Source organism: Fringilla coelebs, assembly GCF_963513975.1.
Source record: "Fringilla coelebs genome assembly, chromosome: 1".
Taxonomy (NCBI): Eukaryota; Metazoa; Chordata; class Aves; order Passeriformes; family Fringillidae; genus Fringilla; species Fringilla coelebs.
In genome coordinates, this window is record NC_140028.1 from 79,271,494 (window position 1) to 79,415,672 (window position 144,179).

At 35.2% G+C, this 144,179-nt stretch overlaps 1 protein-coding gene across 1 annotated transcript; it reads right to left on the reverse strand.

The window, feature by feature from the left end:
• Nucleotides 1–34,542: 34,542 nt before the first annotated feature.
• CDH10 (cadherin 10) lies at nucleotides 34,543–90,273 on the reverse strand (the record flags this gene model as incomplete). Its single annotated transcript, XM_084223381.1, has 11 exons — nucleotides 34,543–35,036; nucleotides 35,907–36,158; nucleotides 38,083–38,191; nucleotides 43,768–43,889; nucleotides 46,160–46,296; nucleotides 47,838–48,091; nucleotides 50,984–51,171; nucleotides 56,189–56,356; nucleotides 56,974–57,093; nucleotides 66,903–67,197; nucleotides 90,043–90,273. The coding sequence occupies 11 exons, from the start codon at nucleotides 90,271–90,273 to the stop codon at nucleotides 34,543–34,545; spliced, it is 2,370 nt and encodes a 789-aa protein (XP_084079507.1).
• Between the last annotated feature and the right edge of the window lie 53,906 nt (nucleotides 90,274–144,179).

Sequence of the window (144,179 nt, forward strand, 5' to 3'; positions counted from 1 at the left end):
GTGCTATCAACAGTTTTAGCCACAAAGCACAGCACCATATGGGCTGCTGTGAAGAAACTTAACTCCATCACAGCCAGACCCAGTGCAGAGCATATTTTTCTGCTGAAATTCTATAGCTATATACTTACTCTGTAGTCTGTGTCCATGATGACAAAAACAAGAGGATGGTGTTTAAAGGCAGCGGGGACAAGTGCAAATTGTTTACTCCTTCCAAGCAAAGTATTCAGTAATTTTATGTAAATATGTTTCTAACATATTAATCATACTCTTGCTATGTGTTTTGCAATGCAGGATTAGATTTTGTAAATAACAGTGTCATTTACTACATAGCTTTATAATGCATTTCCCAATGCATAATATGTTCATTTGACCTTGCTAGGTGTTCTTATTTGCCTACCAGTTAATGTATGAATTGCTGAGGAATTTATTTCTATTTTGAGATTAAAGAATTTGTCTTATGTTCTTGATTTCCAATTATTATATTTTAATCACTTTTTATCTATTTCAAATATATGAGAAGCAACATTTTGACTTCTTTTCTTAAAGACCATAACTACTTAGCTAATACTGTATGAGAGTAATCCCCTTATTAAATTGACAGTTTCATTCTATATTAACATTCTCTCATTTGAAACTGTACCTATTTTACAACCATCTTCTAAAAGCAGACAAGACAACAGTATTATTTCACAGAAATGTTTCCTTTAGTCTGTTGTTTTCATAAATTTTGTGAGTGCAAATTTTTTTTTCTAAGAAAAATCACTTATTGAACATTGTTCTCATGTTCTATAGAAGGAGGGGGGAGTTTCTTAAATTTTTACTTCCACTGCAAGTAAAAACAGTCATAATAAGAAGAAACCTCCTTTAGTGGAGCAGGACGATCCATTATAGAGACACAGTGTAATTTTAATGTGTTCTGTGGAATACTGGAATCATTTTACCTAATAAATATTCTAGTTTTATTAAGTCAGCCATAATTACCAATAACTAGCTTTTGTGATCCTTATTTACATTTTTCAACTTTTACTGCCATTAAAGATATGCCTATTGAAAATATTCAGCTTTTACATAAAATAGCTTTCAATAGCATACCATTCTCCCTCCTTCCCCTTCATGTTTAAGTCACCAGCACTTTATGGACTGGGCCTAATAAACTGTGTATGACTGGACCTGATTGAACAGGAACAGATAGCAGGTGAAGGGAATTTTCAATATCAACTCCGTTGCCAAAGAAGACATGTAATTTAACTATAGACCATGTAATTTAACCATAGAATTATTATCTCCATATAATATTTTCAAAATGCTTAATTTCAGTTCTTTCTTTCTTGAATACTTAGCATTTTCATTACATGATATTTTAATTTCCTATATAAACGAAAGATATATCAGAGTACTATATATCTGTTACAGGACAGAAGACAATATAAATCAGCTTAGAGAAACTTTAGGCAATTATGAGGACTGTTATAGGGCCATAACAGGCAGTATTCAAAAAGATGTTAATGTGTGTTTCTCTTTTGACTATCATGTATTTTTCACCATTCTCTCTATGACTCCAATTATGAGCTATGATAACAATACAGGTTTTTAAAGCTGTATTCTTGTTCTTTTTATTTATAGGTTCATAAATATACTTATCTATGCAAATGTTTTTATAGATATATATGTATACATATGTGTAAAAATACATTAAAAACTATTTATAAGAAAATATATATGTATAGATGTACACATATATATCTGCGTGTATATATTTATATAAAATATAGCGTTAGAACTCTTTTTGCTAATAATTACATATGTATATTATAAGGACCAATTTTGGGAAAAGCATAAAGTTGTTCTTCTAAAGAGAGCAAAATGAAAATTATTTTTTATATCAATTCTTTAAAATTTAAATTAGAGAGTTGTTGGGGACGCTATCTATTTGCTATGCATTTATTAGTTTAGTCAGGATTTGTTTAAAATGTCAAACTCACAGTTATCCCTGGAATATTGTTTAGGTGCCTGAAAGTACCATAACCACTACTCACCATTTTGATTCAACCAACTCTGGATATTCATGTCAGTTTTCTGTAGTAGCAGTAGTAGTAAGACTGAACATTACTCAGTAATAATTTAGTAAGTAATTATATGTTGGAGACATTTTGGACTTTGGGAGAGATTTTTTTTCGTAGGAAGAAGGATGAAAGTTCAAAAATCAAAACAGGGTGAGCTCTTGTAACTCACTGTTCCACAGGGGATGTGTACTCAGATGGGGCAGATGGGAACATTCCTAGAAACATCTGTTGTCCATCATTCTTCTGCTCAGCCACCCAGATGCTGTTGACAAGTTGTATGTAAAACGTGCTGACAATTTGTTCAATGTCTTTCCTGCTGTGACTGAGGTTGTTCTGGTGATACCATCTATCAGATATACAGAACACTGTGGTCCTGTGAGAATGGCTCCAGCTGTTTTGTTGGTCAATGAGAAATGGTACTCATTAAATTGGCGAGAAAGTTTCCCTACCTAGAATATGTCTCTATCTTTCAGAAGGAATTGTTGCCTCTTTCCCCCATTCCTTGTGAAATTGAACATTAGTTACTGAATATTATGCACACTAGAAAATTCTAAATTGCTTTCTATGCCTTTTTCCTCTACATCTTTAGTGACATTGGCAGATATTTCTCCACTCTTGTGTTTTAAAATTATTTACCTCTCCAGCATGTGACATACAAGTGGGAAATTATGCACACATTATTGTATAAATGTAAGGCTTTTTAGTTTGGAAATGCCACTATAAAATCTTTACATTGATAGAAAGAGGATTTATGCCCCTTATAAGGCTTAAATTGACATCTTCCTAATTTTTTACCGTGAATGAATCAAAAAGATTTTGATATGTGTTAGGGGCAGGGGAGGAAAGAATGGTTTTTTGTTTGTTTGTTTAATTTTTGTTGTTTTTTTTTGTTTTGTTTTGTTTTTTTAATTGTAGGTTCCCCAAATAATGAGTTAAACCACTGGATTTTAACAGGTCAATATAGAACTGCTATAGATTGTTTAAAATGCCCTCTATTGTGAATGAAAAAAAATAAATGTGTAGAATGTTATCCTACTTAAAGACACGGGAATATATTTATGGACTTTTTATGTGATGGATACTGCATAGTTCTTGTGTGACAAATAAAGCCTTGCAGATTAGTATGATTTGGTTTGGTATACTGGCATGAATGGATTGGTGGTAGGACTCCCTTGGTCAAATGTGAATCAATACACATTTCATAAGATGGCCAGAAGAATCACAGAAAAAATGTATAATGATCTCTGAGTGCTCCCTGAGAAGTACTGAATATACTGCTAAAATTATGTAACCCTTAATGCATAATATTCCAATAAACTTGCAGGAACATGTAGAATAAGAAAGGCAGAAAGCATTGTATAACTGCAGACAGTGTCTCTATATTGAACGAAATCTATTCTTTATAATTAAGTTAAATTTATGCCAATTGGACTATACTTTGATTAATGTAAATTTGCAATGCTTCCATATAATGATATTTAAAAAAAATTGCTCCATTCAGAAAGATATCCAGAAAGCCAGAAAAAATAATCACAATGGTAATATAGTCCCTAAAACTTCACAGCAACATCCTTAAAGAATGCACATATATGGGACTAACATATTTTTTTTAAAAATTCCCTGTACTTCTTTACAAACTCTATTTCAGTTTGTTAAAATCTATTAAAAAGTTAAAAATTGGCTGGTTTTAGTCCAAATTTCTCTAGTTTTATTTCCCTTTATGTACTTTTGTTACTAAAAATCTTTTTATCATCAATAGCAGATGCATTATTTCTAAATAAATATTAATCCATTCCAAAGTAATTCTTATTAGAAAGGTAGAAAATTATGGTACTTATTCTGAAGTGCCACTATTTATTGGTTTTCACCATGACTCTAATGGATTTAAAATGTCACTAAAATTATTTATTTTGCAAATCAAAAATCAATAATGATTTGGAGTCCAGCTTGCAAGAAAATTAGAGGTAAAAAATCAGGCACTTTATACTTTGTGACAGATCTTTTTCATAAATTTATCCTTTTAATAGAGTACTTCATCACACTGGATAATAATATGTATTTGTAACAAGATACACAACAGAAATAGCTCTTGAGATGGAAGATTAATGCATCATTATGGTTCTACATCTTAGTTCTAAGTCTGAACGACATGCATTAACAGGAAACAAGAGGTCTGCATTCTGCAAACTTTTCTGAAATTAGGAAACCATGACTTCCTATGTTCCCAGCTCCAATCAGAAATAATATTTAAATTGCAATAATACAATAATAATAACAATAATTGCAATAATAATAATAAAATTGCAAAGGAGATTGAAAATAAATGCATGGAGCAGTGACACCCTGGTTTATTAGATTTATGTATATCATATAGTGTACTTAATTTGTGTTAAATGGTGCAGAATACCATGCAATACAAACATTCATTCATTGAAGAAAGTAGAAAGTGCAGTAGGCAGACAACAATTTGTAAACTTCTGTCCAGTAATATACCTAAAAATAATATGCTAGTTATGTCTGGGAAGATAAAAACCCAAACAACAAAACCCTAAATAACAAAACCAAAACAACAATAACAAAACCACAAACAAACAAACAAAAACAAGCCAGAAAAAGAAAAACACCCCAAAATTAGAGTTTGTGTGTGCTTCTAATTAATGAAAAGTGACTCTGAAAGATTTCACAGTTTATTACTTTTTTTTTTTCTGTTCCAAAAACTGCAGTTGGCACATTTTATTTCTCTACTGACACTCATCTGATCTCTTCAAATGACACAGGGCTAAGTATTTTTACAGGTTTTTTGAGAAACCAAGTGCCTTATGTGTGTATATTGGGTTTATGTGGCTGGATTTTGGTAGTGGAGGGACTACAGGAGTGGCTTCTCTGAGAAGCTGCCAGAGGCTTCCCCTGTGTCCAGTAGAGACAAAGCCAAAGAGCACCAAGGCACACCTGCCTCTGTGATAATACCTTTAAGAATGGAAAAAAGTTACTGCATCAGAACAGCTGGAGCCAGAGAGGAGGGAAATGAGAATATGTGAGAGAAACCACTGCACAGAAACCACTGTGAGAGAAACCACCAATATGTTAAAAGAGTAAAGCATGAAACAGAGATCTTTCAAAGATGCTTCTGTCACTTCTGTATTCTGGTGAAAGGGTGCTGAACCAATGTTATCAACTGCATACACAGCAGCTACAGACTCGCTTGTAAATGTGGACTAAGTAAAACAGTGTGATTTTTATTTACCTTCAAGCTTCTGTTAACATTTAAACATGGCCATGAACTGTTACTTGCTGAGCTGAACAGCTCCAGTGCAGGCACATCCTGCAGCTGAGCAGAGAGGAATTTCACAGCAAGCCCAGTAACATTCTGGAGCCAGGGAATCTGCAGGAGAGCACTGAGACCCCCATGGAGACAGCAGCTTGCCCTAAGGCGGTGTCAGTGTGAGCAGAGCCAGCACTGACAGTGGCTGCTCCCACTCTGTCATACTGGTCACACACAGGGAGTGCCAGTGGCCAGGGATGTGGTGAATGGAGCAGGCAAACGGCACAGCACAGCAGCTCGCTCAAGATGTGCAACAGGGAGGGCTCATCTCTCACCACCTGGGAGTATCTAACAGAGGCAGCAAGCAGACCCAGAATTTTGTGACAAAGCAGTCTTTTCATCACCAGTCTCATTCCTGTACACTTTCTCAGCTCTGTTTTTGGCAGGCTGAAGAGTTCATTCTCCTGTTCACTGCATGTGCTGTGTCAGAGGGCTCCAGCCAGACCTTCTGATGGTAGATGCAGCTCTCTATGTCTCAGGTTGCCCAGCATGACTGATGTCTCTCTGGGCTGACAATCATTCCTTTTTGCAGAAGGTGTGCTGCTGTCTGAGCTGTGTTGTCAGGTGAAGGAGCTACTGAAGTGAGCAGGCTGCAAAGCATTCCTGAGAATGAGTGAGAGGTAGGCTCTCCAGGGAAATACTGGAGTCTCAGGAGTCTCAGACTGCCACTGAAGTGGAGACACAGGCGGACTGAGAACCCTGACAAGTAGTTAGTCAAGGGTCTTTTTGAACACCAAGGCTGGAAGCTGGTCACTGCCCATACTAGGAGGAGGAATCCTACTGCTGAAAACTTATAATCACAGATTCAATTCCTTGGTATCTGCACAGAAGTTCGGAAGTGCATGCAATTTTTATTTGGAAACTGAAAAAAACTCCACTGGGATCAGGATCTAAAATATAGATATTCCCATCAAGGTGATCAGTTAGTTACAAACTAAAATCCTTTCTTTTAAATCACATAAATCTTGCATTTCTCTCAGTACCATGATCAAATTCCACCAGGCAAGGAGAAGAAGGGACATAATCTTTGACTGGTTCAAAACCAAATCAATTCTTTTTGTACTTTTTGTACTTTTCAAAATGTACTTTTTGTACATTTTGAAGACTTTATGTATTCTGAGCAAATTCACTCAGTGTTGAGGACTTGCTACAGTTCTAAAATATATTACTGCTATTTCTTTATAACAGGAAAGGTAATTAAAATAACTGGTTGAAGCTCAAAAATAAACTAAATTTTGTTTGGAGGCTTCAAATGACTTATTTCAATGGTATTATCTAAATGTTGCCCAACTCTATGGCAATATCTATGCTACTTCCTCAGCAAGACTGAAAGGCTCCTATAAGTACCCAGTTTGGGATGCACTTGTGGAGCAGGTCAGTCCTCAGGTTATTTCCAAATTAAACAAATGGATCTTAAAATCAATTAATTACATATTTTATGCCATGTTGAAAGTATTTTTGTTTCAGAAAGTAAAAAAAAGGAAACTGTAAAATGTTAGTATACTACTTAATATTTTTGCAAAGCAATGAAGATTTCAATTTTCCTCACCCCAAAATGTAGGGCAGTTGAATCAAGAAAACTTATCAGACATCTCAATGTCTGAAAAGACATACTAATGCTGATATAAGCTACAATGTCAGCAAGTTTATAAAGATAATGACTGGCATGAAATAGTTCCAAATAGTTTTTTAATATTCAACTTTTTGGCTCATGTTTTTTTGCTAAACTCCTAACATCTCCTTTTTGAAATAGCTTTCATATAGAAGTCAGAGCAATTTTACAATCTCAAGCGTTAATTTCATGTTTTTAGGATACTGATGTTAGTTCAGGATTCATTTCTTCAATATAGCCAATGTCAAGTATCTTGGTAGGAGTGAGAAGCATTGCTTGGTTTTTTAAAAGTCTTTTTTTTTTGTCCCATCCTTTTATAGTTCTTGCAGTAATCTGTGAATGCCTTTAATAATTCAATTCTGTGTATGACACAGTAACAATAAAACTATGCTACAAAAATATGGGAAACAATGTGTATCTATGGAAAATGGATGAAATAAGGTTACTTTTGTCTTTTAAGCTCATATTTCACAGCTGATATACACCAAAGCTTTAGAGTATATTCCAGACTTGATTTTGGTATGTTCATTTGGCTTACTTTTTTCCTTCACAGTCCTTTACCTTTTAAAATATTCTTACTATAATACCATTTAGTATTTAGGGAATTGGTCTTGCAACTAAATTTGAACCCAGAGTGCTTCTTACTCTGCAAAGCATTTATGCCTGGATTTGAATATGATAGGTTTGAATTTGTTTTCTAGTTTAGACCAGGTCCATTACATTCAGATTACCTCATATTTCTGCTGTGACATTAAATTCTTTGCTGTAATGGTGCTCATTACTTGAAACAATTTATATAAGTATCCTTTCATCGACACTGTTTTTAATTTCAGTAATGTATTTATTTTTCCTAGAGATGAATGCCAAAGTCTTTATTCCAGTTTGTTTTATTGTCCCTGTGAAGGAAATGAAAGCATTTGGGAAATCATTACAAGAAGCCAGAGATTTGTCGTAACAGTGTGAGCAGTAAGGTTTCCATCACTTGTTCTCTTTCTAAAATATTTAGAAGAGTTTTGGGGGGACAGTAATATTTTTAGCCCAATATAGGACATAAATGATATAGGGCTAGTTAGGAAACACAAAATTGAGGTTATAGATCAGTACTGATGACAGTAATAGGATTCACAAAAGTGAATTTTCCAGCTTTGGATATATAAATGGGAGGGAAAAAAAAGGGTATTTTTAGAGGCATAAGTCTATTTCCACATTTAGTAGGTACTGGAACATGAATAATTCCTATTTCAAGTTGGTATGGGGTTTTTTATAAGTTTTCCTCTGAAAAGTTTGGTAAAAAGGATGCTCCAAATGAGTTACAGTCAGATTGTCACAACTGTTCCTATCAGGAAATGTACAGTGGAAACAATTTCATCCAGATCTTCTTTCTCTTAAACTTAATTTTTTTCAGGAATAACTCTGAAGGTGAGAAACAGATTGAAATGTCACATTGGCTGGAAGTCCATGGACGGATTTGGTTCTGCAAGTGTTAATGCTTGATATATTGAAGTATGATTTACAATACCAAAGTTCTCTAGAAACTTGTGATATTTCTTGTGGCCCTCTTGATAGGGAAGGGAATCCCTGCAGTCACATGTAATTCAAATTGAGTGAACCTCCCACCAAACAAGTCACAAGGTCAACAGCTCTCTTAATAAAGATAACATTTTTGGGTTTGGTTTTTTTATGTATTTTACTTAGGAAAGCACAATTATTATTTTAAAATGCAATAAGGTAGAAGCATGTTCTTTGTGAAATATTCTCTGAAAGATAAGCAGAGCAACTTGAATCCAGAAAATGGATAGTTAAAACTTCGAGATAATTAAATTTACAGTGTTTGTTCTAAGTTCTGTTTAGAATGGTTTCAAATTAACTTTTGGTGGGAGGCTGCTATTATCAGAAATTTTTGATGATTTTCTAAAGCAACAAGAATTAAGACATCAGTGTCAGCCTTCTACCTTTCAGTTCCCTTTATAGCTTTTTAACCCATGAACACTTAGAACCAAATGTCTCAAAGATGCAGAAGTCATAGAATTAACTTCATGTAAGTTAGACAGTTGGAAGACAGGTAAAAGAGGAGAAAGCTTCTGTGACTTCCAGAACAATGCCTGGCCTGTTACTTGGTGTCTGTTGATCAGGAATGAAAATGTGGATACTTTGATAGAAATGAGTGGAAGAGGTATTGGAAGAAATACAGGAAATATAAGTAAGAGGGACAAGGTCCCTGAAAAAATTAAGATGAGAAATATGAGTAATTTTTTCATCTCTAGGAAATTAGGTTTAATTATTTCATGTGCCCTTGCAACAGCTTCTTTATTGTTAGGGAATATAATTACTGGAGCTGCTCTGAAAAGTGAAGTCAGTTACAAGAAAGATTACATAAGACAGGTACCTTCCATTTCATGAGAATAATTTTTTGACCCTGGGTATCCAACCATGATTTTCAGCAGTGATTATTCATGTTATGATCTTTATTCTTCTAATAGCCAATATGAGATGCAAAGGATCTAATGGTCAGCAATTACTAAACACAGCCTTTGAAATGTAGAATCTTTTATTTTTTTTATACTGAGAGATTATAGGTAGAATGCTTCTTCCTTTCAGCCATTGTCATGAGAAAATTAAAAAGGCTGGTTGCTGTCGGATGAACCATGTTGTGCTTTTATGTTCATTCTGCAACTGTCTTGTTTAGTAATTAGGATTCTTTAATTGGTGAAATATTCCCCAGAGACGTGGTTGTATATTACACTACCTATAGCTACGCTTAACAGTTATCTTCCCTGTGTTTTCTTCCTGATTATTTATTTTTAATTTCTATAATAAATAATTAAGTAGTTCTCAGATTGCCAGCGTAAGGACTTAATAGTGTAAGCTAGAAGATATAAACTTGAAATGCTGTTTGCAATATAAATGGGAAGAGAAAATAAATTACCTGGGATTTCAATACGCAAAAAAATTAACAAAGAATGAAAACATTACTAGGGTCATCATACCTAGTCACTTAATTATCGATCAGTCTATAAAGCTGCATCATAATTTTCAAAGATCTCATTAAGAAAAAAAAAAAATACAAAGCCATATCAAAAGTAATCCATTATTAAATGAAGTGCGGTACTGTCCTAGTTTCAGCCAGAACACAGTCTGTTTTTTCAGTAGCCAGTAAGGATGCATGCATCACTTAATGCCATATCATGGGATGAGATGCAAGGGGCAGGAGTAAGGGACTTACTCCAGGTGGGTGAGAGCAGGATGTGGTGGGGAAGAGCCGGTCAGTATTTTGTCACAGTTTTTCTATGTAAATAGTGTCTTACTCTTATACCTTTTTAATAGTGTTGTTGTTAGTGGTTTTTATCTTCTCTTATTGCTGTTTCCAGTGAACTGTTCCTATCTCAAACCCTAATTTTCACATTTTAGAGCCTCCAGTTTTCCACTCCATTCCTGGAGTAGGAAGGTGGGGGAGAATGGGTGGGGAACATGCAAGCAGCATCTCTTTTGGGAGAGCCTTGATTGCAGGGGGCACTAAGATGAAAAATACCATTCCTGAACCACGACAAGTACAAACACTGGAAATGTCATCTTAGAAGTACTGGAAGCCTAAAGTTCATGTCCACCAGTGCCATGCTTTCGTGCCTGTAGCAATAAATAATGAGGAAGGTTGCTAAAACATGCTACTGACATATAGTCTCACCAACTTTTCTTCTTGGAGTGTCAGAAAAAGTTCTCATGGAACTTCAATATTTCTACAGCCTGAGTTTTTTGTATTATTTTGTATAATATTTCATATATTATATATGTATATTTTATTTCTGCATACTTACAGGTTAATACAGAGAGAAGCAAAATACTGTCTAAATAGGTATAAAAGGAAATTAAAATTAAAGAAAAATGAACATGTTTAGACTGATTGTGCTTTTATTAGTTATATAGACTTTGATCATAAATAATTATGATGAAGCCAAACTGTTCCATATATGTTGTTGAAGAAGGTACTTCATACATAAGATACTTCAAGATGTTCTGAATATCTCTATTTTATTCTTAGTCTGGTGATTGTGCTTTAACTGTCAAGTAATTTCATTTCAGTATGTCACTGTTGTATATTTGTTAAAAGTGCATTTAGGAAATAAATATATTTCCATCAATTTTTGGAAACAATTACTGGAGAAAAGGATTTTTTTGGAGGGTAGCTTTTAATGGAACTTTATGCCCTGAATACATATCAAGTAAGTGTTTTGGCCAAACTAAGTGAAGGATATGTTTTATTCTTTGGAGAATCCATCCGTTCCCACCTATATATGGAATCTTAGAAAGAAACACACCTAAGATGAGTGATGTGGAAATCTGTTTAACAACAAGCTTTGTAATTATGTAGCCATTATTCAATAACTCATTTTGCCTCTAGAGACACAGGAAATGGGTTCCTACACATCCATTCAGGAAGGATAAGGTTGCCAGGAAGACTCTTGCACTATATGACACTATATTATCATTTTCTACAAAGAAATATTGCAAAAGATAGGCTTGATTCTTAGAAATCTGGAATCTAAATACTTCTAATCTGTAATAAACTAGTAGGCTTTCTATAACTGTGAAATGTTTCTCAACATTTTATTTTTTGATTGCTCACACTTAATAATAAGATTTTGCGCAATTGCAATTTTTGTTGCTCTTATTTTCTTCTCATTCATTGGTCTTTGTGAGTCTTGCTTTTAAAAGCCTATACGGGTGTTAGTTATTGATGTTTGTTTTACATTGGGCCCTTCTGGGGGCTCCCTGGATGGGGGAAACCCTTCTGTAGCAGTTCTGTGCTGGGAAAAAGACTTTTGTGGTCTTCATCTTCTTGTTTATTGTTATCTTATCTAAAGTTTTGTATTGTTATCTTATCTAAAGTTTTGTACATTGTCCACACCAGGCTCAGCACGCTGCAATAGCACAGCAAAATCGCCCCAAAAATGTATAGTTTCAAGGTTTTTTAAAGTTGTCTCCTCCAATTAACTCTTAAAACATACATTATTTCTACTCATCTACCAATTACTCATACCTTGATTGTCCACGTAACCTGGGCACTGTGCTTTCTTTGACCAATCACTCTGTGCCACCAACACTGCAGAAAATGGAGTAGATGAAGAAGAGAAAGACAGGGACTACACCCAAATTCCTCCATCTTTCTTCTTATCTACACCGTACTAAAAATTCCCAAACCTATATTTCTCACCCAAGTGGCATACTCTCTACTCTCTATTATCTATTTCACACTTTGGTAAACTCTAGTCTATCTCAAAGCCTTAGAAGCCCTCTCCATGGGTGAAGGTTAAAGGCAATGTTTCTCTGGGGGTCAGAACCCCTCAGAGCAAACAAAGAAATCTGTGCCCCAGATTCCCACAAAGGCTACTTTTTTTCTTGCTGGTTTTTTATTATTATTTAAAGCCTGATTTTTTTTCTTTGCCTTTTTTTTTATTAAAGGTATATTCTATCATACTACTTTTTCATAGAAAAGAAGTTAGAACTGTATTTGAGACTGGGGAAAATGTTAAATTGTTTTATTGTTATTATGAATAAAACATGCATGAAAAAATTATTTAAAAATTAATAACCTAAGCTATCTTGTAGTACAAATATTCAACAACTATAAGAATGCTGAATGGCTCTCATTTATTATACATAATCACTAACATCTCTATGCTGTGCTATACAGTGTTCATTGGAACAGCCTATTATGTAGTCAGAAAAGTTCATACTACCTTTCCATCATTTAAACATCTTCTATATTGTCTTGGTCACCCTAGGACATATATATTTTATTTAAATGCAGTAACCATTACAGAAATGTTGTAAATATGTTATTAATATTGTGATAATAATTTGAAAGATTATTTCTATTATAGATATATAGTTAATATGTCCATAATAACTAAAATATTTTAATATTAAGAACAGTGCACAGAGATGCCATTGTAATATACAGTCCTAGCATCTAGTTCTTACCTTCATATAATATGTATATATATTTTATATATATATATATAGTATAATTACTACAATGTACAAATAAAAAATATAAGTTTGTTCCATAAATACAGTAGACACATCTTTATGTAAAGTGAAGAACAGTTTAAAAGAATTCCTACTCTCCAACAAAATTTAAAAGCTCCATGTATAAAGATCCATGCTATATTTAGGTACATATTCTTCACATCTAGATTTCTTCATCAGTGAGAAAATTTCCTAATAAATAGATTTGTTTAAGTTGGAAAAGACCTTTAAGATCTTCATGCTAAACAGTTAAGCCAGCACTGACATGTCCACCACTAAATCATGTCCCTGGGAGTCACATCCAAATGTCTTTTAAATGCCTTAGCTTCTCCAGTCCTTGCCTTGAGGTCCACCTGCTCATTAGATGTGGGAAGAGAGGTTGCCAGTGAAGACTGAGGCACTGACACAAAAATGTTGTTAAGTACCTCACTCATCTCCTTGTCGATTGTTTTTGACCTTCATTTTCTGGCTGACATACCTCTAGAATCCTTTGGTTTACTACTACTACTACTACTACTACTACTACTACTACTACTACTACTACTACTACTACTACTACTACTAATTATTATTATTATTATTATTATTATTATTATTATTATTATTATTATTATTAATAATTATTATTATTGTCCTTTCCTGAGCTCTAGCTGTGCCTTGGACTTCCTGGCTTTACTCAGCCATGCCAGTGTTTTCTGATTTCCTGCACAGGGGCAGCAAGGGCTCTTGCACACTATGGAAAGGATCCTTAAATATCTGCCTTCTCCTGCTCTTCTCCCTAGTCTCTCAGGGCAGTTTCCCTGGGAGTCCTATTGACTAACTCTATGAACTTCTTGAACAGCTGGAAGTTTGCTTTCCTAAAATTCAGGGTCCTGACTTTACCCTTTGCCCGCCCTATAACCCACAGGTCTATGAACATCACCACTGCATGATATTTGCCGCTCAAGTTTCCTCAAATCTTGATGTCATTGATCAACTCACTTGCATTGGTGGCCATCAGGTCCAGTCGTGCATCCACTCTTGTAGGGTTGTCTACTACCTGGCACACGAAGTTATCTTCAATTCACTTCAGGAATCTCTTGGATTGCCTACAGCTGATCGCGCTATTTTCCCAGCAGATGTCGGAATGGTTGAAGTTCCTCACCAGGACAAGAGGCTGCCAATGTGATGCCTCCCACAGCTGGAGCAAGAAGGCCTTGTCAATAGCTTTTTCGTGACCAGGCAGCCTTCAGTAGACACAAACAACAATGTTCCCTTTCTCGCCTCAGTCTCTAGTTCTTCCTCATAAGCCTTCAACCTGCTCATGGCTGTTCTTCAGAGACAGTTTTTTGTATTTCTGTTCATTTCTGGATGTAGAGGACAGCCCCTTCACCTTCCCTTGCCTTCCTGTCTGTTCTAAACAGCCTGCAGCCACTGGTAGCAGACTCTCAGCTTTGTATTCATATCATCAAGTTTCAAATATGGTAACTAGGTTGCAGCTTACCAGCAGCATTGTGGTTTCCAGCTCCTGTTTGCTGATGATGCTGCTTGGGTAACTGTGTGCGTCCCCTTCTTAGAGGAATGCACCTTAATTCCTTTGAGGTACTTCAGCAGTATTTCCCTGTGGGTTCCTATTACTCCACGAGCCCATTGCCCATCTCTGTAAGATGCCAAGTGTGCTCCAGCATAACTCAGAGCAGTAGATGCTAAGAGCCCTCACGAGCAGCATGTGCCTCTACCCCTTGAGGAAGGTGGTTCTCAAAACTGGGCATCCAGTACCCAAAAATATTTCACAGACATGAAGGAACTTGTAATATCTAGACTTTGTATAGTGTAAAGACTTATTTTTTGAATCTTTCTAGATTTTAACAATAAAAGAAAACATGAAAGGAAATATGGAATGCGAAAACTGGAATACTGGAATAGAATGGATTACCCCAATTGGAAGGAACCTATAATGATCATCTAGTAAAAGTGCCTGACCACTTCAGGGCTGACCATAAGCTAAACCATGTTATTGAGGACAGTGTCCACATGCCTCTTGAACATTGACAGGCTTGGTGCATCAACCACATCTCTAGAAAGTATTTAAGTGTTTGACTGCCCTCATGATAAAGAAATGCTTTATAATATCCAGTCTAAATATTCCCTAGTGCATCTTTTTTTTTTTCCTCCATACCCTATCATTGGATCAGGGAGAAGAAATCAGTTCCTTCCTTCCTCTCTACTTCCCCAGGAAAATGTAGATCGTTGATGTCAGCCATCAGCCTCCTTTTCTGCAACCTAGGCCAGCCCAAAATATCCAGCAGAGAGAAGCACTCTAACTAGCCAAATTTTGTTGATCAGTGGAAATTTTTATGGATAACATGCTATATTTTAGCAGTTTGGATAGCCCTCTAGTGATGCTTATCCAGAAGCAAAGGTAACAGATACCCTTCCTGAAGCGGCAGGGAGGTTTGGCCATGGGCAGTCCCTCCCCTAGAAGATGGCTGCTAAGAAGACTTTGGCACCTGTTCAGGTGTCATGAAATTAGCACAACTGTAGTAGCTGTTACATATGCAACATCTTCTGTACAGGCAGTTTTGCACGTGGACTGTCAATTCAAAGATTTCCTTGATGTAAAGTTTTTGAAGATGCACTGAAGAGGTGATAAGTGGAAAAGTATATCCCACACAGTGGAAGAATAAGTAATATTTTGTCCTGACTTCACATTTCGTACTTCTACAGGTTGACAGAATATAAAGATGTATTGAAAAGTGTTTGCAGGTAATTGAGAACTACCTGACAGTACTGAAGAGATTAGGTCAGTGAATATTTGATTTTTAATCTAAAATATGAATTTTTGTAATAATACTAAGGAAGCTGTAATCTTCCCACTCATATATACTAATATTCTGAGGCTGGAAAATATTCTGATGCTGTGTGAAATATATTTTTGTCAGACAAGGGATAGTGGAGATTCTATGAATGGATAGTTGCAGAAACTTCCTTAGAAGATAATAAATGAATCTAATTTTAAGGAGATGCTGAGATGATCCTAAGCAAGGTACAAGCTTAGCCTACTTTTTCTCTCACATTTTACTTAGAATGTTTTGTGCTAGCTAATCAACTGATATTAATCATTCAGGTACCATGAAATACGTACAAGCCCTAGGGGCAGTACTGTTACATTTATCTTATTGTGACAGAACTGGTGCAGAACTGCCTTAAGATATCTGTATTTCTACAGTGTGTGTAATGTCACCTGGAGCTACCCCATGAACATGTGGCAGACTAATCAATTCTGTGAGCTTGTTCCTTCTCTCCTCACTGGTGCGGGGAGTGTAGAATGGAGGCAGAAAGAGGAAAAATTATGACTTCAAAGTAAATGTCTCTGGAAAGGTGGAAAAACATGGAGAACTCCCATTTGTGCAGGAACTGTCATATTTCTACCCTGTCATAAACGAAAACGAGAGGCCTTGCTCTTTCTTTCTTTCTTTCTTTCTTTCTTTCTTTCTTTCTTTCTTTCTTTCTTTCTTTCTTTTTCTCTCTTTCTTTCTTTCTCTCTTTCTTTCTCTCTTTCTTTCTCTTTCTTTCTTTCTCTTTCTTTCTTTCTTTCTTTCTTTCTTTCTTTCTTTCTTTCTTTCTTTCTTTCTTTCTTTCTTTCTTTCTTTCTTTCTCTTCTTTTGATCAACAAGCACTTCCTAAAATAATTGTTCTTTGTAATTTTCCACTTGATGTTCTTTTTGTGAAGAACAGGCATGTGAGAGGGGTTATATTTACCGAGTAAGGTTGACAACAAAAGCTTTTCACTACCTGGATAATCCATTTAGTATTTTAATGCATTCTTTTACAGTCTCTTCCTCCATATATATTGAACTGGCCAAAGTACATGGAAACCATTCCTTAACTACCATGTGTCAAAATGAAAAACATAGCTTGAAATAAGGCACATGAAAACTCAAATGTTAGTGGTGTTTTGATATTTGGCTTGTTTGACTGTTTGCTCCATTTAATTGTTATTCACAATAAAAAATGCAAGCGTGTGGTATTTCCCAGGCTTTTGCCAGATGAAAAGCTGTAGCCTCGTTCATGTCAATTCCAGGTCGATATTATCTGCTTAGAGCCTGGCAAAATATTATTTGATGTGATTTGATGTTCATGGGTTAGAACAGTGTTCTGACCCCTTGTGAAGGTTGTATATTTATTTTGTTCTTCTATAACAATTTCTTGTTTCTAAATGTGTTTGTTCATAGACACACAACTTAATAAATTTGCCAACTTTTTCAATTCTCAATAACATTGGAAAACTGAAGATGGATTATTCTAGAGTCTGATTTTAATATTCTTTTTTCCTTTCAATGGGACTTGAAAATCAAATGACAAATTCTGTAACCCTCCTCTTATTTATTTGTTTGTTGGTCATAACAATATTCACTTATTGCAGAAAATTATAAGTCAAGAGAAATCTTCAGACTTGTAGCTCTAGAAATTGCTTTGTACAATGGTAGAAAAATCTTGGTGAAGAAAAATTTCAGGACTTACTTCACAAGAATGAAACACATAGAAAATACTGAAAGAAACAAGAAACTGATTTCCCTTGCAACAGGTTTATACTACTCTTTTGATCATTTTTTTTAAGCTTTAGCAGAATTAATCCTGATATGTAGTAACTTAAGGGTAAGCAAAAATCCTATCCTACAATAACTTTTCAAAGAATAGCTTAATAAAAGGTATACTCTGGCACTCTTAGCTTCAAGCAAGTAAAGATTTGGAAACAAAAGTATCAAATTCCTTTAAAAATTACATCTATTTAATAGGGAAACCAGAATTCCTTCTTATTCAAATAATGTGTATCAATTTGAAACATGAAAATTCAAAACTCTTTTGATTGCTCTAAATACTGTTCCTATTCAGATTAATGCTTCAAGGAAATATTTAGATGATTCTGATATTAAACTACTGGAATTAAGTGAAAAACTGAAGGTTCTTTGCCATATAACAATCTCATTGCTACTCTTGGATCTACACTGCATAGGAAGGAGTGGTATGGTTTAGTAAAGACCTGCAGTCAGTGGAGTGGAAAAGAAAGTGCATTAGACCAGAAATAGTAGCCTCTAAAGGAATTGTGCCATCAACACAAAAAGCATAAATGTTATATACAGCAGAGTATTTGAATTTCTCTTGCACATTTTGTACATATAAACATACAAACCTGAAATATTGTGAATGCACACATATAAAAACAGGGTTTAAAATAAAATATAGCTGTTCATTAAGAGATGCTTAAAATAAATTGCAATTGCAAATAAATAGCTAACATGTGCTACTTTTCCACATACCAAAATGAAAGTTTTCCCTACCAGACTTAAAATGGGTAATGACTTGTTTTCTAATGGTTGATGGAGACAAATTAACCATCCAAAAATTTCTCTTAATTCTTGTGATGGCCCTTAGTCTATGTCAGAGCATCCTAATCCTGTCTGCCACCTTTTCTGTTGTAATTTCAATTCACCTAGTTTCTTCATGCTTAAATATTTCTGCAAAGTTTTGCTTTACCTACACTTGGAGAGAAAAATTAAATACTCAAAAACACACATCAAGCTCAAGACTAATTTTGAGATTCTTGAAAAGTCAGCTTCTCCTTCAAGTCTCTTTCTATCATACATATCTCAAACATTAACTGGGTATTTTTGCATTGCATTACATCTTATGTGAGCTACCAGATCAGGTCCTGAGTTCATCTTAATCTTCATATAACTGTTCTCAGATACAAGCTTGCAGCCATTAAAGTTGCCTTCCAATTCAACACCTTAAGGACTCCTCTGGTCCAGTTATTCATTTGTCAAAGAGATGCAACAAAGAATGTACCAAAAAACCCTGTTTATCACCCATCATGTAAAGCTACCTGATGTAGTTGTCTAGTGAAAAAATTATATATGTAAATATAAATATTTTTTTAAAAGTAAATTTTTAATATATCTATATCTATCTATCTATCTATCTATCTATCTATTTATTTATTCAGAGGTGCCTGTATATAAGGAGAAAGGAGAAAGTAGAAAGTCAGCCAAAAAAATTATTTTAGGCAGTCCCAGTAGTCAAGGTAATAATGCCCATCATCCATCCACAAGGCTTTAAATTGAGACATTATTTCCAAGTTTAAGACATCTAAGAATGCTTTATTTCACATTTTTAAGTGTGTTTGGTTGGCATTTGGACAATTTTGAGGATACTTCTTGTATGCCTCTCATTAAGAGGTACTTTCCAAGGGTAGACACGAAAGCTGACAAAATTGACAATAGAAGCAATGTATAATGAGCTAAGAAAACTCATAGGGAATGTTGGGATTGTCTCTAGGACCCTTGAGTAAGATGTTGTCAGCTGAAAATGAGCTAAGACAATTCTTCTAATTGCTGAAGAGATACTTGGGAGATTTGCAAGTTATCACCATAATTTCTTTTTCAATCTATGTAAAATGCATGTGTGAAGTGGCACATGCACATTAACTTGCTATATCTAACAGGAATAACATCACCATATGGCAGTTTTCCATTATTTCTAGCCCTAAATAGGTAAGTACAATTCTACCCTTCCCTGCTGAAAGACTGCTCACAGTTGGAAAAGCAAAATGATGTGAAAAGAACAGCTGGAGAGACAGGACTCACAGCTGGAACCTGAAGAGTTTGAAGAAAACCAGGTTGGACCCGGTCAGTTTAATTACTGAGTTACCCATGTTTCATACTTGTAGAAGGCATCTTTATATCAAGAGTGATCAATGACTTTTATTCAGTAATAAAACCCAGAAGAAATCAAGAAAGATGGAGCATTTTTTCCTTATTAAAAAAAACCAAATCATAGAACCCCTAAGTTTAGAAAAGACCTCCATGATCACTGAGTTCGACCTGTGACTGAACACAGTAACGTCAGCTGAACCACAGTGAATGTCTTGAACACCTCCAGTGATGGTGGCCCTACCACTTCCCCAGGAAGCCTGTTCCAATGCCTAGCCACCCTTTCAGTGAAGAAATTCTTCCTGATGTCCAATCTGAACCTCCCCCTAGCACATCTTGGGACCATTTACTCTTGTCCTGTTGCTAGCTGCTACTGAAAAACGGCAATTCCCACTTGGCTACGGCCTCCTTTCAGGTGTAGAGAGTGGCAGGGTCTCCCCTGAGCCTCTTTGACTCCAGGCTGAGCAATCTCAGCTCCCTCAGCTGCTCCTCACAGGACTTCCTCTCCAGACCCTTCATTGCCTCCATTGCTCCTCTCCGGACATGCTCCAGCACCTCAATGTCTTTCTTTTGGTGAAGGACCCAGAACTGGACATAGGACTTGAGGTGCAGCTTCAGCAGCGCTGAGTACATGGGGACAGTCCCTGCCCTGGTGCTGCTGGCCACACTGCTGCTGACACAGGCCAGGATGCTATTGGCCTTCCTGGCCACCTGGGACCTTGCTGGATCATGTTCAGCCAGCTGTTGACCAGCACCCCCAGATTTTCTTCTGCTGGGCCACTTTCCAGACACTCTGCTCCCAGCCTGTAGTGTTTCAAGGGGTCATTGTGAATCAGGTGCTGGACCCGGCACTTTCCTCATTGAACAACATGCAATAGGCCTTGGCCCATGAATCCCATGTGTCCATATCCCTCCGCAGAGACCTCCTACCTTACAGCAGATTAACACTCCCACCAATTTAGTGCCATCCTGCGTGGATGTGCTTGATCCCATCAGACACATCATTGACTGGTCCCAATCCTGAGACCTGAGGAATGCTACTTTTGGCTGGTAGCCAGCTGCATATAACTTCATTCACCAGGTAGATTAAATCCACAAGTTTTCCTTTACCCACTAGGCAGGCCATGAAATTTTGTTTACTTAAAATCTTTCAAATATCTATTCATAACTTTGCCAATTGCAAACAATGTGTTGCAACACATACTCATTTTGTTGTTCTGGTTTGCATTTAAAATAATAAAAAACAGAACAAAAAACCCCAAACCTGTCTACAGTGTAGTGTCTCAGAACATATTTAAGGTGTAAATAATAATGACCCAATTTTCACATTCCTATCTGGAAAGGTTTTTCCACCCTCGCCTTGGCAAAAGAGCAAAAAAGTTAATGTGACTCCCACAGAATAACAGATATGAGACTTCTGGTTGTTATGAATAAAAAAGAGCTGCCCATAAAAAAAAATTGTAGAATTATCAGTTTAACCAGTTCTGTAGAATTACCAGTTTAACCAGTTCTGGCAGAGGAGAGTTTTTGTTAGCTTCATGTTGTAATCACCTGTTAAGAGTTGGTCCTTAACTCCCTATTGTTGAGAATTCCCCATTTTTTCTCAGTACCACCCTTGCCTGCTGCCAGGAGGATGGCATCCCCCCCTCAGATGGTGGGAACGGAGGCGACCTCAGAGGACATGCAAATAACCTTGGAGCCAGGATGATGCACCCCCACCGAACTCATCAAATAACCCCCCAAAGTCAACCCAGAATCAAGAGATCAAAGCGATGTCTGTACGTGAGGAACAAAATCTAGAGCCTGCAGAAATGCTGAGACCCTTTTTTGCCCATCACCATAACCTAAAAAGATACTGGCTGGACGAAGGACCTCAAATGTGAAACTGGGAAATTGGGAACCCCTGATTACTCTCCTGAGTGGACAGAGCTGGACGGGAGCGGTGGCGGTGACCGCGGACCTGTCAGGCCCTCCCACCTGAGCTGATCACTTTTAATAAAGGCGTTAAAAGAGAAAGATCTCCTGCCCTATTTATTTCACGGTTACCAACATTCCTCGTCTATACATTTAGGAGACATTGCATTTAATCACAAGTTAAATAAAACCTTCCACAGGAGTATTGTGGTCTGATAAAAACAAGTTTCAAGGAAACATTTTGTATCTGCATTTTATTTTTTTCTCTATGTTTGCACTGTATGCTGGTAGATTCCACGTGCAGTTGATCACAACTGTCTAATTCTCAGCCAAAATCTCAGAAATTACCAAGAGAAAAGAAAACAGCTTGCAGACAGTCAAGCCCTGCACGACAACATGCACAGCAGCGGGTGTTCCAGAGAGTCAGAATTCAGGTTTTGACTTTCATAAAGAAGTCCTGCCTCACAAGATTATGCCATTCACTTTATAGTGCATACCCTCTCACAGTCCCTGACAAAGACCTGTGAAAAATGTGTGAAATAACTAATTAGCATGAAAGTAAGGAGCAGTTCAAAAGGTATAACATCTGCAGAAATGAGGTGTGAAACACTTTTTCAGAAGGGTTAAATGAAATAACAATCAGTAGTTTTCAAAGAAAATTCCTGGCTATTTTCCCCCTACCCCGAATTTGGCCAAAAAAGGATATTTTAAGGAAAAAAAAAACAAAACACCACTCAATGTTTATCTGAAAAAAGTATGTCAAAATTTGATTATTTCCTGTTAAAAACCCAAAGAAATTAAATTTGCATGGGAGCAAATTAGATCAGTTTCACTGCTGGAAATGTTATGAAGACAGAAGTTGAATTGGCGAAATCTGGTGTTTATTGCCATGTTTTAGAAAGCATTTTAGAAAAGATGAGATGCTATACAAAATTATCTTTTTTCTCAGCCTGAAAAATATGTGTTCCATAGCCTGCAACAGCTGATGTAGCTTCCTTAGAGAAATAATATATCCTGCCTTTAATACTACAAGTGCCATAGTAAAGAATGCTTCACATTTAATGAGAAAGGAATAAGACTTCAGAAAAGCTTTGAACATCATTGCATCTTCATACTTTGTTGTTTTAAAAAACAGTACAGGTCCTTTACACAAGAAATGAACCTTCCCAAAGGTTTTACATGAAAGAATGAATAGTTATAGCCTCTGGCATCAGACATTGGATTTGGCTGACCAAGAATGAACAGCCAAGTGTTGAGCAGGATAACATGGCTGGCTGAAAAAGAGCTAAAACTGTTCTGAGACTTCAACCCAGAAGAGGTGCTATAGAGCCACATGGGTTTTTTTTGCCATATTTACAATTTAAGTAAAATATATTGAGAGGTTCCTAATAGAACATCATTCAAAGCTGTAGCATGGGACTGGGATATGAGATTTCTTTTCTATGAAGATAGTATTATGTAATATGAACAACAACAATAAGAAAAAATGAAGAGCATTCTAACAGATATTTCTTTAGTATGTAAAACCACTAAACAAACACCTGGATTCACCTTTTTCTAATTCTTCCTAATGTTTTACATTTTGCATTGATAACATTACTACAGGGCATCTAGTCTTGAGTATACTTTAAATAAAAGTTTTAAAACAATAGAGATGAAAAAACAATTATTACAGCACTATAATCTTCCATGCAGGGTCAGTTTATGCCATCATTATGTGATTGAGTCTAAAACAGTAAGGTGAAAGCAGTTTGGCAGCATTTTTGCATAATATGCCTCTGCTCGAAGCATCAGTCCCGTTGAAAAGAGATAATGTTTGAAGGGGGGGGGGTGTGGGGTGGGAAATGGGGAATGGCAGATGACAAACACGTAAATCGGAATAGGAGGATTTGAAGTCCATTAAAAAAAAAAGAAGCTTTTCATTTCGAAATATAGAGCATCAGATTTGGTTGTGATTTTACTTCTTTTCAGTCGGCACATCAGTTATACTGAAATGCACTAGAAAACTTCCACCATGTACTGATGCATTAACGTAAAGCAAAACCTCACTAAATTAATAAAACATACAATAACAGTCTTGAGTATGCTGACATAAAATATTTTAATTCTAAATGTAACTCACTTTTCTCTCACACAAAACAGTGTTGAAGTAAAATATATCAGATGTTATTCATTTGGTCATGAGGATTAATTGTCATTAATTCAAATAATGGTTAATTTTGTATTTGTAAAATGAGTTTGTCTAGAGATGAAATTTCAAATGCTCTAATTTATAGTTTGTGAGCCATTTCCTATATATCTATTAGTGGGATAATAATATGCATGTCCTGTGTAGTCAGAGATCTACATGACATGTTTCTTGAGCTATTCCATCTTTGAGAAATTGATACCTCTAATGATGTGCTGAAATGCGTCAGATATGTTTCAACAGAGCGACATAATCAGAGCTTTCATCAGAGAGGGATGATACACCTTTATTGTGAAAATGTTATGAAATATACTAATACTTTTGAAACATAATTTCTTTTATTCCTGTACAATTTTAAAATATGTCTTCCTAAAACAAAATGGGCAATTAACATGGGAGTCAGGAGTTCAATTTATACAAGCTCTTGGCAATATGATAAGACCTAATTTTAAGTAGATTTATTTTTTTTAATGTTGTAAAAATATCATTGTTGCTTGCTGAATATTTGTCTTTCTATTTTAGTATACTCAAGATGATGTAACTGAAATATGCTGATATTTGCATATCATCAAGAAAACAGATGATAAGTTGCAGAGACATTAGAAATATAGAGCTTCTCACTGAAAGTTAGAAATATTTGGTCATATGAAATGTGGTTTAGACAGCTGTATCTTGAATCCCTCCTGAACGGCTTAGGTGATATTTTTTTAAATGTATACATTTCAGCAGGAGCACCAGCAAAGATCAAAAAATGGAGTAGGTTTGTATAATTCTTGCCATTCTTCATAAGTCTTCTGGTTAAGAAGAACCTGTAACCAAATATGTTAGAATCAAATAATAGCTGTGCTCTTCTATTAACATATATATCTGATTGTCAAAGTAATTGTGAAATATTAACAATAGAATTTCCCTGAAATATAGTAATAACAGGAAGAGATATGGGTCATCTTCTGTCACAGTAATGCCAGGTGGAGATATAGATAATTTTAGGTCTTAGTTTTCTGAAAGTAATTAGTAAAAAAAAAAAAAACAAACTTTATATTGGTTCTAGTTGTTTTTATGAATCAGGGGAGGGTCACAGACTTTGGACTTGAAATTATCTTTTCCCTGGTCTCATTTGGCTCCTTATCCATCTGGAACTGATGCCTTTAAAGGAAATGAATGATGCTTCTCTCCAGAACTGCACCATGATATAGTGCTAGAATCTACTACAGCTTCTTTTCAAACGTAATCCCCCTCATGCTCAGTACACACCTTAGGTTATGCCAGTCTCTAATGAAGAAGAGAGTTAAAAAATCTCTTTGTTTTGCCCCTTGTTTTTCTTTTTAAAACTCTGTGACTCTTCTTCTTTACTGAAGGACTAATGAGGGAAAAGTAGATGATCAGAATGAATAAACAAGCTGATTTTACCAGTACATACTGGTTTCTCAAAACAAATTTATTTTAATAGAAGGTTTCATTTATTCATATGTTTTTATCTTTGCAGGTTCTACTTCCTTCATTGTGCATGAAAAATCCCACAATAGTTATGAAAGTGATGAAACACTCAGAATTCATAAAGTAAATGGTCCTGACTAACTCAAACTGGATCCTGCTGAAATTACATTAAAGTTTCTTATCACTTTAGGATTCTACTTTCTTTAACATCAGCAGAGGAATATCAAGGTGCCAACAGGGACAAGGGCCTGAAAATATTCAGTTAGGCTGTGAATGGCTCGTTTGTGCTTATCTGAACTGAACTGAACCTATTTGAGGTACATTCACTGGAAAAAATAAAGCTGAACTAATGATAGAATGAAACACTGGACATTTTTTCAAGCTATACAACAATATTTTATTGCTACATTATTTTAATATTTTTTCCCTGTAATAAGACTGCAAAAAAAAAAAAAAAAAAAACCAAGACCAAAACATTATTCAGCTTTCACTACTTTAAAAATAAAAATTAATTTGTATTCAACTTCCAGTGGCAGCCTGAGTTGCTGTTAATTCATTTCACAGCATTTGGGTGCTAGGAAAAAAATAGACTGCTTCCCTCTCCTGACATTTTACTTTTAAACATAAAATGTTTTTCCTTTAATATCTTATGTAAGATAATTGTGCATTAACTGGCTTAGATTTATATAAATAGCTGACAGTGGCCAGGAGTAGTTATTTTCAGTGGGCTTAAAGAGATTTTATCTGCACATATGAATGTTGATTGCTATTGCTTTTACTTACATTAATTAAATTAAGGGATGTGATCACAGAAATATTTTGTTTTCATTGAAATGGACAGACCGGACAAATAGCTACAAAGCTGAATCGTAACTGTGCCAATTCTTGAAAGCTCTGTAGGTTGATTTGTTTTTCCTTACATAAAAAGTTTGAGAAAGGTTTCCTGTGTTTTTCAGTTACAGGTATTCAAACTTACTCTCAATTCTGGTTTTAGGCACCTTCAATGAAGCTTACTGGCATTCATTTTAACAGGGTTAAGGCATTCTTTGTGTGGTTTGTAACATGATGTACTTGATGCTGAAAGAAATAGCATCCTTCTGTAACAAGCATAATCAGGCAGGTTTGTAGCTCTGGAACTACAAAGATTTGAATTTAGAAAGCAGAGACACAGGACTGTTTGCACACTGTCTCAGTCAAAAACCAGTTTCAGTTTGCAAGCATGTTTTACATCAGCAGAAATGTGTAATGAATCAAAGGTAGAAGACTAGAGCACTTTATAAGAGCAATTTCACATTAGGTATTTGATTTTATTCTGACAGTTCTTAAGAGTAGGGGTAAGGCCTATGGTAATAGTCAGAACATGCCTGTGAATAAATATGACAGCACTAAGCCATGTTCTTGTTTGAGGGTTTCTTAATGTGTTATCCCAAAGGAATAAATACTGGAAAGATTGCTAAATCTACTTTTAAGAATATTTACAACTTATTATTCAATCATGTTTTTACCCTATGAACTGGAATTTTTGGGAAATAGAATTTGTTTTTAATGTCTCTGCTGATAAAAAAACCTTTCTTTAAGTGTTTTATAGTTGAAGGTTTGGGGTAAATTTTTTCTATTTTCCTATACGGCTGATATGAACTCTGAAGTTTTACTAATATTAATATTAATAGAAGATTCTATTTTTTTCAGGAAAAAATAATCTGGCAGGCCCTTATTTACAGTAAACAAACAAAAACCCAATTTTTCCTTGCATTTTAAATTAGCTAAAACTAAAAGGGAATCTTAGACCAGTCACATTTTCTAATTTTATGTATGAAATGGTTCCTTACACATTACAATACAGGTATAACTGAATTTTTAAGGAAAAGTCTGATAAACTTTATCATATAATAATGGGAATAATATTCAAACTTATTATTAGTTAACAAAATAAAGCTGTAAAGGCAACTCAGAAAATACTGTTATTGAGGCTGTGCTTATTTCTCTATTTTATGTGTGTCTTATAGGTGAGTTTTGATCATGTGGTGGTTTTTTAGGTTTCTTTTTCTCTGCTGAAGGAAAGCTGGCTTGCACTTCATAAGTAACTATTGACTTTGTCCAATGAGTAGCCAAATATTTAATTCACCTTATTCTCCTTAGAAGGGGCTATCAAGTATTTTGCTTTGTATTGGTTGTTTTTTGTTTGTTTGTTTTTGGGGGGGATTTGTTTGGGTTTTTGTTTGTTTGTTTTGGCATTTCTATTGTGCTTGCCACTATAGAAGACCAGCACTTGACAATTAATTGAACAATAAAAATCCTCATGGTCTAAAAGGCTTATTTATATGTCTTTTACAAATAAGCCTTGAGGAATAGCTACTAAAGTAAGAAAATACTTCCCAGATGAGATATGTAACTGTGAATTCTTGGTTTGAAGGACTGAAAGTTTTGCCACAAGCTTGGAGCTCAGAAATTCAAAACTATATAGGTTATGGTTCTAAATATTTATTTTATTTTAGGACTCTCCAGTAGAAGTAGAAATAGAAGACTGGTTCCTTGGGAAGTGGTATTTTGTTGAAATATTTTTACTACAAATGACAATCTCTGTATGAAATGAGGCAAATCTCTACAGGAAATAGTCCTTTTACAGTAGCCTCTAAGTATTCCCAAAACAAGTTTACCCAGTGTGGAACTGAGGAAAATAGAGCAAGCAGAACTAAAATAGGGGAGCACAAGAGTAACCATAGTACTTGGAGTACATGGAAATTTGCAATAAGGAAGAAAATTTTTCTCTCTAAGTGCACTACTATGGAAGAAGGACAGACTGAGGCCTTAGCTACAAAGGAAGACCTTTTTTACAAGAACTGTTTTTTAGATTATATAATTAAAGGTCAGAAGACAACCTTCATTATATTCTTTTTTTTTCTGTCATCCAGCCTCATTTGTGCCAAGGCTGCTCAGGTCACTGTTTTGAGCTGGTGATGCAGGAAGGTTTATATATCTTTAGTAAAATTGTGCAGAGCAGTTTCCTTAAGTTTCTCTGCTGGGAGTGTCATTCAAAAAGGTTACTGTGACATTTCCAAAACTGTGTCTTATTAATAGGAATGAAACATGTTTGTTTCCCTTTTCATGCATCAATATTTTATACATGCTTATCTATGTTGTGATATGTTTCTCTAGAACATTAATACATACTTGTATATATATATATGGAATATTGATGCTAGAAATAGTATTTTCTTTGGGTTATATTTTCTTTGAATTTAACATAAAGAGTAGTAAGCAAAACTGCTTCTCAAACATGAATAATTTGGAGGAGAGAAAGAAGTTGGGCAACAATTTCCTTCCAATAATAGTATTCAGCTCAGTCTCTGAGTTATGAACAAGGTTTACCAACTTCCGTTACTAAATAAAGTGATGCTTAGGGCAGCTAAATTAAATATAATATCCTTGGCTATGTCTGATGGAATTTCATGCAGAGGGAAATATTTTAAATTGCAATTTATATATAATCTCATTAAACCGAGTGTTTGCTATCTGTTATGCCAGCCATGTTTTAGAAAAGCAAACACTAAATTTTCTTTGAACAAACTTATATTTTGGCCTCACTTGTATTAAAGTGCAACTGTAGTGAAGGGAAGGTGAGTGTAGCTGAATAAAGGTAAAATAGAGCTTTTCTGTCAATGCCAGCCAACATTTTCCTGGTCTGCTTCTCTTCTGCATGCTGTTAAAACACTTTCTGGCATGAAAATTTAGCAGCAGTTAGAGATATATTGAAAGAATGTCAAGGAATTTTGATCCATTTGATCCATTGAGAATTATATGGTGGGATTTGTTTCTGGGGAGAGAGGGAAGGCCATAAAAATGAGAACATATTAATCATTGTAACAGAAATCCAAAAGTCTAGGTCATCAAAGCCTGTTTTTGATGGTGGCCAGCTGTGGGTGGTTAGGAAGAGTGAAAGCATAAAGTAAGCATGTAGTGATAATTATATATAGCAGTTTCTTCTATGATCACTGGCAGTGTAAAATTGTGGGGCTTCTTGATTGATTATAACTTACGTGGAGGGGCTTTTGAAACATTTCCTTCAACAATTTTGTAATCCATTTAAACAGCTGGCATGTACAAAATCTTGCAGCAAGGAAATCCACAGTTTAAGTGTGTTTCGTATCTAAAAAAGAACCTCTTTTTCTTCTTGAACCTGTTTTTTTGTTTTGTTTTGTTTTTATTATAAGATTCATGATTCTGTTATTGAAAAATACAGTGAATATTAGATCCTCCATATCATTAATGTTTTCATAGACATCTATTTCCTATCAGCTGGAATATCCCAGCCTGCCTTGTTCTTTATAGAGAAACCATTTTCTGACTTTGATCATCTCTTGTCCTCTTTATTTTCGCTAGATGGAGAATGCCTTGTCGGAGGGAAGACACGCTAATGACAACAATAAAACCTTCACGATAAGGACATGACAGTAGCATAGCATTTTTTCTTTTTTTCCTAATAATTCTTTACATATTATTTCCTTTATTTACTTAACACTGAAGTAAGACTTTCCCACAATTAGCTATTATAACTACAAGATCTCATTTGTGAATAATTATGTTGTACCACTTCATCAGTTCACTTTCTTTTGAATGGCCTTTTTATTTACTGGTCTTAATGACAATCTCAAATAAGCTCTCATACCAATTATTCATTTCCTTTACCAGATCAAAAGATCAGATCTAGAAGAATTCCACTTTTGTCCATCCTCTATTAGGATTATTGAATATTTAATAATTTTTCGTATTTTGTTGAGGAGAAGATTTTCTAGATTAATTTCTCTAGAAATGTTGATGATAGACCCTGTCAAATACGTTCTGGAAAGCTCAGCAGATTATGAAATCTGAAGCTCCTTCTACAGATGTAAGTAGTGTAATTGATTCATAGCATGCAAATGAAATTCCTGTCAGTGGCTAAATCTTAATTTCTGACCTTGTGAACAAGCAGAATTCCACACTATCCAGAAGCCAGCCAAAATTAAGAAAGTTCATTGATTCGGTAATGTTTTATGATTCTGAAATGAGTAGGATGAGACAAACAACAGCAACATGCAATATGAAGGAGATATTTCTTATGCACCTAGGTTAAATACACTAAAGTTCCTCAGTAAATTAAAGTTTTTCAAGAGTGTCATAACTTTCAAATCTTTTCAGGTGTTACTGATTATTAAATTTGTATTTTCTGTACTTACTGTGACTGAAAAGCAAGGCATGCTAACTGTTTGGAACATAAAAGATACTTTCTAGATTCAGCTACTGACTTTCCTCTGACCTTTTAGTGAATATAATAAATTAGAATTTGTTCTCCTTCCTTCAAAAAGTTTTGGTAGAAGTTTCCCCACACAGTTGCTAGACATGGGTGCAAAAATATTTATAAAATGCTTACCTTCCAAAACTTAATATTCAAACAAAATACCATTTAACAAACATTAATGGAAATGGACAAAATTATTTTGCCAAATACAAGTTCAAAATTTATATGATTTCTGGTTTGTAGTCAAAAAATAAAGGAATATTTCATATTTCTTTTCAAATATATTTTTAGTTTGTCCTTGTTGACTAGGGTTTATATCAAACTAAAGACAATGAATTTTGTCAAAAAGTAAATGCTTCTTTTGATGTTTTGGGCGGGGGGGAAACTCAAGAGAAACTGACATTCTGAAAAAAATTTGATTTAAAAGCTGTCATTTTGATCTAATGGTTGATTATATTCTTTTAAAATGGAAAGAAAAGTAGCCGTGAAGAAAGGAAAAGAAAAGAATTTTAAAAATTCTGTCTGGCTTATTGTATTTGTAAATTCCCATGTTATTAGTTCTATCTTCTGTCATGTAGAAAGTGACTTTTCATCCAGCTTAACCATATTAGAATATAGTTTAAATAAGCCTCTGAAAAGCTTGAGAGACAATAGAGAAGCCCAGAATATTTTGTTGGAAAAATAAAAGTTGTATTCACATGTCTCCTTGTATTTCCAATTATCTCCTTATGTTTACTATTTATAGGATGACTTTGAACATAATAGATAACACTGTTATGAATAAGTGAAATTGTTTTAGAACATCTATTTGTGCATCTTGCTATGAACAGATTACAGCTGAGTGATTTCTGTGCTGTTCAAGTGAGCCTGATAATGATAACACAGTGTTTGAAGGCTTCTGGTTATTTTTATTTCCTGGTCTCTAGTTCAACTTACTTGACACAAAGTAAGGAAACCTAAACTTCTTATATTCTTATATAACCTGTATGTTACTAACTAGCTTCCTGAAAGGTTCATTGTATTTTGTTTTGGAGTTTTTTGTTGTTTGTTTGTTTGTTTGTTTTTATTTTGAGTAGTTAGTGATGGGCCAAAAGAGTGGTTGCTTTTTATTTAATATTGGATAAACTTAGAGAAACACTGTCAAAAATTTTAATTCTGATAGAATAAGGGCAAACCAGTCTGAAGCAACCTGGAGAAATAATTGAGTTTAATTTTCTCCATCATTCATGATGATTCTTGTGAGTCCCTTCCAACTCAGAATACTCTGTTATTAGCATAACGAGCAGCTCTGTAGCCATTAACAAGTATTTATGTAGCTTACCCAGTAGGAGCAAATTATAGTAACAAGTTTGAAGGCAAATAATGTGGCAAAATTGGTTCTCTTTCTTCCAACCTTGTGTCACAGCACAGGAAGAATTTAAGAAGTAGTAGGAACATGAAACTCAAAGGCAACAGAGTCACACTGGACAATGAGTGAGAGGAATGAAGGGTAAACTTGACAGACAGTAATGGAATTGATAAATAGTTTGGCCTGGGAATATTATTACATATGATTGAAGGAGAAGTGATGGAAATATGATATTCTGTAAGAGTGAATGAAAGAAAAACATCTGCATACACAGAGATGAAAGCTGGTGGATATTACTTGATCTTTGCAACATGAGGATTTTGTTGGTTTAAGTGCTTGTTTTGTACTCTGTTTTTTTTTTTTACTCTCCTTAGGCTGTTCCTCCTATCAACCACTTTCCTGGAGGCCCTATGAAATATTACCCTTTACATTGTTGTCACTAACATAAGATCTTGTGAACATCTGCTTCCATAAAATCCCTTTAAATATCCTTTTTTTTTTGCAACAGACTAAGAATTCACTGTCAGTTGCATGTCCAGTGGCTACAATTGTTTTTGTATGCTTCTGACTTTTTAAACATTCACAAGGCTGAGTCCTAGTATGTACTCAGTTAAATACATTGCATGTCACTGATCTCAGTGTTGCTGTAGACAAAATTAGTTTTGGAAGAGTGTCTTTTGTCCATTTATATACTTAATGGCTGGATATTATTTGTTTGTTTCTTCTTACTTCATGCTGTTGAGGGACTAATGGGGATTTGGAAGAAAAAAATTACGTCCTGTTCACTAAGTGATCATAAAGAAGATCAACTGTTTGCATCACCTGTAAGTCTTTTAACAAGCTTTTTAATGCTGATTATGTAAGACATGTCTTAATATGCTTAGATTCATATTCTAGTAAGGAATATAAAAAAACATTAGTTAATAAAAGTACATTGATTGAAATGAAGAAAAATCCATAATATTCACAGTTTGTTAATAGATCAAATAGTTAACTTGATATCAGGTCAATAAAAAATTTGGTCTCCATTGCACCAAAATAGATTGCTTAATAGTAGTGTATTCAGCTTTCAACTTCACTGGGTCTTATCAGCCCATTAAGGAGAAGAAATACCCAACTAAAAGAGAATGCAGCATTCCACTTTTCAAAGGACTAATATATTTCCAATATCTCTCGGTGTTATGCCAATAATGAGCTAAGAGAAAGTGAGGAGGAATAAACCTTCAGGTGTTTTTCTCCCACAGTAGCTAATACAGACCTTTTAACATACTGCTTTGGCTCTGAAACTATTTCATCTCAGCAGCATTTCAAAATTGTCTTCAGTGCTTGTCTAGTACAAAACTTGCATAACCTAAAGATTAAGGGAAAAGAAGAGGCATTTTAAAATGATTTTGGATACCTACTCTGTTTTGTGATAGATAAGGTATAATTTTGGTTACAGTTGACTAGTTGCTCAGGTTTCTTTTTACCAGACTTGAGAAAAAATAGAGGGGAGGGGATGCTAGTTTTTTGTGACACTTTTTCAGTCTTCAGATTGACAGCTTTAAAAGCGGTTGAAAAACAACACATAGTGCTTGTCCGCAAATGATTTGTCTTTGGAAAAATAGAGCTTAAAAAGGTTTGAGCATCTTTTTACGCTTTATCTGTTGCACTTACAGATCACTTCTGATGATGTAAGTCTGATTCAAAATAGAGAACTATAGAACAAATAAACTGAGATTTTAAACTAATGTTATATGTTTGGATAAATAAATTGTGCCAGCATGTTTTTATAATAAGGCTATTTGAGGTGACAAAAGATAGTAATTCATCTTTCTAGACTAGGATATGATTAGTTTAGTTAAAAAATAAAACCAAAAAATTCTCACAAACATTGAACTGTAGAAAGTAGCACTTTTGAGCAAGCAAGTAATTGTATAACTTGCTCCTGTCTCAGGGATTATAAGCACTTCAGACTGTGTTGTATGTATGGAGAATACTTCAGCACAGAAGCATTAGCAGTTGGTTGTGATGTCACTGGAGAAATTCCATGTTCTCTTCAAGCTTGAAACTCATGGCCAGAACAGGCAGGCAAGCATTAACATAGTTGTAAAAACTGGTTTATTTTTTAAAAATAAATACAAAAATATAAATATAAAACATTGGCAGATAGAATTTGATGAAATGAAGTTGCACAAACTTTTTTTTAATCCAGCTGCATATTACACTTATTAACACCACGTGTACATTTTGTTTTATTTTAATGTACAGAACAGGACATATTGGATTTTTTTCTTCTTCGCCATCTTAAAAGCTGCACTTGCAGGAATAGGACATGTACCTAACAGAAGCGGCTTGTACATGAGGTTGCTTAAGGGATTATCACCCTGTTCAAATTTCTGAAGGTAAGATATTTTTTATTTTACTTACTAAAATGTACAACACTGAATTTCCATAGCTTTGGCTCTTGGAAGTTTGATTAAATAAAATGTTGTATATATTCCAAGTGGCATCCTACTAGAAAGAATGAATGACATTAATGGACAAGTTTAAAACAAATTTTAAAAGGAAACCATTGTGCTGAGTGGCAGGAAAATTTTCCTGAATGTTTAATACTGTTGAGTGCAGAAGGTGTCTGTAAAATTACTTCCGCTCAAAGGAAAAGAAAAAGTAGCCTACTGTAGGTTAAGAAGTGTCTTTGTCACTTTCTCCTCCACCGTACATCTCAGCTAGCTTATTAAACCGAGGGCCCCACTCTCGGAGGTAATCATAGTTTTGGTCTCCTTCGGTAGTACCTGACTCCAAGGAGCTCAAGGATTCAGCTATGGAATCGTTTCCTTCATAGGCATAGGTTGCAAGCGAGTCATACGGCGGCGCGGAGGGATCAGTGTCGTGCTCTTTTAGCCTTTGGTTAATGAAATCTCGGACATCCGTGTTGTCTGGTGCCGAAGGAGTCCTCCGTGGCACAAATAACGTTTCAGGGATAATGTCTCGCCGAAGCTTCTTGTCTTCGATAGCTGCGGGATTCCTCAGTGTGCCGATATCAAAGGCTTGGGTGTCTTCCTCTCCACCGCCTTCGTCATTGTAACTCACAATGTTGTCTCTGATGTCCTCTTTAGAGAGGATCAAAGGCTCCTTCTTTCGTTGCCTCTTCAGAGCAGCAAATAGCACCACTATAACTTAAAGAGGGAAACAAAGAATGGGTAAAGATATCTATTTAACAATTTCTTAGCAGCAAATCCACTGGGCGCAAGAACGACATTTCAGCTACATTTCACCAACTCATTTTTTTTGATAACTGGATAAACACCTCTATCTGTATAATGGTAGCACAATAAAGTCTATATCAAAAACCTATTTTGCACACATTGTGTGCTCTGCTTTACAGGACCATGAGCTTGTCTGCATGCTCCTTCTGTAGCTGTAATGAGCTTTAAAATAGCCAGGTCTATTCTGAAGATATTTTTCCTTTTTCAAACTCAAAGGATATTGTTAAAAAGTGGGTTTGAGTTGAATTATAGGTCATTAAGTGCTATTCTGAAAACCACAAAATGGAGGTTTTACAAAATTTCCCTCTTTTTTTATTACAGCACTGAAACCAGTGGATTGACAGGGCTTTGATGTAGTAAAATTGCTGCTTACTCGTATATGTGAAATATATACTGCATATTGATTTTTAGCAGTTATTTAAATGAAAAAGAGACTTTTCCTCAAAAAAATTTAAAATGAAAGACATGAAAGCAATTTTTGATTATACTATTCATCCTCTCTGAACTTTCTTTTTTGGGCAACTCAACGAAAGAACATAAATGAGCTTCTGGGTGCACAATGATAGTTTAACAGTCTGGGATTCAATTTATATTTACAGTGTTAAATTAGCAGATAACGAGGGTTCGCCTTTGTTTTTTTCCTTTTTATTTTAAGCTGCAGTTATATTCTTCTCGCAAAATCCAGGATCGTTAACTCTACCAACCTGCATAATTTTGTGCAAATGAGTCAGGCCTTAAATATTTGTTCCTGGGTAGGGGAAGACGTGTTTTTCTTCTTACCTAGCAGGATAATGATGCAGAGGAGAATGGCCACCAGTGCCCCCGTGCTGAGGCCGGCAGGGAGCAGCAAGGCCTCGGCGCTGCAGGACTGCATGTTCCCCCGGCTGTCACAGGCACACACCCGGATGGTCAGCGTGCCCGTGCTGCTCTGGATCGGGTAGTCGTTGTCCGAGATCACCACTGGGAGAAGGTAAGTGCTTATTTCATGTCGACTAAAGCCATTCCTCCTCGTCAAAATCCTGGCAGTGTTATCTAGATCGATTAAAAGATACCATTGTAGGCTATACAAACAGAAACCATATCACTTATAGTAGATGCAAATTATCATGTTTTATATGACTTCAAAATAGATCCTGATATCATAGTGATATCTCTGCTTTTCTAACAACATTCTCATTTGATCAGAAAGCTATTTATAAGTTTTTAGGTACATCTGGCCTGCTTCTCTGTGCCTCTGCACCACTCTGGTGTGTGATTTGAAAAGAGGATTTCTCAAAGCTTAAAATGTTTTATAGATTAATGCATGCAGTGCGTGACATAGTTACAGTTCAGGGTTGAAACCCTGAAATGCAGCAACCAACGGAGGAAAAAATACCTTCCACTTTGTGCAGTTCAACAAGAACTCTGTTCTAGATTCTTTCTATGGATCATCTGTGACAACACCCACAGGAATGCTGTCAACTCAGTATACGATTTGTTAAACCAAACCGCTTTCAACACACTGTAGAACAATGAATTTTGTACCTTAGCACACGAAGTAGGGCTTTTTTTGGATAGAAATTGTCTTAGGAATTCAGAAAATGGGAAAGATGGTAGGCATTCCTGCACATTTTTGAGAAGTTAACTTACTAAACTGTATCTGCAGCAGACAAATCTTAGTTGTGTGCAGGACACCAAAAGCTGTCCACAGAGTGGCCAGAGGGAAGGGAAGGAAGAGAAGGAACGAATAACAGGGAGATACTATTTCTTCTACTGTCAGATCCACAATGCTAGAGTGGCAGCCAACACCAGAGTTGATAACTGTTTCACCCAAATGAGAAAATACAGGTTTAATGTGCACTAAAAGGAAAATTTATTTTCATCATATTTGTGGGTTGTCTGAGCTATGTGGTTAGCTATCTTGATAGCTAATTTCAGGCAAAACTAAAAGAACGCATGTGCAAAAAGAAAGAAAATAATTGGAGATAATAAGTAAATATCAAGATCTATACCTCTCTGTACTCAGGGCCTAGTCACCAAGATATAACCTTTGTTTAAAATATTAAATCAAATATTTTTTCATGATGTGAAACACAAAGTTTTTCTTTCTTGCTTCCCTTCACTGGTTTTATGTTTTCTAATATTTTTTTTTCACTCAACATCAAAAATTAAGTGTCTTACAGATCTTTAAATACCTCTTCTGCAAAGGATTTTATAAGGTATGCAAAATATTTTATTTAATTACTTCACTTTCCCTACCATTACAGGCTTTTTTCCTGCTGTTGTTTGTAGTCTACTACATCCTGAAACATTCATCAGGAACAGAGGATTATTCCCTTTGCCTTTTATGCCTTTGATACATTTGAAGGCTGATACCACGTCCCCTCTCATTTATGTCTTCTGTAATCTAGAGTCCTCTCAATTAGTCATACTAATAATGAAAGCCAAAATTCATAGTCTCACTTCTCCCAACAGAAGCTTCTCAAAATTTTCTCTGATAAAGACAGATTGAGCAAGGATCAAAAGAAAAGCTAAAGTGGTTCTCAGAACCATTATTTTCATTAATGGTCAGAAAGAAGCAAAACAGAAGGCCAGGGGAATCAGAACGATGCCACAAAAGGCTCAAGTGAAAAATCTCAACTTGTCAGCTGAAAGCATTTTTGAAAGCTTTTTTTCTTTTGTAGTCAAGTATTTCATCTGCCTGTTACCCCAAGCCAACACTTCTGTGATTTTCTTTATAACTTTTTTTTTAATCACATTTTTGCTTTACCTACACAAGTGTTTACACATTTTTGCTTTACCCCCACTTGTATCTCCAAGTATAGAAGTCCTAAACCTCATTCAGGTAAAGTATTCTTGACAGCAGCAACCTTCACAACTTCTCTACATACTGATAGACATCAAAAGCAAATATATTTCAGGAATGTACCAAACAGAAAAGATAAAACTCCTTCCTTGGAACAGGTCTGAATTTTACCTTCATTATCCTGAACAGTGAAGTTAGGGTTAACGGCAGCTAAACTGAAGAAAAATTTTTGTCCACCGAGAGGGTCATCTTTGTCTACTGCACTTATGGTTTGAATAAGCTGCAGGAAAAAAAGCAAGCAAACAAACAAACAACAACAAAAAGACCAAATACACCTAGGTTTTTGATAGAGCTGTCTGATCAAAGAAGATGAAAAGCATTGGAATAACTTAGCATTCACACATACAGAATATTTATTCTGTAAAATATAAAAACTAAACAAATGTTCAACAAGTGTCTTATATATGTTTTTTTTGAAAAAGAACATCTGTATTTTTCATATGATAGTACATGTGCACCTATATTTTTGTAGTTACATAGTGGACAAAACTTGCCAAAAATAGTTTTAGCTGTAGCTGGTAGTTTTTATACTTCATCTTTGATTCATCGTTTTAAATTCAAATCAACACCTAAGACAGTAATGCGCATGAAGTTTTCTATTTTTGTTATAAAAACATAATTTTATCAAAAAGATTTTTGTTAAAGGGAACTGAATGTTTCAAATTACATTTCAATATTAAAGCATTTTTTCTTAAACATGATTTTTCTATTTATTAGTATAGGAGAACACACCAACATGATTCCTGAGATTAAAAATGCCAGTTATATTTTATACATATTTCTACTAATTGTAGCACACCCTAGAGTTGCACAAGTTTGGAGCGGGATGAGAATCAGGTGTCATAATTCTGGGAGTAGGATGCACCAGGTCAGTTCCATAGTCAGACTCAGAGCTTTCTGCAATGCCTACAACAAATTTTGGCTATTTTTGGGGACAGTAATGGCAACCCCAGTACTTCTTTACCTGTCAGGCAAGTGAATATGTGGCTTTTTCAGTGAAATTTCTACACCTAAGAGTGGCAAAATATTGTTTCCCAAGCAAAATGAATTTTTTCTACTTTTGTTTTTTTACTTTATTGCCTAATTTCAGGCTGGGGCTTCTTTTATACTATGGCATATAAAGTGAATTTAAGTCTGGATTTTTGTGCATGCAATGCTTGAAGGTTCAGTTATGTTCTTAAGTTTAACTTCCAAATATAGATTATCTTTAGTCTAGATCATTTTTATTCTTCATTTCTTATCCATCATTTTAAATTGCACTGCTCTTTCAACCATGGAATTACATCCAATTTTTAAGACTATTCCTTCCCTGTGGTGTACTTGTTAAACCCAGTTTGTTTTTCCTCTTCCAGTTCTTCCAAATACAGCCATTTCTCTTCATATCACAGCTTTTGTCAGGTCTGATCATCTTTCACATCAACAACTGCAGTGCACTCCTGTTTGCCTTAAAAAACGCATGACTAACTCCCAACTTCTCTGTTGTCCATCCAGAAAATAGCAGTAAATATCTTGATGATGCAAGGATGGGATTTCTTTTAATATAGCAGCTTCCTTGCTTTTTCAACAGGAGTTTTGTCTTTCTGTAAATCTGTTTTCTTACATAATCCTCCAATAACTTTCTATATGAATAAAACTGATAATGCAAGCATAGGATATTATTTGTTTTTGAAGAATGAATATTTTAATTATTTAGTAAGTAGTTAGCATATGAATTTTCATAGATGTTTACAAAATGAATTTAAAAAAACCCACTAGTTTATTTTACTTAACAACTAGAGACCATGAATATGGTCAATTGAAGGTGTTAGGCTATTGAAAATCAACTGATTTGCTGAGGTTTCATTATCATAGTTTTTTAATAGAAATATCTGAAAAATAGGAAGGGAAAATTGAAAGCTAGGAAGAAAACATCAGGGATTTTAGTTTTTCAATAGATATGAATTTGAGATATTTTTAGAAAGACACTTGGTGAATATAACAAGGACATTTCTGGAAATATGAAGATCCCAAAAGCCGTGTTTAAGCAAGATTATGGTGAGAAAAGGATATCCTTTTCCTGATAAGGATTGTTATAGGGGTCAAATGAGCAGATAACATGAAGAGCAGTATAAAAATAATTGGTTCAAGAAACTTAGTGTGTTTATATAATCTATACTGAATATATACCCCATGATTCACATTTTAAAATGTCTTTGAAAGAGAATCCATTATGAGCTAGACCTATTTACATAACATTTGACCATGTGAAAAGGGATGTATGGACTAGTTAAAATGAAGGCTAATAACAGCACGATAATAACAAGCCATTTAAATATCACAGTGGACTTGAAAAAGGTGAGGCTGTCCCAGTGCCGGGGCCGTGCCGGGGCCGTGCCGGGGCCGTGCCGGGGCTGTCCCAGTGCCGGGGCCGTGCCGGGGCCGTGCCGGGGCCGTGCCGGGGCCGTGCCGGGGCCGTGCCGGGGCCGTGCCCGGGCCGGCCCCAGGCGGTGCCGGCGGCTGCAGCGGCCCCAGCGCAGGGCACGGCCGAGCCCCTCAGCCCCGGGGAAAGCCTGGGCAAGGGAGGGCAAAACGCTGCCCGGCAGGCAGGGCTGAGCCAGGGAAGGGAGCGAGAAACAGCCCTGCGAGCCCCGAGGGGACAGCGGGAGCAGGGACGGGAGAGACCCGGCAGGGATGGCCCTGCGGCCGGGAGAGAGCCCGGGCGGGGCTGGGCTTTCCCTGCGGAGATGAACGCGATCCCATGTCGCAGCAGATTTATTCTGGAGGAATGCAGTCCATGGGGAACTGCACACTGGGGCCGGGAAAAGTGTGAGGAGGAAGGGGTTTCCCGGAACAGAAAGTCAGTAGTGAAGGGGTGAAAGGTCAACCTGGGAAGAAGGGCAATATTAACGGAAGTTGTTTTAGTTCTTTCTCTCTCTCACGATCCTACCCCATGTTTTATGGACAGCATATTAAGTTACTTTTCCCCAAATTGAGTCTGTTTTGCCAGTGATGGTAATTTGTAAGTTTATCTTTGTCTCAGGCCTGTTATTTTTAATCTTTTCTCCCTCTATACTGTTGAGGGGGAAGGAAGTGGCTCGTTGGGCACTTGGCTGCCAACCAAGGTCAACTCCTGCCTTCTTTTCTTTTGGCAGATCATTTACAAATAGAGAAGAAGGGCCTCTCTTCTGACATCTACTATAAGGAAAATGAATATATAGAAAAGTTATACTCAGCTTCCATGCAAGATCTCTCTAAAGCAGGGTTGACTTCTGCTTTCTAAACAGATTCTTGTCTTTTACATTAGAGGATCTTTGGAGGCTGGCAGCTGAGCTGCCAGACATGTGACAGCTGGGAGCTGACAAAACCTGTGGGATTCCATCTGTCCAGATGCCCAGCTCCTGGCTCTTCTCACCTGGGGGCAGAGGACAGCTGAACTTCTTTGGTTGCAGAGCTGCAGCAGTCTGAGCATTTTGCTGCTTTATTTCCCTGAACTCCTATTGAGTCAGCCTTGTAGGTCACATGAATGCCTGTGTCCTCTTTATGCCATCACACCAAGACTGTCCTCATTTTTGGGGGGGGTCAAAAGAACAGCAACCACCAAAATAGCATTCTGCCAGGGGTGCTGCTTGTGTATAGCTTGAGCTTTTTGAGATAGGATATTTGCATCGCTTCTGAGTTCACGGTACGATCTGACATCAGCAGTAGTAGCAAGCAGGAAAACAAGCACAGGCCCTTTGAGTCATTCAGTCACATTTCTGTCTTGCTATATATTTGCATATATGTGTATGTTTGTATACATGGATTTATGTGCACCTCCCTAGGTATTGTATATAGTATGTGTATGCTTATATATATATGTATGTATAAAATTTAGGCTTCTGTACAAATGAAGTAAATGGGAAAGTATAATATTCATTGTAATATTTGTCTTTAGTAGATGGGAAATACTGAAATGAATGCCACAGAACCTGTGACTGATGAAGCATCATCAGTTTCAGTTACCTAATAGATATAAATTTCATGGATCAAATGTAATTATGAAAACCTGAAAGGGAAGAAAAATAGCAGAAATGTGGGAGGAATCAAGCTCGGAGAACCATGTTCAGTTTGGATTGATTACCTTCTCTCAGGACAGACTGAATTTGAAAAATAAAAAGTCTTATTTATGAGCTGCCAGTAAACAAGAAGAATATAATTACATTCAAATAGATTATTCATGTTATCCTGCATTACATTTTTTCTCTTCCTGTGAATTGTTTTCTTTATGCAATCATTTGCAACTCAGATTTCTTAAAAAATGTTTATATTTATGGCCTTCTCAATAACCTTGGCAGGTTTTTTCTTATAAAAACACTATTGAGCCCTATAACAATTTAAATAAGCATTTGTGGATGTGTAAACTTATTTAGCATCTCATTTATTAGTTATAAATGATTAGTACTATTTTATTCAACTTTTTAACTGACAGTCTATTCTGATCGTAAGCAATAAAACAATGCAATGTCAAAATACTTTTATATTTACTTTTAAATTATACTGACTTTTAAAGTCTTGATAGTGCAGAAAAAACTGTTCCTTAAAATACACTTACATGGAAATTTAACTGCTCTCTTAATATTTCCTGTGGGCTCTAGAACTAGTAACCTGCACAGAAAAAAATTCTGAAACCTCAGATAAGTAAAATTTGTGGATTCATGAATTTCTTTTTTTTTTTAAACACAGGATTTTATTTTTGTGAAGCTGGAAGAGGAAAATTCAATGTTGTTCTTCTACAAGTCTAAATCCTTATGTCATATTGAAAATTATTAAAACATTATTTTAGCATTTATAGTAGACACTTCAGCTGTCCAAAATTCTATAGTTTTAGTGATTTCTCTTTATCTAACACCTAGAATTCTCTTGCGACTGCCACAACAGACAAATGCACTTGCTTGGTACCTTCAGATATTTTATGCATTACAAATTTGGGCCTCAAATTCTTTGTTGTAAGTTCAAACTGATGTCACTTTGGAAGGAAGAATGGCAACCTGAATGTGAAATTTGCAACACAACCTGAATGCTATACCTGTGGGACTCCAGCAGTTAAGCTGGCACTTGTACCACATTTTATTCAAATGTACTGAAAGGGTTGCACTGAGGTACTACTGCTCCCATTTTAGAGGCTTTATTATTGGCTGATTATGCTCTGGGATGTGTAATAGGAAAAAAAAATTCAACAGTTCTAATAAGTGACTGCCTATTGGACATTAGGTATTAAGCAGTACAGTCATTTCACTTAAATTGAAGTACACATTGTGTAGCCTGGAAGAAACAAAAGAAAAAGAAACTCTTATGCTACCATTTTAAAAATGTATGTTTTCTTTACAGAAATTATTGGTGTAATAATGAAAGATGAATCTAACAATTGAAAAAAAAGTGACAGATTTTTGGTTATAATCACTGTCATCATGGATTGAAATATATTTGAATTTTGCTACTGGAGAATTACTAAAAAATGTAGATCAAACTTTTTAGTTACATATTATGTTCTACTTTGTGAAATTAAGGGCAAAGTGAATCATGACCATATCATGGATGTACCTCATTGGGATTTAAAAGCAGTACAAGGTTAGGTAAGGAAAAGTGGTGGTTGAAAGACTGATGTGCTTGTAACATATTGACATTTCAATCTAAGCCTCACTTACAGAGCTTCTTTGTTTTCATTTTTAACATTTCAAAAGCTAATTTAAATATTTTTCTTAAGCAATAGGCAGGAATGACCTACAATTGAGTTCTGTAGAAAAACTGGATAGTGGGAAGTGTTTATCAAAGGCATACCTGTCCAGCTCTTGCATTTTCACAGACAAAAGTGTCGTAGAATACAGCAAACTGTGGGGCATTGTCATTAACATCCAAAATTCTTACATAGACAGGAACACGAGTAGTATCTTTGGGGTTGTCTGACAGTAGAAGAGAGAAGAAACATGAGATTATTTTCTTTTTAAGAGTTTTCTGTTTTCTCCCAAATTGCATGAGCAATACACTTGTAAGATGAAGTTTGAATCTGGTCAGTATTTAGTGTACAAACCAGTAACAAGTCAGAATCAGGCCTTCTGAAAAATAAAGAAATTATTTGCGTAGAGTAAAAAAAAATGAAGTTTTGGGATCTAGTGAGCAACTAAGTTGTACATGAAGATAGAGGGCTGCAAATGTTAATAATATATTCAAATATTGTATATGAAAAGTATGCCCACTACTACAGTAACAAATTTGATCACTTGGTGGGCTCAAGGTTTTGTGTGGTTTTGATCTTTAATTTTAAAATTCTTTGTATATCTAGTTTGTTTTAGAGAAAAGATAACAAGGACATCATTTTTGCATTGTTTTGGTTTTAGATGGGATAGAGTTAATTTAGTCTATGACATACATACATATTTTGAAAATTTTCAAGTCAGACTTTTCTCTCTTGCTCCTCAAGAAAATTCCAACAAAAGAAATGAAAATACTTCTCCAAAAATTTGGTAAAGAATTTATTAGAATAAGATTTTTTTATGCTTAAATTGCCTTAAAATATGAATGTAGATTTTCAGACCTTAGGTTCAGAAACAAGAATAACCAAGAATAACCTCCCCCTTACCAAATGCCAAGATAATGCTATTATTTAGAGTGCTCTTTTGTTAATATAGGTTAATTCAGGAATACGAGTGTCCCTGTTCTCACTTGCTGATCTTGTTGCCATACCAAAAATAATAAATAATGCCTGAGTGTAAAAAGCGCAGATGTTTCTTGGAATTCTGCTGTGTGGTAGCTAAGCAGCGCATGATTTTTAAACATTAATGGAACTGTATAAATAACAACAGTAACAGATTGTTCCAAATTATTTATTTCCCCCCCCTTTTCTTCTGCTTTAAATAAAACAAAAGATATTTAGGAGCAGCTGGAATTACATTGGCTTGTTATCAGTAACACCTTTGCTAAAGAGCGTGATCTGGATCTTTTTTAACATCCTGAATTATTTAAATTTCCTGGTTTAGGATTCAGTTTTTCATGGGCTTCTGTATATTTGTACTAACTTTCCAAATAAATTCTAACACTGCTTTCATTCTGTCATGCTTCACAGGTAGCATTTTAAAATATTTAAAGATCTAAATTCTCCCTCTTTACTTCTTTCTCCAAAATTAACATATCTCTGTGGAGAATGCTAGCTACTCCAGATATGTCCACAATGTAAATTTGCTCTAAGTGTCCTGTGAAGGAGATAAGTTTAGCACTAAGATCTAGTCATACAAGGATGCTAAGTTTCATCATTATATAAATCTGAAAATATTTTATACAACACGGGACAGCACTCTAAATGGTTGCAAACTCAGGACAAAGCAGGAAAAAAAAGGTTTTGAAAAGAAAACCTACTTTTTTTTTTTAACACAGTGTCACAGTGTTTAATTGGCAGGACACAATGTTCCATTTAGTCCTCTGCAGTGTAGCTCTTGCCAGCCACGTTTCACTGCTGACCAGTATTTTTTCCTTTTTTTTTTTTTTTTTGAACTCATATAGAATAAGCCCTAAAAAAATTAGTGACTTTGAGAGGAAGTGATTCTTAGATGCTGATTTCAAACATCAAACCTTTGTCCCTTAAAAAATGTTCTGTCCATTGATTAAACCTATTCTCAATAATATAGTAGGTTTAGGAGGGTATCTGCTCTTCTCTTTATACTCTTAACATGAAAATATCTACAGACAGGTGTTTTAAATGGTCCAAGAAATGCTACAGCTTTGGGATGAAACTGAATGGAACTTGTAAGATATATTGATTCTAAGAGCTGTAGGTGTAGATACCATAGGAAGAGATAATGAAAGTATTTCTAAGGAAATGAAGAAAATAATAGAGACAAAAACATAGATTACTATCCTGAACTCGCCCATTTTAACAGCAAAATCATGTTATTGTCCTCCAAGAAAAGGAATAAAATTAATTACTCAAGTCTTTTAATTCAATTGGCTAACATTTCAGAAGTAACTTGGACGTTAAAAGTCAGTGATGGAGGTAGTTCATGAAAAGACCATTGAGGAGACAGCTGCTGTTAGTTACCCCCCAGTTCATTTTTCCAGAACATCTAGTATAAAGGAACAGGGGGAAAATAAAGGATGGATATTTTCATCACAAAGTTGCAGCTGTAACTTTACAGGCTAAGGAAAACTGAAAGAAAAAAGAAAAACCAAATTAGCTTACTAATCTCAGCTGCTATAACACTGAGATTGTGCCATTGGGATATCTCACGGTCAAGTGGCTTAGAAGTATAGATGGACCCATTTCCAGAATGAATGTTAAATATCCTGTCAAGGTCAGTGTGACGATCTAGAGAAAACCTAAATATGACAACAAAACAAAAGGTATCATCAAAATTATAAAAAGTCAAAGAAAACATATATTTCACAAGTCACTACAGGTTTTTTGTTCTATAGTACAAAGGTTAGTTTTGAAAAGACATATATTTAGTTTCTACAAATACTTCTGAAAATTCTGAATGTTAGCTCCATAGGACAAGGAATTAAAATTTGGATTATAAGAATGTGATGCAATAGTGTAATATTTGATAATTGGAGCTTTTACAAGAATATAGAATTATTTTAAAAAATCAGAATTTCAGTGTATAATTAAAGAATTAATTTAATACTGAAAGGAAAATGGTCTTTGATATACTGTTTCTTCACACTGAGACTGACAGCTAATTTACAAGGTGTTCAAAATATTGCTATAAACTCAGCTTCTACTATTTGGGATGTATTAATTCACTAGAGATCAAGATAAAAAAACTTGCATAAAAATAAGTCCACATGCAGAACTTTCATGCATAGATGTTAAAGGACCTTAGGATATTTCTATAATTGCTTTTCTTCTGGCAGGCATGATGTCTGCCAACATGCTTTGGTAATGCCAAACAAGTATCAGAAAATTTCTCTTCTCTTTCCTCTTTTTTTTTTTTTTTTTTTAAGTATGCCTTCAATTTAGAAGTGAACCTTTAATTTGGAGTTAAATATAGGATTTTGCCAAATACAGAATGATGTTTAGAATATGTGTCAGAATTGGGCCAAATTTTTTGAAACGTTAAATAGTACACTTGTATAGTACAATAGAAACAAATGTTTATGTTTCTATGAAAATTTATGAGTGATCTAAACTGTTCATCAAGTGCATCTGGTTTCATTTACAGTACTTAACTAAATTGAGCCAAATAAAAAAATGCTGTTATATGAAAATAGCATCTATACGGTTTTGGTGGCTGTTGTTTTCTCACTAAGCTACACACAATTGCAGTAAATATGAAAGACAGACAAATAAAACCCCAATAAACAAGTCAACACCAAAATGAATATAAAAACAACAAAAAAAAGGAAATTAGAACCGCCAATAAAAACTTCTGATAGTGCAATAAAGACTTACTCAAATGTTTTTGTTTTGTTTACTACTAGCTTACTTTCATAACTCTTAACTAGAATAAAACACATGCTATTTTCTAGAGAAATTTTATTCTAGACTATTTGGCTTATACGATAAGCATTTCATTTTACTTCATACATGATGTTAGTTTTATTGAAGACTAGAACTTTTTCATCAGCACTCTAAAAGCTTTTCACAGTGCGATGTAAAAAGCAATCCTGATGGGCCTACTTGAAATCAAGTTTTTATGAATTTTGGCACTGGAAAATATTTTGTATGTCTCTTGTGTGCCAGTAAATTGCTGTTGCCTGACATATTTTTAGGTTTACAGATAGCACCATTCTCAATTCTGTCTATCACCAGGACACTAATAAATAATAGAAATAACCTCTATGTGAAATTAATGTTGTATTACTATTTATCTTAATTTCTTTAGCAAATAATGTGTTTACAGACACTGAAGTATTACCTTATTGGACTTGAGGCAGAATCAGGATCTCGTGCCATTACAGTTCCTATTATTGTCCCCAACTCAATATCTTCATGCACCTCAAAAAGGTAAGAAGACCTGCTGAAAACAGGAGGTTCATCTACATCTTCTACAGAAATTTTCACAATAATTGTGTCTTTGAAAGGCCCAAGGTAATAGAAACGGGGATCCACATGGGTATTTTCAGCTTCTACTTTCAAAGTATAAAGTCGTCTCGTCTCATAGTCCAGTGGCTAAAAATGAAAATTGTGATAAATTTTATTAAATTAGATTTACATATTGACAGATGTTGACCTATGTACATAATCAAAACTGAAGAGGGCTCAATCCTTATCAGATCCTACCCCTGCATGCTGGGAACAACAACACAGTTAATGTTTTCCCCACCACAGGAGTCACTTTGTCTAATAAGAAATTACATTGTTTTTAAAAGAAGTATTTTTTCTGTATATTGGTTAAATTATCTCAGCATGAATGCTAAAAAGATTTTCAGTGCAAATTAACCAATTATTCAGGGAATTTTGCAGCTGTTTCACAATAATATGGATTTCAAACAATCATATAACCATTTGAAAAGCTTGAGATACTGACTCAAGCTTGACTGTTCTGGAATACAAACATTCCAGAACAAGGTATTTACCACTAATATTTCATAGGAAATTCTGTAAACCACTGGATAATCAAAATGACCAGAGTATTCTTATTATCAAGCTCATTTAGTGGGCCTGAAATATCAGGGATGTTTTAGGTGTCTTTTGAGGAAGGTGTGTGTGTCAAAGCTCTCTATATTTAGAGCAACAGTGGGGTTTAATCTTGTTACTTTTCATTTAATTTAATGAATCCGACATCAGAGGGGTTTTTTTTTTTTGAAAATATATTTGACATTTTTGTCAGCAGTTCCTTTTTAAAATGGGAGGAGGAGCAGTTCACAGTTATAATTAGAAATCATTTTGGATAGAAAAGAATTCTATTCCTTCAAATTTTTCTAGCTGTCATAGATGAAAAGTGTTAGCTAATTAATGATTGTAAGGAAATGAGCAAGCTGAAAATCTACCTTTCTGACACAAAGAAGACTTTATTAACTCCCACAGATTCTCAGAGAGATATAGAACTGGTGGTTTTCATTCATCAAAATGGGTGGTTGATGGCTTATTTTTTTCTGCCTGGCTGCTTTTAAATATTAATTAATGTTCACTAAAGATGCCAAAGTGACAGGTTAGATATTTAAATACACTATTCAAAAGCAGAAAGATGCAGTCCAGTGCATGAGAAAGAATGAGTTTCTCCACTGCCCCAGACTTGTTTTAAAAACGTAGTCAGAGCAGATGGGAGAGTATCTATGAATACAAATGAGAAAAACAAGTATTTAACCTAGATCTGAGGCTATTGCTGTGTCTGTAAAGTGTATCGTTCAGCTGTTAAGGGACACTGGCTTCAATCCTAAAAGCAAAGAAGACATGCTAGTCCTGATTTATTCTAATTGGTTTAATCTGACAGAATGTGCACCATGAATATGTAAACTTGCTACTACAACATTCACATGCAATTTGGACATCTTGTCTACCTACAGTGCAAAACATGGATATGAAACCTGTGGATTATACAGGCATTCCAGCACATCCACAATAATGAAGAAAAGTCTTGCCCAAATATATGAAATTGTGGAAAATCAATTATTTTGTCTGGGAGAAATTGTATAGAAAAATTTGTCTAGAAAAAGTTCTTTTACAGCACATAATAAATTCAGTCTTAATAACTTGCAGGCTTTGTAAAGGAACACAAGCTATTTGTAGTTATTCACCAGCGAAAACAGAAATTACAATCAAAGTGGATAAATAACAACAGAAAAAGGAGATTATTTTAATGAATCAATGAACTCAGCATTCTCATCTCCTTCCTTGCTTGTTAGTGCTGTTGTCTGTGGAATTGAATAAACTACTTATTCATGACTAAAAGAGCATCCTGAAAAATGCAAATTCTGTCAGACTGTTAATAACAAAATCAGAAGATCTTGTTCATTAGTATTTATTGACATTTTTGGAACTGCTGTATTATAATTTAGGAAATTTCTTGTGCTTGATTCAGCTACTAGACTTTTTTTCAAGATGCTATTGATTTAATGTAATCGTGTGGAAATCTGAAGCAAGCAAGAAAAGGGCATCTCAAGAGAAGCCTTTACAAACTAGGAAAAGAAAAAATATAGGACCTCAAACTTTTTTTAGGGTTTTTTTTTCCCAGATAAACAACTACACTGATTATGAACACAATTAAACACAGAAATTAAAGAGGAACATTCTTTGCAGAACTTCTCTTTTCCTTGTTTGCCATTATCAAGAGATGTGAAGGTATCTTTTATATCACTGTTTATTTCATTATTCTATGCTTAAGGACATTTGTCTGGCAAGCTAATATATACAATGTTTTGTCTTAAAAATGGTGCCTGAATTCTTTGAAGTTCATCTCAAAGTCCCAAAGACAAGGACCAAGGGACTCCTGGAAGGGAAAGTTTTGAGGAGTAGGAGAGTGGCATTTCTACTTGTGAAAGAGACTTGGAAGACAAGCATCTGAAAGTGCTCTGACAGTGCAAGACAGAGGGCAGAACTGAAGCTGGCTCTGGACCAGGAACAACACCTTCATTATAGACACATTGCTCATGTGGCAGCCCTCTCACACACTGGAAACAGGAACAAAACCATATTGTTTGCAACTCATGTCTGGCACACAGATCTCATCTTACCCAAGTAGATGAGAATCTCACAGAGAAGGAATCTGTGTCTCTTATTAGTGAGTGAGCTGCTGATTGCTTGCTGAAGAACACAGGTTATAGAAATACTTAAGAAGTCTGCATTTGAAATCACAGAGATAATTAGTGCTAACACATGGGGGCTGATCCACTTTTTCATACTTTGTTTACAACAATGCTTTGAACCTATGCTGCATCTTAGATATGGTCACCACCTTTTACTTCCCATTCATCTTAAAAGGAAATAGTGCCTTTCAGTCACTGTTGGGGGATGCTTGCAAATGTTAAGCAATTAGCATGTGTTATCACATAATGCAAGCAGTGAACACTTGTGACGTAACTTTGACATCAAAATCATTTTGTGAATGCTGTTAACAGACACCTTTCGCACAGTGATGATGCCTTCCTGTGTGTCCTTCTGTGTCACAATATCAAACATATCAGTCCCATCACCATCTATAATTCTGTACTCTACTTCTGCATTTTTTCCAGTGTCCGCATCTGTGGCTTTAACGCTGCCAATGGCTGTCCCAACTGGGGAGGACTCAGGAATGCGGAGATGGATGGTACCTGTCAAAGAGACAAAGAGCCATTCAGGACCCCCACAAGCCGGTACACATGCATGAAGTAACACTGTGTGCCACAATAACTGATAGCATAATTTTGGGTATTCTTTTATTCTAGAGAACTTGCCATTTAATGCCAAGACAATGGACAAAATATGAGGCAGAGAACTATCCAGAGGAATGTTTTATATAGAAGACTGAAAACAAAATAATAGAAAAAAAATCATAGAAAATAGGGTTGAGAAAGACCTTTATTCTATCTCAGAGAAGAATCAACTATATCTGCACTCTTCTTGCCTTTCTTTTCCATGTAAGTTTCTTGTCCTCATTTTTCTTTCATTCCTGAAATATCATCTGGACAGACTGCCTTGTGTTCTTGCCAGGTTTCACTCTTCTTTTCTACCCCTTAATATCTAAGGGCAATCTTTGAGATATATATTACATGTATTTTATCATGGAAACAATAACAAGAACAAAATTCCTTGATTTTGCTGGCTAGTTCTATGCAACAGACTGACATTTCAGCTTTTAGATAGTAAGATATCACAGTAAATAAATTTGAATAACACATTAATGCAGGGGGAGTTCTAAAAATCTACCCGCAGAAATTGTGCATATACTTGTTAAAGCAGTTAATTCATACTTAAATAGGTTTACAAATATTACAGTTCTTGGTCTGTGCTACTTCTCTTATCTCAGTTATATCCCTTTATGGTAGTGTCATACAGCTGATAAAATACATAGGAATAAAACTGTCATCATTCTGCATGCTGCAGTAAATTGAAATAAGTATCTTACCATATATTTTAGCATTCTATGTCCTAGCCTTAGTGTGAAAACGGTAAATAAGCATTGAGATATTTGATCCCATCTGTTGGAACATACGCTACAAAAACATGTGGGGGACATAATGCTCTATGAAGAATTCTCAGAAAAAATATTTTAAAATTAATGCATCTACAGTTGTCATTTCAAAGATGAAAGTGAATTCATCAAATCTCTCTAGGAAAACATTTTCTTCTATGGCCTTTGTTAAGTTTACCAAGATTTTCTGTTCTACTTAGAGACTACTACCTAAGTTAAAGGAGTTAGAGGTATGCTTCAAATAACACAAAAATGGAAATGGTAAAGGGCAGCAACCACAACAGTAAAAAGCTGGACAGGCTACACAAAAAGCTACACATCAATACGTTGTCCAAATAAGTAGTACAGAAAAGTCCATCAAGGGCATATTAGTTTTGTGCAATCAAGAAGAATCATGGGGAGAGATTGGCATGGCTGTATGGGAAGGGCACTTGCAATGTGATTTTATCGTAACTCAGGAAAGCATGAGTCATTTGAGGATTATTGGTGTATTACAAGCCAGCTACAGAGTCACACTTACTACAGAAAAACCCTATTATTTATTGAGTCATTAGAGATTTTTTCTGCTTCTACAGAGTTATTTTTTTCTGTTTTATTATGTTATTATATTCCCATTTGACAGGCCTAAAAAAGCAAAAATGCAAAAATTGAAAAATAAATGCATTCACATTTAATTTTCAATTAAACATTGAATGAAAAATATTGAAATACTAGAATGTAATTTCTTCATATATTTTTACTTAAGCATATTTTAATATGAAATGGACATGTAGCGGGAGAATGAATTCTTTATGGCCATGTACACCCCATATTCTATTTGTATGTGTTTGTTTTTGCTCAGTCACAGTTTGATGTTCAATTGAGTATTTTATCATGCATTTTCTCTAATATTTTCATTACCTTTCTCTAATATCTAAACCTGTAATACTTCACTAGTAGAGAATCTCTCTCTAATCACCCAATGGTAAAAAAGAAGCAAAAGAAAAATGACCCCCAGTTTAGTACTTAAGCAGTGCTATAGGAGACTGTGGTGAAAGACTGTTTTTTTAATCCCAAATTAATATTTATATGTTATAATTATTTTTATGAGGTGTCAACTACTCCCCACATTTTTTTCAGTGCTTAAAACTGTATCCCTATGCCTTGTGGACACTACTTTGAGTCCCAGTGCAATACCCAAGTCATTATTTAGTCTACAAAGTGGTAAGAGCTCATATCATGAATTGCTAATAAGGTAGTGGAAACAGAGAGGGAAAATAACCACAAACTTATCATCTAAAAGATAATTTTTAATCTAGCCTATCCATTTCTAGAAATCTCCACCATAGTATGAGAGCTTCATTTTATTTCTTTTGTCACTGAATACATTTAATACATTGACTAACTATGGGATGCAGTGCAGCTTTGGACACTGTATCAGAATACAAAGTACACCAAAGTAGACTCATCCTTGCAAAACTCTGCTGTCAATCTGATTTCTTTCTTCTCAAGGAAAGTAGTTTACTCTTTGCATTTACTCCAGTGAATGATGTCCTTTCATTTGTCTGTCAGGAAAAGAAATGGGAGGTTCAAGGAAAGGAATACTTTTCCATATACTAAGGAGAGCAGAAATCAGCTTGAGGATTAAAGTCTACACACTTGGGATTGCAAATACTTTGATCAAGAATTCAATTCAATAAAGAATGAAAAACCAGTCTCATTTTTCCATTTACCCTTCTTCCCATTTACTCTTGAATAGGCATATAATGTAAGGGCAAATATTATAAAGTACTACAGGCTATAGTCTCACAGGATACATGGGCTGCCATAATTCAGGTGCACTGAGTTTCATTCAGACTCAGGCTTCTAAGTCCATAAATCACATTTTCCATTTATCACTGATCAACACTATCTCCTTTCTTCTGAGAGCACCTGGAAATATTATAGTTGAAACAAAGATCCAATGTCTGAGGTCTTTGAAGACCTTTCTGTAGCACCTTGAAAAAGTTTTCAATCTCATCACCACTGTTATCTATGTGGGTTTTAGTATATTTTTAAGAAGAGAAAAATATTCTGAAGAATCCTTGTTTCATAATGTAAACGACAGAGGAATTAAGGGTTCTTCTATATTTATGTTTTTAGAGTGTATGATACAATATATTATGTCAAATTTTCCCCAATTTTAATATGAGTTTCTTGTGGGAGACATATAAACTGATATTAAACATTTTATTGAAACATATAGCTGTAATATGCTGAGTCCTGTGGAAACATAATGGGAATTCTAATACTTAGCCTGATAATTTATAAATCTGATATGAATATTATTGTTTCATTAACCTAATACATCTGGGTTTTTTATTATTAGAATAGAATAAGAATAATTTAATCAGTTTCAATTCCAGCAGTCTCATTAAACTCTGTTAAAATAATGAATCATTGTAATGTCTATTACCATTCTGAGGTTAAATATATATTTTTTTAAAGTCAATAGCTATTTTTACTTTCATATATCTAGTAAAATATGTCATCTCTATAAATGTTTTAGGTTTCATCTCCAATGAAACATGCATTTATATCTAACAAAGACATTGGCAGAGAAAAAGTAGAGAGAAAAATCAAGCAACAACAACAAAAACCCATGAGAGCAAAATTAAGTTTCTTTAAAGCAAATGACACATCTGATTTAAACTGACATTAAAGAAAAATGCAGAGATGCTACATCAAATCCTTCTCTATCTCAACTATTATGTTGGAATCCCAGATAAGTCATGTTAAAATGGTCTGGAAAGTTGATTCCATCATCCTAACTTCTAATTTAACACACTGTTTAAGAAACAAGAAAAAAAAAAGAAAAAGGAAAGTATAAATATGCACTTTTGAAGCTTCTATGCTGTCTTAAGTTTAACTGTTTTTTTTTTTTTTCCTGAAAGGCTTTGAACATGACACCTCTTTTAATTGTCTTCTTCAGTGTGTCCATAGAGGAATAATACAGCATTCCAGTCCTACACCACAATGAAAATACCATAATCTTCTAAATACAAATGGAAAAAATTAAAATAATTCCTAAAAATTGTGGAAAAATGAAAAAAATATAAATTAACAATAAATTCTGTTCAGAATATGACCTTTGTAGAAATACACAAATTCTACTTACTCAGTGGTGCATGACTTTTTTTTATTTCAAGTGTGTATATGAAATTGCATGCTGATAAACATCTGAGCTGAACGCATATATATTAACTTCAATATTAAATTGAACATAATTATGTACTCCAGTTCTGCCATAAGGAGCATAATTTGAAGCTGATTCTGTTATTTTGATCAAGAAGAGTGCATCAGTAACTACTGGATTGGGTAGAATTATATAGAATGTATAAAATGTGTGGTAAGGATACTCTAAATCCTTTATGTATTAAGTAAATCTAAATCATCCTGCAAATATTGCAACTTCAATTTATGCAAAAGGCTTCAAATGTATTTAAAATGCTTAACTGTTACAAGTTCAATGCTACATAGTTTAATATTTTCATATCAGACAGAGACTGAGAATATTTTTACATTTTGGTTTGAGGATACAAAGTCTTGACAGCAATATTATCAAAAGGCAAAAAGCATTATAAAAACCTTCATTAAAGCTGTAAAAAAATGAAAAAAAAAGTTAAATGTAATTTGCTTTAATTTGGAAATTTTCTGTGTTGTTATGTAGCTCTATAGCTGAAAAAGTACAAATCTGTCTGATTCCCTTTGAGTAATTTCTTTTCCACATTCTTCATGATTAAATATTTAGGCAGATACCATAATTCAAACATTTCTGCATATCTGGAATTACAACATGTTTTATTCTCCAGTGGGAGAGCATGTAAGATTTAAGCAATAGGTAAGGAAAGCAAAAGCATTGCTCTAATGCTCTTACAAGTCCACCTACTATTGCTCCCCATATTCCTGGGAGGAATTCCAGGTTTGCTGCAGTTATATTTCATCATGTAACTGTTTCTTAAAAAAAAAAAAAAAAAAAAAAAAAAAAGCTTTAACATTTAATATTTTGCTTTAATAATAATAATCAGCACATAAGCCCTTTGTTTATGTGTGCCCCATAATCTAGATTTATTCTAAATTAAACCAGATGGTGATTGCTTAACTCTTACAGCACAAGTCAACTATTAAATGCAGCTTACTCTGGGGGAAGCGAGGTGGATTGTCATTGACATCAGTCAGTGTGATGTTCACGGTGGTGGTCCCTGATAATCCTCCCATCTGGCCTCCCATGTCCTTTGCCTGGATAACTACTTGGTATTGCTCCCTGTTTTCTCTGTTCATGTTCGGCAATGCAGTCCTGATGATGCCTAAAAGAAATAAATTGGAAAACAGAATCGCTAATTATGTATTTGTTGCTTATGTGCAGCAATCTGCTGCATCTTTTTTATATTAGTCTTGAGATAAATCACTAAAATATTCATTTATTGTTCAAAGAACAAATTTCTGTCCATAAGCTTTATTGTAGTCTTATAATTATAGTAGTGTTTAGTACAGGCTGTGTCTTGGTTGAGTACTTGTTCTACATCACAGGTACTTTTCCAGTTTCATGCTAAAAATGCTTCAAGATATTTGTGCCAAAGGTTTAGGAGAAAGAACACCTTTTATTAATCTAAGTAGAATCATTAGGGAAAAAAAGAACAATATTTTCTAAGGAAAAAATCTTTATGCCTGCCTTTATCAGAAATGTTGTTATTTAAATCTTAAGCAATAAATAGTCCTACTGTGAAATTACTTATACTTCATAATTTCAGATGTCTTGAGTTTTTATATGTATTATAAAAGTTATAAATCATGAGAAAAAGCAAGAAATTCTCTTTCATCTCAGTTAGGTTTTAATTACATTTTTCATGTTTTCTAAGGTCTTTTAAATGAAAGAAAAAGTTTAAAGTTTATGGTAAATGAAAATAATGAAAATTTTCATTACCTGTTTCTGGTTCCACAGAGAAATATGGCTGCCCTTGAAGTATGCTGTAAATTATTCTGGCACTGTTTCCATATGAAGGGTCATCAGCATCAGTAGCTGTAACTTGGACCACAGAAGTACCTGAAACATCCAAAGCCAACTTAGTTGCATATGACACTACACGGAAGTGTCAGAGCATCAGTTTCCATTCCAACAGACACCAAAGAAAATTTCAGCTAATACTAATTGGATTTTCCAAATATATTTGTGATCTTCTAGTCATCATTAGGTACATTCTTCCTTATTCTGGGTTTCCTTCTATATAAATTGAAAATAAACTTCCGTAATCCCACAAGTGTGATTAAGATTTAATTAGAAAATGTAAACAATAGCTATGTCTGAGCTGAATTCTTATCCTTACCTAACTACAATAATTTCATGTATTCACATCCTCTTTGCAGAAGACTGTTTTTTTTATTGGAATAAATATCTTCACTCTATTGCCTAGAATGGGTTTGGGGTGTTTTGTGGTTTGTTTTTCTTTTATTTTCTTTTCTTTTGTTCAATGATATCAGGATTATATGAAACTACACATGCTGGAACACGACAGAAAAAGATTATTAAACCAGTCATTGGAACTTGTGAAAAACAAGTCATCGGTTCTCCCTGCTTTCTAAGTGTTACTGTGGATATATATTATCAGAAGAAACACTGTCATATGAACTTTGAAATCTGCTGATTATTTAGATTACAGAAAATTTCCTAACCTTAAAAACTTTCTCCAAATTTTAGTAGAATATACAAATCCTTTAAAACATGAAATGTTTGCCATTACCACTGACAGTTTTTCCACAATCAAAATATTTTCTACATCTTGTTAAACACTTCCATCACAGAAATAAAGTATGACTAAGGAACCCCCCTGCCCCCCATTGTGCATCCATAAAGTGCAGACACTATTTTAAGTATATAAGAAAGAATTGAGAAAAGAAAAGGAAAAGCAATCATCATAAGCACATTACTGGCTAGCCATGGGCTAATCTGAGGATCAGAAGACTTCAAAACTTTTTTCTCCTTTTATCCCAATTCCTTCAAAATTCTTTTCCCCACCAAATATGATAAAAGGCACCTGTAAATCCACGACCCTTGGCACAACTATTTACTCCCTCGCATTATCTGCACTGTCTGTCTATATTGCATAGTTATTCTAACATACATAGAAAAGCAAGTAAAAGTAATTACTATTTCTCCATTTGTTTGGGATTTTATGACATGACAGCAAACCTGCCTTATACAAGTAAATTGTTCAATCATAGCACCAATATCAAGGGAATAAGCATGTGCCTAACTGTTGAAACAGAGATAAGTTCTCTGAAATGTTCAGTTTTCACCTGCTGGAGAATTGAAATACTTGTTTCAGGGAGTCCCTAAAAGTACTGGCTTCTCATAAAGAAGGCAAAATGGGCATATTGCTGGTTATATTATTCCTATTAAAATGGAGTGAATCATGAATTTAACAGAGAAAAGACCCAAACACAAAATAGAAATTAAAAGATAAAAATTGCTGCAGAAGTAGAAAGAAATTAAGAGAAAATAACTTTCTATTGTATTAAAGATTGCTTTGGCAACAATCTAGAATATGGCTGAATCTGAAAATCTGAACTTTTTTTAAAAAATAAGGATGTGGGGATGATAGGTCTGTTCTAAAAGCTTTGTCTCTATGACTCACAAATGTCTCATCTCTTCAGCCACACTCAACTCCATGTGTAGTTATATATCTATATAACTATTCTGCTAAAAGGTGAATAGGCCTTTCTGTTTAATATATTAAAGTTCTGAAGAGTGTTGTCTTGATTCTGAAATGCACTTTTGGACCATCCTACTACTGTAGAGAAACTGCAGTGCTAGAATCTACACTTGTTCCTAAAGAATACCTTTTCTGAAATAGCAGTTGTGTAAAAGACAAATCATGTTCAATAACTGAAGTGCTGCAAGTTAAAAAAAGGCAAAAAACCCCAAGCCACTGAGTACACTGACCAACATGGAATTGTGCAAGTAAAGTTTACAACTCCTCTATTTCATATCCAAAAAAACAGAAAACAGTCATAATCAAGATATCTGTCACACCAGCCTGATGTTTTAATCAGAAACTTCTACATTGTAAATACATGAAAATAAATACTTTGTCTCTAATACATCTAACTGAATAATTTATTTTTTCTAGTTTTCACATTTCCTTCATTTGTGAAACTAGACATATCTATTAATAGGTCAATTGTATGAGACTTTTATTTCATTTTAGTTTAAAAATATAAGGAAAATAAATTTTGAAGAATAATTTGGAAGGAAACTGAAGAAAATGTTTAATAAATTTAAAATCTATTTAAAATAATTCCATTTTAAATGTAATAATATGTGTGTAACAGTTACTGCTGTCTTATTTGGGTCTCATAATGAATATATTAATTAATACTCTCAGTGCACATGCACATGAAACAGAGCAAATGATATCTATGCTTCTCTCCAGCTGGAATGAACATGGCTGCATATATACACCTCCCAAAAAAACTGATCTGAAACTTCTGAAAACTGTAGATTTATATCTATTCCCTTTAAAGTCTGTGGAAAGAGACTTGTGCTCCTTAATTTCATCACTATCACACCGTGCAATTGGTGGGTTATATTCAGGACAATGGACACTCTATTACCCAAATGCAGTAAGGATTAACTTTACTTTCTAATGCTACCTCAGCTCTTTGGTTTTTATGGGTCAGGTACCTGGGAGAAGAAGTGCAAGGGCACTACTACACTTCCAAGTGCCATTCAGGATGCAGAACTCCCCTTTGATCTTGGCCCTTGCTATGAGAGGAAAATAGATGTGTTCCCTAGGCTTCCACAGGGGGATCAGCAATTCCTTTAAAAACCTGACAGAAGCCACATCAAGAAGTGAACAGGAGTAGTGGCATCAGTGTATCAATTACACTCTGCACATCAGCTGTCAAAGCACCAGCTGGTTTTGCTTTGCTTCAGTACACTGATGCTCAATAAAACAAATGTATTGTTTGTTCCGGTTTGAAACCTGGGCCAGAAAGCCAAAGGCATTGAAGATGATCAGTAATGCCAGGGCTTAAAAACTGCAGTGTACAGATCACTTAATAATCATCACTTGGTCTAGATCTTGCTCTTTTACACAGTCACAGGTTGCTTCTGATGAAGCTGGTCTTTGACCTTCAGAATTTAAAGCCTAATCTGAACTCTATAGCAGTGCATAAAGGAGACAGTGATTACATATAGGAGAGATGGAGATGTACATTTTACAAGGGCATAGGACAAGGGGGAATGCCTTCAAACTGAAAGAGACTAGGTTTAGATTAGAGAACAAAGTCTTTACTGTGAGGGTGGTGAGGCACTGGAACAGGTTTCCCAGAGAAGCTTTAGCTGTCCTATCCTTGGCAGTGCTCAAGACCTGGTTGGATGGGGTTCTGAACAATGAGGTCAGTAGGTGACATCCCTGCCACGGCAGGGGAGTTGGAACTAGAAGATCTTTAAGGTCCCTTCCAGCTCAAACCATTCTATGAATCTATAAATAAGGCACCATCTATGTTATTATTAACACACCAGTGAATTCTGTTATTTTCTGCCTGTTTTACATACCATGAACTAGAATTCAACAGTAAACTTGGCCCAGAAACAAACAGTTTTTTGGCAGATTGTTGTAGTCCTCAGAAGGCATATTTTAACATAACTTTAATTATAGTGTTTGACTCTCCCTAGAGTCTAGGACTATAACAGTAATTAATACATTTGGCCCTTGCTGCTGTTTTCTGCAAGCATCTTCAAATGCAATACAAGTATTAATGACTTTGACCTCACAATTCATTTATGATGCATACATATTAGATGAAAATCACTGGAAATAATTATCTATGGAAAGGAATCCACAAAATACCCACTGTAGAGCTGGATTCTAAACTTAGGTTTTGTTTTCTTTACTCCCAGCTGAGTTATGTGATACTTAACTAGAGCAAGTACCCTCTATAGTAAATTATCCATACAAATAACAAGCCAAATTAATAGAAATTTTCTGCTGTTTTTAGTGGAAAAGACAGGAAATAATGACACCTATTTTCCCCAGAAATAATGACACATGTTTTCCTCTGAAAAAATCTATTTCAAGCTGCAGAATACAGAAAAGAACTGAAACGGGCTGCATGTTCAGAGAACTCAATGTCAGAAAGATCTTTGACTATAAGGTAGTCCTGTAACTTAGAAAATAATAAGTTGCAAACAAGCACAGGAGTGGATAATTTCAATTCTTTTAAGATGTCCTTTATAAGGAAAAATGTTTTAGCTTGGTGGGTTTTTGTTTGGTTTTTAGGGTTTTTTTTTTTTTACTTTTTTTTTCATCTCCTAATGGCAGGATTTGTGTGCAGAGTGAAATAAAACTCTGTAAAATAATTTAAAAAAATTCCTGATTTGGGTTTTTGAAATGTCCTAAGTCAGAAGATGGAAAAGGGTTTGTTGAGAGAACTTCATATGAAAAAAAAAACATTTTGAAATATCTTTGTTAGTAGGAAACCAGAAGGAAGTGTTGTAAGATGAATTCCATGGCAGAGAGGACTAAGCATTGAGAACTGGTGAATAGCACTAATGAGGGAGTCAAGAAGAAGCTAGGGTAAAAAGTTAAGCAGCTCTAACTGTTGTCTAAAGAGAAAGAAAAACATATAGCAAGAGGTAGAGATGACAGACCAACAGGGCACCCTGTACATCACATGTAAACCCAGAAGGAGGTTACATCTTCTGAATCATTTATTGATATCCCTAATTTAGAAGCAGAAAAGTTACAAGACGCAATAAGGATAAGGAATGATTATAAAATATATAGGCTGTGAAAATATATAGACATATAAAAAGAAGTCTAAATAGAAAGTTCTGAAAACTTTTCTAAAATACACTAATAGGCAAATTCCACAGGAAAATCCATCTAGAGGAAAATAGACTATCTGCAGTTCTGAAAAGAAATCTCCAAATGAGCAGAAAGAGATAGGTAAAAAATATGATGGACAGAGCAGAAGACTGTAGTCAAAACCGTAAGAATATTCTGGGTCACAAACTCTGAAAGTAAGGAAAGGAAAAAGTGAAAGAAGATGAAAATCCAGTAATCAGTACAAAGACTTCAGGAGAATAAGATATCTTCTTGGATATCGACCCAGCTGCTAGATCCTGAAGTTGGCCCATTTATGTCTGCCTTTTCAATGTTTAATAAGCAACAAAAGAAAGATGAACAAGACAACAAAGAATTTATGGGCCTTTGTCAAGACAATCTATTTGATAATAGAAATAGCCATGTCATCCGGTGTCTGTCTGATTAGTACCACAGCCTGAGGAAGAAATCAAAACTGCTCTTGTGGTCTGAAAGAGGCTGGTGTATGGCTCATGACTTGATAAGGTTTATGGATGGAGACATATGGAGTAGATAAAGACTAAATCATGTGTTTCTGACTTCCTGATCACCATATTGTTCCTTCTACTACAGAAACTTCAGGATGGTGCAAACCCTGTATTCCAAGGGTGCACAGATTTCAATCACTTCCAGGTTTTTGGTGTACAAGCATTTCATTCTTCTCTTGGTATGATATGATACCATGTTTGTGTTCTTTCTGGTATCCAGATAAGTTCATACAAGGTTCATATGAACACCTCACCATTGTAGCTGCAGTACAGATGTGTAGAAATAGACAACACAGTGGCAAAACTACAGAATAGTTTACTTTTTGGGGTTTTTTGACACTTCCTAAAGTAGAGATAAGATTAAGCTCATTTGAAACATTGGTATTCAGTACCAGGACAGAGAATGCAGTCAACCAGGTGATGGCCAAGGTTTTGAGAACACAGTCACAGCACAACATAAATACAAGGCACAGGTACAAGTTGTAAGTCAGTAGTCATATTAAAGACTGATATGGATTTTAAGTATAACAAAGAAAAAAAAGAGAGTAAATATTTATTATCTATGAAACATCACTTGTGTGGTGAAAATACATATAAAAGATTATGATAGCTTCCACAGGAATTGGAAACAATGAAAAAAGAGAATTGTTCCAGTGTTCTGTCCTCCAATAAGAGGCATGACATCAGATCTCTATCTGCAGATCTCTATCTGCACCATCTATGTGCACAAGGTTCTCTTTCACCTTGGACAGTGAAAGTGGAATGTGTTTTACTTTCCTTTTCACCCCATTTTACTATACTATACTATGCTACTTTTATATATAAGGATCTTTCTCTGTGCAGTTAGTTTGAATAAACTGGTATCTTAGAAAACATTGTTTGGGTATGTTTATGTGTCTGTCTAGTGGTCCAGCCTTTACACCTGATTGATAGTAAACTATTGAACTTAGGTGTACCAATAGTAGCAGGAGTTCAAGTCATCCTATAACAATATTGAGGTATATTTGGTGGATAGTGCTATCATGGAATTGTAACATAGACTGGGTTGAAAAGGACCAATAAGGATCACAAGTCCAAATTCCTGCTTCTCATAGGACTACCTAAGACTAAACCATATGACTAAGAGAAGCATTCACGACACTCTGACACTTTCCTGGGGAGCCTGTTCCAGCGACTGACCAATCTCTCGATGAAGAACCTTTTCCTAATGTCTGATCGGAGCTTCCCTTCACACAGTTCCATTCCATTTTCTTGTGTCCTATTGCAAATCAGCAGAGAGAGGAGATCAGCACTGCCCCTTCAAGGGCACCTGTGACAGCGAGGTAGTCATGGAACAGCTGCACCTGCAGGACTGGGCAGGAACTTGTCACCATTCTCCCCTATCCCTGAAGTCACAGCATTCAGCGAAGTGGAAAAGAGTGAGGGCAAGGAATCCTTCACGTGGCGTTCTGTCTGCTTGGCAGGTCTGACCCAGGAAAGGCAGGGTTCCAGCAATATCTCTCTTGGTTCCAGCAATATCTCTCTTTCTCCTGCTCCCAATATAGAGCATAGTGCTACACCATGTTGACTATCTTGGGTTAGATAATGAAAATATTACAGTCCTGATAGTACCACACTTTTTATAGAACCATATAACTCATCTCTATTCAGGTAAGGGCCATAGTAATTTAGCTTTCTAATTTCTCTTTCTGGTACCTATCACTGTGAAAATATTAATATCATAAACTCCTCTTAATGTTTGCAGATATTTATAGAAAAATTAACTGTTTCTACTTTCTCACAGAAGTGACTACTACAGGGGACATTCAACAGAATGTGCAATTACATCCAAGACTGCAATTTCTATCTGCATTCCTTACATCAAGCTTGACAGTTTCTTAGCCCATGGCCAACAGTACTGGGCAAGTAATGGGCTGCTCACAATACTATAACTAAAAAAAAAAAAAATAATCCAGAGAGAGAAAAAAAGAGAAATGTAGGAATTTCTTCCTGTTTTCCTTTGAATGGGGAAGTGAAATTGTAATAAAATATGTAATTGTTCCTTTTTTCATAAATTTCGCATTTAAGTTGCTGTACTAAAAATTCTTGAATTGCATGATGCCAGAAAAAATACTAATTTTAAAATATTTTGTAATAATGATGTGATAATATATTACTGTTGTATAAAAATGTGAAGAATTTTAAGATAATGACTTCACAATTTCTGATTAGTTCTAAATCTCTCAAAAGTGCTATGCAGCTCATTCTTTTAGAAGATTTCTCCCCTTCTTTGCTTGGCTTTTAGTTTTCAGATTACTGAGTAGATTTTTTTAAGTTGGAGAATTAAATTAGTGTTATGAAGAAATGAATCAACTTTGATGAATACTTTATAAAATCACGTCATTCTTTCATGGACCACAGGTGAATATAAACCTCTAGGGAGCAGACATAAAGCTAAAAGTAATAAAGCTTAAAGAAATAACACCTATCAGGTAGGCAGTCAGACACTCTAGCAGCTGCATGACTGCATTTATAAAATCCAAGAACGTGATAGTTTTGAAGTGAGTTATAATTCTCTTAATTATTATAATTTTATTGACAAAATGAAGTCTATTTGTTTCAGCACAGCTATTTATGTAAGATACAAGGTTAACACCCAAGCTGGTGTTTTTGTTGCTCTTTGTTTTTCTATAAATTAATGTTTTCTAAATATTTTTCTTATCATTTTATCTCTTTTTTTTTTGTTGTTGTTTCAATGCTGACATTTTGCAGTTTCAGAATTTTCTGATCTATGTACAGCTGTACAGATACATTGGAACCTTGCAATCGGAATACTTTAGAAGCATTGAAATAATGCTGTGAATGTTTGAGAATAGCTGAAGAAAAAAATGTTCTTTATGGAATTTAGACTGATGAAATGAAGAAACAATAGTTTGCAACTTAGTATTATATAATAACATAATATTTAATGAAAACACTGAGTAATTTTCTTATATTTTTCCAATCGTGTTTTAAGCAATGCATTTTGGAATTTACAGAAAGAACATGAGAAATAAAATTGAAACTCTGAGACAAACTTTTTCAGCCCTCCTGTAATCTTGACAAATGCTTCTCTAGAAAATGCTCCAGAAATGTTCTTTCAGGATACACAAGATGCTCTGCCTAAAGCTGTATATGTTTATGGAAATTTAGAAATCTGACCAATATGTTAGTAAATTGGTATTACACTGTGTTAGATTTTGGAACAGAAAGATGCAAGACTTTTCAGTTGTCCTCTTTGTGGGGGCTGATTTGATGAGATTTCAGTACAGGCCTACACAATCATCTGTCAGATTTCATTTTCTTTCTTTTTAAAATTTATTTACCTTTACAATAAAAAACACTTGCTGAATGCTGGAATTTTAAAAACTGATTCAATCACAAACTGAAAGCAGATTGAAATATTAAGAACAAAAAGCTAGTAGTAATATGCTTCCAGATTTGCTGAGGCCATTCTCTTTCAATTACGTATTTTTTTCTCTTTTAGCATTTTCCAAGGTCCTGGAAATTAAACACTAAATCATCAATACCTGTATATATAAAACATCTTAAAAACTTACCATCTCAACAGGTTAATTTAGTCATCTAAAATACCTGTTGGACATATTCAGGCAGTAGAAGTGATTAAAATGGTAAAAATAGCCTAAAATTGAATTAATTGTTTGTTTTCTGAATTTTATACTTATACAAATAATTAATTAATATTAATTTTAAAAAGAAAAGTTAAGAAATATTGAGGTTTTAAAAAATTATACTTAATGAATTGTATGTACTAATATCAATAATAGCTCATATTCCAAAATGTTATTGGTTATAAAATTCACCAGCTGGCATGATCCAGGCCACAACTTTGTATTTAAGATAGGAACTGAAAATACATTGCAAAGAGAAGAAAGATTAACTCAAACAGCTGTTTAACATTCATGAAGGTGTCATTCGTGAATGGAGTTAAGGGAGGAAGTGAAAGCACAAGAGGATTTGTCTTTACAGTAAAAAAGTGAAAGAAAAGAAAATAAAAGGGTGTCTACCTTCAGACAGTGCATCAACAGTGCATGAGTCAATATATAATTCTCCTCACCCACACAGGGAGTGGAGACAGCTCTCCATTCAGTGCTTATCACCACTGGGAACCTCCAGTGAAAATGAAAGAAAAAAGAAATTGAGCTTTCTACAGGCTAATTTAGTCATCCTGTTCTAACAGCTCCTAAGGAGGAGGATGATTCACCATTGCCTATTATCTATAATATTTATATTCCAAAGAACTGTAAAGCAAATAATTTGGATATTACAAGTAGAAACAGATCTTAGATCATAAAAATCTGGTTCTGAATGCCATTTCAGTATCTGAACAAGTATGTCAAAATGAAAAATACTTAACTCATCAGGTAAAATTCTGCACATGACTGACTTTTGAAAAGATGGGGAAATAATTGGTTATGTAATGAAGAAAAGGCATTTGTGCCTCAGTACAGAGAACTCACCTACTACTGACATTTCAGGAACACTAGCAGTGTAAACTTCTTCTGGAAATGTTGGTTCATTGTCATTGATGTCATGGATCTTGATGACAAACTCAGACTCAGGTTCCACTGGTCTCAAAGTTCTTCTGTTGATAGCTTGGGCACGCAGGGTGTAAAAGGCTTTCTCTTCCCTGTCAATTCTCCGAGTTGCATGAATATCTCCTGTTTTCTCATCAATTATAAAAAGAGTACCAGCCCCATCTCCTGACAAAATGTATTTGAGGGATCCATCTCCTTTATCCTGGTCAGAATGAAGCTGAAATGGAAGAAGACAGTCCTTTGTTTAAAAGCAATGAAAAGAATGGTTGTTTTTAAATATAATTTTTATATTTTAAGTTATTCTGCATGCAACACATATGGTTGATACCATTAAGAAAGTAATTTTTATTCACTACTGACTGACAGCCAGTTTCCTAACTTAGTTCCAAGAATCTTTCAACTTGGCTGTTCTGGAAGATTTTGCTTTTGCAGCAACACCTGTTCCCTGCTAAGAAACCTCTGCAGCACATTCTTAAAGAAGATTTTTATGTTAATTCTGACCTTTTCTTTCCTTGAAGAGATCCTATTAAAAATTCACAACTGCTGTGCTAGTTGTAAATTCACTAAGCAGATAAAGAACATGGCTAAATACAAGACAATTAAGGAAAACAGAACCACTGGTTTCATGAAATAATATTTTTTAAAAAATTTCATTTAATATTATTTATACTCCTCCCAAATTGGGGAACATTTAATTTTAAATTATTATCACTTGGAATTCATCAACAAAAGTAAACAGACTAAAGGGAAAATACCCAAATTTATTATACATTCAGCATTGATTTAACACCCATTATTTAAGTTGTATAAAGCTTAACTTCACATATATAACTTGCAGTCCTGACTGCCTTTATATGGAAAATTATTCAATTATGCTTTTTTGTTCAGCACAGCCACGTGGATGATGGCTCATTTGATCTTTTGGGTACATTTAGCAAAATTTCTCTAAACACCTTGTTGGAAAGGTCCTTCCAATCTGATTGGTTCCGTAATTAACTGAAAGAATCTGCACTCAGTTTTATTTCCACCATAAAATATATTGTTTTTAGTAAACTCAGTTTTGAGTTCAGCAGGAGGATCAAATGGAGTAGAAGCTCTTATTACAAAACTGAAGGGCAAATACTTTTTTTTTAAATCAAACCCAAGAAATATCAGAATATTCCCGTTTAAGAACTGGTATTTTTTTCCTTCTAAAAATAGTTATTTGCACACATCATAACAGCATCAATTAGATCCACAGAAAGATTATGTTTAGTCATGTGAAGAGTTTTTGTTAATTTAAGCCTCCATTTCAGATCATGAAAAAATTATACATGTAGCATAGTATAAATACCCCCTTTCTATGCAGACATGAAAATATTTCTCTTTTTCATCTATGATGCCCTCATATTGTCTTCCATAGCATCTGTTTCAAGTATTAGAAGTAAAAATATTTAATTATTCTGGTTTCGAATTTGTCTTTCCTTGTCTTTTGTGCTGAAACCAAACATACAGAATGGACTGGTGGGATAAGCCAAAGTCAAACAGTAGACTTCTATGTTGTGAAAAATTTTCAAATGCTGAATTTTTCTCACAGATTTGATATATGTGGAACAGACAGAACTCACCAGGCATCTTGGATCAAAGCCTTCAAGGTAGAAATTTGAATACTATCATGTTCTGAACTCTGATTTTCTACATGAAAGTATTTACACCTATTAAACTTTGCTTACACTACACATGTGCCTGTTTACTTTAAAAAATGAATATTTTCTTACTGTTTCTTTTCATTCTACAATAAATAAAAAAATTATGAAACTCCACCAAACACAAAGAGTAGGAAGGCAGATGTTAAGAAAAATCCTTTGCAAAAAAAGATTTTTCTTTCTTTTCCTTCTGTTTCTCTTGATGACTTCAAACTGAAGGTTGCAAGCCATTCTCACACCTCTTTTGAGGAATGAATTTTTAAAGTGAATTTTAATCCCTCCCCTGATTTCCCACAAAAATTGTGACCTTTCATGCCTCCAATTAACCCTTTCACCCTTCTTTTTAAGGGACTTGACAGTATCTTCCAAGCTGTGTTCCATTTTAAAATGTCATCTAGTCTAAGTAGTCCTTGAATGCTTTCTTCTCCATGTCTTCCTAGAATATAATTTCACTTCAAAAACATTTTGGTCCTAGGAACTCACTGCTGGTCCATGACCAATCTATGAAATATTTTCATAGCAGAATGATGAAGAGCATGATAAGAGCCTGCTCTTCCTTAGACCTATGGCAGAAATATAAAATAAGGTCCTGTTTGAGTGGGATCTTTAAATGGGCACATTGCAGTTTTCCCAGATGCTTTCCAAACCCAGGTCTGGTATTATTAGTTCTTGCAAAAGTTTACAATAGTGTATTGGTGCTGCAGTGCCTGTCCTTTGACTCAGAAACCAGTAAGCAGCCTGGCAAAATCCATTCTAATACATTGTCTCCAGAACAGAATAACTCCATGCAAACAGTTCCCAGCAAGAATTTATGGCCAAATTTAACATACAGATGATGCATGGAAATTGTTTTGGAGAGTGATATTTAGCAAAACTATGCCAGGAACTTGTAAAATAATTTAGAAATCCCAATAATCATATTCTGGCACCTTAAAATATTGCCTGGCACTTGAAGCCTGAACAGTGTGGTGAAGAAAACTAAATCAGAAAACTAAGAAAATCCCTGCACAAAAAAAAAAAAAAAGTAGCTTTTGAACAACTATATTTAGATCCAATTTAGCATGTAAATATCTTTTAACATAGTTATTTTGTCTAATATATAATGTGCTATCATTGTTGGTGATTTTCCATTTCCTCTCCTGTAGCTATGAGTAAGTCTTAGTAAGGTGATTTTAAAATGGTTTTTGTGCCCACAAAATCATTAACCTGTTACCTCTGCCAAATTCAAACTTCCTACTTGTGTGGGTTTTTTTTTTTTTTTTTGTCTGTGGGGTTTGGGGACTTTTTGTTTGTTTGTTTGTTTTTCCCCACACATATATTAGCCAAAAGTCTGGAAAGGAAGCTGAATTTAGGACTTTGAGATATCCACATAAAGACTTGTAGGTAGCCAAGAGTTGCACTTCACAGTAACATAAAAGGAATACAAACCCACACAGTTAGAAGAACTCTTTAAGCTATGACACTATGTTTTTTGAAAAAATAATAACAATGCCTTTGGTTTGATAATCCAATTTAAATTATACATATATACATAAGAGTCCAGAGTATGGTAGAAAAACTTCAAATTCAGAATAACCTTTCAGGTCTTTTTGAGTGATCAGGAAACACAAATCTATAGATAAAAATGAGCAAGACTTCCAGACATAATTCAAGGGGTGGAAGTGTGTAGTATAGTTAAACAACAAAAAAGAATACCTCTCATTTTGTGTTTTTAGTTCTTATTTCAATCCAGATGTTACCAGAGGAATGGAGGTGACTAAAGTCTGCCCAAGGTGCTTCACAGCCCTCTACGGTGAATCATTACCCAACTCCGAAATTCACTTTGTCAATCAGTGCTGCCGAGTTTTTTTTTTCATTTTACTCAAATACTAAAAAAATGTTCTGTGAAGTATTTCTCTGCTACTTTTAGCATAAAGTGTTTCCTATAGTTATTTTAGCTAATGGGCATCTGTGATTCATGTCAGCCAAGCTGAGAAATGGAAAGACATCTGTTTCATTTAGCAATTTCATCGCACAAAATGATCAGCTGTGAAGATGTGGTTTTGTTTTCATATCTGTCACTGATATTTTGCAAACTCCTGAATTTCTTGCTGTTCTTCCACAGAAATACTTCCCTTTTCAGCTGCACTGGTATGCGTATTTTATGCATATTTTTTTCTCACTTTATAGGAAATCAGAATGTCAGTTGGTATTATTTTATATAGCCCTGTTTCATCATACGGTAGTTTCAATTACCATGAAAGACATTTCTGCATATCTTCTATCTAAATTGGTTGAACAAACTTTTTAATCCAGAAAGATTTCATATAAATAAAAAAGGAAGGTCTTGTTAAATGGAAGATAATATTTACAGAGGACCACAAAATGGATTGGTATGTGAATACTTAAAAATGAAACTTAATTAGCAATCCAAGACAGACACAAAACCAGGTTTTAAGAGATAGATTTACTTTTTCTTCATTTGTGGGAAAAATACAGGATTAATGAACGTATTACATTCTTCTTTAGGGTAAATGCAACCATAAATAAAATGAGCTCATGAAAAAATGCCCCAATCAAATTCAGCTCAATAGCTTTTTAGATCTGTAAAAGATGTTTGTAAAAATACTTTCAGAAGACTGTAGTTGAACAACATAGTAAATTTGCTTCAAAAATTACAACACAGGAAATCCATGTTAATTAACATCTAATGATTCCAATCAAACCTGTCCACTCAGGATTTTGGGATTTCTTTATCTTTCCCCATGAAATCTATGCAATTCTGAAATCTCCAAAAATGAGTATAAAGTAGATGGACTTTTTTTTCTAATAGCATACAAAGTGTTAATCCTATTTTCACCAAAAAGCAACAAGATGCTACTATGAAAACCAGAGAGAAGATTGGGCTAGTCAGATCTTTCTTATCATACAAGCTACTTCTGGAATTCAAAATTATTTATGACAACGAGAGATAAAGACTAAGATTTGTCGCACATATTTCCATTTGAATTTCTGATTCAGAACTCTCTCTATGATTTTTCAGTGATTGGTATTCAAATAACTAGACACCAGATATGAGTGGATTAAGAAACTTCCTTCTAGTTAAAAAACTTACTGTAGGCATTAATGCAGTTGAAGTAATTTTTCATTTTAATTCAATATACTGTAATGTATAGGACACTTTCCAATACAGCTTAAAGTTTTTGTGGTCTTTGCAAAATGACACACTATTTTAATATTAACTTACTAAACGTACTCTTAATCTCTTACTTTATAGTAGTAATTTTTAATTGTATAATGCAGAATTTTTTTTTTTACTTTCTTTGGCAATGCGTCAATATTTCAATTTAATCTTAGTATCATAGGAATAATGGTATCTCAGTACACTCTTGAATTACTCTATCTCTTAGATTTTATATAAATAAGTCCAGAATCTCCTAATTCTGAGAATAAATTTCAGGGCAAATTGTAACCTATTAGCTTTTTTCTAAGTAATTATATTAGCAATGTGAAGCGAAAATACACCATAGAAGCATTTGCCACTTCATTCAGTGTTCTAATGCACATTTAATATTAGCAACTTGAGTGGATACTTAGTTGAATAATAATGATTGTGTCTCTAAGCATAATCACAACAGTGGAAAGGTTTGACATGAAGTCAGCAGAAAATACTTGATACAGAATTCCCACAATATTTCTTTTAATAATTATAACTTAATATTTATTTTAAGTATTACGAACTGAACTATTAAATGATGCAGTTGTTTAACAGTAGCTGCACTTACTGTTGAAGATTTTCAGACCACCTCATATCCTGTGTGGTATTCTCACAGTTGACAGATGTAACAGTCATGGCTTTAAGCCACATTTTACTTGCCAAAGAAGTTAGCTTATTTAAATGTATCCAAAAAGTAACATTTTAAGCAACTCTTTTCAGTGATTCTGTAATTTGCACTAAGTTTTATTCAGACATGTCACACATTAAATTTTCTCACTCAGTTATATTGTCAGTTTGCCAGGACTGTGCTATTGTATATTATTTAAGAGGAGACAGGCAGAAAGGAAAAGACAGATTTCAAAAAGAATGCTTCAGGAGACTGGGAAAGATAAGGGATGAGCAAACTAAACTGGAAGCACAACAAGTAATATAAGATGAGGAGTACTTTGAAATTCTTTTGCAAGAAACGGAAATGAAAAACTCCAGTCTGCAGTGCAGACTATTTTCAGACTGTGTTTGCTTAACTTGATTCATTATCAAAAGGAAAGATAAAATATTTTCCACCATTTTTATTGATAAATTTCACAGTAGTTCTTTGGTGTTCAAAATATTTGTTTGTTCTTAACAATGTTTTAAAATGGTAAGACATAAATTAAAATTAATATACTTCTTTAACATTTCTTTCAACATCCCTGAGTGAAATACTATCACGTAGATAGAACTATAATTTTCACAGCTCCCAACAATCTTCATTACTGATATAATCTTGAGGATTCTCAATTTCCAGAAAATAACCATACAACAATCATATTTTTTGATCACTAGATTTCTATCTTTTTCCTCTTACTGTAGATTATTTTTAAGGGAAGAGTCAAGTCCAGAGAAGGTAAATAGTCTTGTCACTGACAAAATATTCTAGGATTTCAGGTGAGAAAGGCTGGACTTTTTTTTAAGACACATCATATGAGCAGCAGCAGCAGCAAAAGGTCTTTCATAGATGCACTAAGTCAATATGCCAATAGCCAATCTCCCTCCTCAAGCCAAGGTCTTTAGCTGATGTTCAAACGTTAGAACAAGAAAGTTTCAGCTTCATTAGGTTGTTGTAGCTTCCACTCCAGAAGACACACAATCATTGCGCTGAGATGAGAGACTAATTGAATTTAATAAACCAAAATGTATGCCAAAATGTACTGAATTTAATACACCAAAATGTATGCCAATATGCATATTGTCTTCCAATTTTCATGTAATAAATAAAGTCCGTATAAGGTAAAGACAGAAAGCAGAGAAGTGCCAGTAGACCTGAAGTGCCCTTATTTCCTGGCATCTCCAATACATGTCTGGGTATGAGTAAGCAGAAGGGAATTCTTGTGTTAAAGAGAAGAAAAAAGTCCTGACCCATGGCAGATGTTCAGGTCCCCATTCATTAAAACATTGGACTAAACAAAGAAGCAGTGTTTGGCTCTCCTCCTACTGAAATCGATATGGCACAATTCATAATTTCAGCCTACATTCCTACTTCTATGAGTAGTCTCTGTACACTGTCCTGTGGTCTCAAAATAAAAAAATATCTGGTAAGATTTTCCTCAGACTTGGTTGGAGATTTCTTTTAATATCCATGGTTTGCATGTGCTATGTTTTTTGCCTGTTTTTTGACTAAAATAAAAATTGGTATTAAATATTGTATAAAAGAATAAGTAGCTTCCAGAACAATCTCTCTATTCCACCAAGCAACAGACTAGGAAGGCAAATATGCTAAAACAGCACATATTTTTCTTTCACTGAATTCACAATAGCTTCATGTATTTTAAAATGTAGGAGTTTGTCTGTTTAGATTGAGGGTTTTTTAAAGGAAAAATTGCCACGTATTCCTATGCTCTCTGCATTAATCACAAAAGAGTGGTTGTAAGAACCAATTGTACATTTGGGGTTATTTATAAACAAGAATAATTTTATTATATATATGCTCATATATGTTTTCCTAAATTTTCCCATCAAGTTTGTCTCTTCTTATAGAAAAATTATGAAATCTGTTATTCTAGGGAACACTATTCTCAAGAAAAATCCTAGGCACATACCTGTTACTAAATAAAGAAGTTGTAATTTAAATCATTACATAAAATAACATTGCAGAGTGATTGTGCCAGTGCTATCACGCTCACAGGACAAAAGTGTTTCCTGATGTTCAGAAGAACCTCTTGCTTTTTAGTTTGTGCCCATTGCCTCTAGTCCTGTCACCAGGCATCTCAGGAAAGAGCCTGGCTCTGTTCTCTTTGTCCCCTCCCGTCAGATGTTTTCGTACATTGATAAGATCTCCCAGCCTTCTCTCCTCTGGTGCAAAGAGCTGCTGCTCTCTCAGCCTTTCCTCATAGGGGAGATGCTCCAATGCCTTAAACATTCTTTGCTGTGTGTTCATTTTTTGTCCTGGGATGCTTAGAACTGGACATGGCACTCCAGGCATGGCCCTCCCAGTGTTGAGCAGAGAGGAAAGATCTCCCCTCTTGGCTTGCTGTGAATGTGAGGCCACTTCTGTCTATTTGTAGAGAGCCTCATCCACTTGTTCTTCTTGGTCAAATGGCCTGTAGCAAGCACCCATAATAATGTCACCTTTGCCTGTCCTCCCTTTAATCCTAATCCATAAACTCTCCATGGGCTCCTCTCCCATCCCCAAGCAGAGCTTCATGTGCTCTAGCTGCTCTGTCACATATAGGGCAGCTCCCTCTGTCTTCCCTTCCCATCCTTCCTAAAGAGTCTGTATACCTCCATTTCAATGCTTCAGTCAAGCAAGTAATTCCACCAAATATCCATGTTCCAAACAAAATCAGAGTACTGCAGCTGCATGCAGGTCTTTAACTCATTGTGTTTATTACCCACACCTCATGCTTTACCATACAGGCATTTAAGAGTGGAATCCTAGCATGCTAAATTCCTGGAGACAGTTTTGGGATTTATCCACAATGATTCCTTGTAGACACCTTGTAGGCACCCCAGTTATGTCAGGGATTGCAATCACATAAGGAAATTTAATTGAATTTAATAATGTTTCTATTAATACTAGCTGTACTAGCTGTGGACGTAGCCATAATTACAATTAAAACTTTTTTTACCAAAGCAGCATATTTTATTTCACTATCAGAATGCAAAATAACAAAATACCCAGATTTGGGTGTAAATCTTGGCACAAATCATACAGAGAATTGCATGTTATGGTGAATACAAAAGGACAGCATCATCAGCCCCAGTGAACTCTATTCCTCAAATACTTTTACTGGAGACAAAAAGCCCATCATGATCTTGAGTGATACAAATCAAGAACTGTATTCCATAGTAATTATTTTCCCTTGCAATGTTAATTGCTGGTTTCAAAAAATGTGCTCTGTGGACTACATTACTGATGAAAAATTATTTCTAACTTATGTGAACTCTGGTAATCAGCTGATAGGCCTAGCCAGTATTTCCATAAAGCTTCTGTGACATTTGCTGACATTTGTAAGACATCAAAAGCACCCTTTACTTAATCTCCCTTTTCCTAATTACAAATAAAGTACACTATATTAGTTATGCTGCTGGTGTTTCATTTTCTTTGTGTGGGGTTTTATGTTTTGTCTATAGAACAAAAGAAATCCTTTACATTTTCTTTTTTTCCCTCCAGAATTAGTTCATTTCCATGAAGCTTTAGCTCTTGCCTTGTGTATTATTTGCTCTTACTTTCGTCTTTTGATAGTAAAAAGAATTCTAAACTATCCCTAGAAAACTTCTGTATTTTCTTTTATGATACACAGACTTTTACATGGCACTTGAAATAGTATTCCTGATTCTTTTAAAGACTTTGTTTTCTATAGCATGTTATTATCCTTTCCTAGGAAATACATCAGCATTACTGAAATCTCTTCCATTATTCTTAAATGACAAGCCTTGATTAATCCTGTGCAGCTCTTTCCAGTGTCACAGCCATCAGCAGTCCTCCAGCTCTTCCATTTATTTTACTTGGCTTTTCATAGAAAACATGCCACTCCTGACACATAGAGAATGGTCTGTCACATAACCTGACCTAACTAAATAAGTAATTAAGCAGTTTCCTTATATTCCAGCTGTATTATTTATATAGCAGTCTCATTATCCTTTTTGAATCACCTAGGACATCCTGCTGATTACTAGAGGTATTTCTAAGTCCTGTATGGCATCTTCAGTAGCAAAAATGTGTAAAAATGTGGCTGTATTTCTGCATAGTAGTTCTCACAAGGGACAGGTATTTTAAAAGTACAGAAGTGTTCTGTAAAAGATTTAAATTTAAAAAAATATATATAAATTAACAGAAGTTATGTTTTTTTCTGTCTCCTCATAGGTGTATTTATTTGCTGTATGGCTCTACCCATGTGGCCTCTCCTGAAGCTCATATATTCTACTTGACTCATTAATTTAACTTTTTACAAGTCATTTCACTTCATTAAAACTCTTCTTAAATTTTAGTAACATGGCTTGGAACACTGCCTTACTCTATCTATGTTTCCTCAAAATGGATTTTCATGACATTTCTCTAAATTCCTACTCATTAAAAAAAATTTAAAATACAGAACTCTCTTTTTCTCCCCCCATTTACTTCACCTCTCACAGAGCTGAATTAATCAATCTTCTCACTGCCAAAACCTAAAATATCAATGTCATTTTAATAATTTAGTATTAAGATAGATAATTTCTATCCAAGATTGCCTAGGTACTAATAGTTGTTAATTATTATATTCACTCTAAAATAATATTTCTTAAATATTTCTAATTCCTAAAGATACCATTTATAATGGAACTTACAATCATCATCATAGACACTCAGAAATTTGAATCTATGCGTACTTCACAGCAAATGTCATACATCAAAATGGATATGCAAATGCTGCCATTAGAAGATGGAGTTCTTAATATAGAAAGAAGAAATCTGTAATACTACTTCATGTTTCTGCATATCAAGTATAATTTATTCTATTAATTCCTATATTGTAACATATGTACTTCTAAATTACATATAATTACTAAGAAAACTATTAAAACATTTTAGGAATAAAACTTAGAAAAGCACTTTTGTAACACAAACCAGCTTCTAAACCAAAGGGTCAGAAAGAGTAGTTGCATCTTTTCTCAGCTGTTCTTGAGTGTGGAAGAGACAAAGTATCCCATATTATAATTTCTAATGCATTATGCAGTCTTCCAAACTTTTCTAAAAAAAAGTAGGGTTTTTTTGTGGGTTTCTGTTTGTTTGTCTTCATGCTTCTTTTTGCCACCAGTTTCACCCAGAAATATTCCAAATCATCATTCGAACCTCTATTTCCTGTTGTGTTGATAAATGTCATTTGCTTGAGAATTAACAAAGTACAAACATTCTCAAAAAAAAAAAAAAAAAAAAGAAAAAAAGAAAAAAACAAGCAACCCAACACCAACATGAACCTCAAAAAACCCTCAGATTACCAAAACGCTAGCAGTGAAGGACAGTATGATTACTCCTAACTTTATAACAAGAGTAAGTCTAATTTGCTTATGTCTTCTCCCCCAGCTGCTTCCAGGTACATACTTAGGCAAGTATGAAAGGAAAGGCAGAACTGAAGGAATACAATTTCAGAGGCAGGGAGAGCAGCTACACTACTAAATAAAAATGTCACCAGAAGAGTTCATTTGGTATAGGTTTGCCTTGTGTAAGACAATAATTCTAAATTCAGGTAGCATACCTGGACTTTAGACCACAGATCTAGGAAACAGATGAAAGGCACCGCCAATATGAAGAAGCAAGGCTTTTCTACTAGCTTGATAAGGGGAACAGAAGAGATGATCAGAATTGCTGTTGAGCACCAAGGTTTTCTTCAGCTGCTACATGTTCTAGCAAGTATGCAGTCTTTTCCCACTCAAATTTTGTATTCCCAGTCATCTGAGTACACAGTGCAGGCAGCAATCTTTGCAACTTCTTAGTTTTAAAAACTACAATACCATGAATATCCCAGAACATTATCTTTGTTCAGCACATATTTTCCACCTAGCTCTTTGCATAAATCTGTTTATGCATGCCTTTTTAGGATACCAAGCCTCCTAACTATTCACTAATAATTTTCTAATCTCTAAAATGTGTTCAGATGTGTAAGGTACCTTTGTACCTGCCTTTCAAGCATTTGGGTGATTTGTGAATTCAATCTTTGAAACAAAAACAAGACAGCTTCTGTTCTCAGCCTTGAAAATACTAAGCACTCATCATTTAAAATTACTGCAGACCAAAATATTGTAAAATAAAGGATATTTTTTTCCCTCAGTGGTCCTGTCCTCCTTTAATGCTCTGAAGTAAAGAGCTATTGAAAAAAACTAAGGAATTAGAAATACCTGTTTGAGAAAGTAACAGTGATGAGTTGGACAATGGTGTTTGTTTACTTCTGCAAGTGAATCCTACTCTGTCTTCAAGTACTTCAGATACTTACTGCCTCCAAACAAAAGGTATTAGAGACTTTGGGAGAACTTACCATTGCAGTCTTTTTACTTCAGCTTATTTTAATTATCTTCAAAGACAAAACCACACATAAATATAAAGGAAACCTTCTAGCAGGAAGACATTTTAAAAGGGTAAACATCAACTTTTAACTTCTTAGGACTCTCTCCCTCATGGGTATTTTGTTGCAAGTCACCAATTTTTCCACAGTATTACTCCCAATTCTTCCTTGCTATCTGTGTATACAGGATATTTAAAAGGTCATCTGCATCTGATTTAACAAAAAAAAAAAAAAAAATCAAGAGAAGGAAAAAAAAAAAAAAAGCCCCTAAGGAGAATCAGCCTTTGAATTGCTGCTGTAACTATTGGCTATTTACACATTTATAATTTCAAATAAGGTATAGGTCAAACATTTGTCATGCTCTCTTTTATATTATGTTTTTTAATTCCTTGAGTGAATGAATGTACTGTGATGAAGCGGACTCTACTTTTCCTGAGTTGTGGCTTTGAATATAAATAATTTCAGTTTTATCAGTTCTTTCCCTTTTGGGCTATCTTTTTCGTGACAAGCAGATAAAATTCTAAAACCAAAAGATAAATTGAGCTGAAAGGAACTGGAGAGTTCAGATTAAACTATTTCCCAGTTTCTTATACTATTTAGAAGCATGATGTTGTTTTAAGTACAATGCATAATCAGATACAAACTCTAAATAAAACCACTCAAGAGAGCTACAGGTGCTCTTCATAAAGGTAGTAAAATGTATCCTATTGGTGATTTTACATCTGCTAGAAGTATGCCCATAATTTAGACTATCTTCCTTCTAAATATTCCTGACAACTGATAGATGTTATTTCACTTTGTGCTTACACAGATGAGAATTACCTATTTTAGAAATTATTTTCAAAATGGCAGACTACTGCTACTGGGATTACTAGAACAAAAATTGAAATCTACAATTTAAAAATAGTTTTGTCAGATACTGAGAAAAGCAGCATCAGGAAACCTACCTCCATGACTATCAGAACTGTATTGACCCCTCAGTCTCATTTACCAGATCTCATCAAATTGATAAATGGCTTGGACTCAAGTACAAATGTGCAGAAGAAAAATGGAGAAGCCTAATAATATTATCCACTTTTGTATCAAAACTAGATATTTTTCATTAAATTATTTAGGTAAAGCTAGCCTGCCAGAATTCAAGAAGCTCTGGACAATGCTCTCAGGCACATGGTGTGATTTTGGGAGTTCTGTGCAGGGCCAGGAGTTGAACTCAAACCTTGTGGGTCCTTTCCAGCTCAGGAGATTCTGTGGTTCTATGATTCATACATTCCCCGTGTTTTGCATTTACCATGCTACTTCAAAGCACTCAATACCATTAGAGGTGTAGCTTCCATTTACTGGACAGAAGAGGAGGAAAAAATATTCAGCTACTTGTCCCTACTCATATTTGCATTAGTTTATGAGTAGACTTGAAAAGTATTTGCATAAAGGTAAAGCACTTGAAAACAATTAGATGGATGGACTTGGATGTACATGAAGGGTAACACCTATGCTGTTGTGAAAGTGGTATTTGTGAAGCAGATTAAGTATGAACATAGCATGTAATTCTGCATTACTGAGAACTACTGACACATGGACAAGAAAATAATAAAAAGCTGTTTTAATATACGTGAGCGAAGCGTGTTATCATATAGAGGGCAGGTGCCTGGCTTGTGGCAGTGGCAGCACTGGGGGCTCTGCCCTGCGTTCCCTGCGCGGAGCCGGGGCCGTGCCGGGGCTGTCCCAGTGCCGGGGCCGTGCCGGGGCTGTCCCAGTGCCGGGGCCGTGCCGGGGTCGTGCCGGGGTCGTGCCGGGGTCGTGCCGGGGCTGTCCCAGTGCCGGGGCCGTGCCGGGGCCGTGCCGGGGCTGTCCCCGTGCCGGGGCCGTGCCGGGGCCGTGCCGGGGCCGTGCCGGGGCCGTGCCGGGGCCGTGCCGGGGCCGTGCCGGGGCCGTGCCGGGGCCGTGCCGGGGCCGTGCCGGCGTTGCCCGGGCCGGCCCCAGGCGGTGCCGGCGGCTGCAGCGGCCCCAGCGCAGGGCACGGCCGAGCCCCTCAGGGAGCGGCAAAACACTCCTCCTGACATATGACAGCAACCAAGAAATACTTTCTAGTGCTGTACCTCAAAAGTTCAACATACCAGTTTTGGTATGCAAAAGCTGTGCTTGGAACAGAAAGCTTTAAAATGCCTGCAAAGGGTCATTTTGGTCAGGAAAAACAATTAATTTAATTTTCAATTGATTCAAAACTTTGTTCAGTAGAACTTAAAATTTCCCTTAGTATCTTCCTCTACTTTGCAACTCCTACATTCAGTTTTAGTTTGTTTTCCGTAGGAGGGGAAAAAAAAATTAAAACCACCTTGTTTTTTTTTAAAGATCTGTTGCAGATTCCAGTTAAAGACCATTAAAATTGTTAAACTTGGTAAGTAAAATACTGAAGGTCCTGTAGAGGCCAAAGAGATACAAGAACAGATTATAAAATTAGTATTTGTCTGAAAGCTGAGCAAATATAATTTTAGAGATGACATCCCACTTCTTCGACTGTATATCCTTCAGTATTCATGACCTCTAAAACTATGCAAAGTATGGCTCAAGCTACCCATGGAAGTGAAAAAGCTCCTCTGCTATGCTTAGTGTTTAACTTCAAACTATTGAATAAAAGCACATTTGCATGTGTCTACCTGAGATACAGATACGTCTACCTAAGCAGTTTAGTGTCTTACTGTTCTTTTTCTATGTATTTTGCTTTGTTTCTCTTTTTGGAATTGCAAGGAGTTGAAGAGCACAGTTGCCTGTCTTGAACACTGCTCAGCCCACAGAAGCACTTTGCCATGAGATGAGAACAGAATGGAGCAACAGAATAGCATGAATAGCATGAACTCCAGGCCTCACACAGGTGAGGTCTGGTTAGCTCATCCTGGTTAACACATCCAGGAAGAAATTATTCCTATGGCAAACTGAGTAAGGAAGCAACTGCTTGTACACGTATCACTGATCAAACAAAGACCACCCCAGGTTATGGGACAGATGGCATCTGTGACCACCAGTGAACACCTAGGCCCACCCAAATATCCTTCCATGGATACCCAGTACTTGGACTGTAAGAAAAGGCCCCACAGCAGGAACTTGGGATAAGATATAGGGCATACTATTTTCTGGGTGTTACCTCAGATGCAGGGGGAGATTAAAAAAAAAACCTGAGGGCGAAGAACACATCACTGATATTAGACACAAAGAATACAGAATTCATGGCCTGCATGGAAAACCAAAGCAGCAACTGTGCTGAATCAGCTCTGAATGGGTAAAAGGTCCTTCTAGCCAGGGGGACATCATGACCCACCGACTTACAGAACTCAATGGCTCAAAAGAAAGGAAAGTCTTTAAAGGCAACTGGGAGTGCTCACTTAGGTCTTTCATTTAAAGTGTGGGACATATCTGAGCAAAAATATCATCAGATAATTTGGACATTGGGAATCATCCCCTTAAGCAGCTGGGTTAAGTATGCCCTCAGTATGCCCTACTCAAGTGACTTAACCTCTCTTTTCCTCTGAGCAAACAACACTTTAAAGAAACTTACACACACAGACATCTGTCCAAGGCTGTGAAGCCACAGTCTTTGAACAAATATATCTGGCTTCAAATTCGGGCACACACCAACTGTGGCCCTCTTAGTCATCACTAAAAATTTGTGGACACTACAAAGCCTTTGCATTTTTCAAGAGTTGCAAATTGCATTCTGTGTCATCCAGAAACACCCAGTGTCTTGTAGGGGTACATCCAGAACAATAGTTAACAAACAATTAATTATTTATGAGGATAAAACCTTAGTATTCAGTCTGGTTAGCTCTTTGCCACCAGCACCTTCAGCTGCTGTTTCCTGAAGCAAGAAATCAGAGCCTCCAGCATACACTGAGGTTTCCAAAGGAATAATCCTTTTGCAAACAGAAAATATCAACCCTCGGCACACTTAACAATTTGGAGTAAGTGATGAATCTCAGCAGTTACAGTCATAAACTTCCGCTAAGCTGAGACTCAGCAGACTTTGAGAATGAACTTTTCCCAGAGTCACTGAGAATCAATCAGCCTTCAGGACAATCCTATAGGAAGCTTTTGATGTCTCTGGTGTTATGGGAAAATAATATTACACTCTGACACTGTTGATCTGTTCTTAAATTTCTAGGAGGCCACACATGTACCCCCAAAAGCAATCTTTCATATGCTTGAAATGAATTGGTGCCTTAAATAACCCTCTTCACATTCAATATTTTAAGCCTTGCTGAGAAAGAAATAAATTTCTAAATGTTCTTGTTTCTCAAATGTCAATTCCATCACACTGCAGTATCTTCACTAAGGTTTTTGAAGATAGACGGCTGTGAATAACTTGGGCTTTGCTTCCAGTGGAATTATACCAAAACCACCTCACACTGAAACTGTTAAAGGACTAGCTGCCCTCTTTCACCTTGACAGATCACTATTCATTTATTCAGTTTGCAGAATATCGTCCATCCCTTTCCATTCTTTTTTATTGATCTCTGTCATGAGAATCTGCTCTAGCTGAAAATTCAACCTCTACAGAACTTCAGTGACACGGAGCTGATTAGCTGATTACAGTCACCTGAAAGAAAAGGCATTTTATATCTCTCAGTCAGATCTTCACTCCAAATATTAAGCCTGCCCATTAGCACTTGCAACTCAAAACCCTACTCTTCAGTCTCTCATAGCTGCAAAGGTCTTCAAAAAGAAAAAAAAACCAAAACAACTATGGTAGAAATCCTCTTCAGAAATCAAAATGCAGAGATTTTTAAAAGGGTTTGGTAAGTCTTCACCTTACCACTACAAGAATATCACTTCATTGGGGCTTTTTATTCTATATGTCACACCTGATGATGAATCCTTTGAAATCAAAACATGGTATTTTGTGTTACCCTCTTCACACCAGTACTTTTGGTAGCTGACACTTCACTGCTTTATGTCTTTCTGACTGTTATGTGGTACATCATCCACAGTGTCAATAGACAGTTACTGAAACTGTAACTGCTGCTCTTGAAAATGTGTCATGCACACACAGCTTGCTAAGACTTTCCCTCAGAATCATGTCTGGGTTGGGATTCTCGAAGTGAAAGGAACTAAGTGAGGTTGACATGTTCTGCTCTTTACACCATCAAAGGTAATGACTACACTTACAAGCAGGTGAAAGTGAATACTGCCAGGATAATCCTTTCTGGTAACAGTTCTAATATGACACACACACAAATGTTACATACATTTATGTGCAAATAAATGATAAATTATCCCTTGAGATACTAAAAGGCACTGCAGTGTTACTAAGAACTTCAGCCTCTCAAAGTGCTGAAATATTTGTGTCAGTTGATTGTTTATGTAATAAAACTACTGCATTGGAAATTGCTAGAAAAGTCAATATCTATCTCAGAAAGCTAAGTTGGGAGAATATCTGCAAAAATAAACAATTTACAAGATCTGTTGAGCTAATCAAGAGGGGAAATGAACTTTAATATGGATAAAGAATTTATTTGCAAATTTATTTTTGAATGACCCTGTACAAAGATATTGTTGGTACATTGTGGTGCTTCCTTTAGGTGACAACTACTAGAAAATAAAGTTTTGTTTTAAAAGCTTTTTTTTTTTCCTCGATATACTCAAAGTAAATTGAAGTTTTTTAGAACAGGTTTGAAAATGAATCATATTTTATGATTTCAGCATTTAATCTGAAAAACAATAAATGGGCCCTGAAACTATATACTAAGAAAAGAAATAAAAATTATTAATCAACTTTACATAATATTAATAAAGTGATTTTCTGACATGAGGTTTACACTTCTTTTAGAACATTCCTGCATTGTTTAGCTGCAACTGGGAGGACCACTTTTACTCAGATTTTCTTCTAGTAAGAAATTTCTTCTAAATTTCTTCAGATTTTCTTCTTTCTTTTATAAAGACACCTCAAAGACAAATAGTATAATACATATAGAAAGAGAGAGAGGGAGAGGTTTGTTTTTCCACATGGCTCTTCTTTATGACTTCAGCCTTTAGTAGAAATACAGCTGGAATCATTATTTGAGGTTCTGCATATACAAAAATCACATAATTTTGATATCTGTTCTAAGGATGCTCTGTATTACATGAATAAAAGGATACCATCCTCTTTCTTGTGATAATAATAAATACTGATCTGAAGAAACATGGGAATGTCTATAACCAGCCAAAATGTACTCTGCCACAATTTTGCACAGATTAAAGAAGGCATGCTTCAGTTGTTACGGGATTTTGTATCCCAATAATTCAGTGAACCCCATTTCCATCATATTATTGTAATTGAACATTCTCAAGACAATCCAAACTGTAAATAAATGAGTGCATAAACTGCATTGTGAATTGTAGACACTTGTTTCATATTCACCAGTTATTAGGTTTCCCTGACAGATATTTAGATGCAGGTTATGAAACAAGAAAAATGCTAACAGTCATGAGATCAGAAAGCAAAAGATGTATACCATAAATCCAGATGAATCAGCTTTGGAAGTTCGGCTGATTCGGCCACTGGCATTGCACAAAAATTCTCTCATAGTCCTTGGCCATGAATCATTGAGTTCTCTTATTAACTCCCAAAATTTCCAAACACACTGCAGACTAGTGGCATTTCATGTCACCCACCAGTTGCTATGGAACACGAAAGAACACAGGCACACACCGCTGTTTTCAAGGTGAAGAGCAAAAAGGGGAAGTTTATTTTCTGACTCCAACATTTATAGTTTTCTAAAAGTGACAGTGGATTGGAGGATTGGTGACAGTGCCACCTCTCCAATGACACTGGACAAACCAACAGTCCATCAAAGTTCTCTTCTTCCATAAAAGAATGCAAAACAATGTGCTGTTTACAGAAAATGTGTGAGAAAGTTCTCTAAAAGAATGTCAACATCAGAAGGCTCAGAAAATCTTAAAAAATCAGGGCAACACCCACCTATCAAAATAATTTTGCCTCTGGATAAAATCAGGTAAAAGGAAACATCCAGAGATGTTTTGAGTAGGAGCTGAGATGGCCATTGGAAAGGTAAGTGCAAAAGCAAGAGAAAGGAGATAGACACTACAAAAATCTATACAGAAAAATGTTCATCAGTAATTCTTTATTTACCTAATCATTTGAGATTTTGGACTATCGGACTAAAGCATTATTAATGTAACAATCTGTCATGGTTTGACCCTGGCGCAATGCCAGTGCCCCCATGAAAATCTTCCTCCCTGGTATCTATGTGAGATGTGATCAGAAATAGAGCAAAGCAGGCTCCAACTTAAGAATAAAAAAGGGAAAACTTTATTAAACTACAACTCTACATAAAGAGAAACACGCAGAATTTGGAATGAAAACCTTACATGTCTCATCCCTCCTCCTCCCCCCGCCAGATTTCCCAAACGTCCACCCTTCAGATGATCCACTCTCAGTCCATCACCATCTTTTAGATAATCAATTCTCAAATCATCAAGGAGAACAGAGTCTCTCTTGCACCATAGGCTTCCCCTGGAAACACAGTTGAAACCTCTTGTATTTCCCAGTCACACGTGGCACCACCCGGAGATCATCTGCCAGTGTGATATCTTCCTTGCATGTACAGTATTCTCACCACTGCGCATGGACCAGAGCTGCTTCTAGGGTTTTCCTTTTCAAGGATGCTTTGCCCAGTTCCAAAAAAGGTACAGTCCCTCATTTTTGGGACACATGTCCCCCCCAAATTTCACCCCCTGGGGCCGAGGGGTCTCGAGAACAGAGATCCTCTTCTTCTTCCCAGAGGGCACCACCACCACCCTCCTCACCCATCGTCTCTGTCCACGTACTCCATCACACCACTGCACTTTCTTGGCTCCAAGTCACTGCCTCCCCCTAAATGCAGTCTCTGTGTCACAGGAAAAAGTGGTTCCATCCATGGCTATACAAGAAAAGTCCAGCCAAAGGCCACTCCATCACCTCCTCCCACCTAGGATTCTTCTCAACTCTTCTAACATCTTCCACTTGCACAGACTTTCATCACACTTGCCCATTTCCTGTTATTTCATCTATATCTCTCTTCTCATTTAACTCCAGGAGGAATCAGCATTTGTAAGGTTCCCATAATCCAAAAAAGGGTTAAAAGCTCAGCCTGTGCAGAACTCCCATGGCTGTCCTGCCGGGCACCTTCTCCCCGCACTCCCCCCTTCTCCTTCCCGGCTGGCTGTGCTATCAAATCTCAAGGCGGCACAGGCACAGACACCAGCCCTGTCTCTCACTCTCTCTCTCCCCTCCAGGGGGAGGCTGCCCGATGTCTCTCTGGGTTCCTCCACCCTTCCATCCTGCAGGGCCTTCTCCTCCCTTCTCTGTCCAGGCCCCCAGCCCTACCTGACTCCGGCCCCGTGGCTTCCCCTCCCTCACCCAGCCCAGAGCCAGGCAGGGGAGCTCCAAGCTCTTTCATGGACCGGAACCAAGAGAGTTTTCCCCTGCGAGTTCTCAGCTTTTAACCCCCTGTGTTCTCAGAGGCATATCCATATCCTCAGTGGCTACACCAGGTGCCAATATTCAAATCTGAGCACCTATTGGTTTGACCACAGCATCCCAAAAAAACCTAGTTCCTCTCAAACCACGACACAATCAATTTTTAATTCCACATATAATTATATCTCTTTCCATTAGCTTTCTTTGTGTAAAACTCTCTGAACATGATAGGACACTCTTCATTTTACATGTGTTTTCAACCCTTTTCCCAAACTTGTCACAAAATTACTATTGGGCAATTTTATATACTGTTTAATTTTAAATTTGCTTTTGAAAATTAACAGCTCTTTTATTATAAGCAGAACAAACTAGATGAAAGGGCTGTCTTAACAGCTCATCAAGTTTCTTCTCAGTGATGTACTCTTAATCCGTCATTTTACTTATCTTTACTTATCACTTCACTTTTGCAAACTTCTTTTCTCTCAGCCAAAGTAGTTCAATGTTTATCAGCAGCTTTTCTAATGGAGGTGAGTTAGTCTAAAAAATATTAACCCTTTCCTCTCTTAAGAGTTTTCCTTCAATTATTTATGATTCGAAGAAACATTTTAAGTAACACCACTCCCTCTTCATGATTTTAAATCATAAATATTAACAAATAATACAATAGGAAAAAAATAATCAGTATGCTTCTGAAGGTCCTTAAATATGAAGTTCTGGGTGACCTGGAAAGCTATTTATTTCCTAGAATTGTTGTAAGCAATATACTTTCAAGATAAAAATGAAGTGTTTTGATACAGTTACCCTTCTTATTTTGTGGGCAAGGTCAATTTTCATAAGCTATCTGCCTGACCCAGACTGAGGAACTGGCCTGTTTGCTTCAGAGCACTTGGGAGTCATGACTTTACACTTGAGAACTGGATGAAATAAGTATAGGGACTATTTACAAGACTCTCAACATGCTTTGGAAATGGCTGCAGTATTTAAATGCTAGTGCTAATATTACAGACTCAAGGCAACAAATAAAAAGTGGCTTACTCATTCATAAGCTTGCGCTCCTAAATTTTTACTTAGTGTTTAAATGTCATAAGTTTTAATAAGCATTTCCTTTCACAAATCCTCCAGTGTCCTGAATTCTTCCAAGAAATGTTTTATAATATAATGCTCCCATACACCAATACCTGCTGGGGCCCAGCTGGCTGGACAGCAGTTTTGCAGAGTGACCTTGGGGTCCTTTTGAGCAGCAAGCTGACCAGCAGCCAGAAATGTGCCCTTTCAGCAAAGGTCATCAGCACCCTGGGCTCCATTTGGAAGAGATCACCTGGGGATCAAGAGAGATGATCCTTCCTTTCTCCTCTGCCTCGGTGAGATACATCTGCACTTCCGTGTCAAGGTCTGGGCTCCCAATATGAAGGGAGGCACAGAATTACCAGAGTGGAGTCCAGGAAATAGCCAGAAAGTTGAGCAGGGAATTAGGGCATTTTTCATATGAGGAGAGCTAAGACTGTTCAGCCTGGAGAAGGCTCAGCACAGACCTTATTAATGTATATAAATACTTGTTGGGAAGAAGTGAGGGAGACGGGCCCAGTTTCTTTTCAGTGATGCTCAGTGGCAAGAGACAATAGGCACAATGTGATATACAAGAAATTCCCTTTAAATACAGGAACAAATCTTTTACTGAGTGGATGGTCAAACACTTCAATAGTTCATCCAGTGAGATTGTGGATTCTCTGCATTTGGAGCTATTTAAAATCTGACAGGACATAGTCGTGAGGAAAATCAAGCTTACCCTGCTTTAAGCATGGGGTTTGGACTAGTTGATTTCCAAACATGCCTTAAAATCTTAGCTGCCCTGTGATTCAATGATTCTCAAAAAGTCAGTATTTCACTGTGGATTTTTTCAAGTTCAAAATGATGTAAATACTGAAAATCTGCTTTATAGAAAAATTAATTTCTTTGTTTAGAACCAGCCATGTTGTACCCATTACTGCTGACACTAAATTTCATTTTGAAGAAAATTACCACTTTGAATTAACATCTTGTACCTGCTTGAATGGTATTGTGGCATTATACATTATATATTTTTCAATAAATTATTTGGGAAAACCTAAACATCAAGAGAAAATTATTTAAAGGACGCTTCCAGTGTCAGTTATGTATTGACACTCTAGTAAGCTACACAGTCACATGTGTCAGTCTGCTGTCTTCTATTGAAGTTCACTTCCTAACCACATGATTTCTATCACATGGTTTGCAAATAAACTTTACTCCCTGCAGTTAACTGATTTTCAGGGAGAGATAAAAAGGAAGAATACTTTTTCTTCAAAATAGGTTGCATTCATCAAACGTGAGCATAGAAAAAAAATGCAATATCTTGTATGAAACATGAAATATTCAGAGAAAGAATTGGAAAATTATTTTATAATGATTTATATAATATGATGTTTTGATAATGAAGACATACTGAGTGGGCTGCTGGTAGGTATGATGTCCTTAAACAAACAAATCTGTCAAAAATATTTTCATTTGTTTCCTTCAAGTAATTCTCAGTAGCTCTAACTAGCAACATTAAGTTAGTGATTCTATTAGGAGAAACAGTATATCTGTTTCTTGGAAATCTGCTTCTTACACATTAGAATAAAACAGAGAAGGTAAGACTGTGGAAAGATAATAACACTTGAAAATTATACGGAGAACCTTATGAGAAACCTACCTTGCCTACATACTGATAATCAGATCCTGTGTATTCCTCTAAAAGAAAAAACTGGTTCCACATCCAGCCTCGCTTCTGGCGGTGAATTGCTTTCCCATCATTCCCTAAAGCACGTCCTCCAAAGCTTCTGGGTCTGAGATCAGGAGTCCTTCTGAAGAGCATTTCTGTATGGCAGGGATGTGGCAGCCACATCCAGAGCAGCAGAAGTAATAGGACTTGCTGTATTGTCATAGTTCTCCACTGCTGATGCCCTTCAAGCCTGTCGGCAGTAGAGCGTAAAGTTTTGTTTTTCTTGGCTTGTTTTTTTATGTATCTAGTTTCTGATGCAGCCAAGCAGCTTCCAGTAGCTCATCTCTGAACTGTATACAGTAACCAAATCCTGAAACTAAACAGAGAAGAGACAATGTAAGTTGAAATGCATTCACTCAGTGTCCAACATCACTGCTACTGTACCCTTCATATACAAAATACAGTGACATAGAAAGCAATCTGGTCAGAAGTAGAAAGGTCATCCATATGGGGGAACACTGAATATATCAGGTAGCTGTAGTAAGAATACTTCCTTAAAAAAAGTAAGAGTGCCATTAAAAATATTTCCAATTTAGAAACTTCTAAGAGTGTTCTTTATTTAGACTGGTGGATAAATATTGCTGAAACTTACACATTAAATACTGCTGCCTTGGCTTCAAATGTTTTCCACCCAATTTCATTTACAAGAATTTCAGTGTTTTATTAATCTTAGTATCAAGAGACATGAAACTCTAACACAAAGTAGTTTTAGAAATTACAAATGGTAAAACACCAGTTCTCCAGGGTATTTTAAATGGTAAAAGGAAATATCATATGCATCAGAAGAGCTACAACGTGATACGAAGCAAACTTTTAAACAGAAAAATTTCTTGACATGGTCTTGCAATATGGAGTGATGCGAGCTTAGCCTTAAAATGTAGGAAAAAATTTTAAAAATATGACAGCCTGTTTTCCAAGTATCCTGAAATACTGAATTTAATCTCGTTATGGGAAATTATACAGCAGGGAGAGGGCAAGCCTCTCTCAACTCACCCTTTTTTTGTCTCCACTTTTGTTTTTTCACTTTGCTTTATTTTATTTCTTCCTTCATCTAGCAGAACCATGAGATGTTATTTCAGCAAGAGAAATTCAGTCAAGTTCACTTTACTTCTATACCCTTTTTTTGGTTTTGTTTTGTTTTGCTATTCTTCCTAGTATACCCATAAGAAACAATGATGGTTGTTGCATTTCCTTGAATATTCTTCCACATGTGGCAAAAAACTCAAATAGTAATAAGCTTGGGTTGATTTTTCTCCTCTTTGCTGATTTTAATAGGTAAGTAATGTGTTCTTCTTTCAATAACTTTACACTGTGTTTCACTATTCTTAAATGTTTTTATTTTTTTAAGAAGATGTAAACATTTCAGAAATTCTTTCTGTATTTCAATTTGATATTGATGTGTATCAAGCTATTTCCAGTAAGCCTGTGTTGATTAAAGGAGCTTATAATAAAATGTCAGGTTTTTTAAAGTGGGTACACTATGAAATATAGTGACATAGTTTAAAAACTATGTGTCTGTGGGCACTGTGTGTCTGTTAATAACTGAACAGATACTTTTCAGGAACCAGTTACTGTCTTCAAGTCATATTTACTCAGGAGAACATAGTCCCCTCTCTCCCAGCATTTGGAAGTCCAAACAACTTCTCAAAGCCACTGCTATTAAGGATTTTGGCCCCAACCCTGTTCTCAGTAACTCACAGGTACCCATTTCCATTGGTCAAAACAAACACCAAATTATGTATCATTTCAATTACCTCTTTTCCCTTTCTTGTAAAGTTTTGACATTTACCTCATTTGTGAACTTTGATCAACACACAGAACAATCTGTTTTAATATAAGCTAATGATCAATATGCTACATATGCTGAATTATATCAGCATGTACAAGCTGGAGATGTGGTCCTCCAACTTGGAAATTATTTATCACAACTCATATTTGTGTTCTTTTAAGATAAAGCTGAGAGAAGAGGGCAAAGATTTAATCTCCAGTAATTAGAAATATCTCTTCTCAAAGACCACAAGAAATTCAAAGTTGAAATTCTATCTCTCAATTTCCCTAGCATTTTGAAAACTATTTCCCTAAAATTTTGAAAACTATTGTTTTTTTTTTCTAAAGGGTACATAGAATTTTCTTCTCTTGCTCTCTTTTCTTGTGTGTGTGTGTGTGTGTGTGTGTGTATGGGGGGGGAGTGATTCCTTTCTTTTTTCCCCTTTTTTCACTTTCTTGTTGCCCTCAGTATATATATTCCATTATCCACACATTATTATTTGATGTAGAAGTGTTGTTAAATGCCTCTTGGGAAATAATGCTTCAATATTAGGGGTTGTTATTGAATTTCCTTCTTGTTAAATTAGGTCAGCAGAATGAAAGCTCAGATGAAATTTGTTAAACTCACAAAAGTAGCTAATGTACTTGGCAAGCACAGCTGCTTAATGGATGTACATACCAGCAAGGACTTTTCTCTCCTTTGAGAGTCCTGTTGGAGTTCAGCTTCCTGCATTAAATGTGATGAGTTTGATAGTAGTCTACTCTAAAGTAATAACATTTACCTTTAAAAATGAGCTAGCAAAAAAAGAAAAAACAGACTAAACTAATAAAAAGCATTGTATAAAGGAAAAATTTGAAGACAATTAGATGAAGGAAACCTTTTAATCCATAACTACAGAAAGTAAACAGAAATCTGAGTTCTGTATTAGATTGCATATCTGGATTCTGTGCTGGAAGAGTGAATGGAGGAAGAACCATTTTCCATCTGTTTGCTTTTTTGGTGTTTAGGGTTTTTTGGTGGTTTTATTTGTTGCTTGTTGTTTGTGTGGCTGGTTTTGTTTCTTTTTAATTCCCTAGAAAGCAAGTTGGAAAACTCAAACTTTTGAAAAAAAGTTTTTATCTTAGCGGAGGGTTGGAGAACTCAGAAGAATTTAAATAGCTCTGCTGGCTCAAAGTATTTATTTTAAAAGAATTTAAAGAGTTTAAAATAGCTTTAAATAGTTTTAAATTAAACTGTTTCCCCAATCTTTCTCATCAAATCTCTCTTTACCTATTTTTACAGAAGATCACTTCTTGAATTTTTGTTGCAATAGAAAAGAAACACAGAGGAAAAAATGAAATATTTTAAAAATCTATCACATATGTCTAATTTCTGTGTAATATCTTCCTGTGTAATTCCCATATTTTTGTGTTATATCCTTCTAAATTACATTAAAATTGTTGCAGAAGGACATTGTGCCCAACTGTGCTCTTGTTTATACAGGTTTGTGAAATCGAATAATTTCTAATGAGTTTTCTTGGAACAATTTCTAGTATGCAAGACATGGATCAATCATCACTGAAGCTGTTAAATCACCATTAGCTTTTAGGTAACAGTTTTAAAACCATTAGGCAGTACTTTCCACAGGTTGATCAGTTCTGTAGCTCTCAGAACTTAGAAGAAAATGTTTTAACGATGCTCAAAATGTATTCACATGTGATTTTCAACTTCTACAAAATTTGAAAAATACTATATATTGCTTCTCATTCATGCAAACCTTCCCTCCAATACTAAAGCATACTTCATGCCATTTGAAACTCGTAGGATTTAACATCTGTATAAGATGGGCCATAAATGCTTTTAACTGATGCATGTGTCAAAGTTCCACTTACTGGTTCAGGAGACAGAACTTTTACACTAGATATTTTATTTCTATATCAAGTTATGTCCTCTTTTTGTCTGTTTTTTGGCATTCATATATAGTTGCTTTTGGAATTCAGCAGAACCAAATTTAAAATAGAAAATTTAATACAGATCAAAAGACTGTGGTTTTTAATTTTTTTTCTAATAGAGAAATTTTAGCAAATTTCTCTTGTGAGGAGCAAATTTGAACAACAAAAATTTTACTTGAGATACCTACGATTTAAGAACTTTGTTCTGTATTTGACCTTGGTCAAACTTGAACTGAATTTTAATTATGTGACATTTCAAAAAGCTTGTTTAAGGAAAGATATTTATGCAATGCTGGTCCTGTTTTCTCAATTTCTCTTTCAGCTGGGAGCTATTCACAGCTCTAATCTTGTCTTTCAATCCTTTTTGCTATGTTTGTACAAAAGAAAGAAATTTTTGGAACTGAAGATGCTTTCTGAAAAATTAGATTAAATTGTGTTGGAATCTCATGAGGAGAATAATATTTAATTTTATTACACTGGAAGCAAGCAGAGCATATTTTGTTCTTGTTTTGTTCTTACTCTGCAGAGCTGATGCCAACAGTGCTATTCTTATATACAGCCACAGTGAGAAACTTTTCTTACTTTCTGTCTTACTTCTCCAAATTTCTGGACTCTCCAGCCACTGATAGAGAGTTACCAACAGTCTCCAGATCTTCTATCATAGTTCCTCCAGCCTTCAGCCTACTGTCAAAGTTCCTATGGCCATCAGCCATGAGCCATAATTCCTACCATTTTGGTTCTTCCTTGAATCAGGCAACTTGCTAAGGTGCTGTATTTCATTAGAATTCTGGCTCCTGGCTTAGGGTGTCAGAAATAAAATTCAAACCTCTGGCTAGAATTTGAAGAAATAGGGACTATTTAAAAAGCTAATAAAAGTAGAAGAAACAGGACAGCTAAGTGCAGAAAAAGATGTATTTTCACTGAGCCTCACAAGAGCCTCCAGCTCAGGTAATTTAGTTGTGTTCATTTATTTGCCATCCCTATCAAAATCAGAAATTCTAATTCTTTAGAGCATAGTGCAATGAAGCAAGTACTTTAAAAAGACAGCTTTGCAAGAGCCTGTAACTCAAAACACAGCAAATCTTTTTCTCTGTATGTGTAACCCATTGGTGTAAGATATCCCTTAAGGGAAAAGAAGACTATACATTTTTATAAAGAATTTTAAGAGTATTTGAAACAGACAAATTAGGTCAGTCAAATGATCAATTCGTAATGGATTCTAATCTATCATTCCTTGTATTATAGATTTATGTTCATTACTTTATGTATTATATCCAAATGAAGTCAACTGAAGTCATTCATAATTTAATTGCTTGATTCTGAACTAAGAAGATAATTGGTAAATTGTCAATAAGCTGCTTATTTCATAGCTTGTAGCAGAACCCTTGCACACACAGTGACCACACTTCAAGTTATTAAATTATAATAGGAATTTGCAAAGTAGTCAGTTATACCTTTTGAACCTTAAAATTCGGTCTTCTTTATGAAGTCCTGCAACTATTAATCTGCTTAGGAATTTCAATTGAATATACATAGTTCAGTGCTAAACTAAAAAAGAAAACCCAACTAACATTTCAGGGATGAGATATTATAATTTTTAATACTAATAATATTTCCTAATCATTAAAACAATTTCATTCAAAGGAGTGTTTTGGGGAGAAAGGTACTGAAAAACAAGCAGAGAAAACAAAGGAAAAGGAAATATTAAACTTTACAACTTTTGCTAGAGAAGTTGATTTTTTGGGCTACAGGAGATTATATATAAGCGTACCTTATTTTAAGTATATTTATGTACTAAATATTCTAACTGTTAAAAAAAAACAACAACAAGTAAACATGCACTATACTACAGTCAAAGTGATTAGGGATGCAATCTGTGTTCCACTGGTAGTTCAGTAATTGGATATCCACAGCTATAGTTAAGTGAACAGAAATCCAAAACATGGAAAATATAACTCCAAGCTGATGTTAAACTGAAGAGGAAAAAGGTATTGAAACCCACTCCTCCCAATTTCCCTGCTGTGAAGAACACAGTCCTCCACCCTCTAAAAATCTCTGGATGCCTCTCCAAAACTTCTCCCTTGTCTTCTTACAGAAGAGGGAAACCTTTAGGCTTAAAACAGAGTGGGACATTCAAACGGGTGAGCAGAAGACCAGAGAAAAGGCAGAAGATATTAGTATGTTGTTTTTCATAACAATTTTGACTGTTTATTAATGAGGATTTTTTGTGTTAATTAGATTATCTGGATAGCTAACAATAATCTCTTAGCTCTCTACATACAGTGAATATACCTTTTCTGACAGTAAGACTTTGAGAGTGCCACACTATTACAGCAGTTTTCTACACAGATAGTTAAATTTACCGCTGTCGCCAAAGTTTTGTGGGAGAAGTTATACATGCAGCAGTGACTAAGCGGTGGGTGACTTGTGAACATGCAAACATTACTTGAATTTTTATAATTTCTGTAAATTGTGAGGTACCCACAGCATTTCATTACATGTGGCACTCTGCTCTCCATTCTAGAAGACTGTTTCTTATCTGATTGTATATACTGAGTTAAAGTTCCACAGGGTAGCTACCCAGTACTCTTCTGCATGATAAGGATAAGCAATTATAGAGTTAATTTAGTAAATTTATAGAGTGTATAAGCCCTCCCTGCTGAATTAAAGAAAAAAAATCAAAGTATTAAAAAAAAATAACTACACTATCTGAAATTTGCAGGATGTAGCAAAAAAGTGGAAAGATCATAATAGGTTGCACAGCATAACAATAACCTACTGTGTTGAGTTGACACAGGCAGGCAGCCAGAACAACCACAAACCCATGTCTGAAATGAAAAGAGTAAAATCATTTTGTTACTCACTAAGCAGAGGATCCTGAAGCAACACTGGGCAGAGACAGCCAAGAGGGAATGCAGGCACCATCAGGCTCAGTCAACCCTGATGGACAGTGGCCCTGCTGTTTGCACACATTTGTCAAGGGCCTGTGTGCATGTAGTTTACCACCATGCTCTGATCTCCTCTGTGGCTTTCATGATCTTTGCTTTTTTGATCTCTCCCAAAGCAGGGAGCTCACGGTCTGTGAGACTGCCTCCAAATCTCTCAGAACACTGACATCATCAGCAGTAGGTGCAATAGATGAGGTTTCCTGCATTGTTATTCTCCAGGCCTTGGCATTCCCAGATGCAAGGTCACCTGAGAGATTCTACCATCCATTCTTCTGCTTTTAACCCTGTCCTCCCAACAACAACCTAGGCACAGTTCTGGAGAAAATAATGCAGAAGTATAATAGTTCTGAACAATCTCCATATAGTGGATTTTTAATCAATTATCTTAAAAAAGAAAAAAAAAAGAAAAAGAAAACTGGAAAGAAGATATGTGGACAGGAATATTATTTTTAAGAAGTATGAAATAGTCCTTCCTCTCTACTCAGCCTCATTTTAAATTCAGCATTCAGTTTTGGGCACACATCTAATTATTTATAACATGTAAATTATAAACATTTAGGAAAAGAAAAAATTATTTTTAAGGAAAGAACTACACCTAGTTACCCAGTCTACAGAAAGAAAACAAAAGGAAAAAAGGGCTATGGTTGTAGTTTTTAGAACCACTCCTTGAAATTAAGAAATTATTTTCAATGCACACCACAGATAGTCCAAGCAATTTACTTCCTTCACATGCATGGTGATTTAGGTTAAGTGTTAACTAAAGCTTCCTAAATATTTGCAGGCATAGTTGGCAGCTGAAATGAGATGTGACTGAAGGATTTGAAGGGCGGTCTGAGCAAACTGCTTTCCGAAATAGGCTGCCTGCAGCTGGTATGACCAGAGTATTTCTCAAGATATTTTCAAGCTCCATCCAATTGAATTCTATCCCTTCTTTTTCCATGCCATTTTTTCTTTTCATTATGTCTTTCTATGTCTGGTGCTACTGCTACTAGCGACCACTGCAACCACCTGTCACCCTATTCTCCTGTATGAGTATGGATTGTTCATTCCAGATCTACTACATCCTTTTCCATTTATCTGATTTAATCTCTAAAGTGGCTTTAGATTTGCTTTTGTGGGTTGAAAGCAACTGAAATTCTCTTGCTTGCCAGCCAGCATAACACGCTTTTCCACAACAAATGATACAGTCCTAGACACATGGTTTAGAGGTCTTGCTAGTCCTCTGAATTTCCCTCCATAAGATTTTGTAGTTGTATTTATCCCATAAATTGTCTGCTATACTCTCCCCAATAGTGAATTTAGCTCTTTCTTCCTCCAATGAGAATTCATCCCATGTATATCTTCCTAAATGATTATCCTCTCTGTGTTTAGCCTATAGCCATGCTGTCTTCTAAAGCATCCATATTTACTATTAGTAGAGATTTTCTTTTACGAAGAGGGTAGTGCTCTGCTTCATGTATTATAAAACCTAACTGAAATCCCAAAGCAGTTATAGCTTTTTACTATTTGATCCTTCCTTTCTTCCTTCCGCCACTTCCGCCACTTCCTTCCTTCTGCCACTTCCTTCTGCCTCTTCCTTCCTTCTGCAACTTCCTTCTCCACTTCCTTCCTTCTGCCACTTCCTTCCACCACTTCCTTCCTTCCCCTATCCCTATTTTCTCTGTCTTATTCCTTACATTTCATCTTGAACAGATTATGGCTTTTCTGGAAACAAAAATATCAGAAAATTCCATATTAATTTTGCCAAGAATGAAACCTGAGAGATCACTGAATATCTAGACCTGGTGACTATTCCTTCTCCCTGTAATGAAGTGTTTGCCTGAGCAAGGTGAATTATAATGAATAATGCTGAACAGTTAAGAGAAAGACATTCTTTTCCTTCAGGGCAGGTGGAATTTTAAAACTCCTAGCCTTTGCTATCCAATGCTTTCACCTGCCAGCAAACTCTAAGCCTTATTAGGGAAATAGAATAAGCACAGAAGCGTGCCAAATATCTAAAAACTCGCTCTAATCTCATCAGGAGTTTATATCTTCAGCTCAGGCTGAAACCTTACAGCTTTAGAGAGCAGAGGCAGTTCACTAAAGCGTAAAGAATTGGGGCATTGAGAGACTGTGCCTGCTTAGAAAACTGTGTAATTTAATAAAGTGTTCATTGATGTCTACACAGTGGCTCCTCAAACTTGTGTTAGTGCCTGTGCCTGCAGCATGGATAGTCACATTCCTGCTAATTAGATGATAGCAGAAGGATTACATTCTTTTTTAGCAGTCAGGAAGAAATGGGAGCAACATTTCTCATGAAAAATCCCAGTCGAAATTAACAGGAGGATCAAATTTTAAGAAATTTTGTAAAATACATTATTTTATTTCCCAAGCTTATTTGAGTAAAAGTGTAAGCATTGCAAAATTCATTTAGGTATTGACAAATTTCATAAAACTCATATTTGGAAGCAAAATAAAATATTGAATGACAAGAAGGTACGTTTGCAATGCATTTGGAATTTTTTCCTATAAATGTTTATTCAAGTGCCTGAAGTTTCACCTTGTGCTCAATTACTTTATAATTATTTTAGCATGCTAAAATTCTGCTATGGCTTTTTGTATTGTTCTCAGTTAGTCTAGCAAAGCAAAAGTCTCCTCATGGGGTAACTGCAGTTTTTTGGACCATGATGATCTGATATTATGGAAAAAAAAAATGTAGGGAGTGCTAATATTCATTTTACTAGTTTGCCGTGGCTGGATGAAATGATCAAAATTTCTTCACTTTCAGTGAGTCAGAATTATAGATCCTCTTCTATAAGCTTGTTCATAAGCTGTTACAAATGTCAAACCATGACAAGAAATCTCCTCATATACCAGATACATGTATAGGGAATAACAGTCTGTAGCCTTTTGTGCCTTACATTAGACAATCTGCAGTACACTGCAGCATGATGAAGTGTTTTCAATTTAAGCAATATAATATTTGCTGTTGCCTATGCAATGTGAAACTGTCTGTTGTATGAGCTATGCAAGAAGAGCTCCTTCTTCCCAAATGGTTCTTGCTTTAAACCAGTACACAGCAGGCTGCATCTGACATTTTTCAAAATTAATTTTCAGAGAGATTAAATGCAAAAACCTGCAAATCATATAATCAAATTTACCATTTTTTGCATATATCAGTAATGAAAAGAATGTGCCTTGACTGGTGTTGTGAAAGGATATCTGCTCTTAAGTAGAACATAAGCATGGGCATGATAAACAGATGAGGGACTTCAGAAACTTTGGAGACAAGGAAATTTTCACTTAAGAATGTTTCTGTGTACTGAAAAGCTGTACTATAGTTACACTGGCATTCAATAATGCTTTTCATGCTCAGAAAACATAATTTAGACATCTACTAACACTGCTGTGTAAGAAAAGAGAGGTAGACATTGATAGGATAAATTAAATTATGCATAGTCCAACCTTGGGTTCCACACTTGGATCAAGTGTGTTCTGGAGGCCTTCTGTAGTATCTGTATAGTTCTATGCTTTATACAATCTCTGTTTGTGTCTCAGCTTTCAAGGTATAAGAGGTCAGGCCAATGCAATAGATTCTGTTGGACTACCAAGCTGAGCTGGAAAAGCCAGTTAAACCTGTGGATTTCAGAAATATTCACTGGACAAATCTGTTGAAATTTAAGAACATAGTGTTTGGTACAACTTCTTTTGATACATCTGTCATGTTAGATGGTTATACAGAGATATATATGTTAGTTTGCTGGCCTTCTGTATGTTGTCATTTTTTGATGTTGACCATAGCATCTGAGGAGACAGTAACAATACTGGACTATTGCAGAGGTAGCCTGAAGAGAGCCACTAAATTTGTGATAAAAGCCAAATAAGGACATGCCTACTTTTTCCTGTCTAGGTATCATCTACGGGAAACAATTCCTGAAAAAAAGTAAATACTTGAAAATTATTTCAGGAAAAAGATCAATGTGCTGAAAAACACTTGTAAAACCCACATCAATAATGTGAGGAGAAACTTTTCCCAACAAGAACACTTCGCTGGAGAACTAAATCACTGAATTCTGCTTTTTTTTTTTTTTTTCCCCATAATGTTACACATTTCACACTCTTTCCTGTGTGCTTTTCTGAGAAATACATAAGTGGAAATCAGCAATCACTTGCACTGGAAATGACCTTGCATGGGTAATTGGTAAGGGCTACATCTAGCTGCCACTAGAGAGATTTTATTCAAAACAGTAATTTCATCTCTGATCTTTCTCTCCTGATTTTCAAGGGTAACCAACAAAACACCTTTCAAAGATAAACCTGAAACAGAACTTCAAAACTCATCAAGGAGACCAAAAACAATGAACTCAAGTGAGTTTATCTTTTTACTGTGCATCATATTCACCCTCCCTTCCCTTTTAACCTCTGTATGTCTGCAGGTTATAAACTAACTAAATCTCTTTCCCTTGAGAGCTAAATATCTCTTGTTATTCTCTACAACACTATTCTCATAGCAGCCTATTTCATTGGTGGCAAATATATATGTATATACATTTTTTCTTTACAGAATTATTGCAATTGATAGCTATCTAATTAAAACTAGAGAAATTTCTTCAACTTCTGTATAAACTCCACCTTTTCTATTTCAGATAGAAAGGGTTTCTACTCCTGAAAGAATATTTTGGATTATTGTTTTATTTTTTTCCAAATACATCCAGATAGGCTAGCAAAATATTTTGACATTATTAAAAGAGTTATATCTCATCTGTAATATCTTGAATCATTAGCTACAGCAACACTAGCAATCTTTATAGCATTCACTATTGCTTCATCTATAATACAGAAAAGGAATATACTTTTTTCTATTGACTCTACAGAACACAATAATAAAATATTATTCTGATTTCTAGATCACCTGAGATTGCAGAGAAAGTATGTGATAGGCAAGAAGGCAAACTGCACATTTTGAAGTCTCAGCATACAATACTGAGTGGTCTTTCATTTAACTTCTTCTGAGAGGCTTTTAATCTGTATCCTGTGTTTGTGTGCCCTGTTCCAAGCCTGCTTGGTGAGCTCATTAATATATGACTAGCAATAGATTTACTATTAGTCAAGTGAAATCATTTGCTTTCTCAGAAAGGAGGATGTGTGGTAGACAGGAAAACAATAGTAAGCTCCTACCTGTGAGATAAAGCTATGGAGAGTTATAAATACACTGAAGTTATTTCAGCTGCATAACTCAAGTAATAAAATATTATGTTTAAAATCCACATTTTGTGGGATTGGTGGTTGGACACAGGGACAACACACACACACCAAAGCTCCATGTGACACACAACCTCGAGTTTATTCCTCCAGCTCCTTTATAGGAGCTCCAATTACACATGTGGTTGATTGAGGCCTTAGCCCCATCCAGCTCTCTGGCCAGTGATACATCTGCATTTAGAACTGGATGACATTGGCTGAAAGTCCCTGTGTAGATTGAATCCAACCTATCCTTGCCCACCCAGGGACTCCAATCCCACAACAGAACATTGACATATTTGAGTGTGGACTAATGAGCAAGTGCAAAATAGAATAACAAGTAGAATATCTGCTTTACTGCATCAAATGAAGAAACAAACCTGTGTGTCGATGGAGTATTAAGTGAAGTTATGTGGGTAAGCATAAGCAGCCCTTTTCTTCAAAACATGTAAGAAATAAGGCAAACTCAGGAGGACATCTGTAACTTCTGCATGAGGGGTTGCAACTTGAAGGTTTGTTTCACAGTTTCAGTGTCTGGAGAATCAGTAGTTTAACAGTGCTCATACTGACAAACAGGACAAAGTGGAGAGTGAGAAGAAAAATCAAGACTGAAGAGAATCAGCACCCTGCATCTCCTTTCCTACACCAAATCTTGCTTAGCAGCAAGTAACGAAGTAGGAACATCCATATTGTAAGACATAAAGACATTCCAAAGTAATGGTTGATTTTGCAAGGAGAGGGACTAAGTAGCAACCAAAAAAGTCTGACTCATGGTGTAAATTAAAAGGAACAATTAGCCCATCGTGGTGTGTGTGCAGATATATTTGCTTGAACTAGGAAAGCAGAGATTTTCCAGAACAACTGAAAATTAATGGACACAGTGGTTTGACTTAAGAAAGCCTGGAATAATCAATCCCATCTAATTACAGATGAACTTGTTCTTAGAAGAGCTGTAGAGGGAAGAAAACTGGAGAATGCCTGGGAATCTACCCAGACCTCGGCATTTGTCCGAGATGTTTTCTTGTGGTGGTATGCAGAGATTGCCTGAAGGAGTATAGAAGCCAGACCAACAATAAAAGTAAATTTATGCTATTTTTGGTTTGGTGGGGTTTTTGTTTGTTTGTTTTGGTTGGGGTGTGTTTGTTTGTTTTGGTTTCGTTTGGTTTGTTGTTGGTTTTGGTTGGTTGGATGGTTGATTTTGGTTTTGGTACTCATAAAGTAATGATTTGGAGGTGTGAACTTATGTAAGGTTTTTTTGAAACATAACAATTTTTGGCCAACCAGTCTTCTAAGTTAGAACACTGGAATAGAGTGAATTGGCAATTGGCAGGTAATATACAGCACCTACAGTATTTAGTGTTGTATTATTTCAAATGAGCATCAGAGGGAGAGTTTTCATCCTTTTCAGCCAAGAGAAATGAGAAACTCTGCTTTTGGATAAAAGCAGATGAATGAAGTAAATAGTCATACAAGCAAATTAATGGTCTGTAATTATTTGTTAAAATAATTAGGAGTAACAATATCAAGATAAAAGAAAAGGTTTGAGAAGTACAGAGAGAATTAGACTTTTGGATAGATTTTTAGTGTTAGATGGTTTCTTTTTCATCTGAATTCTGTCAGATTATTCCATGAATGGCTTTGGAATTGGGATTACAATACTGGAGCTTTTTAGACAGCAAAGGCTTTATTGTAAGTGCCATCTGAGAGGTGGTTGGATAGCTTATAACGTTTAAAGTTTCTGGTTCTGGGTACAGAGTCTTATTTGCTTTGTTTCTGTGTATGTAAGTATGTGTGCAAATATAAATTTTGCAGCTGTAGGGATGCTCATTCAGCAAAGTATATATTAGCAGGAATATTATATGAAGATAGAAAAAATATTGTGAAGAGAAAACAAGCAAAAACTAACAAGACTTTGTTTTGCTTTTAATTTCTATTTTATTGCTCACTCATTCTTTTCAATATGGTGTTTAAAGGAAACTCACTTCTGTTTCTCTGATAAGTGCCCTCCAATAACCTCTGCTAATCTTTTCTGTGCTTTTTTTCTTTCTTCCTTTATTTTTTTTTTCCTCTAACACTACAGATTCCTTTTACATGGCTGGTGGACACTCATAAAACAACAACCAATATTAGCTGTTCAACCAATGCTGGCCAGCCCAGCACATCCCATGTAACATCAAGCAAGACTATTTTTTACCTAACTGTTCTTTTTAGTCCAAACTGAAAATACAAACCTGCAAGAGGCTCTGCTAGGCAGAGTCTTGGCCTGTCCAGACTATATCTAAAGTGACAATGAGTCTTGATATTTTGTCCAATAATTCTCCAACTGCACTGAGAACAAAAAACAAAAACCCAGAAAACAAAATCCAAACAGCGCATATGTTGTTACATTTAGCTAGCAAGCTCACAAGAAGCTGTCTGACAGTTTAGGAATACTGTATTAGAATAGCAAGGTAACTTTCATGGTCAAAGGGAAGATGGATTTATACTTTATAGGTTTATCCAATTACTTCCTTGTTAAACAACAAGCAGTCCTAATTAAAATGATACATTTCCACAAATAGTTAGCTAGAAAATCAATATTTTTCCTAACAGATTCCTGTAGGATTACATTTATCCCAGTAAAACTGAATGATTTATAGTAATACACCTTATGTACTGTGAATTCTGTGGTTTTAAGTAAGTAATTGATGTATGCATTATTTACAACAGTTTCTAATTACCTCTCTTTTTTTTCTCTTTTGGATCTAAGATGAATAAAATACTATTATAATTGTAAAACAAATTTTTATAAGTTTAATTACATCTGAAAGTCAATTAGAATCAAAAACATATTTCTATGTGAAAAAAAATCTTGTTTATTTGTATTTAATGAGACTGAATAAAACTTGTACAAGAGAAATACAAGGAATTTAGATATAGGAATAACTTATGCCTGTCAATTACTATCTGGTCTCTGAGTTTTGGGTTTTTGAGATTTTTTTTTTTAAACAAGGGACTGTTTCACTAAAATATGGACAGCTAATAATTTAACTTTATGGTTTTTTAAACAACTTTTTTTTTTTAATTGGAAAGAAATTGCAAGTGAATAATGATATATTGATCTTTGCAGTTAAAGACTTTGAAAAGTGCTACAATGTGTTACTTCCTACCTTGTGCTATATTATATACAATATTTTGATATAATTTCTGAATGAGTGATGCTGTCCTAGGCAGTATCTACACATTTTTTTCTAAATAATATTCTTCTGTAAATTTACCAAATCTCAAGAACAGCAATTGATCACAAATGAGTAACCACAAGAGGACTGTTAAAAAAAAAAAAAAAAAAGAAACATCTCTAATTCAGATTCTTAGAATTAGAAATGTTCTCAAAGTGTCTGTTCAGTTATAAATATATTTCCATCCCAGCCTCATAACTGAAATGATAATGATGTATATATCACCCAGATACATAAGAAAATTTTCTGGGAAAAAAACCTGGGGTTTTTTTAGGACACCAGAAATTTTATAATTCTGTGTATTTGAAGGCAAACCCTTTTAAAATGTGAAATATATAGAGATATATGCAGCATATACCTGAGATATTTTAAATATAGTTTCTTGTCCTTATAAAGTAATAATTTAGATAAACACAAAGTATTTCTGTAAAATACTTAAAAATTTTATTCAACTAAGGCAAAAAGAAATCTCACCACTTAATCCCACTGGGTGCATAACATACCAGAATTCCTCTATTCCTTTCCTCATTGTAATGATTTTGTCTATGGCAGAGTTAATTTTCTTTACAGTATCTTTTATTGTGCTGTGTTTGGGATTTTTGTTGGGAACAGTGTGGATACCACAGGGATATTTTCCTTATTATTAAGCAGCACTTGCCTGGTTTCAAGGCCTTTTTCTGATCCTTACCCACTGCTGCAGTGAGTAGACTGGGGGTGCACAAGAAGGTGGGAGGGGACATAACCAGGACAGGCCACCCTGACTAATCAGAGGGATGCGCCATGTCATGTGGCATCATGCTCAGCAATAAATTTGGGGGGGAAAAAAAGGAAGTGGGGGACATCAGGAGCAATATAGTTTGTCTTCCCACATCCCCTTTGCCAAATGTGATGGATCCCTGCTTTCCTGGCAACGGCTGAATACCTGCCTGCCCATGAGAAATGGTGAATTAATTGCTTTCCTTTCCTTTGCTTGTGTGAGCAGCTTTTGCTTTTCCTATTAAACTGTTTTTATGAGTTTTCTCAGTTTTATCCTTCCCTTTCTCACCCTTATCCCACAGGAGGTGGAGTGATGGAGCAGCTGTGTGGTGCTTGCTCCCTACTAGGTTAAAGTCAGAAAATCCATGCTTTTTTTCCTCTTCCCTCACAGAAAGTTATTTTTGATAAAGTTATTCTTTTTGGATATCAAGAACCAGATGATCTGTGCATTTTTATCAGCAGATTTCTTTAAATCGGTTACAGGGAGGAAAACACCATAAAAGATCACAAAATTTGATGGACACATGATCACAAAATTTGATGGACACATCTTTATGTGATAGAGTCTCCTTACAATTCTTGGGTTACAAAGTCATGAAAAAAATCTGAATCTCCCATCTTCTATTAATACTAACGCCTAGAAGCTGGCTAAGAAATAAATCCATAAAGATACAGCTACAAGAGTACACATATATATTCAGACGCTTTCTGCACAACAAAATTCTAGAATTTGTCAATATAGGAAATGTTGACCATCTGTTATCAAAATCACTCCAGGGGAAGCAAATCCATTTCCATCCAATGCATACCATGACTTAACTAGTAGATAAATAGTATTTTATCTAATCTGCCTTGATATTTTTACAGGGTGACATCCAGCTTCTCACTTCTGAGAAGTTTTTGTCAGATTGGATCTCTGTCATATTGCTACAAACATCATTTGTTGCAACTGGCGAGAAAAAAACTGCACTGACCCAATGCTACTGTCAGCATGGAAGAAGCAATGCTGAACATTTTAAATTTCCTATTTTCATTGATATCTTGCTTTACAGTAAAACAAGCAATTACAAGAAGGTTAGGACTTTAGACAAATATAGGAGGAAGGTTACTTGAGGTCCTACATCAATTTATTATGATCCAATGGATCAATGGCTCCAAATAGAAAGTAAAGGTGATTGATAGGAGGCTGTAAAGGTCACATAAATTAAATGGTAATACATCCCATTGAATGTTTTTATTCTTATGACTCATTGTTTTCACTTTTCCAATATCCATCCAGTGTCACTCAGAAGTTACTTGCTCTAGTCTGTATTTTGAAAATGGATTTTTACTGGCATGTTGACAATTATCCTTTCTTTTCTCCACAGCTTCTCTTTTATCTCTGGTGTTTCTTTCACTCCTCTTCCAAATACCTACTTGAGAAAGGCAGACCAGCATAAGAATCTAATGTCAGTGACGGTGTTATCCTTATGTTACTACAAGAATGTCAAGGATTTGTTCTCAGTTTCAACAACAAAAAGCCATCTACTTCAGTGACTGAAGTGTACTTGCTAAAGATATTCATTGATGCTACTCAAAGGAAAATGTGATATGTAATTAAAGTGTATATTATGATTTTGAAGAAACTATGGAGATTTTTTCATCAGTGTTGAGAAGCAAAGAACTACAATATTATGAAATATATATACATACACATTAGCAAAGCTTAGTGAAAATGTCAAGCAATGATTTCCTCCCTCTTCTTAAAACATTATTTTAGAGTAAAACAGATATCTTGTCTCTAATAATTGTTATATGAATAAGGATTGAAGAACTCAAGTGTAACTTCTTCCAATGCCTATAAACAAATCTTCCCATTTGCAATCCCTCCTTCACGTCCCACAGTGGAACTCTTTAAGAAAGACAGCTCTGTGACAGTGAAGAAAATAAATACCAAACCTACAAAAAGTACAACTGTTTTGAGAGAGAAAGGTGTTTAAAAAGTCTCTATGCACTGAATATGATAGAAAGTCACTCTTATACTGTTGCAAATTTTGTGCCTTTCTGGAAACTGGTGAGGTAAGATGTTAAACACCATTGACAGACAACAAGGTCAGCGAGAAGTCATGTCACAGAGCAACCAGATCAGCAGCAGCACTGCTGCTGTCATTTCTATCCTCAGTCCTGACAGGTGCTGCATGTGAGTCCCTTCTGCTCTGCAACTGGAAAGAAGCTTCTTCAATGTCTCTGTGCCTTGGGGTTTTTCCAAATCCTGTTCCATAACCTTTTCTAATTCAATTTCCCCTCCAAAAGCTTTATTTATGCAAGTTGCTGAGATCTTCTACAAATGCTTATCCATGCCAAGGTTTGCAAGCTTTTTCCACAGTATCAACATTTGTAAAAACACCCTATTCTTTTCATTAACAAACTCTTTTTTATTCTTTACCTTATAGAGAACCTTCTCATAAGAAAAGATAAACCTTCCAGTTGTATAGAACAATATTCTGGAAATAAATCTGGGACTGATTGTGTCATCTAGACTTCTTTGCCTTCCTCACTTAGGGGAAACTTTTCACTGTTATTAAATAAAGATGATTTTTTTTTTTCTTAGGGGATCTGGAAGGAAAAATCACATACTAGCTTAGTAAAAAGTATTCTAAAGATGAAACATGGGTATGCTAACACATGTTGGTTAGGTACGGATAGGAAAAAAAGAATATAGGACAGAATAAATAAGAGTTGAGGGGCAAGAAGTATAAAAAAAACCAGGTGATACCAAGTCAGGGTTAAGAAGATACCACATTAGGCATCTAATCAGATGTCTTTGACATCTGTACATTAATAAAAAAAATGAGCAAACCTAGAAAATTGTACTATTTTTTGTTTTGAAAGTTCAAAACCATATAATAAGCATCTTAGAGAGCTGGTGCAGTATCCCAAAGGACTGAAGATTATGATAATATTATGTGCAGGAAAGACAAGAAGACCAAAGGAGGAGTAACTTTTGAAAGAAACTGTATGGCACAAACAATAGCTTTTGTAGTGCAAAAGTGGAATAGAAAATGCAGTGAAGAATAGACTTCGGCTAAGACACTGTAATTTCATTCAAAACATACTGAAACAAACACCTCAAAAATATAAAATACATTGTGTTTTTAAATATGAATATAAAGGAATAACAGGGAAAGAAGGGGGTAAAATAGACAAAGTCAAGGCACAAAAAAGAAAAGTCAGAGATGTCTAGGATGAAATAATTCTGTAAGAGAATTAGGAACAGAAGCAAGATGGAAAATTTTGATTCAATACTCATTGGAGGAGCAGTGGTTTACAGGTAAATTGAAGGAAGCTGGAGAATGCTGTCTTATCACAGCAGCTTTCTTTCTACAAATAAAGGTACGACAGGTAGATAATTCAATTTATATTGGCAGCAAGATGTTATAATCTGTGCATTAAACAGGAAAGAGTAATTAAAGAACTTAGATGTGAATAGCCACCTTTTGCAATCCTTTTAGCCAAGTTACAATATGTTTTACAACCGAGAGACATAATATACTGAAAAAACCACAAACACTTTCTAGGTGAGAAGTGATGTAAACTCCCCCTGAAGGGGATGGAACAGCACTAGACAAGGTGTGCAGCTGTAAGCAAGGCAACTGCTAAGCTATGGGATGACTCAGTTATAAGACATTTAGAAAACCCAGCAAGCCAGCAGCAGCACATTCACATGTTGATAAAATAAAACCAGCTCAGCAGGAGAATCAGGGAGTCTCAAGGACCACACACTGTTCACTGCAATTTGCAGGTTTTCAAAGCATGGGTTTAATGAATTTACTACTGGTATAGAACATGAATTGGCTGAAGCAGCTTCAGAATAATTAGTCATTCTCTGATTAAAAGTATACATTTTCCACTCCAGTTCCTCTCTTAATTCTTCCTATGATTGAATAATTATCATGCCTGGTGGACAGAGAAAAATTACTAAATGTCAACCATCTTAATGCTTGTGAGGCAAAGATCACTGAATATGATTTAACGGCAGGCATCATCTGGATTCAAAAAAAATAAACTGGTATATAAGGAGGATTATTACCTATTAGAAAAATAAAGTATATCTTCTCTACTCAAGCAACGATGGGAAGGGCTCAGCTAAAATAATAAATTCATTTTGAACACCACATTTTAAGAGAGGTGTGGAGGAGAGGAAATCTCATGACTGTCATGGCACATGGAACAAACTGGTGCTGCTACACTACAGAAAAGAAAGCATGTGAGAGGGAAGAACAAGTTACAACTTAGAAATATGAAAGACTTGGAAAGAGGTTATCCCTTAATAATAGGTTAATCTGTTATCCCTATCTACTGAATGTGCAAGAAGTAATGTTTAAAATAATTTGTAGCTGAGAAGAACAACTAAAAAAACAAACCACAAACCCCAGCCCAGTGATTTTTTTTCCTTGTATTTTTTATGATAATCACATCTACAGACAGAACTAGCACACATTAACATAGTACAATTAATCTCTTAAGACTGTCTTGGAGATTAACTTCCTTCTCCTCCTCTATCCATCCTTAATTTTGTAAGTGCTATACCCAAAAGAACAACCCTGAACTTCATTTTATTTAGACTGAAAAAAGTAATAAGAGGCTATTATATAATGTATACTTCCAGATATGTTTCACATCCACACAATAACTGAACAAAGGAGAACCAAGCTTTTTGAGCCAATCTTAATCATACTGGCCCTATTTTGTGAAATAAAAAAAAACCCGAAGTGTTCCTTAATATAGATTTCACATAAAATGGGTAATATTTGCAGGCTGGCTTTCACAGCTGTTTAGGGATTAAACATAAATTGAAAAAATAAATGCTTACTCATATTTTGTTGACTAGTGTCTCACTTTACGTTTGTTTTTTTACAGTTGTCCCTTTAGACAACTGGATTTTCAGAAGTACTTCATAACCTCACTGGAAACAGGAGGTTGTGTTCAGCCCGAGGGCCTGAACACAAAATGGTTAATGCTTATGTACCCACTGTGTCTTCAAGGAAAGAAAGATGGAATGATTCTAAACATGCAGAAGAAATGCTGTCTGAAAGAGAAAAAATCCTATGAAAACTGTAATCACATTGCTATTAAGAACGACCTGTCTCGAATATAACATTTGATTTGTTTAGCTACTTCAGCTGTTTCAAATCACACTAAACACTAATGTGACACGTCATTCAGCATTAAACATAAAATGTTATGTTTCCAAAGAGACCGTGGAAAGAAGCAGAGGAAATAAATCAATATTGTTTACAGAAAATTTCTTAAAAAATAGAAATCAACATTTTATTAAATTGGCAAATGACTTCATCAGACTTGAAAGTTCCCAGATTTATTTTATTATATATTACTATGTTATTTTACTTAAGCATACAAATACAATCCATATCCAGTGGACAGGAATGAACCTGAGTTAGGCCAAGTTATTTCCAAACTCTGTGAGCTATTTCCCACTCTTAGTTTTACAACTGTCTTATCTTTGTGACAGTCTCCAACAGGCCACAATATTTCCATACAAAGGATTCTGTAGAAAGACTTCAAAAGTACAAGAAAATCCAAGCACTTAAACTTGGTCAGTTTACATAGGTCTGTCTTCATGCTGGAAACCCAACACCAACACACTAGAAAGACTTTGTTTGCTCTTCACTCCTGTGTAGTGAAAAACGGGTAAAGCTGCATATCTTCAGAGAATTCAGCACCATATGTACCCCGGGTTATGTTTCACCTCCCAATACATAGCTCAGACATCCTGGTTCCTCTCTCCCCCATGAACATTTTTTTTCTCAATGCTTACACAAGCACAGGACCTCAAGGAAATGGAAGGCTTTTGAAGAGGATGAGCAAATCCCACCAGGATGTGCTTACAAAGAAGATGCCCCAGAGATTACATGCAAAGCAGCCCAATTGTTAGAAAAAAATCCCAAGATGAAACTGATATAGAATCCTGTGTTCAACATCTATACACTCATAATTGTATTACATAAATTTTGATAATCTCAAATGATCAAGGAGACTTGATTTTAAGTTTTATTTGCTATACAATGGCCATTGCAGTGCTCCCTCTCTAGGCTAAATACTTATTGTTAGTTTTGTTTGAGTTCAAAAGAAAAAAAAAGCCCCACCAGTTATGTAATTGGAGTTGAATTCAAATTTCACTAAATAATCTTAACATGCTGCCCAAGCATCCATATTACTTTTCTAGGAGGTAACAGGACTACAGGCTAAGCAGAGTGGATATAGCCTGGGGGTGGTGGTGGCTGTATTCTTTAATTATAATATATTGAATGGACAAAAAACAGCCTAAAGCTCTTCAGCAATTCTGAAGACTTTGCTGTTTTGCAAACAACCAGGCAGTGCACAAAGAGATAGATAAGAGGTCCATGCCTATGCACAAACACTGTTGCAGCCCAATAACCCCCATTACTTCACACACCTATTAGTAGCTAATAACTAAGATGGGATAAAACCAGACTTTTCTTTATCGCTAATTAAATCTTTATAAATAATAGCCTTGATACACTGAAAATTATCTAGGAATTCTAGCTGTACATCATGAATACCCTTGAGAGCATTGAATATTTTTAAAAGCATCGAATACAACATAAAATCAATGTTTAAAAACTAGCAGAAGGCTGAAGAAACATAAGAAAAAATATATTTGTAAGCATGCACAAAGTATCATAGTGTCTCCAAGAATAATCCGTATGTGTGTGCTGATACCTAGAGATAGTCTTTTCTTATGGATAGACATAAAGGGACTTATCACATGATTGTTGATGTCTGAACAATTTCTTGATTTTACTCCTTGCTCCTGTGCCATATGGTCTCTTACATGGTTTCAGGGCACTGCTGCACCAATTAGGTCTGTTCAAGTTTAACCAGTTTTTGAGGATCCTGGTGATACAGCCCAGGAAGGGCATACTTGGAAGAGGTATGACATTACTTAGCAGCCCACTACAACAGAAATTTTGTATGCCCAAAGTAATATATTTTGATGCTAAGAAACCAAGTGTTCTATGTTTTAGCTACATAATTAAGTTTATCAAACAGGACTTCAGACTCCTTTTAACCTGTCACAGTAAACCTTTTGTTCACAAGCATCAATTGTTTGAAAGCACTCAATTGTTAATTGAATTTCAAAGCATTTTGTTGTTAATTTGCTATATTACATCACACAGATGAAAGATAAACATCTGTGATTGACAGGAAATGTTAAGTGAGAAGCAATGAACATAAGAAGTATGTCCTAGGCAAAGAAGATGACACATAAAAGAAACTTTGAAATACCAGTACCCACACAGCACAGAAAGAAAGCCAGTGATCAAGAACTAAATCAGAGCTGGGCCACATTGGAATAAAAGTAACATTGCAAAAACACTTCTTATAATTTTGGAAATTTTATGAACAGAAACACATAAAGGATAATGCAACAATCATTAAAATACTAGAAGTAAAATATGTGTATTAAAAAGTCTTGTAATTTGATTTCCCTAATAATTTTATATTAAAATCTTATGTGGAAGATTTAATAATTCTAAAATACTTGGCAGTGTTTGACTTCCCACACTGTAGTATTACAGTGAGGTGACTTATTAGTATTCTATTAAATATATAATTCCCTATATTGCTTTGGATGTGAAAATTTCTGCTCAATGTACCCTGAAGCAAAAGTGCAATTGAGCACTTCCTAGGCAATAAGAATGTTCAGCTCAGGGAAAGTTCTCATTTTGCACTTCTCTTCCAGGACAAGCTCTGATCATGTGAATTCTCTATAAAATTTAATCATCCCAACTGTCCTCTTCATTTCAATACTAAAGCAGGCTGCTCATTGTGGTCCTTAAATCAATTAAATCAACTTCCTGACTAATACTTATTAGACATCATTGAAAGGCTATGAAAAAAATCACTGCCTTCCAAGAATTATGTGAGCAATTAAAATTACCCTTTTATTAAAATGAAGATGGAAACCAATCAAGTGTTGGAAAAATTATAAATTCTGAACATAGTACTACTAAGCACTAGCTGAGACAAATATGTAAGGTTGATGGTTAACTGGAAGTTAGAAAAAAATTAACCTCAGAAATACAGAGCTGTTTTATTATTATTTTCTGCTAGAAAATTAGTCTCAGAACAAGGCACAGCTTTGTTTAAGGATGAAGTTGCCCAAAGCACAAGTTTGTACATATCTGGACAGAATTTAAAAAAATAAATATGCTGAACTTTGTATGTCTGATCAAATCCTGTCAACAGTATTGGAAATTAAACGCAAGCTTAAATAATTTTTGAACTGCTGGGGTCTCCCTTGCACAGAAGCACATGAGTTTATCAAGATAACCTGGCCCCAAACTTCTGTGGTTTTCTGCATACAAACTCCAGGTTTGAAATACGTGGTAAGAGGTGGCTTTCAGTCCTTCCTGGAGGCAAACTCCTTCCCTGTTATTATGAAGAGGGCATCAGAAATCCACTGACAACGAGGAGCTTCTGTAGCGCTGTCCAGCCCTGAGTCTCCTGGTTCTTCACACGCATGACTCTTCCGCCTGAGCAAGCCCCAGTACTTCAAGCATGGCCTAATTTACAAGAGCACCTGACTGTTGCTGTTAACCAAAATGCCTTTCAGAGAAGTACCAAAACACACAGAAAGAGGTAGATTAATTCTTACTTAATCTCCTGCAGGAGTTTTTTTAAGGAGTGGCAAGCCAGACTATTATGGTCTTTTCAAAGTGCAAAATCTGTGAAGTCCTTGCGGACTAATAAAAAAGAAGCAGGAGAGCTGAACATTGCCACCATTCCTTTCCCATGTAAATCAGTTGTCACAAACATCTAAGGAGCTAGAAAAGAGCTTTAGCCTGGTATAAAACTATCATAAAGACTTCTGGAATATCTGGACATAAAAGTCTTTTTTTCCTTAGCTTGAGGAAAATTTAATTGAATGCTGTTAGAGAGACACTTGTAGAGAAAAAAGGGTTTTGTTTCTCTGAAAATGTTTCTATCCTGCACAAGATATTGTGAGGCTATTAAAAATTATGGTTAAATCAGGGAAAAATGAGTTTTAAAATTTTTTAAGGCTGGACATTTCTGTCCCATTTTTAAGGAATTCCTTTTGCCTTTTGCTTCCTGAATTCTCTTAACAATACTAAAAAGTGACAGCTATCCCCATGACAGTCTGTCATAGTGCCTTACATCAGAGCAGATGGATATAAATCCATTGCAGGAAAACACATTTTTATTTCTGAAGCATGTTGATTTCATCCCATCAGTCCAATAAGAGATTTTTTTTTGTTATTTCTATATTCATAACCCATACAAATTTACTACTACTACTACTACTATTATTATTATTATTAATAATAATAATTTAAAATATTTCTATACTGTAAAAGGTAGGGAAGGAAAAAAGTGCATCATTTGCAGAAAATACATACCTAGGCTTCTCTGTTTATCTTCACAAGAAACAACCAAGTTTACTTTAACAAAGATAAGTTTAACCAAATGCCAAAAATTACATATTAGTGTCGCTACTTCTAATTTTGCAGTTCTCTTTTCTGTTGAAAAAGCCCTTACCAGTTCACTCTAAGAATTACAATCTCCAAAGGACAAAGTCATAGCTACAGACTCATTCAGACTGTTTCTGCAGGAGTCTGAAAAGATGGCACAGCTACATTGTGCATGTAATAACAGGACCCATGATTGTCAGTAATCTGTGCTTTTGTGACCTTTATGTCTTGTTTAAAATTTCTGTAGGCTTGTGGGCCCTGAAACATGTCAGTTATTTACTACTGCAGTTGTACAGCAGGATGAATTTTTTTCTTTCACTGCCACAGCTTAGGTATGTGTTGCTTAGACTAACTGGTCGTCACACTAGATATAAATAATTTTGACAGTCAGGAGAACACACTAAATACACAAGTTCCACAGCTCAGCGATCAACCATATCTGACAAACTAACCCCAGAAACAGTTTTAAAAAGCATTTTTTCCTTTTGATCATCTAGACAAGTTCAGTGACAGACACTTTTCAGTCTCCCCTTTATATACAGGATCCAACAGTTTCCAGCATAAATAATGTATTTACTTACCTAAAATTCTAACTAAATTATGCACACTGGGATTGAAAGAGCAAAATCTACTGTTCCACAGGTGCCATTTGAAAGGGAATACAAGGAATTTTACAGCAAAAAATTGAGGAGATTCTACCTTTTTTTTTTTCAAAAATGTATTCTGAAATTGTGCTATACATATTTCCAAGCTTCTCTGCAGATAATCACAAAATCATTAACTTTTCACCTCCAGAAGCTCTACAAATAGGAAGAATCACTTAAATTGACCATGTTTCCTCTTCCCTCCCTAACTTAAAATAGGACATTGATAGATTGAATTATTTCATCTTTCTAATACATTTTCCTATCTACATATTCCTTTTATCCCTTAAACTGATTTTACCTCCCTCTTATCCACATAACACTGTCTGCAAATTTTCTTAATCTCATCTCATTGGAGACTTTCTCTTTGGTGACTTATGGCATGCTTCATCATCTTTCTGTACCTGTGCTTGCTCTTTTGCCCATCTCATTCAATGTTTCAGGTGAGGCATACTGCCTGCCTTTGCTAAAGCTTAGAGAAGAAAGTACATTTTAAAAATACCTTAAATTAAAAGTAAAAAAAAACCTTTCCAAAACATATAACAGAATTCTACTTTCCTCCTCTTTAATAATCTTTAAAATATTCTGTACTAAGTTTGTATTAAAAGTAACAGAAAGAAATTTACAGTGACATGCATAAACAAACACGTAATAATTCAGAATAAGAAGTTAGGAAGATAATATATTGGTAAATATCTTTCTAGAAACTTTTAAAAAGGTTTAGTTTGTGAGGCCTTAAGCTTCACACTTTTCTGTCTGTGTTTCTATCAAAACTATGACACATATTTAGATTTGTCATTCTTGTAAGTGAATATACATCTCATCAACTCACTGGAATGAGCATTTGCAATTCTCTCTTAGGTGACCACTTTCATTTTTTAGTCTATTACAGGAGGGAGATATAGGAAGAGAGAGAATACTCGATACTTAAATGTTAAGGGAGTTTTTACTGGGATGAGGAGGAAATAACCATATTATCACATACCTGTATAAAACTGTTGAAATTCTGTATCTTATTGCATTAATATTCTGATTCTTCTCTTCCTTCTAGCTGATAAGCAAAGGAGTTTTATACCTAGCTAACCCTAATCAGAGAAATCACACAATCTCTATCCAGCAAAAATGACTTCTTCACCTGTTGACTTATCATAGAGCACTGAACTTCTCACAGTGGTACTTCAGCTAGTGATTGATTATTAAAAGTCACATTCTAGTGACTCACATTTTAACACTTACCATATAATTGCTAGAAAATATATCTTGAATTTTTATCCTTCTAATATTATTTTCTGTACAAATATAGAAAGCATATGGTACACAGACAGTGATGGTCATGTGTACAGAAAATAATGGAATCATCTGACATGAAAGGAAGGGATCTTAAAACAGTGTGGGATCTTAAAACAGTCTTTTCATTTGATACTCATTTTGATTGATAGTTTTCTCTTCTTCAGCTGGGAGGATATTATAACAACTCACAAAGCAATAACCTGACATCTATTTTCAATAACTACAGCATATTTGTATATTACTTGAACAAGACTGTAATTTCTTTTTTTTTTATTTTAAAGAATAAAAACATACTTTTAAAACAATGAGAACCCCCCACCATAAGTAAAAGCAGGACAGACATCTTGATTCTCTTTCCAGCTCTTTAAAGAGAATAGTATATTTGCATCTAGAAACTTTCTTCAGACTGGAAGTTAGAGATAAGTAAGCAAATATGGACAATTGTATAGAAAATTCCTTCAGAAACTGAGCAAGAATGTGATCTTTACTGATTGCAGATACTTACAAGCATTATTTTTAAAGCCTCCCCGTATTAAGCTAGTAGTTATTTAGCACAGAACCAAAACTACTCATTTTTCTGAATCCCAATGAAAATACCAGAAAAATATACAGCATTCCTGTGTTGTTCTTGCTCTTTTTTTTGGATGCAGGCTGGTATGAATTTTCCCAAGCCAAAACCAGAAAATAAAATGAAACACAAGAATGCTATCACAGACCCTGGCTTTCTGTTAAACATTTCAGGATGCTGAAGTGAATATTGCCTTGAGCTAGCTAAGTATTAAAGTATTCTACAGAGATGTAATGCACTGCTACAATAAAAATATATTGACAATTGCCTTGAACCAGTTAAGTATGCTACAGAGATCTAATGCAGCAGACTAAAAATCTATTTCTATGTGCTAATGACTGTCAATTTTTGTGAGATTTCTCAAATCAATACTTATAGGTCTTGAAAAGCAAGGAAGCCAAAAACCAAAGTAAGTTTTGTCCTATGCATGAATTAGTTTGCTATTTTACAGTCACTATTAAAATTCATACATACAAATCTGTCACCAAAGCAAGGTACATTTTTGCTAAGCTTAGAAAATACGTGCTGAAAAGACGACCTCTTTGTTTCATATAATTATGTTCTTGCCACGAGATGGCACTAAAAGATTAAAAATATCTGCATTCCTAAGACCCATCTGAAAAAAGAAACACTTTTCAGGGAATTGCACAAGAAATGTCTTCAATTTGGTTAGCAAGTTATGAATATCATTCTGCTTACTTTGACAGCCTATAAAAATGTAGAGACTGACCATAGAGTCAAAGGAGAAAAAAAATTGTTATACTAAAGCTCAGGTTTCCTACAAATTGCGAAGAACTAGCTGTGGACATTTAGAATTATATATTTCCCCTATAGGACAGGGAAGTAAAAACATATATAGTATATTAATAAAAATTGAACAGACACAAAAAACCCTCCAAAACCATCAAAAACGTATCATTTTCCTTAAAGAAAATGTATGGAACTTCAACAGTTTAAGCATTATGAATTATTCCTTTACTCTGCTCAATTATCCCTCCCAAATGCAATTTTGAAAAAAAAAAAGTTTATCTCAAATTTTTTGGGCTCTTTAAAAAGCTGTGTGATATATACATGAACAGTGAAGAAACTGTTTCTAGCTTGTAGGATATCATATTGTCAAATGAATGCTTTTCTATTCCCACAGCAAAACCTCATCCTGTCTGAAGGGCATTACTATGTGACATGAACAGCTTGAAGTGGACTAACTGCATAAAACCAAAACAAAACCAGACCCTATAGTCCCATGTAGGACAAAGAAATTTAAATCATAATCACTTCACTGGCAATTATTTCATATATAATAGACATGTAACATGTCTATTACAATTCCAGCAAAACTACTACTAAAAAGTGGTTCATAACCTCCAACTAGAAAGAAAGCAAGCATCTCAGAAAATAAAACTACAAATTCCACAGCCAATTTCAAGTCACTATAGCTTTTTTCTTTAAAGAAAAAAAATAATATTATAAAAGAAATATATTTGTGTCAGTATTGTCCTGATCTTCATCACCAGTATTTCTGATTGTACAGAAACATATGAAGGTGCCTCCAAACAATTTTTCTGCACATCACTTCATTTTAGCTCATATATTTTAAAGCACTAATGGATTACCCTTGAGAAGTCGCACTTGATTAAACATTAGAATCATTGAGATGATTTCTGTTTACTTAGATAGAATTGAATACTTTAAAGTATACTTTTTGTTGTTGTCATCATGCCATTATGACATCATATTTTTTCATTTTATCTTCCTCATGACTAATAACCCAGTTTGAATCTACTGTAATGATAACTAAATAGCTTCTAAACTTGTCCAGGAATTAATCTTTTAATTCCAGGGCATCAAGATTTTTTTGTGGTGTTCTTTTTTTTTTCCCCTGAGAAAAGAAGGATTTTAATATACTAAAAGTAGAAATGGACTCCAAGCAGCATACCCAGAGTAACTAGGAATCAGACACATCACTAAAATGACCCGAGAGCCGTGGATACCTCTAAGGCAAAACCACCTGGGTGCTTTTCCAGAGATTCAGCAGGAACCATGTAACTGGCAGCTCTGAGACTGATCCACCTGGGCTGCTTTTACCCCATTAGCCCTGACTTTCACAGCCTGTCCAAGTGGCAGAACAGCCTCAGACCCCACATGCACAAGCACTTACTGGCTGGATCTTGACGGCGGCAGCCTTGGAGAAAGGAAATGGCACGTATTTTCTCTCCTGAATGTACATAACCTGAAATTTCACAAGAACTCACTGCTCTGTTAACACAGGGGGTCTGGTCTTGTAATTTAGAAGGCTGAACTACTTTGAGCTTTACCACTGCTTTGTAACTCCAGCTAAGTGGGTGTTGCTAGAAGTAAAAACTTAAAAGCTCATTTGTAAGTTCTGTTCTAAAGCACAATATACCAAATACTATTTAAATCCCTGAAAGCAGTGAAATGTGTTCATACTGGTATTTAAAAAAAAAACAACTTCTGATTTCATAGCTCAAATAATTGGTTTATCCTTCATTGTCACAAAATTTCAGGCATCCAGTTTAGAATATCTCAAGCCTAGTGACCTTTTTTAGTCACATTATAGATTCTCAAGTTCTCTAGAAGATTTATGCTCATCAACACTTTAATGGGATTATTAATATAATGCACTATGTCTTATTTCTTTTTCCTTTCCTAATTCTCATTATTCTGGCCTCAAATAAAAAACTGGAGAAAACCAATCACAGTTGGGATATATTCACTAATAGCACATGTGTTTCTGAGTGATTCAGATGCTTTGTTAATCAAGGATAGAAAGAATAAATGTATGATTTTGTCTTAATTTTCCATCCTATACAAATATTCCAGATATGTGTTTCAATTTTAGAGAAGAGATCAGTTTATTCTGGTGATCAGAATGATTATAGAATCTCTAAATTGTGTAAACTATGAATGGTTATAGTGTAAAGTTTATACTATATAGTATAAACTTTATACTGTATTAGTTTATACTAAATAGTATAAACTAATAAACAACCAAAAAATTAATACATTTCTACTTTAAGGAAGGTATTCTCAAATTAATTAAACTAATCAGGATACTATTTGGTTTGAACTGCTTAAGAAGGGAAATTTGAAGGAATAGTATAAGCAATTTTTAAAAATAGTATTATTAGGAAAATCCAGCTATGTCTATCTGTTCACATTCCATTCTGTTGTGACTACCAGAAAACAAAGTAGTTCCAGTAACACACAGCACAATTGCTTTGAACTTCTTAATCAGAAACTTAATAAAATGTCCCTATGGGATGAAGAGAACCAAATGTACCTAAGATGCCTGGGACTCTGTTCACCCATTTTAATGAAGATTCCAGCTTCAGTGCTATCTTCACCATGAGGACCACACTCTCACTCAAGGGAAAGAACACATCTCAGCATGCTAATGTCAGGAAGAAATCTTTGTCCAACAGAGGGGGAAAAAAAAATCACACTTCCCTAAAATGTTTCTCACAATAGTGAGATCTCACTCTTTTATTGACACTAGAAATTTCTGCCAAAAGACTGTGGAAACTATCTCTGAGAGAAACAGAATTAGAAGAGTATTTATTTAAGGCTATACTATTTAAAACTTGGCCATGGGAAGTGGAAAGCTGAAGTATATTTAGGGAACTTGGATGTAATATGCTTAAGTAGACATTAAAATATATTTCATGCCATAATGCAATGTCTTACTTCTGCAGTCTCAGAAGCAAGGAAATTTTTTTATTTGGCTGCAAAGTAATTAGGTGTACCCAATTAACACATTCATAAATTGAGGTCTACACTATTACTTACTGCTTAGTACAAGACTCTTCTGATTAACAGTGCTTTTATTTTTTAGCAGAAAGTCAGGACAGCAGGGTAGTAGCTCTGCATAGCTTATTCCAAAGAATCAAACTTATAATGCATGAAAAAATAATAGAGAATGAAATGGTATCATGTAAAAACTGTGTCCCATATGAAATAGAAAATGCCAAAAATTAGAAGGTATCTGTACTCTTAAGGAAAATATGATCTATAGTATGATGTAAACTTTTTGTAAAAGATTATTTGCATAATTTGTGCTTAAAATTTATTTTTACAGGTGGAAAGAAAGAACTGAAATAATGTCATTCTCTTGCTTCAATTAATCATGTTTGGTGGTTTTTTTGTGTTAAACATATTCAGCTGTGTTTTTTCCTTTCTATGCTTTCTATTTTTCTTGGGTTTTGTTTTGCAATTATTTCTACAAACTGAAAGTCCAGATCATCTTCTGAATAATCTCAACATTTAAAAAACAAACAAGCAAATATACCCCAAACATTAGCTTAAGAATTAAATCTTATCAATCTAATTAGCCCATGTAAACTTTTAGTAGTTGTATTATCTATAATTTTAATGACATATAGAATCAATGACTTTTTATCATTGAGTCATAGGAAGGATGGGGTTGGAAGGGACCTGAAAGATCTTCAACACCAGGTAGGTCCAAGCCCCTCCTACCATGAGCTGAGATGTCACCCACTAGTGTGGATAGGATATCTACATGTTCCCTGGACATCCTGTTCCAGTGCCCCACTACCCTATGAGTAAAGAATTTATTCCTGACATCTAATCTAAATGTCTACTTTTAACTAATTTTCTGGTGACACAGAGATAAAATGGATGTACATTTATGGTTCCCAGTTCCATACACCATGGAAAAGGCATCAGGGAAATGACAGCTCACTAGGTCAAAGAGAAAGGAATTAATACATTTATGGGATAATTTTTCTTGGAATTCTTAGAATCAGAATAAACCTAATCACCCTCCCTCTATGCTCAATATTAACTCCAAATAATTACACATACTTTGGGTTCTTGCATGTTTTCTCACTCTCACTTAAAATCTCATAGATTTACTCCATGTATTTTGTCTTTTGTGTAAGATATGAAATTATCAAGGTTGAACTAATGAGGAACTAATGACAGAATGCACAGCTTCTAAGTTTTCTGGACACAGGCATGTCTTTCTTTTATTTGTGGTTACTATTAGGAGAGTATAACAATTAGTAAGATAATTTTTGCAGGCATTAAACAGATAGAAAGTGTGGTAGATGCATGCACTAAAAAGTTCAGTTCTATATATTTATTTTATGTTTTTTTGGGGGACAACAGTTAACAGTGTCTTCTAGGACATTGCATTTTGAGTCTTGCTAATAATGCTGCAAATTACATTGGTATACATTTTTCATGTTCATAAAATCTGGATATTATAGCACTGCAGAGTTCATGAGGATTGCAATCATATTTAAGGATCATGTTCTGGTCTGGGGAAGTGGTGATATATCATGTTCTTTATGTTGTAATGCAAAACATTGCACTAGGGTGATACAATAAATGCAATCTGTAATGTGGTAGGTGATGGAATATTAACAGTAAAATATACATGTAGATACATTCATATATATCATACTGTATACAGTTCTTAATGAGAAAATATTTGAAGAGGGCTTTTTTTTGTTTTCTTAGAAAACAGAAGAATACAGTTGTAGCTTTGAAGCATCAGAATTCTGGAAACATCTATTTTCAAGTAATTTTTTGAATCATTACCTTTACATAAATCCTCACACATGAACTCTTGATTACATTATTTCCTACTGTTTTAAATATGGTTCAACATTCACTTTGAGTTACAATTAAGAGATGCCATAATAAGTTACAAATAAAAACATCATGTGAAGAATGACGTACATGTGGGAATAATATTAAAAAGGACACATCCCATGTTGCTTTTCATTATATCCAATTAACTTCCTCAATCTTTGTATTTCCCTGATGCAGCCTGTTGGTACAAGGTACACACTTCCAGATAGCAGACTTGAGTTTGTATCCCAGAGCAGATGCCCTGTGACAAGCTAGGAAGTACCTCTGAGATGCTGCTAGAGCTTTATGCCTCCTGCTGGACACACTCCTTTAACAGAAAAATGATAAACATAATCTATTTGATCGAAGTTAATAAAGACAAGAAATAGCAGTGGGACATGCAGAAAAAGTCGAGTCATAAAAGACTGAATTAAATTAAGAAAGAAATTTTACAGTATTGTGCTTCCTAGAATGCAAGCCCTGTTTAAGATAAAGGTTGTCCCTGTTTTATCTCTACTGTAAACACACATACACATTTGAGGTAATTGTCTCTGACATTAAATAATCAGGAAGACTGTATGTAAAAAGAAATGTGTATAAGTCTTCAACTGGCAATTTCTTGTCAGATCACTCACATATTAAAAAATAGACCAATAGGCCAGTAGAGAGAACATAAAAACTCAGTAGCCTTTGGTTGGGTGTTCTGGCTTCCCTCCAGATGAAAATAGAGCAAAAGAAAAAAAGTGTTCAGGTTCAGTTGATACTTTTTTTTTCCCCTGTGTGCAGTAATGCAGTCTGGTCACTATAATACACACAGCTCCCAGAGATGATGATTTTTTTTTTCTATTGCTCTCTTGTAGAGTCATTAACCCACAGAAACAGGCATGTTAGGGAAGTCATCATGCCAAAGATTCAAAGACATGTAAATCCAGGGAGCAAAACACAAGCAACTTTTGATATGGGAGTTCCTCTAGGCCTACAGAGAGATTTGGAGAACATTTAGAGCTCAGAATACCATTGCTGCTTCTTTTCTTTCTTTTTGCTTTTATGTTTTTTCCAAAAGTTAGACAATAGAGGAATTAAAGTTTTTTTGCAAAAAAGCAAGTGTTCACATTAGTAGATTTGAAAGTGCAGGATGTGAGGCTTGTGTGCTTTTTAATCACTTAATGTTGCAGTGAACTGCACCTTTAGGTTTTTATGAGCTTTCATTGATAGTTACATACCATCCAGGGCAAATGAAAGTGTGCTATGATGTGGCATCCTTGTGTGCAGTGAAGTCACCCTCCATAATGTTTTACTCAGGCACATTTAAACTGCTCATGAGAAGATGGTTTTTACTTTTCTAATTCCAGTTTTTCCTCCTTTACAAAAACCAATGTATGAAATAGTATGTTAGTAAAAAGCCCATAGGAAATTCAGTGGTAATACAGAATGCATATTCATGTGGTTCACTGAAGTCACTCACACAATGTTCCCTTCACCCTTATATTCTGCCTAAATAATCAGTGGTTTTCTTCTATTTCTGTCAGTCACATAACTAATAATAATGTCAAAGAATTAGCAATAGAGCAGGTTTTTTCAAATCTATGAAGGACATTTTGTAAAGTCCAGTTAAAACACCTTAGTGTTCACAAACGTGATTTCAGGTGATAATAATGAATAAATTAAAAATGATATTATCATAACCCCATATTCACCCCATTACTACTATTCAACAATAGTTCAATCTTACTTTGACCCCCTGTACCAGTGCTGCAACCTAGTGGCACAAAATTATACTCCTTTTCAATCAGCCTGTAAGTATGGTTAGCAGACCTAAAAAAAAAAATCACTTGCCAGAATTATCCAGATGAGACAGGCTCTATTTCATTCATTTCTTTCCTTGGAAAATCACGTTGAGATCAGGAAATTACTCTCCCAGAATCAGAGACAGATATTATCTTCAAATTAACCTTTTCTGACTTTTACATTTAATTATTCAACATGGAAAAAACTTACACCACTTAGCTGAAATTTGTATACTGCTTTGTATGTCTATATGTGTATTTTCTTTAATCTCTCTCTACATTTAATAAATTCTGTCCTCATTTTCCTTTGTCTGTAACATTTTTTCTGCATTTTTAACTACTGCTAAGCACAGAACAGTAGACACAGTGTCTACTGTGAGCACATTTCAGTATTTCATCATTTTTCACAGACCCTTTGTCTATTGAGAACATGCAAGTGTGAAGTCTTAGTGTATCTATACTCATTTATTCTCATGCAAAGCCAAAAAGATAATTTAGGAATATGTAAGATTCTACATACAGTCTTTTTAAGTTGTATTTTGCTATTTTCTTTCCCACAAACTGTTTAAAGTATTATACATATAAATGGTTTTCAAAGCAAGTAGCCAAGACATATTTTCCAGTGCTACTCAAAGTAACAAAAAACCCCAAATAATCAGGATCAATTTTCAGCTTAAATATATGCATTATGATCTGCACTCTTCAGACATTTCAGTGTTCCTATTTAAGTGTACATCACTGTCTTGACACCACACATAAAAAACCACAGACATAAATCTAAATTAAAATTAACAGAAACTGCTGTAGAAATTATTACCTATTCATTCAAACTTTTATATAACAAAGTATATAAAAATATGAGCCCTCAGGCCCTAACTAGATTAAGAGTTGATAACGCAAGAAGTATTCTTCTCTTGGCATAAACCCATATTGACTCTAAATAGCTGGTTTTCAACTCTTGAGGAAGATAACCTGTTTCCTTCTTGCTTCCCTTAGTTCCCTAAGTTCCTTTTTCTTTTCCTCCTCTAAAAGAGCATAGACTGCTATTACATTCAGAAGGTAAGCAATTAATATAAAAGTTTGTGTAGCTGTAAAAATCTCAATAAACCTTAGTACCAGACTCGTAATATTCCTAGTAAATGCCATATGTGAAAAGGATTTAGAGATTCAGAAGTGTGTTCCAGTCTCCCACTCTCTGCCTTTCTCCTCCAGTAACATCACCATGTAAATTTAAAGCCTACTACCTTTAAAAGAAGAAAAAAAAAAAAGAAAAGAAAAAAAGCCCCACGCAATTTTTTACAGACCTGCTCCCTCACACTGTGCGCACACTCACACGCTCACATATGCATCCACACATACATGCACAACAAGTTGTATAATTAAAAAATACCTTCAAAGCAACGGGAGTGCTGTTGGGGTAATACAGAGGCTTTTACTGAAATGAAAGACGAAGATTATAGGCAACAGCTCCATTTGTGTGGAAGCAACAGAGATGATAGGTCCATTTCAAAATGCTGGTTGCTATTTGTCACTGATTGCACGTGTAGATGCATTCTCCTAAGCTGAAGGGCTGTTAGATTTTTACAGCTGCAACTAGTATCATGTACAGTATGAGCCTATTGAAAATTTCTTGTGCAGCTGACAATGCCATCAATAGTTAGTAGTTGGGAGCATGGATATAGATTTTGTATTGTGCTGAATTAATTTAACACCACATCAAATATGGATTTTATTGCAGCATTGACAATAAATGGTCATACAGGTGCAGACTGAATTTTTCCTCCCTCCACCTTTTCCCTTCTAACCCCTGTTTTTTCCTTCTCCCTCCACTCCCCCTTTACTGAAATGTCAAACCAGGCAATTTTATCCCCGTCTGTGTGCATATAGCTCTGCACAGTTATTTGAAATATTGCTAGTATCCACTTTGCTATCCTTCTCCACAGGGATTTCCTTCATAAGAAGCATTTTCTGTGAGTGTAGGTAATTCTGAAATTCTATCCAGGGCAGAATGATTAGCAGTGAAAGCTGCAACAGACTTGCACAGGTATACAGAAAGTGAGGGCACATATGTGTATGTTTCATGCTATGTTCATAACTGTTACACTATGAAACATTGTGCTTTTTTCAATTCAATTAGACTTGTTCCCCCCATACTGAATTTTCAAGAACTGGCTGTAGATGGAAACTGCTGCTCAAAAGACAGCCTGCTTACTAGGAGAACAAAAAATATATCAAATGCTTAGTGTTTCAGTCCTGCATGCATATGATGATATCGGTTTACTTTGAGGAGAGAATGCACAGCAGTTATTTCCTATCCCTTGTCTCATTACTCCTGACGCATATTTATAAAATGCAGAAAGTTGTATACAGTAGAACAAATACAGGAATCACATTAAACAACATACTGCTCTAATATAATAACTGTAATAATACGAAGAGAAAGAAAAGGAGAAAGGTTCCTACCTTTTATTCTGCTGAGAAAGTGGTGTCCACCCCAACCAAACTGAAAAACGAGCTGTTAGAGTCCTTTTCTTGGTCAGTTTTCTCCTGTTATTTTTTAAGACTGATTCTACTTGGATCTAACTCAGGCTTTTTCTCCCAGCATCACTTAAATCTGGACAGTCCGGAACCAAAGCTAAGGGGGAGCTCTGCCTCCGACTGGCTTTCATTCAGAGCTTCTGATTTACGAGGGGAAAAAAAAAAAAAAAAAAAAAAAAAAAAAAGACAAAAAAAAAAAAAAACCCACCACCAAAAACGAAGACGCACCAGCACAGACAGACACACACGCGCAGCGTGCACAGACACACAGACACACACACACCTCTCACTCTCCCTCCTCCGAGGGGAGAGGGAGAGAGGCGCTGCTGCTGGAGCCGCAGCACTTACCCTGGGAAGGTTGGAGCCCGGGGAAGTGCAGGCTTCCCGAGCACACAGTGATTTGCAAGTGAATGCGGTGGGAGGGTACAGCGAACGGAAAGCTTTTTTTTGTGAAAGCCTGTCGCCCTCCCTTCGCTGCCAGAATGGTTCTGTGGTTTTGAAGCTTAAGCCTCATCTGCTTAGCTCGTCGTAATAATGAATACTGAAAACACCTCCACTTTTTGTGGTGTGTTTTTCTTCATTAAATGTAACCACTTCATTATATCACCGGTGGTCTTACAGCAGTGCTCATAAAAGATAAATCTATTTTAAAAAACAGCATGCTGCCAAGTTAAAGGAAAACCTTTGAGGGATGAGATGAAACCAGAGAGTAATTATTTTCTTCATTGAACTGCTTTTTCTATTAGATTAGCAATTTTTCCTCACTCCTCACCATTTTGCCTTATTATTAATACAAAACAAGACAGGTTCATATAAAATTAGGTATTTTCACATTACAGAGGTTCTAAAAAAAAATCAGCATCACTACTAATTCCCCATAAATATTTTTTCCCCAGTTGGTAGTTGTGATGCCTGCTTTTATTTAAGTCATCGTATTTGGACTTCACATTTTGCAATGTGTTTCTTTGCATCGAGTAATCTGTGTTGGTTTCATGTTTCTAATACAGCAAATTGGACTTAGCTCAATCCTCCTTGGATCATATCAAATTCAATCCTTTCATTGTGATACTGTAAAGAGTTATGTGTACATTAGTTAGACGAGATTTAACAAATAGTCACATAAGATTAAACCAATGGATGTCAGTATTGCTCTATTTAAGAAGTGTCATAAGAGGCTTTCTCGGGTTGCAAAAAAAAGTCTTTAAAAAAAAAAGGGAAAGCCAAATTATCTTAAAACAGGAGTTAGTTGAAAAATGTATTTGGGAGTGAGGAAGAAAGTAACAATGAAAACTATTTCCCTATTAGGAAATCTAATACAGAAATATGTAGCTCACTGGGTGTTATTAGGCTACTCAGTTTTAACTGTTATGCTTGTTTTTAGCAGATTTCAGGAGAAAAGACAATAAAAAAAAAAGGCAAGATCATTACCACGACTTTCCATCATTTCCTAATGTAACCACCTGCTGTTGCTTCCCCTTATTTGTAATCATCAGTAGGAACAGAAATGACCCATCACCTAAGCACAACCTTTTGGCAGATGAGCAAGTCAGCATTTCAGTAACATACTATACAAGCATGTGAAGGTATCGTCTGGAGATAGAAACAAGTAAAGCAGCAAGATGCCAAGTTGAGGGGGTAGAGGGAATCTCTTTTTACTGCCATATATGAAATGATTTTGTTTTGAAAAATTCATCTACCCTGACAGATTTTTAATCTTTCAAGGAAAGCAATTAAATTTATTGGCTTTTGTCGTACTTGGGCTCATAAATACACAGTACCATGTATAAAACCTCTTTAGAAAAAAAAAAATTCTTTCCTTGTCCCTTTCTTATTCTTTTACCAATATAAAAATCAGAACTGCCATGTGCCCCTTTGCTCCTGGTTTCCAAAGACTTTCATTCTCAGATCCTTGTCTTCTCCTTTCCTGTCAAAGGACTAACTCAAGTTTCCTAGTCTCTACCACACTATGTAAAGATACATTCACAGTTCCTATTAATCCATGTGGAACTGGCAATATTATTGAGGCACCTTTGCTGTTTTCCAAGTTTACACATTTATTTGTGCTAAACTGGAAGCACAAGATTCTTTTATTTTAGGCAAATCCTCTCATATCAAAGTGAAGGTAAAGTTCATGGAACTTCCTTTTCGGACTGTACCACCTGTGCTTCTGTCTCCTAACATATTAGATTTAGACTTTGAACCCATAGCAGAGTGCTAAGGATTATGTTAGAATAAAAGTTGTACTTTCAATTTAGTAATACTAACAAATTAAATTATGATGAAGGGAGACACAAATATGTGCAAATGTATATGCATGGATGCAAAATATCTTTTTAAGGCTGGACTGTTTTTTAAAGCTGGATTGTTTTTTGGATGATGAACGGAATATTAAGTGTTGAATATTAAGGAAAAGACACCATCCCTTTTGAACGTTTTTCTCATTTGCAACCATGCAGTTGGTAATAAATGACAATTTGTGTAAATGCACAAAAATCTATTCTACACATGCATACGCACATACAGAGATCTATGCCAAATTTTGAAATCAAGAAAATAAATGGAATAATTCAGGAAAAAGAAGGTCAGAGACCCTGACTGTGTGCTTACTTCCTTTTCTGAGAAGTATTTTGGTACATTTCTTCTAGGGTTTTATTCAGCTGAAGTGAACCTATCTTACCCTAGAGAGATATTAATTTATTCAGGCATAGTTACTGCAATCACACTTGTACCCTTAAACTGGACTGACTTTGGGAGTTGAGGTTTAACTCTAGAAAAGGCCATACATTGTCTCAAACTACTACTTCTCTTGGTATGGTCAGCTGCTTAAAATTCAGTGTCTATGAATACTGATAGCATATGGTCATCTAAGGAAAAACATTTATTCAACCATATACTTATTCATACACATGACAGCAACTTTAAAACAAGGTGGCATCATAACCTATTTTTAACACTGCCTAATACTTCCCATTAGAACAGTCCATTTTTAGTTACTTATAAATTTACCAAACAAATTATTTAGAATTAAATTTTCTACACTGATAATCTGCCTTGGGCAGAAATCATTTAAAAACATTTCAGCCAAAATGACACTGAAATTTCAGAGAATCGGAAAAAATTATACAGCTGAAATTTTATCACAGGAGTGAAACAACCTTCATGTTTTGAAGGCAGAATGTGAAACTCCACAGGGTACAGCTGGCCTTTGAGTCACAGAAGCTTAACAATGGGGACAGATTAGGTCAAGGAACATGAAAATAAAGGGTGGTAGAAGCAGGAGTGGAGGCTGGAGGACTCATTCTTCTTGGACAGCAAAGGGAAAGAAAAACAACAACGTATTTCTGATAAAGAAGCAAGAAGGAAGAAGTAGTGGCAGAATAGGGGCAAAGAAATAAATTCAAAGAAACTGAACAAGGAAAACTGAGGTGGGAAACAAAAAAAGAAGAAGCACACGAGATGAAAAGCCAGACAGATAAAGATCTTACCAGAGACTATGGGGTTGCTTTTTGCCATCTCTGTCTTCAAGGTAAGCAGTTTTATCATCTGAAATTATATATCTTCTACCACACTACAGTGGAGATGCTTTCCTTTATTTTCATTTCTCGTTTCAGTAGTGGCAGAGTTACCATAGGCCAACATTTTTTTGCATTTTTAGGAAGATGAAAAGGTATAAGAAAGAAATATCTGGAATAAGACCCCATTCTCCTAAACATTTCTACTGGCAAATGTCTGTCCTATCCACTGGAATTCTCTCCACTCAGTGTTGGCCCACGTGGAGCTTGACAGCAGATTAGTAGCCTCATGAGCCCTTGAAATATTGATCAGTGTGGTGCTTGTAAAGACTCCAAACCTAGCAATGGCCTGTATGGAACCTAATGATACTATTTCTCCATGGTTTTATTCCCCTTTGATACATTTTTTATCTCTGTAATATTGTATGCAGAAACCTAACAATAAAAGTCAAGTGCTCCAAAATTAAAAAAAGCCAGAATTTTTTGTTATAAATAAAGAAAACTCAACTAAAATATTGTATTGCATATATGAAATCAATTTATTACATATATCCTAATTATTTTCCATCTCTCTTCACACAATCCAAAAAGTACACTTCCTTGCTGCACATGGTGGACTGACTTATGGGTAAGTCACAGTCTGGCAACAGTTATCTAGAAAAAATTGTCTTTTATGGTGGCCAGAAAATTTTTAGAGAATGGAACTGAATGGAGGGGAAAATAGAAGTTTTCACAATAAAAACATTTTTCTTTGAGCAAGACCATATCTAATCCTCTGCCACTTACACCTGCTTGATGCTGAACACATTACTTGAACCAGATATCTTTAATGGTTGCTTTCCTGCTATGTCTGATTATTTCCAAGTTTCTGACTGAAGTGCTAGGTCTGATGTAAAGAAATGCTGAACACTCAGTTTTATGTGCTAAAGTAACAGCAAAAGTTGTGAAAGTGAAGTCTGTGTGTTTTCACTGAGTCTGCCCGTACTTCTGATCATGGTTTCTCTCTATGTCTTAAATCCTGTTTTTTGGAAAAGGTTAAATATCATGGCCTGAAGTCAGACACTTAGTAAGAGAATAAGCTAATGTTTGAAAAAAATTAATGCTAGGAACTACAGAAGTCCCTAAGAATTATGTAAAAAAGCAGGATTTGAAAAGTGTGCCCCAAACAAAGTCACACTGCATTGAATAATCACTAGGAAGCAGAATTTTTTAAAAGAGAATATGTGCCTTTAAGACAATAATCTAAAATATTAAAAATACAATGATTGTTATGCACCACATCGTAGCTGCAGGATAAGCAAATAATTTTAATATTTCCCAAATTTCTGTGTTTGAATCTAAAATCTTAGCTGTTTTCTTCTACAATGACTACATGCACATCCGTAATGTTGATTATTTCTTCATGAAATGCCCATGAATGTACTGGATACTTAGGTGTGGAGTCCAGTTGGAGGCCACTTGTTAGCAGTTGTTAGCACCCAAGGATGGGGATCAGGGACAATACTCTTGAACATTTTCTTTAATTATCTGGATGATAGGGCAGAGTATTCCCTCAGACCATTTGCTGCTGACACCAAGCAGCAAAGAGGGGCTGATGGGCCATGCTGCCATCCAGAGGCACCTCAACAGGCTGGAGAAACAGCTGATAGGAACCTCATGAAATTCAACAAGGTAAAGTCCTGCAACTGGGGAGGAACAACCCCACACACCAGAATATTCCAGAAACTGATGAGTTGGAAAGCAGCTTGGCAGAAAAGGACCTGGTTCTGCTGGACACCAGGCTGAACAAGAGCCAGCAACGTGCCCTTTCTGCAAAGCAGACTGAGGGCTGCATTAGGCAAAATACTGCCAGCAGGTCAAAGGAGGGGATCCTTCTCCCTGCTGAAAACTGGGAAGGCCATGCTTGGTGTCCTTTGTCCAGTTCTAGGCATCCTAGTACAAAAGAGAGACATGGACATGCTGGAGAGAATCCAGCAAAGAGCATCTCACATATGGGGAAAGGCTGGGAGAGCTGCAGCTCTTTGCACCAGAAGAGAAAAGAGAGAAGGCTTGGGGAGATCTTATCAGTGTACATGAACACCCGAGGGGAGGTTGCAAAGAGAACAGAGCCAGGCTCTTTTCTGAGTTGCCCGGAGACAATGGGCACAAACCAAAAAGCAAGAGGTTCCTCTGAACATCAGGAAACACTTTTGCCCTGTGGGGGTGACTGAGCACTGGCACAGGTTGTCCAGATGGTTTTGGAGTCTCCATCCTTGGAGATATTCAAAAGCTGTCTAGGCATGGTCCTGGGCAACCAGCTCAGATGGCCTTTTGTGAGAGGGGCTGGGTTGGACAAAACAACCTCCAGAGGTCTCTTAAAACCATAAAAGTATAGCAATAAATAGTAGAGAGAGGTGATGGCAATGAAGGAGCAGAGGATCCAATGTCAAACGCTCTAAATACTCTGGAGGAACACATTGGTAGTACTAGGAACAAAAAGAAGGAGGAGCAAAATATCTCACAGTGCATGCATTAAGAAAAAAAATCCAACACAGCAGTACCCTCTTACTCTTCTAAAAGTAGCATCACCTCTCTGTTCCATCCAGTAGTGTTCATACCAGCTGCTGCTCTGACAATACCACCATTTCCTTTAACTCTCCATGCAGTCTCAGCAATGTCTTACAACGCCCTGACTTCTGTTATAAATTCCCCTTGATCTATTGGTATAGTAAAAAAAAAACAAAACAAGAAAAATTGTTTGACTTCTTTGGGTTGCTGGCATCTCATTTTAACCAAAACAACAGGGTTTTTTGCACTTTTTGAAAGCTAAAGTCAAGTAGCTGGCTCCAAAGAATCAGTCCAACATCCAGTCTTTCATTAATTGCAGTTATTTCAGAATGTGCACATCCTGATATCTGCTAAAACTCTTTTGCTTTTATAAATCATCTGCATTCCTACTCCTCCATCCTAGAGTGCAGATGTTCTGATGGTACAAGTTGATTTTAGTACAATGAACTAAAAAAGTTTATACTTACATGGAAAATATCTACAAACATGGAATCATGTGCCATTTATAAATGAAACATAATTTCATATAGAAGTCTACACACAGAAAAGATTAAATTACTAAGAAAGGTGTCAAAAAAATCTATATTGTAAAAAACTTGTCTTTGGTTTACTTAATAATTATGGAAAAATGTATAGCAACCAGCAGGACAAATCTTTATGGATTATTGGTAGCAGTCTTCAAATAGCCTATCCTCTCTTTAGCAGTTAGAATAGCAGTGCTTTTATAAAATAATGCTTTAATAATACAAGCAAGCAGAAGTCTCTTGATAGAACGGCTATCCTCTGATTTGGACAAAAATCCTTTCTGTATAATACTATGAAAATAAATATTAAAAAAGACATCTTTACTTGATTTCACTAAAATTACTCTGTGGATTTCCTTTTTTCAAGTCAGTGAGTTGTTCATTATTTTTTTGTTAATACTAGTTCAAGCCTGGTTAAAGTTAATTTGTAGGTATAAGACATCACACAGTATAAAAGACCCACTGTACACCAAAGCGTTCTTAGTAATAGTTATGAGAAGGTTGCCAGATCTCTCTTTTCCCTGATATTTCCACTTCCTAGTTTTCATTCAGTGATAATTGTGCCAGAAATGTTGCAAACAATTACAAAAACTTGTTCTTTGATTCCCATTAATATGTCTCTCTGCATTCCTAAGTAAATGGTATTTTTTATACTTCAGGCTTATTGACATGTTTGCTTTAGATGCATGGTTTTGATTTAATATCATATAACAATGCTAGTACACATAAATCTGTCTCTGCAGGTTTGTATAAGGAGGTTTAGTGTCATTCCATTCCATTCCATTTAAATAAGAATGTGCATGCAAATGCAATTGAAAATAAATTAACAAATACACAAGAAATCCTTCCTCCCTTGATAACATAACATATCTGGAGGAACACAGATTAAATGCATCAATTTTTTATTTGGCAAGTGTGATGGTGATACATTAAGAACGGCTAAACTGCTAACCATCTTTAGATCAATTGCTCACAATTGAAAGAAACTATATTCCCTCAGAGAATAAAATCAAATTCAGCATACATTTTCAGTCTAAATAATACCAGGAATTATATTTATAGACAAAAGCAGACAGTAAATCATAACCTTGCTCAGTAGAAAAGACAAAAATACAAAAAAAAAAGAGCTACATTTCAACATGTGTATGATGTTTTTGCTATATTACATTTGAATTCAGAGACTTAGGGACATTTTAAGCTCTTTAGTCATTGAATGGTTTATATGCAATTAGCAGGATCCACATTGACTCTTCTCAGCTTTAACAGATTATGAAAAGTGCCACTCTTGTGCTATCATCTACTTGTCAAGAGGTACACCTTCAAGTTAATCTAGCATATAAGAAGTGAAATAAGAAGTGAAATAAAGAAGAGACCTGTTATTTCTTATGCTGTCCCTGTGATGGGTCAAGTTGCCAATGCAAAAAAGCAGTACACCTGAGGAAATGTTTTTTTCCACAGAACCTATCTCATAGAGAATGACATATAGAGGGCACAAGTCAGACAAAGAAAAAACATTAAAAACAACAACAACAACAAAAAATTCCCCCTATTCTTTCTTAGCAGGTCTTAGGTGATTTGCAAGTCAAGCTGCAAATAGCAGGTCTGGAAGTCCCATTACTAGTCTTTCCTATTCCTTCTAAATTTCACCTATAGATTCTCATATAGGAATTAGCCACGTGCTTGTACTCCAGCTTTACTTTGAAAAACCTCCTTAGGAGAGATTTTACCAGGGACTGGATAAGAATTCGTGTTCTGACTGAGAATACAAAACTATGTAACAGCAGAGCTTGAAAAATATTTTATATTTTCTTATTAGAATTGATTCAGATATCTGTTCTTTTACAGGTTCTATTCACAAAAGTACAGGATAAGGGGAAATGACTTCAAACTGAATGAAGACAGGTTTATATTAGATAATAGGAAAAAATTCTTTACTGTGAGGATGGTGATGCACTGGAACATGTTGTCCAGAGAGGCTGTGAATGATCCATCCCTGGAAGGGCACAATAACAGGTTGGACGGAGCTCTTTGCAACCTGGTCTAGTGAAAGGTGTCCCTGCCCATGGGAGGGGGTTGGAACAAGATGATATTTAAGGTCTCTTCCAACCTAAACTATTCTATGACTTTGTGATTCTTGATTAGCAAGCCTAAGCATATTCACTCTCCTCTATCTATAACTGGAGAAGGATAAACTCATTGGTTAGAGAGGGGGAAGCTGTCTAACAGCAGAAAAGTGATGTGGCATTTAATGTTTTGCATCCTACCAAAACTAATGGTAATGATAAGTCCCCTGTTAAATATCAACCTGGTGTCTTCCAGATAGTTCAGACAATATTTATTTCTATTCCAGATAGTCTGAACAATAATCCAGCTACCCTTGAGAATAGGTAGAGGGAGACTTCTCTATAATTTGTTACTCAGTACCAAAACTCAGATAGAAAACCAGGAGATCATATGCTTAAAATACATGCATTTAAATACTACAGAAGTTATAAGACAGAATCTGAGATTTTTACCAAAAAGCAAATAATATAAAAAACATGCAAATCAAATACTTCCAGATTCTTGCTATACTTGTTTTATACAAGACTTTTTGGGGGCATCAAAGAAAAACCAGCAACTTATCTATACATCTGAAATACTTTATGTATATAAACTGACCAAGACGTAGTCCGATATCCCGATACAGGAAGAGATTTTCAGTGTTACTGACATATTTTTGACTAGAATTAAAGGAAAATAAACGGTGAGGAAAAATTAAGGTGCCTTTGTAAAACAAAAAAAAATTATAACTTGTATAGGTGGATGTTAAAAGAAATGTTCCAAGCAGCAGAAGGCAGTATTATTATTCTTGTAACAAAGGAACAACACATTGAAATAACGAATGTTAGCACCTTTTCTTAACATCAGAGTTTACCCTGTTTACAAAAGTTTGCAAAGTTGAATTTCTTATCTGTATGTTTTCCATTGAATTAGGGGTAAAAAGCACCAAAACAGACTCCCATAAAATAGAAGGATTTCACTTTGAAACAAACAAACAAAAAGCTGATAATTGACTGAAAATCTGCATCTGTGCTTAAACAATGTAGCTATTGCATAATGTTGCACATGGCATATTTTTCTTTTTTTAAACCCTCCCAGTATGCCTAACTTTCTTGCCTTAAACTTTCCTGACTGCTACAGGAATAGCAGTATCTTTCTCTGAGGAAGGAGTAAAAGTACAAGGAGTAGAAATACAAGGAGTAAAAAATTGACAAGGAGTAAAAATTCGAGGTCAAACAACTCCTTGGAGTTTGCAAAACCATCATCAATATCTGCGAGCAGAACTGCTTGTTTTCTAACCTCTGTATTTATGTGTTACAGATTTTTTTTTTTCCTGGAAAATTTAGGGAAATCGTCAGCTTCCCTATTCCAACTACAATACCAGAGACTTACCAGTCAGGAGACTTGTAGACATTTAGGTCTTAAGTAGCACCCTTGATTTGAATTCATGCTCTTTATATTTCAGTGGGGTGCCAAACAGGCGCAGAACTCACAGACTGCAGAAAAAGGACTGTCCTGCTCTGACAGGAAAGACTTCAGAGTGCAGAGTGCTCAACTCTAACACCAGGGGCAAGTTACGTGAAGTCAACAAATGCTCCTATCCATGTTTGCATGACACAGTTGTTCCTCCTTGAACTTTAATCTGATCTTTCTGTATTGAGAAAAGAATCCCACTGAAGTGTCACTGAAAGAATGTCTCATTTTCAAGTCAGTCTGTCCTTTACCGATTCCTGAAAAAGTATCAGCACTTACATTGTGTGCAGAACTATCACCATTAAGGTTTCTGGAAAAGAGACATGTTAATTGTCAAAAGGAAAATTTTAGACAAATAGCAACACACTAAATTGCAATTCAAAATCATCTGATAGCTACAGGCAAGTCTCTTTTTTAGAAGTGGATGTTTCCAGAGTAGACAAATATATACATAACCAAGGACATGACTGCGCACATACCTGATATGAAAATTTAGTCTGTAGTTAATAAAGGAAGTCATCATCATTTAATGTCCAGTTAGTGGTTTAAATAAAATCACTTTACTGCTTGGAGAACTGCCCAAGGAATAAGGACCCACATCATAAGTATGCACAAGTAAAAATAGCCATCAGTACTCATTAAAGTAGCAACCTGGTTGGCAGACTCAACAAAAATGGAAAGGAGATTTGCTTAGGTGACAGCATAACATCTGATGCCAAAAATAAAACTGGATGAACAAACACGGAAAGCACAAGCAAAGAAAACTGCCTATGAAGTCAGATGAGTTTTAAATGAGTAAATGAATGAATGAATCAATCACATTTGATTGAATCAAAATCAAGTGAAACTAATACATAGAGGGGGTTGCTTTGTTGTTGGTTTTCATGGCTTAGTCAAAATAAGGCAAGGGAAAATTCTTGCAAATAGTATAACAAACAGTCAAACCAATACATACAAGACATTATATATTACTCTTGTGTATAACTTTATGTTTCTTTCTGTAATGTTGCACACTTCCTGTCATAAACAAGAATTAAAGTATCATTTCTGTGTTTTGTTAGATATTTTAATAGCAACAGATATGATTTTCTTCACTACCTGAAATTTAGAAATTGCTACATTTATATTACTCTAAATGTAAATGTAATACTGTTTTGAAGGTTTATACATGTATTTGTTATCACAATAATATTACCAATTTTTCCTTATCTTCTGAAAAATACAGTGATACATAAAGGGAATATACGGGATAAAGTTTAATAGATATCATTCTAGAAAAACATTCCTCTGTGACAAGATATTTGTATGCAGGAGTCAGGAAGTGACCTAAAAAAGTTACCAAAAAGTAATTTACCTTCAAACTCTGACTCTTCATCATTTTAGCAAAATATGGCCTTTAATAACATAGTAACATAATAATAAAATAAATCTCTAAACAATGATTCACCATTCAGTCATTTAATACTTTCTCTTTTTCAAAAATGTCACAACACAGCACAAAATTAATTTCACATACAGCTTTCTAAAAGACCATAATATTTTAGCCTCAGGACAATAGCTTTACAAAAGAAAAAAAAATCAAACAAACTTGAACCAAACAAACAAAAAACCAAACTCAATCAAAGAGGACGCAAATGAGCCAACACCATATTATATTTTATCTTCAAAGTGAACATCAGATTAGAAGCCTGGGTATGCTCTCTTCTTAGGCCATTTATTGTGCTACATTCTTAATTCTGATCCCAAAAACGCAAGTATTCAAGAGTTCCAACTTCTGGCATTTTTTAATTATGCTTCTGTGCAGTATAACATGAAGTTATAAGGAATAATGAAGGCCTACGGGAGACTATTAGCACAGCTTTTTTGGGACCTAGAAAATAATTTTTAATATTTATTTTGTCATAAATGCCATACGCAGAATTAGTAATTAAGAGATGCAGCCAAAAGAAAAGTACCCTGAAAACAAAACCATCATTGTTTAACATTTTTCACTTAATATTGCCCTTGTTTAGTTTTCGATTTTAAGTAAAAACAGTTAATTAAAAAATCTTTAAAAGGTAACTGGTCTCAGGTCTCAAGACAGTTAAATTGTATAGAAAATACAATGCACAGTGCGCTCAGAGTGAACACCATGACAGCCTCCTAGATTTCATCATGAAGAAAAGAACATTCCTGAATTTTTGAAAAACTGACATAACTTATATGAATCAAAAAATATAAAATTTAACACTAAACTGTGAAAGCTGTAAGATGATGCATGGAACATAACTCACTATCAGTTGGTACTAGGAAGAAGATGATAACTGCAGAAAATTCATTCTGTAAGTATTATAATATTCTAGAGGTACTATAGAATAGTTTATAAATTATAAATGCTGTCTAGCCTAACTGTAGCGACACATGTCAAGTTCTAGAGATAATAACCTCTATTATAACTTCTGTCATAAATTCTTTTTGTGAATTTTGGCCAATCACTTGTCTGTGTTCATCACTACAATGGAGATATTAATTAAAGAATTAATATATTTTACCTTCAATTTGAAAATTGCTCATACAAAGCTTACAGTTTCCTTGCATTTCTTTTGCATAATTAATCATTTAATTCTCAGATGACAATGGGTTTTTTTTTCCACTGAAACTTATGGATTGCTGGGTAATTTTTCTTTAAATATATGTGATACTGTGTTTTTTCCTTATCGTGTAAGTCTAAACTTTAACCAATTAAAATTCTGTTACCAGCCACAAAATAGTGGTGACGTATATTGGGAAAGAGGGTCTCAGTTGTCATTAAAGAACATGAAATAGCTTCAGTAGAAACTACCGAAAAATAATTGTATTTATTAATTTTTATTCATTGGGTTTCCCCAGAGCTGGAAGAAGTGTCATACTAATGTTCATTCAACATTAGAAAGCAATTGCATAGTAACAATACCGGCAATGAACAATAATTATTTACGTTTACATTATATATTTTTTTAAAGAATATTTGAGGATACTTGTTTTATTTTGAGCCAGAAGAACAATTCTCAGGTTTGCAGTAAATCTGACAAATTTGAAGGTCACCATTCCCACTGAAATGTCAAAAGATTTTCCCCAGAACCTAGTAATGTTTCTGGAATATTCTTTTACTCCGCAGTGAGAAGCTAAACAGAGAGAGATGGAAATAGTGCGTGCGGAGAGGAGCAGTTAACGCTTCGCTATGACAAGTAGAATTTGGGTAGAAAATACTGGTCAAAAGAAAAGAAATATCAACCTAAAACATTCTAGCCTACAGAGTTGAGGTCACTGCAAAGCTAGGATTAGACAAACCTTGTGTGGAACACTAGAAAGGCAAAACCAAAACCAAAGTAAGATAGCTTGTGTGTTCATTAAAGACATGCTGCTTTTCTCCAAATGACAATCTTTCTGGATTCAGCTAACAGAAAGTCAGTTTTTCTGGTGAACACAATATGCTTTAACATCATACAGGAAAGACAAAATTATGTGATTTCATAACAGCATGCTATTTCAAAAATATTTTGGATTGAAATCTTTTTTCATCACTTTAAAATGTTGCAGAAATGAGAGAGAGAAATTAATCTTATCAAAGTACTCAGAATATAAGAAGCAACACTCCTAGATTACTGTCATATGCTGAAGTTTCAGAAGTTTCAGTCTTATTAGAATACTTTTTTTTTAAAAAAGATATAAATTAGAAATGTCCCTTCTGTTGCTGAGAATATAACAACTGAGAGAAGCGAGAACATTGTGCTTTGTTGAGAGATGACAGGTACTGCTACAGAGTTACCCTTGTGGTAATCTCTGTCATGTACCTACTCACTTTCCTTCAGACACGCTGTGGACATACACTTCAGTGAATAGTCACATCAAGATCTGCTTTGCTTCATTGTTTAATTTTCTGTGCATCTCTAATGTGGAATATTTTTTGAAATAACCCTCTTTACTTTGAATTGAAGCATTCTGAAAAGAACCTTGAACATATTGTAATGGAAAGGAAAATCAAACAGTACTTCATTTAAACAGTAATTTATGTACCATGATTTAATTTCAAAATTCCTTTCCTTTTAAGCTCTGAAACTTGCATTTAACTTTATTTTCAATGTAATACTGTTCTATTTATTTTCAAGCTATAAATCAGCCTTTAACATTCTTTGTCTTTGAATAGAGGTTCCTAAACCCATCTTCAAGCTAATCCTTGAAAAAGGCTATATCATTATCTACTTACCCTGACTACGAGCGACTCTTTTCCATGAATCAGTTAATTTCTGGTGAATCATCATCCAGTTTCTACTTCATAATTGCTATTGGATCTTTATTTTCCTGTGGCAAAGAATAGAAAAGGGGGATAAAGAGTGAAACTACATTAAAATAGAAGTATTTGTTAAAAGATGGGAGGGTCAAACTTTATCTTAAATAAAGCACAGAAAGCCTTCATGTGAGTCATATAATGAATTTTAAAAAATAGAGCCCTTCTAGTTTAACCAGGTTTTCAGGAATAATTTCGTTTCTCCTGAGCAAAGCATAAGAAAATCAGTTAGTAACCAGGGAATACAAATGTAATTCTTATGTGTGAGTAAAGAAACCATTCAGGACAACAGCATGGAGTTTCTAATTTTAGTTGCATGGGAATCAAAATCAAGAGGGCTTCTGAATGGAAAAGAAGTTATAAAATTATTTTTGGTTAAACTATTATAGTTGTGACATTTTTCTTTAATCTCGTGTGAGTTTTTTTCTGTCAGCACTGGAAAAGGAAGATATTGTATGTGAGTGATCATGAAACTTTTTAAACTCTTACTAAGTTTTGTTTTTATCTCCTTTACCAGTGAACTGAAAAGGTGTGGAATTAAAAAAAAACCAAAACAACAAATTGGCTCAGCATGACTATATGTGCAGCAGTAACTAATTTCTAGAATAAAAATTGAACCAAGCCATGATGTATTAAGGAACTGAAGTATACACTACACTGAATATAGAAATGCACTATCATCTTGAGATGTAAAGACTCACAGCTTTTCAAAACCAAAAAATCTACTTTCCATTAAAGTAAACTTGTGGGTTAATAACAATGTGGTCAAATAGTAAAATAGTAGGCAGAGGGTAAAATAGTTTCTGAATAAACTAGTTTTTAATCAAAGAAAATATGGCTAGCTGCACATGCTGTCTCCTTGCGTTGTTCAGAGGTGATTTGACATTGTTTGGTAATTCTCTACAGTTTTTGAGTCATTTAGGTATTTATGAACTCATCATACTTTGTACTATGTATAATGTTGCCAGTTTACAGAATAAGTCACAATAATGCATAAGCTCTTTACACAGATTCCACTTGATATATTTAAAAAATAAATGCATAAACTAAGATGGTTATATAGATTACATACATGCACATACAAGCTATTGTATTTGACACAGGAAAATACTATTGCACATATAATAAACCCTACCTATGAATGTCAGCAGATTTTGGGATGGAGGACTAGGAAGCTGAATGATATGCATGTCAGATAAAAATTAACAATTAACAATAAATCCCTACAGAAATTAGCAATACACAGATTAGGGAAAATGTGATTAATAATAAACATTTCATACCACAATGAAATATTCAATCAATTGCATAAAAAAAATAAAGGAAGAGTGGGGGACCAAGCAGCCACTGACAGTGGCATTGTGTGCCTGGGATTGTGTCACGAGATATGCTCACCAACATTTTTCTAGGCCACATGACATGTGTAACACTTCTCCTGAAGGAGCAATTTCTGGTATCTAATGAAGGATGAGTGCACATTCAGACTTTAGCACAGTTTAGCTTAAAAATTTGGTCAACAGCAACAACAAAAAAATGCCCTGGAAATTAGCCTCCTACAAACTCATAAGTCTTTCACTTCCAGTAACTCAGAGAGCTATTAATTTTTTTTTTAATTTATTTAAGCCTCATAAATATATTTTCTTATTTCTATTGTTCTAGAAGGTCTCCCACAGTTTATTTGCTCTCTGTAACCAAGTTCTCCAACTAATATGTCATTCTTGGTCCATGAACATCTCATTTTATTTGCGTTCTGAGGTTAATTTCCAAAGAGAATTAATGACAAAAAGAAAGAACTCTTTTCTTTCCCTTGCCAGATGCTTTACTTACAGAGCATTAACAAGTTAAGAGATCTTGATTATTT